At 46.8% G+C, this 144,179-nt stretch overlaps 4 protein-coding genes and 1 pseudogene across 5 annotated transcripts; 4 read left to right on the top strand and 1 right to left on the bottom strand.

Moving 5' to 3' along the window:
• Positions 1-54,232: 54,232 nt before the first annotated feature.
• Positions 54,233-61,023, bottom strand: Tmem176b (transmembrane protein 176B). The gene is made up of 7 exons (XM_051152422.1): positions 60,732-61,023; positions 58,641-58,849; positions 56,560-56,670; positions 56,212-56,268; positions 55,755-55,985; positions 54,940-55,059; positions 54,233-54,553 (listed from the first exon to the last, which is right to left on the bottom strand). The coding sequence occupies exons 2-7, from the start codon at positions 58,842-58,844 to the stop codon at positions 54,467-54,469; spliced, it is 810 nt and encodes a 269-aa protein (XP_051008379.1). The 5' UTR covers positions 58,845-58,849; positions 60,732-61,023; the 3' UTR covers positions 54,233-54,466.
• A 1,609-nt stretch (positions 61,024-62,632) lies between these two features.
• Positions 62,633-65,494, top strand: Tmem176a (transmembrane protein 176A; the record flags this gene model as incomplete). Its single annotated transcript, XM_051151506.1, has 6 exons — positions 62,633-62,812; positions 63,034-63,144; positions 64,049-64,105; positions 64,231-64,449; positions 64,922-65,032; positions 65,359-65,494. Coding segments are annotated over 6 exons (720 nt in total), but the record flags the coding sequence as incomplete, so codon positions are not given.
• Positions 65,495-99,455: 33,961 nt separating this feature from the next.
• Positions 99,456-103,067, top strand: LOC127194831 (amiloride-sensitive amine oxidase [copper-containing]). 2 transcript variants are annotated; one of them, XM_051152407.1, is made up of 4 exons: positions 99,456-101,025; positions 101,840-102,125; positions 102,437-102,569; positions 102,801-103,067. In XM_051152407.1, exons 1-4 carry the CDS (start codon positions 99,456-99,458, stop codon positions 103,065-103,067), a joined length of 2,256 nt encoding a protein of 751 aa, XP_051008364.1. The 2 variants fall into 2 exon arrangements, with proteins under 2 accessions (XP_051008364.1, XP_051008365.1); XM_051152408.1 differs by having other exon boundaries at positions 99,479-101,025; positions 102,380-102,569.
• A 7,743-nt stretch (positions 103,068-110,810) lies between these two features.
• LOC127194833 (amiloride-sensitive amine oxidase [copper-containing]-like) lies at positions 110,811-121,468 on the top strand. Its single transcript, XM_051152411.1, has 6 exons — positions 110,811-112,383; positions 113,126-113,399; positions 113,722-113,854; positions 114,089-114,113; positions 119,663-119,676; positions 121,388-121,468. Exons 1-6 carry the CDS (start codon positions 110,811-110,813, stop codon positions 121,466-121,468), a joined length of 2,100 nt encoding a protein of 699 aa, XP_051008368.1.
• An 8,552-nt stretch (positions 121,469-130,020) lies between these two features.
• LOC127194181 (amiloride-sensitive amine oxidase [copper-containing]-like) lies at positions 130,021-133,560 on the top strand (annotated as a pseudogene).
• Positions 133,561-144,179: the final 10,619 nt, after the last annotated feature.

Raw genomic sequence — 144,179 nt, 5'->3', positions numbered from 1 at the left:
TGTAAGGGACACAGATGCCCGTGCTGTCAGGAGGACAGCCTGTGAGTGGTGTCGCATGCAACACACATCAGTAAGGTCACTGGGAGTGGAGGCATAGGAAAGTGCCCAGAAAGTTGCAGAAAGACCCTGTAGAAACACAGTAAAATTCTGCTCATTTGAAGCTGGAAGAAAGAGAGAGCATTGCAGGATAAAGAGAAAAGAAAGCTCAGTGTGAGGATTTATTAAAATCACTGATGATTGTTCTCTGGTTTAGGTTAGGGTTTTGAAACTGAAAGGACTAAGATTGAAAACATCTCTGAATGTGTCAACCGGAAACCTCCAGTCCACTTCATAGTGTCAACACTAGTGATCCTTGCTGCATTTTAATGCAGACATTTGTTCCATTTCATTATTGTACATATTTTAATAGTATAAAATAGTATTAATTAGAGGCCTCATGCATGCCAGATAAGTGTCTACACCTGAAAAACATTTACAAGTTGTATTTAAACATTGCATTTGTGCATGTGATATGCACATGCTGTATGTCACATATGTGTACTCGTGAGTATAGAGTTTCTATTGTGTTGGGGTGTATTCCTCTATCCCTACCACGCATGGGACTTTTATCCTGAAGGGGTGTTGCATTTACCAAGGCCTTTTTAGCATCTAAAGGAATGAGACTCTCATGTGCTTTTCTCCTTTCAGTTTGCTAAGGTGGTGAATTGCACTTCTGTTTTTCATAGATTGAACCGTCTCCACATCTCTGGGATAAAGCCTACCTGATATCTGTGGATGATCTTTTTTATTGTCTCTTTGATGTGGTTGACGAGCATTGTGCTGAGTATTTTGCACCTCTGTTCATAAGGGAAATCATTTTGTAATTTACTCCCTTTGTTGGGTTTCAGTGGTATAGACAAATGGATAACATGGCCTCATAGAAAGATTGACCAATGCTCCTTCTGTTCTATTTTCTGAGATAAATTGTGGAGGATTGGCATTATCACTTGGAAAGCATGGTAGACTTTTGTGCCAAAATAACATTTTCTGGGTTTTTTTGTTTGTTTGTTTGTTTGGTTGGTTGGTTAGTTGAATTTTACTTTGTTCTGTGTGTGGGTTAGAGTCTTTTCATGAATGCTTCAATTTCCTTCCATTTTAATGGCCTGTTTTAATTCCTTCTCTGATGTTGATATTACTTTGGTGAGTGGTATGTATCCCAAAAATGGCTCATTTCTTTTATGATCCTCCAAGTTTGTGGAAAGGTTTTTAAAATATGTCCTAGGATTCTCTGGGTTTCCATGGTGTCTGCTATTATGTACCCATTTTCTTTCGTTCTTTTTATTTTTTCTTTGTTAGCTTTGCAAACCGCCTTTTACAATAACCACAACAGCAATTAAGGAAGCAATCCAGCAACCAGTCCAAGGTGGGAAATCAGCAGCTTCCTCACCACCAAGCTGCTCTCTCATGCCTCCCACCCTAAGGGGGCCTCTAATCCCCCACCTCATTCCTGGATCTGAGACTCTGCTGCACTGGGCTACTGACAGGTGCTAGGCTCATGGCCCTATCCTCTTGGGTACAGAGACTCCCCACTTTACATAACGTGCAAGCTCAGGCACACACAGTGCAGAGCACAGCAGGCATGGAATGTCTGGGGAGGGAACCTTGCACAGGCTAGGGGAATACTGCCAAGAATGCACTGTGCAGACTTCATTCCCCAGGGGACAGGGGCTGCAGGTGGGACTACAGCAGAGAAACTCTGCCCTGGATCTATGTACTCATTTTTGTCCCTGGTTTTGCTAGTTTGGACTTCTTTCTTTCTCCCCCGTTTAATGAAATTGGCTTACAGTTTGTCAATCAATGTGATTTTCTCAAACAACCAACTCATATAGCCCAGGAATCTATGGGAGATTATATTCTATCCTCCAATGAGTCTCAGAGACCATCTGCAAGAGGGTGGAAAGGTTTTAAGATCCTGGGGTAAGGGAGTTTGGAATAAAGTGTCTCCTGGACATGCCTGTCCTGCTGTTCCTAGTCTCACTCTGAGAGAGTGAGGCAGTGAGTGTTCTGGCCTGGAAAGACAGGGGCTCCCTGCCCCCATCCCCATCTGAGAGTCTATTGGCAGTTGGTGGCTCTAGAGGAGGAGGAGTCAGTTTTTCTTATAGTGCTCATGCCTGGAAGATTGAGTAAAACTTGGTGGTTGGCTCTACACACATGAGAATTTGGACATTAATTGTTTGTGAGGTAGGTGATTTAAAAAAAAAGGACACCACCTTGTGTCAGTTGAGTGTGAGATCAGTGGGTATTTAGGAGAAATAAATAACAATATGATCAAAATTCAATATATTTTTGTATGAAATTACTAAATAGGTAAAATGTATCATTTTAATGCAGACATTTGTTCCATTTCATTATTGTACATATTTAAATAGTATTGAGGATTAAATAGAGGCCTCATGTATGCCAGATAAGTGTCTACACCTGAAATATATCTCCAAGTTGTATTTAAACATTGCATTTGTGCATGTGATATGCATGTGCTGTATGACACACATGTGTGATCGTCAGTGTAGGCTTTCTATTGTGTTGAGGTGTATTCCTCTATCCTTAACATCCATGGGACTTTTATCCTGAAGGGGTGTTGCGTTTACCAAGGCCTTTTTAGCAGCTAAAGGAATGAGTCACTCATGTGCTTTTCTCCTTTCAGTTTCCTAAGGTGGTGAGCTGCACTTTTGATTTTTATAGATTGAACCATCCTCACATCTCTAGGATAAAGCCTACCTGATATCTGTGGATGATCTTTTTTATTGGCTCCTTGATTTGGGTGACGAGCATTATGCTGAGTATTTTGCACCTCTGTTAATAAGGGATATCATTTTGTAATTTACTCCCTTTGTTGGGTTTCAGTGGTGTAGACAAATGGATAACATGGCCTCATAGAAGGATTGACCAATGCTCCTTCTGTTCTATTTTCTGAGATAAATTGTGGAGGATTGGCATTATCACTTGGAAAACATGGTAGACTTCTGTGCCAAAATAATATTTTCTGGCGTTTTTTGGTTGGTTGGTTGTTGGTAGGTAGTTGGTTTTTACTTTGTTCTGTGTGTAGTTTAAAGTCTTTTCATGACTGCTTCAATTTCCTTCCATTTTAATAGTCTGATATTAATACTACTTTGGTGAGGTGTATGTATCCCAAAAATGGCTGATTTCTTTTGTGGTCTTCCACCTTTGTGGAAAGGTTTTTAAAATATGTCTTAGGATTCTCTGGGTTTCCATGGTGTCTGCTATTATATACCCATTTTCTTTCTTTCTTTCTTTCTTTTTTCTTTTCCATTTTTGTTTGTTTGTTTTGTTTTTACTTTGCAAACCGCCTTTTACAATAACCACAACAGCAATTCAGGAAGCAATCCAACAAACCAGTCCAAGGTGGGAAATCTGCAGCTTCCTGGCCACCAAGCTGCTCTCTCATCCCTCCCACCTCAAGGAGGCCTCTGTTCCCTGCATCCCTTTCCTGGATCTGAGACTCTGCTGCACTGGGCTACTGACAGGTGCTAGGCTCATTTTTGTCTGCTACAAACAATGCACTGTGCAGACCTCATTTCCCAGGGGACAGGGGCTGCAGGTGGGACCACAGAGAGAAACACTGTCCTGGATCTATGTACTCATTTTTGTCTCTAATTTTGTTAGCTTGGACTTTTTTCTCTCTCCCCCTTTTAATGAAATTAGCTGACAGTGTGTCAATCATACTGATTTTCTGAAACAACCAACTCATATAGCCCAGGGATGTATGGGAGATTATATTCTATCCTCCAATGAGTCTCAGAGACCACCTGCAAGAGGGTGAAAAAGTTTTAAGATCCTGGGGTCGGTCAGGGAGTTTGGAATAAAGTGTCTCCTGGGCATGCCTGTTCTGCTGTACCTAGTCTCACTCTGAGAGAGTGCGGCAGTGAGTGCTTTGGCCTGGAAGGGACAGGGGCTCCCTGCCCCCACCCCATCTGAGAGGCTTTTGGCAGTTGCTGGCTCTAGAGGAGGAGGAGTCAGTTTTCCTTATGGTGCTCATGCCTGGCAGACTGAGTAAAACTTGGTGGATGTCTCTACACACGTGAGAATTTGGACATGAAATATTTGTGAGGTAGGTGATAAAAGAAAAGGAAGGCCACCTTGTGTCAATTGAGTGTGAGATCAGTGGGTATTTAGGAGAAATAAATGAGAATATGGTCAAAATTCAATATATTTGTGTATGAAATTACTAAATAGGTAAAATGTATCATTTAAAGCTTCTGTGTTTAATGCTGTTCAAATTCTTATGAAAGCTTCTTTCTTTTAAAGAAAGGTTTGAGAAAGCAACCCTAACTGAATTCAGCTGTGTGTGCATTGATTTAGAAGATTTTGGCTGCAAAGGCAGGTGATGGGTGGGACTCAGCTAATTCACTTATGTTTTGCAATCATTCTCTTTTTCTTCAGGAAATGTGAATATTGCTCTGTAGTTTGAAATTAGGCTTTTCACAACTATTTTTATCATCTTTCTGAAATAGATAGTCTTAATTGCCATTTCATTTTCTTCTGTGCTTGTGACTAAATACCTTCTATAGGAAGTACCCTGGAGCCTAAATGAACCATGAAAAAAAAAGAAAGAAAGAAACTCATATGACTCAGTTCTTTAATTTTTACAAGACTCAATTTTGCTTCTTTGCACCCTGTTGCCCTAAAATACGGTATAGCACTACATTCGATCACTAATGTGTGATGTTCACACATGTACTAATTCTCATGAGACATCCCTGGCAGAGTGAGAGGAGAGAACCAACACAGGCTAGTCTTATTAATAAGCCAATCTTATGCCTTTGCCAATGAGATCTGCAAAATGACAAATTGGGGCCTCCCTTCCTTTTAGAATCAGTATAGTTATTGAAAATACAGGTAGAAGGATCAGTTTTATAGAAAGAATTATGAGCCATTTTCTAGATAAGGCATAATTATAAAAGCTACCAATTTGTATTGGGTGTTGTTGGCACTCAGTTCTACTGTAATTCAAATGCTGATGTCTGTACCCACCGTCCTTCATTTCTGGTGGCAAGCCTTCTTCTGATAATTTCTTGTCTAAATGTTCTGTATGCTCTGCTCCCCAACTATCTCCCTGATATGTCAATAAAGCGTCTTACAGCCAATCAGTGAACGTGGAAGAGAACAGGGCCGGACTTCCTGCCAGCCAGGGGAGGAGGAGTCAGAAGAGGAAGTAGGGGATCAACCTGAGATTCAGCCCCAGGCAGATATGCAGGAGAGGTGAAGAAGATTCAGCTGGAGCAAAGAAAGAACAAAAAGCAAGTCACTTGGGGATTGAGGCAGAGATGGAATCAGGATAATATAGAGAGTTAAGAGCACACTTAAACTGGGCATGGTGACACATGCCTTTATTCCCAGCACTCAGGAGGTAGAGGCAGGGGAATCTCATTGAGTTCTTAGCCAGCCTGGTCTACAAAACGAGTCCAGGACAGCCAAGGCTACACAGAGAGACCCTGTCTACAAAATGCCAAAATTAAAAAATATTTTTAAAAGAAGATTTATATTGCTCAAGATTGTCTTGTGAAGCTTGTTTCTAAACAAATATGAAAAGAATCTCAATTATTTGTGTGGAAGCTGGCTTAAGACAGAAACCAAGAAAAACAAACACTCTTTTATAAAAAATAGCTGTGGCAGGCTGGTATATGAAATTGTAGTGACTATTCTTGCTTGACAATTCTTGCCTTCAGTGTCCAACACAAGTATCATTTCCCAGTGTGATGTTTAGGGAGATGGGCAGAAAACCTTGGCTCCTGATGCACATCTACTTATTTCTGATACCCCTTGTCATCACAGAATGTTCCAGCAGCCTCCACATTGAGGTCAAGTGTCAAGAATGGAAGCTTTGTGTGTTAATGTGCTTCTACCTGAAGAAGTAGCTCTCTCTGTAGATTTTAGGAATAGAGCCAGGCTCGGTGGTCCCTGCATCTCATCACTTGGGGTACAGAGACAAGAGGAGTGATGTGAGTTCTAGGCCAGGACTGCCTGTGTAGCAATACTGGGTCACATGCTCAAAGTAAATATTAGAAAAGGACAAGATAGAGATAGAAGTATTGGAAGTGTTGCCTAGTAAAACCTCATGTTAAAAAGTCTCTTCTGGTTCTGCCCTCCAGGGTCTAGTTGGCACATGTCATGAAGTAGCATAGAGGAATTCTTGATGAAGCCAGCGCTGCTCTTTTCTTTGGTTTCTCCTCAGTCAATGACATATACTTCAATAGATTTTTTTTCTTGACATGGACCAATTAACTACATGATTTGCATAAAACTTGAAAATTATTTAATGTGGGCATATAGTCCAAAAATATTATGTGTATATAAGGTGTGTGAAAATACTTTCTTAAGTGATGTAAATGGGAATTTTAAGACAGTTGTAAGATAATCCCTGGTTTTCTGGAGTCTGACAGACTCAATGCCCTGTTATAATGTGAAACAACGGCAGACATGGGTTCTGTGGATCCAGGAAGAGGCTGAGGGTGCCTGTCATCTGCTCTTCTGTGAAGGCAGCACAGTGGGGTGTAGTTTAGAATAGGGATGGGGCTTGAGGAGATGTGTGGGTGGCATGGGGGTTGTAGAGAGGGTAGAGCAGTAAACCCTGGATGTCAGCTGATTTAGTTTGAAGGTAGCTCTGCCTGTCACCAGAGAACTGTCAGGTACAGCATGATGATATGATGTTTTTATCATGACTCCTTGTGAGAAGAGAGATGTAGGGGTGGAGGCAAGCGTGTCAACAGTAAAAAAAGCAAAGTTTGCTACATCAGTATCAGAGTCTTGAGTATCTGACCCAGCCAAAGACTTTCATTATATAGTCTCTACAGTCTTCTTTACAATTTTTTAAAAGGAAAATGAAATCAGACCATTTTCACGCTCCTCTTTTAGGCTCTACTTTTCTCATTTATCTTCAACCTTTTTCAAATTCATGCATGTTTTTTTATTATTGATACACGTTTATAGATAGCCACATAAATTTCTATCTTCAATGTTATGACTACAAGTGTAGGTTTTCAGGTCTCTATTGTAGGTAGTGGATAACCAGCTATTGGATCATGTGCGGGGACAGTGAACTCTCCCTCTCTCAGCAGTGCTTAGTTGCTTATAGGTCTTTGTCCCAGGATGAGTCCCTGTAAGGTTCCCCATCTACACAAGATTGTCCTTGTCTCAGGATGAGTCCGCATTATGTTTTCACAACCACACTAGCATTTCCCTTGGTGTTGTCCTTGTCTAACTTACACAGCCATATTGTCGTGGTTGCTCGAGTCAGCTTCCATGTGGTTTGTAGGAGACAGTTGGCCTTGTGAATAATTGGATAAATATGGAAAAGCTAGGTCTGTAAATTGTCAGTCGTAGGTTCTGCCAAAAGGTCCAGGAGTCAGGGGCAATGGGTATTTGCCTAGAATTCTAGCACCATGCAGGATTCTGCTCCTGTTGAACAAGCTATAAACAAGTCCCATGACATAGACCATCTGTCACCAGGTAGGAGTGCCCCTTTGGGCAGCCTTTAAAACACCCTGCCAGGTCGATGATTTCTGGTTGACAGTAACACAATCAGTTCTCTGCCTTGGTAGACTCTATGGCTCCTATCAGGATTATGAAAGCTAGGCCTCACAGAAGAGGTTTTAGTGTTTCATCCAGCCCACATCTCTGAATTCCAATTCCCATGCGCTTGGTGTGTTCAGTAATTGGGCCTTGGTGGTGAGATCACAGAATTGATCAAAGGTGCAGCATCAATCTTATTGTTTTGGGGGTCTTTTGTACCCCACTGACCAGCAGCTCAAAGGCTCAGGTCTCATGTCAGGGTCCTTGCGTTTGAGGGTTTCCCTCAGGCACCTTTGATTTCAGGACACATCCGTGTCCTCTGTGGGGACTTGGGTCATGTGATCTGTTCTGATTTCTAACACTGTAATATGGGCAAAGATACAACCCATGGACAGAGACAAACTGCTCTGGAGGACGAGCTCTGAGCACAGATCTTGGTCTCTACATGGAGCCTCCTACCCTTGCTGGTTGTGTGTGACCATCTCAGCCTGTTCCTAAGGACTTCAATCAGAGAGTGAGGAGATCACTCAGAAATAGAAGGAAAGGGTTTAATTAAGCATTTCAGGATAATCCTGTTAGCCAATGAGACTTCATTTATTACAATTATATACAGAGCTAGGACAAGCCGTGTACCAGAAAGATAATGAAAGATGATAAATTTCAGGACTTCTAAGAGTTGTGTAGAAAAGCTGTTACGATCTGGGATTCTTCTCCGCAGGTTCTGGCAAGGACAGAAGGAATCCAAGGCATCGATGTCTACTCAGTGGACATGGATACAGACACATACATAGACACAACAGAGACACACACATACATACACACACATATACATACACACACACACCCAAACATACACACACAGACATGCACACACACACACACACCCAAACACAGAGAGAGAGAGGCACACACACACAAACACACACACACACTCAGATGTTTAAGATCAACACTTCAGGGACAGGCTTTCCGAAGACACCATTTTGATTGTCTAAGACCTCTTTCTTTCGCAGGAATGGTTCAGGCTCACATTTGTACTCTTTGCTTCAGGCCCCTTTAGGGAATGTATTAGCACAGACCAACATCTCTTTTTCTTAAGGTCCAGACCTCTTCCTGATATTCAATACGCCGAGACCCACACCTCTTCTTTGGCCGATGCCTCTTCAGAATTAGGGGTAGACTCAGACTTCAAATCTTCTTTGGACATATGCCCCTTCAGGGTTAGGGATACAGCCAGGACAACACATTAATTCCTTTGGGCCCAGGCCTCATCATAATCAGAAATAGCCCCAGGCCCATTATTCTTCCTCCAGCCTAGGCCACTTAATGCATCACAATAGGCCAATGCTCACACTTCTTAGGGCCCAAGCCTGTTCAAAGTTGTCCCTAGGCCCAGGTCCAAAAATCGTCTTTGGGTCAAAGCCTCATCATGATTCAAGCTTGGCCTAGGCCCATCCTTCTTCCTCAGCCTAGGCCTTGTAAGGCATTCCGATAGGCCAATGCCAACACCACGTCATAGGGCCCAGGTCTTTTCAGCGTTGGCTATAGGTCCAAACCAACACCTCAAGTTCATTGAGCCTAGGCCTAACAGGGTTGTGGATAGGCCTAGTCCAATACCCCATTTTCTTGGGTCCATGGCCTGTTCAGGGTTGGGCATAGGCCTGGTCCCCATCCATCCTCTTCTTAGGGCCCAGTCCTCTTCAGGCTTGGGGACAGGCCGAGGCCCACACCTCCTTTTCATATGCCCCAGGCCTCTTCATGGTTGGAGACAGGCCCAGGCCCACACCTTCTCTTCTTAGGGCCCAGGCCTCTTCATGCTTGGGACAAGGCCCAGGCCCATACCACTTCTACTTAGGGCCTAAGCCACTTCAGGTTGGGGATAGGCCCAGGCCCATACATCCCCTTCTTAGGGCTGAGGCCTCTTCACAGTTGGGATAAGCCCAGGCCCACACCTCCTCTCCTTCTTCTAATTCTTAGGGCCCAGGCCTCTTCAAGATTCAGGATAGGCCCAGGCCCACACCTATTCTACTTAGGGCCCAGGTCTCTTCATGGTTTAGGATAGGCCCAGGCCCAACACCTCCTCCTCTTAGGGCCCAGGCCTCTTCAGGGTTCAGGATAGGCCCAGGCCCACACATCCTCTTCTTAGGGCCCAGGCTTCTTCAGGGTTTGGGATAGGCCCAGGCCCACACATCCTCTTCTTAGGGCCCAGGCCTTTTCAGGGTTCAGGATAGGCCCAGGCCCACACATCTTATTTTAGGGCCCAGGCCTCTTCAGGGTTCAGGATAGGCCCAGGCCCACATACTCTTCTTAGGGCCCAGGCCTTTTCAGGGTTAAGGGTAGGCCCAGGCCCACACATCTTCTTCTTAGGGCCCAGGCCAATTCAGGGTTCAGGATAGGCCCAGGCCCACACATCCTCTTCTTAGGGCCCAGGCCTTTTCAGGGTTCAGGATAGGCCCAGGCCCACACATCTTCTTCTTAGGGCCCAGGCCTCTTCAGGGTTCAGGATAGGCCCAGGCCCACACATCTTCCTCTTAGGGCCCAGGCCTCCTCAGGGTTCAGGATAGGCCCAGGCCCACACATCCTCTTCTTAGGGCCCAGGCCTCTTCAGGGTTGGGGACAGACCCAGGCCCTTACCTCCTCTGCTTAGGACCCAGGCTTTTCAGGGTTCAGGATAGGCCCAGGCCCACACATCCTCTTCTTAGGGCCCAGGCCTCTCAGGGTTAGGGATAGGCCCAGGCCAACACCTCCTCTTCTTGGGCCACATGACTCTACAGGCTTCATCCCAGAAGCCCTAAGGTAGGCAGGCACACGGGACTCCTGTGAATCCCGGCCCTCCTTTGTTGACTCTCAGTTGTCCTCTGCCTAAGACAGCTGCTCTTCCTGGAGCAGAGGTTTACCCTGTGATGTCACAGAGGCCTGGCCTCACTTCACTCACTGAATCACGATGGGCAGCTTGACATCCTTGGCCCCTTGTGCCTCCTCCAACAGTAACTAGCCTTTGTGTCCTATTTCACCCCTGTGCACCATGAATCCTTTAGCTTGGGTTGGTATTTGGTGTTATTAGCTGAATACTTGCCTTCAATGTCTGTGACTCTTGGTTTTGGAGGCAAGAGTTCAAAAAAGTTAGGTGAAGAGTGTGGATAAGTCACAATATATCTCTTTGAGGGCAGAGCCCAGTATTAGGGGCAGAGACTCCTGGGAGCATCTGCTTTTTATTTCCATCCTCAGGGGACTGTTCACCAGAGTAACTGTGTGAGTGAATGGCCATGCTGCCCAGATTTGCTCAGAGCCTCTGTCTCCATGTGTTCTTGCAGGTCTTGCAGTGCTGGGCTGGCTTTCTTAGCCCTACTCTGACCAGAGACTCTGTCAAGTCCCAGCTTCCCCCGTGCTGGAGCTGCATCCTCTCAAGCACCAGGTTTCCATTCTTTCTCATGAAGGGGCTGCAGAGGTAAAACATGAGAGACATGCAACACTGGGGATTGCTGGACACCCAGCCTGTGAGGCCACCATGCATTCTATGTAGTGGCCCAGAGTGTTGTAAAGTTTCGTGTTTAATTGTGAAAAGCTTTAAACCTCAATTTGAATTAGTCTGGTTCTGTCTTCAGAGGAAGAAAGTCCAGCTGCAGGCAAGAGAATATTTTACATAGTCACACTGTGTGTGTGTGTGTGTGTGTGTGTGTGTGTGTGTGTGTGTGTGTGTGTGTGTGTGTGTTTGCATTCAGAGAGCCTCCCTTGTAACATGACTCATGAACATGAGGATTCAGTTGGTGTCACTTAGAGACTGTGGGAAGTTAGAGTGCCTGGTAGAAGGACAGGGTTTATATCAGGTGAAGGGATGATCCTTTTGTGTCGTGAGCCTCGGCATGTGCTGTCTCCTGCACAGGTTCACTGTGGCTCTAGCTGCTATCCAGAATGGAATACAGGTTGTATGTTGTAATATTCAGGCACACGTACTTGTATTCTTCATTACTGTGAGACACTGTCCACCCTACCCTAACCATCACCCTCTCTTGGGAGAACCTAGTGTTGTCTTAGTTGCTTTTCTAAAAGAGGCCTTGGTACCCTGCACACCTGCATTCAAACTGCCCCAGGAAGCATCATGGCCATCAGAACTTGAACAGGAGCAATAAGGATGTCACTAGGACACACAAGAGGAGCACAAGTCACTGCTCTTTCTGCATAGACCATGTGAAGTCGTTGCTGACACCATCACTGCATCTTGCTTTGTAGCTGAAGGTTGAGGTGGCTGGGCAGTTTCCCATTGTGTGGCTGCTCCATGTCCCTCCTGTTCCCCAGGGACAGGCACTTGCAGGTTTCCATCTCTTGGCTGTTGTGAATGGCTCTGCAGTGAGCATGGGAGCCAAGCTCTGACACACTCGCTCTGTGTCCTTAGATCTGACCGTGGAGTGTGAGTTCTGCTTCTTATCAGTGCTATGTGTTTGTTTCCTGAAGAACTTCCCTTGTGTTTTCCACAATATCCATGTGTATAATTTCTCTTACTATTTATCAGTGAAGTCAAAAATACATAATACTAATACTGCCAAATACATCCACGTTGGACACTGTTGAAAGCTTGGCAGAAATAGCTTCTTCATTTTAAAGAGGTTTACGGTGTCAAAGCTAAAAAATCTTTCCTTTTTATTCAGACAAGAAAGGGGACATGTTGTAGGATATTAGATCACTCTGTGAATTTTGAGATTGTGTTATTTACTGGAAAAAAAAAACAACCTGTGTCTAGTTGTGGTGTGGTCAGCCTTGGCACACACCTTTAATCCAAAATCTTTCTGCTGGATATTTTAAACAGGATTAAATAAAGGAAGCCTTAGAGTAAGAGGTGGAGCAAGCATCCAGGGGACAGTGAGTGAACATAGGAGAAACCATAGGGAGTAAGAGGAAGTCAGGAGGACAGGATAGAGAGATGCACAGGAAGTAAAAGGGAGGGACATTCAGTTTAATGGGTTTTTGAGATGGAGTAGAGAAGGGGAACTTTTGGGGAGGGACACTGGATGAGGATGACGGTTAGCTGGGTGCTTTCTCTGCCTCTCAGAGCTGGCAGGCTTTCATCCCAGCATCTGGCTCCTGAGTCTTCATTGGTACATAGAGTGATTGAGATTTTCTTTAAAAAAAAAAAAAACAAACAAACAAACAAACCAAAAACAGTGGATCCCAATCTGGGTATCCCAATTTGGTTATTGAAAATAATAACAAAAACTAGTAATGATAATGATGATGGTGGTGGTGGCTGTGATGGTAATGATGCTGGTGTAGAGAGAGGGAGAGAAGGGTATTCCTGGACCAGCAGATCCTACTGTGCTCTGGCAATTAGGGTCCAAAGAGCCTGCAGAATCCTAAAGCTCTTCCATAGCTCTAAGGAAGATGGCTGATAGGCTGTCAGAAAGCCCTTTAATGAAGAAGGTAAGAAGCCCAGGAACAAAGTACCCAAGATTCAGCATCTGGTTGACTCCACATGTCCTGCAACACAAATACCAACATAGCTCCTAAAGAAACAGCGCACTAATAGAAATAAGGAGGAGGCTGCAGAACATGCTAACCTTGTAGCCACAAGAATGAAAGAAGCCAAAGAAATCACCAGGAACAGACTGCCAAGAGATGGGGGCTGTCCTCACAGAGAGTGTTGAGGCACACCAACTTTGAGCCATGTCCAGACATGTCTAGGCCTTCCTGTTTAGCATAACCACAGTTATTGTGTTTTGAAGTCCCCATTTTAATGCTAAACTGGAGAAAGTCATAGTATGCTGATCCAGTCACTTCTGCACATTGTACCCTGATGAAACTTTGTAGCCCCTCTGTTGAAACCTGCTTTAGTTCCTAGTATACCTTTGGCTCCTCTGTTAACACCTGCTGTCGCTTTCAACATATCAGAGTCATTTTGCCTTTAAATCTCCATTTTGATCATACAGTGAAATTAAGTTCAGGTTCTCGGACTCTGCCTGCCTGGGAGCTTAAAAAGCCCTTTACTTACATAATTCAATACTTGTTGAAAGGCCCGCTTGAATGAATGATTAATGTTCTGCTTACACAAAACCACAATACCCTGCTATATTCCTTTCTCCCGGAACACTTGGGAACTGAAAAGTCCCAAGACAATATCCTAGCCAATCAGCTACCTGGATACATTGTGCTTGGAACAAAATTGATTCTTCTTGTGTTAACTAATCAAAATGATGCAACACTGCCCTTCCCCTTGCTTCCCACCTGGTTACCTGGTTGTTAAGTGGTTACAGTTTTTCTTTGTAAAAAGTCCGCCTTAGAAACAGACCAGCATCACAGTCTGATTCCTGAATCCATCTGTGGCCCTGATGGGTCAGTTCTTGTTCATCGTTCAATAAACTGTTATCAATCTGAGTCTGGTGCTCAGGTGGTCAGTGTGCAGCTATTCCTGAACATAGAACACTGCACACCCGGCAATTCTTCTCTCAATTCTCAGGACACCTAGTCCACCTCCACGCCGCCCTCCTCAGGAGTCTTCCTTGCCAAGGCTTCTGCCATGGTCCTCTTGGATCCACATGCTAATCTTGGGGGACCCTGTCAGTACCCTAGCATTTCTCCAGATGCCAGGGGAGGATCCATTCAACCCCTCACCAGTAACATTGCAGCTCCTTCCTCCACCCACGGCCCCGCCCTGGCTGTGCTCAGGTCATGTTGGTTACTGTGAAGTGGAGTATGGAGCGCATGAGCAGAAGCAGCTGCGAGATGCTGCTGAGTCCAAGGGCAGCAGTGGGGACTCGCATTCTCGCTTATGGCTTCCCGGAAACAGAGTCTGCTCCAAGGTGGCTCTCCTTGATGCTGCTAGAAACTTCTAACAATGGAAGATTCCTGCCTAAAGGAAAGAAGACAACGTGCTGCAGCTCACCAAGCATCTGCTGCAGGGCAGAGGTCATGGCTGTTTCATCAGGGAGTGGCAGCTGAGCAGCCCCCGGAGCATCTCCAAGACCAGAAGCAGAGGAAGACCATCTCGAGGCTCCTGCTGCCTCTTCCCAGAGACCCAACTGCACAGTTGGGCAGGAAGGACTCCTCACACTCCCAAGGGCCTTGGACACAGCCTCTCAGCAGCCCCTGTGGGGCTCTGCTCTTCATACCCAAAACATCCTCAGCCCAGCAGTCCAGGCCACAACCAGGAGAAACGTCCCTGGTTGGGTCTTCTGCTCAGCTCTAGGCAGAAATCAGAAACAGAGGCTCAGAATGGTAAAGACCATGGCCAAAGACATACAATCAGATGGGAGCCCAACCCTTACCTCTAAACTCAACTCCCATCCCTTGCTTCCTAGTGAGAGGAACTTCTGTGCCTCCCCTGGAGGTTACCCAGCTAGCATTTGCATCCCCTGTCATTCACACCACAGAAGAACCCAGTGTGTCAGTTCTTCACTGAAAACCCATGGGTGACCAGTATCGAGCAGAATTAGGCATATTCTGTGGACAAGAGCCTGGGTCTTACTCTTCAAAGACCCTGTGCAACAATGGGGCATCCAGTGAGCAGAGCCTGAAACAACTCATTTGGCAGGATGAGACATGTTAGGAAAAGAGGAAAAGAGTGTCTGCAAACAGCACAGAAAGAGCCAGGATGCCCCAGTATGTCTCAACAGGAGGCCCACTTCTGTTCAACTCCCCTGAAACAGATCATGAGTTACACCACAGAGCTGCTTGCCTCCTCTGGTCAGCTTCCAGGTACCAGCTAGGGCAGGGTTGGGGCGACCCCCAGGCTGGGCAGCTCCACGTCCTGGTGTCTGTAATTATTCTGTGACCAAATACCTAACAAGAAGAGATTGAAGTGAGAGAGGATTATTCTGGCTTATGATTCAAAGGAGTCATTCCATTGCGGCAGGGGAGATGTGCCAGCTATGGGAAGGCACAGAGCCTGGAGCAGGAGGCAGCTGGTCCCATTGCATCGGGAGATGAACGCTGATACCCTGCTTTTTTGATTCTGCCCAAGACTCCAGCTCACGGAATAATACCAACCACAGTTAAAGTGGGTCTTCTCATCTCAACTTAACCTAGGCCATTTACATAGGCATGGCCAGAGGCTTCTCCTGGGTGAATCTAGGTCCTATGAAGATGACAGTCAGACCATATGCTGGGAATCCCAGGAAGAGACCTGGCCAGTGCCCATCGTCCCAGCCAGTATTTTATAAAGCTTCCTTCAAATTTGGCTCAAAAAGCTGTGGTAGTGGTCTTATTCTCACCCGGTGGGATTAACATTTCCTGGAAGTGACCAGGGAGATCAGACCACCCACACAAATCTAAAGGTGGACCTTCACTCGGGGACTCCAAGGCTAAAGAGCTGCCTTGGGAGGTGCACACCCTGAGACAGTCTAAGGCTCTGAGTCCTGCATTGACTTTCGCTGACTATCCAAGTGAACTGCCTTGCAGAGATAGACAGCAAGTGCCTATGGAGGCCTCCCCTGATTTCCACTCAGCTACAGACCACATACAGACATCATTGCAGATTACAAACTGCCACAGTCCCCGAGCCCTAAAGCTGTTGAAAGTTGATGTGAACCAGTCCAGCTCATGGGATTGCTCACTGTCTCTTCAGCTGAGTCAGCCAACCAGATGCTCCTGATGAATGCCCAGTCGCCTGAATCCCCTGTGGCCTGTGACTAGCATCCCAGCCTTCCTGGGTCCTGACAATGACATTCAGCAGGAAGTTACAGGAGAGAGTACATTACCCTTTATCCTCAATAGGCTGGAATGTTAGGTCAAAAGAAAACTCCCCAGCCTAAGGAACAAAATGGCTGCCTGTAATGCCTACTGACATATCAGAAGGGTATCAGTTAAAAGCAAATAGACCTAGAGCTATCAAACGGTAGATTCATTAGCTGTAATAGTTCTACAGTATCATAGGTCACCTGACCTGCTCTATGAAGAACAAGGAGGTTATTGTGTGGATTTGGGAGAAAATGGTTATTTCTATGCAAACCAGTCAGAAACCATTAGAGATAATATTCTATACTTAAACACACCCACCTAAGATAAAATAATAAATGACTAGCTCCCCTTCTCATTTTGGCTTCCTCTTGGATAGTAACTCTTCTGTCAGCCATGGCAGGGCCTTTGGCCCATCTGTTTCAGCTAATTACTATTGGCCTTGCATCATCGATGCCTTAACTAGGTACATGAATTCTCATCTGGGTTCCAATAAGTTGATGGTTATTAGATCCCAATAGAAATAGGTACCTACCACAGAGTGAAGGCTTTGATTCAGGATACAACTCAATGGGGGATGTGATGGGTAAAGTTATGTTTTAAGTCTCAATTACTGTGCTTAGGAGATCTGTAAAAACAGAAATGCCTCTAACCTGTAAGCCCCATTTGCCCAAGGACAGATAACTTCCTGGAATGCTTGGGGGTGGGTGGCTGTTTGGTTTTGCTTCCATAAACATGCTTGGTCGCCCTAACTGCACAGGGTATGCTTGGTTATACATAAGCTGAGACAGGTGGGTGGTAGGTAGGCAGGAAATACATCAGAATGTGTAACTACCTCTGACTGGACAAAGGCAGGAAGTACGTAGCCTTGTGGGTTTGCCTTTATAAGCCTCTGACTATGTAATTTGGTGCATTCTCTGGATTACTGGCTATGGACCAGTGTCCATCATCCTGGCCAGTATTGAATAAAGCTTATTTCAAATCTGGCTCAAAAAATGACAAACAATATTAACTCTCACCATGGCCAACATTTACTATAACTATAAAAGGGATGAGGGACACTAAGAACACAACAGAGTCATCCTCTCACTTTGGGTGAGGACAATGGGCCTTTGGTATGTCTGCAGACAGCCGCTGAGGCAGGATGTGCAGACAAGGGGAAGGAGCTCACTCCAGGAAAGATACCTACTTTTTGGTCCAGGACTGGTTATTTTCTTAGCCTTCCACTCTCCGCCGTGTCTTGTATCCCAGCCCATTCCCGTAAAGCTGGCTATGCAAGCCAGGTAAGGATGGGCCCTGCTGTTATCGCCAGTTCCTGGGACCAGGGCAGAGGTAACAGTACTGGCAAAAGGACCGCACAAAAGTACTGAATCCTCTCTTGCCTCTGTACGCCACAACTTCCCCAAGAGGAAACAAACTTGCCTTCATCTCCTCCTCCCTACCCAGAGTTAATAGGTCCAATGGAATTCCTGAAGCAGAAGTCCTCCTCAGATGGTTGACATGGACAGAGCTCCCCGATGTGGATGGCATCTTTTTAAAATGAAGCTTCCAAGCAGAGTCTGGGGTTGGACCCATGGCCTCACATACCAGCTTCCAGGAAATAGTGATGCTCTGGCCCAGCAAGCACACATACATGTATGTAGACACTCTGGTTTTCTTCCCCTATCCTCACACTGTGGGTGACAGGCAGGGCTCAGGGAAAGTTGTTATCCAGCCATCCATAATGTCCTCCCCAGGCTATATCTCAGGCTGAGCCAGACCTGCAACACTGTGTGAAGCTCACAAAGAGAAACTGGACTGGGTCAACAGAGGCTAGGCCACAGCTGCTGCTTCTGCCATGGGAGCTGCGGGGCAGAGTAAGAGGAGTCCAGGCCCTGCTGCCACTTTCAGTTTAGGCCATGTAAGGGGAGCACAATAACCCCGCCTACTCTACTCCTTGTCCCTGACTCTGAAGCTCCAAAGGTGCTAGCCCAGTGCGGCCTCTCACTCATGACCCTCCTCAGCTAATGACAGACTCTGCACCCACTACCATAGACACTAAGGAGGCCCAATGGCTGAGGCCCATCTGACATCAAGGTGCTGTGTGTAGCACTGCCACTAGAGGTGTGGTCGGTGGCAGCTTCACCTTAGGACAAGGGCGGAGGTGAGGATGTGCTCTGAACTTGCTCCAGTTATATATGACTTGTTCTCCCCACAGCTCTGTGAGGCCTACAGTCAAAAGAGATGGGACTGGCCCGCATTTTCCACCTATATGGAAAACTTACACACACTCTCAAACACACATAAGCACGTATATACACGCTCACAAACACACACACATAAACACACACACACACACACACACACACACACACACACACACACACACACACACACACCCTGTTACCTGGTGGGTGTTGGAGGATCTTCCCAGTCAAGGTGTACATGCACTGTGGAGCCACCTTCCAGTCCTAGGCAGTCTCTCACTTTGGTTTTTATTCTCTACATAAAAAGACAAGAGCCATGAGAGGTGAAAAACAGCTCACAAAATCTGTCTGCAGAGGGAGCAAGATGGTGTCCCCTGTGAGACAGGAAGGAGTAGCTAGTATGAGTTTCTCTGTAGAGCTCTGCTCAAAGGGTTACTGAGGAAGGCAACCGGGGAAAAGGTTGATTTAAAAAATAATAATAATAATAACCAGTTCTGCTTCCTGCCCCACCCCCACTAGCCACACCACTGAGGTGTCTTTATGGAGAACATTCTCAACCAGAATGAGAGGATAGAAACCCTAGAAGCATCACATCCCAGCCTCCAGCTTCTCTCCCCCGGGGCAGGCAGGCAGCATGCATCTCTCAGCCCTGCCCTACAGAGGTGGCTTCTTAGATGGAATTCCAGGGGGCAGCTGAGCCTAAGGCAGCTGTCCAGGGCCAGCTGGGCAAAGCAGCAGGTACCATGCTTGAGTGAGGCTATGGGACCCTGGCTTCTGAGGAGAGTGTGGGAGAACAAGGCTTAGGGTTTCTCACCTGGGCTGACCTTGTTTTCAGGGAACCCATGGAGCTAGCTGCCCACACAATCCTAGGACTTAGGCAAAGCAACAGCTCTTAGTGGAATCCCAGGTCCCCTCTGCCTCTGCATGCTGCCATGCTGGGCTCAGGACTGCGAGTGTGAGCCAGGTCTCCTCTCTGAGGAGGCTTTCAGGTACCCATTCACTTGAGTGTTAGAGGTTTGATAACTTTTTATTTTCTGTGTACGAGTGTTTTGCCTACACATGTGGAAGTGCCCTTTGCATTTGCCTAGTGCTTGCAGAAGCCTGGAGAGGTTGCTGGACCCCCTGGAACTGAAGCTATTGACAGTTGTGAGGCTCTCTTAACTCCTGAGCCATCCTCCCAGACTCCAGCTGAGTGTAGACCAGAGCAGTTCCAGTGCACAAATACACACAAGCAATGGTTTGTAGGGCAAGCCAGGCTTGACTTCCATATTACAACCTTTACTTGAGCGAGGTAGAGGTTTTGTATCAATAGAAGACATCTCTCCTTTCAGATGCAGAACATGTCCTAGTCTCTTAATTTTGCCAGTTAATAAAGATCAGCTCTTAAATAGAAATAATACACATGCATGCATCATGGACACACTCCCTCCTGAGACCAACTTACAACCTGCTTTGACATGTATTTTTAAATACTCCTGACATGAGGAGGGAATGCTGTGAATGTTTTGGATCCACCCAGGCAACACTGGACCTCCACAGAGAAGATAAGGTCAATAGCCTTAGCCCCTCTGGGCTAATCCTCATGTGTCCCGCCTCAGAGAGAAGTCGATGGACCTTGAGCTGAACCTGACTGGACATTAGGGAAAAGGCAGCATGAAGGAGGCACAGTGATGCTGCCTCAGTCCAGCCTGGGATGCTGTCTGGGCACACAGGAGATGGCGTGTCCCTGGGTCAGGTGAATGGATGCCCTTCCTATAACGTGCATGTGATGACGTGTATGTTCTTGTTGGTCCCCGAAAGCCCCGTGTTCTGTGCATGTGAATATCATCCGCCCCAGGTGCTGCAGCTCCTTTCTTCCTCACAACCAGAACTCCGTGGCTGTTGGGAACTTTTTCTTGGTCAGTGTTCACTGCAGATGCTGGTGCTGGCCTTCACGGGGAAGGTGCATCCTGTTATGACAGGGCTGTCAGCAGCATGAAGGAAGCAGGCAGCTGCAGCCACAGGGAAAAACCTTCTTCTACCAGAGCCTGGAGCTCAAAACTGCAGGGAAGGATGGGGAGAGGGACAGGAAGGGGTTAGGGAGAGGGAGAGGAGGATGAAAGAGAAGAGGAGAGAGGGAATTTCAAAGCATTTTAAGCAATATAGTGAAGGAAATAGGAAATCAGAAATTTTCATTTAAGTTCACATACTTAGTAACTGTTGCTGCTGTCTTGCAAACACTGTCCTCTGCTGGTTACTTCTTGAGTTTGCTGTATTGCTTTTTTTTTTTTTTTTTTTTTTTTTTACTTTTTTTTTTTAATTTATTCTTGTTACATCTCAATGTTTATCCCATCCCTTGTATCCTCCCATTCCTCCCCCCCCCATTTTCCCATTATTCCCCTCCCCTATGACTGTTCCTGAGGGGGATTACCTCCCCCTATATATTCTCATAGGGTATCAAGTCTCTTCTTGGCTACTTGCTGTCCTTCCTCTGAGTGCCACCAGGTCTCCCCCTCCAGGGGACATGGTCAAATGTGAGGCACCAGAGTACGTGAGAAAGTCGTATCACACTCTCCACTCAACTGTGGAGAATATTCTGACCATTGGCTAGATCTGGGAAGGGGTTTAAAGTTTACCTCCTGTATTGTCCTTGGCTGGTGCCTTAGTTTGAGTGGGACCCCTGGGCCCAAATCTGCCTATCATATTGTTCTACTTGTAGATTTCTAGGACCCTCTGGATCCTTTTATTTTGCTGTTCTCCCATGCGTCTCTCATTTAGAGTCCCAATAGGATGCCTTCCCCTCTGTCCCAGTTTCCTGGTAAGTGAAGGCTTTTGTGGGACATGCCCCTTGGGCTAGTATGCAGATATAAGTGAGTATATACCATTTGATTCTTTCTGCTTCTGGGTTAACTCACTCATTATGATCATTTCTAGCTCAATCCATTTATCCACAAATTTCGGGAATTCCTTGTTTTTAATAGCTGAGTAGTATTCCATAGTGTATATGTACCACAGTTTCTTTATCCACTCTTCTACTGAGGAACTTCATAGGGAAAAACAAAAAAACCCAGAATAGCTAAAACAATCTTGTACAATAAAAGGTGCTCCGGAGGAATCTCCATACATGATCTCAAACTGTACTATAAAGCAATAGTAATTAAAACAGCATGGTACTGGCACAGCAACAGGCTGGTTGATCAGTGGAATCGAATCGAAGACTCAGATATGAATCCACACACATATGGTCACTTGATTTTTGACAAAGAAGCCAAATCCATTCAATGGAAAAAGGATAGCATCTTCAACAAATGGTGCTGGTCTAACTGGAGGTCTATGTGTAAAAAAATGCAACTGGACCCATATTTGTCACCTTGCACAAAACTCAAATCCAAGTGGATTAAAGATCTCAACATAAAACCAGAGACACTAAGCCACTTAGAAGAAAAAGTGGAAAAGAGCCTGGAACATATTGGCACAGGAGACAACTTCCTGAACAGAACACCAACGGCCCAGGCCTTAATGTCAACCATTAATAACTGGGACCTCATGAGGCTGAGAAGCTTCTGTAAGGCAGGAGACACTGTCAAGAGAACAAAGCGACAGCCTACAGACTGGGAAAAGATCTTCACCAACCCTACATCTGACAAAGGTCTAATATCCAAAATATATAAAGAACTCAAGAAATTAAACACCACCAAACCGAATAACCCAATTGAGAAATGGGGCTTGGAACTAAACAGAGAATTCTCAACAGAGGAGTATCAAATGGCTGAGAAACACTTAAAGAAATACTCAACCTCCTTAGTCATCAGGGAAATGCAAATCAAAACAACTCTGAGATTCCATCTTACACCCATCAGAATGGCTAAGATCAAAAATTCAAGCAACACCACATGCTGGCGAGGATGTGGGGAGAGAGGAACACTCCTTCATTGCTGGTGGGAATGCAAACTAGTACAGCCACTTTGGAAATCTATCTGGTGCTATCTCAGAAAACTGGGAATAGGGCTTCCTCAAGACCCAGCTATTCCACTCCTTGGAATATACCCAGAAGATGCTCCAGCACACAACAAGAAAATTTGCTCAACCATGTTCATAGCAGCCTTATTCATAATAGCCAGAACATGGAAACAGCTGTATTGCTTTTTAACCCAGTCTAGAAATGTTAAAACAATGTTTTGGAGTTTTGGGGGAGATGGTGTGTTTGTGTGTGTGTGTGTGTGTGTGTGTGTGTGTGTGTGTGTGTGTGTGCGCGCGCGCGCGCGCGCGTGAGTGCGTGTGCACACGTGTGCGTGTGTTGTGCATGCATATATGTACAACTGGATGCCAGGAGCTCCAGGATCTGCCAGTTTCTGCTGCCTGATACTGGCATTATAGGCACAAGCAGTCACACCCCAGGTTTTTATTTGGGGCATGAGGATTGAAACCTAGGTTCTTAGATTTGCAAAGCAAGGTTCTTACTCATTGAAGGCTAATATTCATCTCCCCATCCCAATAAATGCTTTTTTATGACATATTTTTGTAGAGAGCACTCCTTTCTCATCCCCATGTTTAAAAACATGTGGCCATGCCTACACAAGAATCCAAACATGAATGTCAATGACAGTTTTGTTCACAGTGTCCAAATGCAGAGGGCAACTCAGAGACTGTCTAGTAGTTGAATGTTTGAACAGATAAAGTGACACATCCAGGCAGCAGAAACTGTAAGGAGATGAGTTAGCAAGGCACATGGGGCCCTGGAGGAAACTTACATGCATGCTGCTAAGTGAAAGAAGCTGGTCTAGAAAGACTCTGTGCTGGACAACCACACCTCAGTGGCATCTGGAAAGGGTAACTAGGAAGACTTCGATGATCACCTGTTGTCAGGGACTTGGGGGAGTAGAGGGAGAAGTTAACAGCGAGCACAGAGAAATCTTCTGGTAAGGGGATATTCTATCTGACTTGTGGGTTCCTGTTATCATCTGCTTGTCAGGGCCCACAGAACTGAAGACACCAAGAGTGACCCCGGGTGTAAAGCTGCAGATTTTCTTTAATAAAATGTCATGGACAGCAACAATGCGACATTAAGGCAAAACATTACTGATAGGAAAACTGAAGGCCACGGTGAGGAGGTCATGCCTCCTCTGTGCTTTCTGCTTAGGTTTCCTGTAAATTTAAAACTGTTGAGGCTGAAAAGATAACTCTGTAGTTAATAATACTGGCTGATTTTTCAGAAAACTGGGCTCAATTCCCAGCATCCACATACATGGCAGCACACAGCCATCTGTGTCTCTAGTCCCAATGCCTTCTGGCCTCTGCAGGCACTGCAGCACATTGTGTACAAACATACTTTACACAAAGGCATTTATAACATAAAAAAGAAAATATAGGTAAAAATGATTTTAATAAATTACATTAATTAAGAGGATAGAAGATGTAAGGAAGGGCAAGAATCAGGGTACAGGATTGAAATAGAGAAAGGGAGTGAGAAGGGAGGAGAACAGGAGAGAAGATGAAAAGATAGAGGAGTGGGAGAGCAATGGGCACAGGTGACAAACTCTTCTCTGAAAAGGTTATGGAGACACTGCCAAGCTAGGCAAGGTGTCACCTCCTGACAATGCTGTGAGTGGTGGGGAAAGATTTATATTCTCTCTCTCTCTCTCTCTCTCTCTCTCTCTCTCTCTCTCTCTCTCTCTCTCTCTCTCTCTCTCTCTCTGTGTGTGTGTCTGTGTGTGTCTGTGTCTGTGTGTCTGTGTGTGTCTGTGTCTGTGTCTGTGTGTCTGTGTGTGTGTGTGTCTGTGAGTAGATGCACACATGACTGAAGGTTCCAGAGGAGGCTAGAAGAAGGCATTAGACCCTCTGGAGCTGACTTGCAGGAGGCTGTGAGATGATGTGGGGGGCTGGGGACCAAACTTGCTTCCTTGGGAAGAGCAGAAAGGGCCCCTAATGCTCAGCCGTCTCTCCAGCTCCATGAGTTGGTCGTAAATGACCACAGAGGTCTGAGTCTAACATGCGATGCTGACATTCTTCTCTGCTGCCCACTGCAGCTGACAGCAAAGTGAAGCTTCTATCCCACCACGACTCTCCCAACACTGTGCTCTTCTTCTGCTTACTTGGCCTATTGCTGTCTGTGTATAAACCTGACTCTAGCTCCTCCAATCTCCCACTTAATTCACAGGCAGACAGACGGCAGACCATGATAAATGAGCAGGCCAGATACATAATATAGTGGAGAATTACACTTCCCAAACATATATGTAGCATACTTGGTCTCAGTGAGGACTTAGATATTTTGGAGTCTTAAAAATGTAAGTCCTGTACTATTTAGTAAATTTAATATTATCTAATAATATACCTACTAATTAAAATGTATAGCTCCTATACCAATGATATATAAAAATTTCTAAGAAGATACAGATAAGTTAATACTCTGGGCCTTTAATCCTAGTACTTGCTGGACACAGCAGCACACACCTGTAACCTCAGCACTTGGGGAGACATAGGCAAGCAGATCTTTGAGTCTGAGGACAATTTAGTCTATTACGTGAGTCCAAGACATCAAAGGACACCCAGGACATCCAGGACAGGGAAACCCTGTCTCTAAAAACAAAAAACAAAAACAAAGTTTCCTTGTAATTGAGAGGCAGAAGCAGGCAGACCTTTGTGAGATTGTGGGTAGCCTGGACTACATAGTAAGTTTCAGGTCAGCCAGGGCTGGAAACTGAGATTCTGTCTCAATAATTGATAATACTAATACATTATAAGTGACAAAATATAATCACAAAAATTGCTCAGTCAATGCAGAATATGGCAAAAATTAAGTCTAGAAAACCTAGAAATATTAAAAAACATCTAGATGGTGATTAATTATGTTCAACAGTAGCAGTAACTGCATTAAATGAATGGCTAAAAATATTTTAAAACCATAGTTTGTAAGGCTATTAACCCATTTATATGATGCCTTTGAATTTCCATCTTAAAAATAAAGACACAAGTAGGTTAAAAATAAGACCACAGTAAAGTCAAACAACATTCAGAGAAAACTATAATAATGTTATAAATGGGAACATCAGAACAAAGGCTATTGCAGGATTCGAGGGAACGCTACACAGCGACGAAGATGCTGCTTCTCAAAGATGATGCAATAATCCTAAAGCTCTCAAAACACATGAAGAAAAATGGAAAGAGCTGAAAGGTCACAAACTCGAAAATCCACTATGTGGGAAGAGATCTTAACACTTTCCTCAGTAATGGGCAGAAGAAGCAGGCAGAAAATCATTGTTTGTAAATGACTTGAACAATACTACTGACCCATTTGACTTGCTGTTTATGAGACACTCCGACCACTGTCAGCAGAACACACACTCTTCTCTTGGAACTTTCAATTAAACAGACCATGTTCTGGGCAATAAAATAAGCCTCCACACATACGAGGGAATAGAAATTGTGCCATGTTTGCAAACTACAGGAGGAGATGCCAGACCTGTAAAGAGGCGGAGCCTTTGGGATTTTTTTTTTTTTTCTTTTAAAGATGTGGGATGTCAGCAGGTCACTAGGACATTCCTCTGAAGTGCATTGTGGGTCTCCATCCCTTCTCCTCTCTCTTTCTCTCATCCTGTCCATGCAGGGACAGATTTCCTCTTTCACGGGCACCTGCCATGCTGTCCTGCCCCACCACAGGCTCACAGGCAGCGGCAGTGAGTGAGAAGTTCCTAGATGGTGAGCAGAAAAGTCAAAACAAAGCCAAACAAAACAAGAAACAAACCTTTCTTCTTCTTTTTAAGCTGATTATCTCAGGCATTTTGTTCTAGTGACAGAAGGCTGATGACTAATAGTGATGAGAAGTAAGTAGAATTACCACTCACTCTCAACAGATGTGTAAAATTGTATGGTCATATAGTGGAGAGGGAAGAACTAATCAGGGTAAATTTGCCCAGATTTGGAGATTATATGATTGGAGACTAAAAGAAAAAGTCAATTTTTTTCTTTTAAAAATGTTAATATCTACAGCAAAGTTTAAAAATTAAACCAATTTCAAATGCTCTTGGTGAAAAAAATCAGATTTAAAAATTATCTAATTGCCAGGTGTGGTGGCGCACGCCTTTAATCCCAGCAGTTGGAAGGCAGAGGCAGGTGGATCACTGTGAGTTCAAAGCCAGCCCGGCCTCCAAAGCAAGCCCAGGACAGCCAAGGCTATACAGAGAAACACTATCTCACAAAACTCAAAAAAAATATTTTACTAAATAAACAAATGCTGTAGAGATTGGTGCTCTGGGGAAACCATTACAAGTCCACATCAGAGCATTTTTAGAAAACTTGTGGCAGTAGAATGCTAGAAAACAACCCGGATATTCACCAACAGCCGAGAGAACACACAGCTGTCAGCATGCCTGTCCAGTGCAGCGATGCACAGCCCTAAACATGACTGAGCTGCCGAATGGAGATAAGCTCCGTGAACATCAAGTAAGCCAAAGAATAGAACTTCTCTTCCTCAAAGAGAACAGAGGCCCATCTCTCTCTCTCTCTCTCTCTCTCTTTTTTTAACTAGGGTCAATCATAGAAAAAATTTTTTAGTTTTCTGTTGTACAAAGAAAGAGCTTTGGCACTAAAACTAGAAAGACAATAAGGGTATAGTGACTACAAAGAACAGATCAGTGATTCCACACAGGTGGGCCAGGGAGGAGGGCGTGGTGACCCAGCAAGAGGACATGACAACCCAGTAGAAAAATGAGGCACCCCAAGAGGAACTTGGACAGGGCACAAACACTCAATAATTAGTTGTAAAAATGCACCCCTGTTGAAAAACATGAAACAAAATCTGCTTAAGCCAGAAGCATACCTTGTTCTTGTGTAGAAGCACTCTCTATGATAACAATGATTATTTTTTTTTAGAAATTGACAAGTTACATAAACTTACCGTGGCAATCTGTGGTTTCTATGTATGAAATGTGATAGTCCGGGTACATTGATTGTCTTAAATGCTGTGATGAAACATGAAACACTTTATTCCGATAACCACAGCTCATCATGAAAGGAAGTCAGGACAGGAACTCAGTCAGGGCAGGCACCTAGAGGGACGCCCTGATGCAGAGGCCCTAAAGGGGTGTTGCTTACATGCTAGCTCCCCATAGCCTGCTCAGCCTGATTTCTTATAGATCCCAAGGTCATGAGCCCAGGCGTGGCATCATCCACAATGTGCTGTGCCATCCTCCATCAAACATTAATTAAGAAAATGCCCTACAGGCTGGCCTACAGCTCGGCCATGAAGACAGTTTCGCAACTGAGGCTCCCTCCTCTTTGATGACTCTAACTTGTGTCAAGTTGACAAACAACTAGCCAGCACATTGATCTTTCTTTTCTCAGTGTTGGGAAATCATATCCAGGCTATTGCACACCTAGACAGGTGCTCTGCTACAGACCTATGTTCCCAGAACTAGATAACACTATAATAATTATAGATTACACCTTTTAAAATGTTACCTCTACTTTATTAGGCATTAAGTACATTTCAGAGAAATACTTACACACTTTTCAGTACTAAATAAAATATTTCAAATAGAGAGAACCCTAGATACATACATATGTAAGTAGACAATGGTCGCACATGAAAGAGAAGCTTCAAATAATTTCAAAGCTCATTAGGAATGTATTTATTAACCAAAAATGGTCCTTTTAATATTCTTACAGTAATATGGTTAGTAACAGGTCCAGAAAGAGATTCAGATCCACTAGGAATACAACCATCAGAGGTGAGCAGTGGGCTGTTCCCTGAACTCCATTGTCAGGCCCAAGGCTCTGCCTCCCTCCTCAAGGAGTCCTGCCTGCATCATGAACACCCAGCCGAGAACACACTCAACAAGGGCCGTGGAAACACAGCACCACCACAGCCCAGCCATCCTACTACAACAAGCCCTGGCTATCCTAACACAGCCGAAGCACAAGAAGATGACCGTCAATCCAATCTTATAAAGATGACAGAGCCCTTAAAGAGGAAATTCATAAATCCCTTAAAGAAATACAGAAAAATACAATGAAACAGGTGAATAAAACTGTTCAAGACCTGAAACTGGAAATAGAAGCAATAAAGAAAACACAAACTGAGGGAATCCTGGAGATGGAAAAACCTGGGGAAGACAACAACAGGAATCACAGATGCAAGAGATGGAAGAGAGAATCTCAGGTGTGATATGATTGAAGAAATCAATACGTCCAGTCAAAGAAAATGCTTAATCTAAAAAGACCACATTCCGCTCCAGGGTCTGCTCTGAAGTTTGCTCAGACTCTGTTAAATTTAAATTGTCGGTTTGTTTAACAGAAGTGTGACAATACTTCCACACTAGACTGTGAAGTTCTCTCATATTATATGGTCATCTTGGCTTTGGTCCTAGTGGGTGCCAGGTCAGTTCTGGAATAGGAGAACTCTGGGCCAAACTCACTTCTCAGGCACAAATCCTTCACCTTTGACTAACATTATCAATTGTAGGTTTGTTCACCCTGAAGCTTTTGCTAGGCACTTGAGGGTGCTGTCTAGTCTAATGAAACCTCTGTGGGCTAACACTCAACATCCATGTCTCTATACAAATGTGTCCCATGAAGCACTTGAGTGGAAGAATTCTAAAACCAGCATGGGCTCCTTCATGCCTTTTTGGGTTGACATGAGACAAAAAGCCAGGCAAATTTAAGAGTTTGTTGTATCTCCTCCCCTTTGTAACTTATGGTATGGGTGGTGGAGGGCAACTGCAGCCCCCTTCATATCTCTGTTATTTTCAGGAGGCCAATCTAGAAAGGTGCAAACTATTCTTTTACCAACAACATGAGGTTGCTGGACAGAGCAGCCATGCAGAAGAGCCTGATCTGTTTGCAAGCTGGTGGGTCCTCAAATTCACATGCTGTGCTCTTTAACTCCAGAGACGATGAGGTGGGGGCATTTGTGAGATAGCCACATCCTGAGGGTGGCACACTCATGAACAGCTGTGATAAAAGGACACCTTATGAAGGCGCCACACGTGAGTCAGGAAGGAGCCTTCAGCAAACACGGAAACTGCTAGGATCTTGAATTTGGGCTCCTGGCCCTCAGAATTGTGGGGAGAAAAGTCTGTTTCTGAGGAGCCACTGGCCTGGTTTGCCATTTTAAAGCAGCCCACATGGCTTATATAGTCCCAGCGGTGAGGATCATGGGAGACACTTGGTGAATTCCAGGGAAAGAACACCGGAGGAAATCACCACGCCAGTAGCTGTCCAAGCAAAGAGCACCAGGCTTCTGGCAATTCTAGTGAGCCTCCTTCATTGACTCCAAGGGAACACAGAGAAACACAAAGCAGCTAGAATGCTTCAATGCCCTAAGTAGTGCTTTGGTTTCTCGGGAATTGAAAGACTCATAGTTCCGCAGGAGCCATGGACTCTCCTGAAAAACCTACAACACATGTTTCTTCAAGGCAGCTAGACCAGAACAATTCCATTTTTAAAATTTTGAATTTCAGAGCATGCAAGTCTGTCTTCAAAGCATACGTGGAGTAGCAAACTATTCTTAAGGCTGTTATGTTTCTCAGTATAGCCAATAACAAATTTTTTAGAGACGTTTCTATGGACCATAGTTCAGAAGTTCAATTAGAGACAGAAAATTAATGACCAAAATGATCTTTGCCAGGATTTTATGTAGTGATGAGGAAGGGTGATTCATCTAACTTTGAATGCTAAATGGTTAATACTTTATCATGCAAGGCCTGACCATCAATAGTCAAATCATTATGTGACTGTCTTTGCCTAGGGAACAATATAATCAGTAATGGTGGCACCAAAGTCCTACAATTCATTGACCTAAGCAGGAATATTATTCTCTTCCCAGTTAACTAAGTGACGAATAGGAAGATCAGACACATAAACCCAATATGCTTCAGTGGTCATTTTTATTTGTTTATCCACCCATATATCAAGATCATATATCAATAAAGATATTAAACATAATCAGTCTGATAATGGCACAGTGGGTCCCAAGGAATTCTGGGACTTAATCCAGAAGTGAGGAGGGAGTGGCTATTGAATTGGCAGTGTGACCTCAATCCCAAGCAGACAAAGCTGAAGCTGGGTGGTTACCTCACATTGTGTGACTTCATAAGGCTGTCACCCCACAAAACAGAAGGAGCAGAAGGACCCTAACTGCCAGCCTGGGTTATGAGGAAGGCCCTGTCTTAAAAGGCAAAAACAAACAACAAACAAAAAAATCTTCAGTCCTACTGGAGGTATTTAAATTAAAATCTATATACAAATTATGTAATGAAAATCTTTTTATTTATTTATTTTGGTAATAAAAATCTTAAGACAAAATACAGCTAACTGTATCTAGAATCCAAGAACTGGGCACACTTTCTTCACCAAGACATGAATCCATAAAATACAATGTTTTTATATGCCAAATATATAAACAAAGTTGAAAACAAAAGATGATTTAAAAAAAAAAACAAAATTGAAAACTTACAAAAAAGAAAGAAAGAAAAACTCACAGCCAGGCATGGTGGCGTACACCTTTAATCCCAGCACTTGGGAAGCAGAGGCAGGTGGATCTCTGTGAGTTTGCGGCCAACCTGGTCTACAAAGGGAGTCCAGGATAGCCAGGACTACACAGAGAAACTCTGTCTCAAAAAACCAAACCAACCGAACAAACAAAAATCTCACAACCTAAAAAACATGCAAAACACGCATAGACTATTGTCAGATGGACAATAGATGGCCAATCTCAACTTGTAAAGCATTAAAGGGCAGCTTGTAAATTTCTGAAGCTTATGATATCTCCTGCTGGTACAAGTGAGTGGTGAGTGGTAAGAAAGGGACGGGCGCTGCTGAGAGCTGCATCCATTGGCAGGCCTTGGCGATGGCTCTCTGGTCAAACTCACCCTGAGTTTAAATACGTACGCCCTTCCATGCAGCTGAAGCCATATGTCAGAGGGTCCCTTCGCTGCGTTATCCTTTGCTGAAATTTTATTTTAAGAGCAAAGAAATTTCCCCGTGTCTATTCTGCATTGATGAAGAGTTAGCCATGCCTTCTTCCCCCTTTTTCTTCCAGCTTCTTCTGAGCCCTTTACCTCAGCCACGGGCACCTCTGGGTTATTGGGTTGTGGACGGATGAGAACACCATGTTACTAAAGCAATAAAACCAAAGCACATGTGGCGACAGAGTCAAACAGGTGCAATCTAGAGATAGTAGAGAGGATCAAAGGGACGTATTCCTTCATTCTAACTTTTTCTTTAATGCTTTAAGTTACCTTTTTAACTAAGGAATAGTCAAAACATACAAATAAGTACACAGCGAAAAAACATCACTCACCAGCTTTTTCCTCCGGGACGGTTGCTAGCTTGGGTTGTTTCCTTTCCAAAGGATCCTAGGTATGTACGAACAAATAAATACATATGGTGTTTATATGTGGGGATTTGCATAGGGTACAAAGAATATACAAACTGTTGTGCTGTAATATGGCTTCATCACTCAATCCTTTATTCACAAAGGACTGGCCCATGAGAGGGACGGTGGAATTGAGAAATCATATTGGTATGCAGACTTAACTTTCCCCCTGGAGTTTATCTGGCGACGCCACAAACTGAGGCGCACTCTTCCCTTCTCTCCACTAGGTGGCTCGCTCATACCACGTGTGTCTCTCAGGTTCTTCTCTTTTGTGGCTTTCCTGTCTTGGCGGGGTTGGGGGGGGGGGCTGGGGGGAGTGAAGGGATGGGGGTGGGGTGGGACAGAGTTGCCTCCAAGGTTTTTCTCTGATCCATTGCCATTCAGCCCCATAATTTAGTAGACTGTACTCTTCCTCGCACTCAGCACTTTTCGTCAAGTTAAATTTATTTTATTTCAAAAAGTAAAGCCAGGCTGGCTGAGGGTGGGCTAGAACTCCTGGTCCTCCCACTTGCACCTCCCTCCCGGGTGCTGCATCACAGATGGTGCACCATCACACTGAGTTTGTGTGGTGATGACACTGAGCATGTGTACTGACATACATACAATCCCAGCCCTGATGTTTTATTTTACTGTATCTTTCCTGTCTATAAGGACCGAATGCATCACTCTCGTTATGGTGTGGTGTTTGTCTGGCTTTGATCTGTGTCAGACTTTCATTTATGAGCAAGATAAGCACAGAGACGATTCTTTTCTCTTTCTGCAGCTGCAAAGTGCTAAGGAGGGAGGTGATGCTGGGGCCAGATTTCAGACTTGCTTCTGTTTCTCTTGAACCACCGTTCAGCTAGACCTCTGAGGCATCAAGCAATACTTCCCACCTGGGTTTGTCTAAGGAATGGAGTCTCCAGAAGTAGAATATATGATGTAGACATTTTAAGAAACGTGGTCAATATAAATAGTGGTTGAGTTGGGAACACTGAAGCCTATGAAGTCATGCTGAAAGCCGAGCAATGGGGCAGGTACGGTGCTCAATGAAGAATTTGAAGGCTGGGTAGGATTTGCCAACACCCCCCCCCCTCTCAAATCAAGTGTACAGAAGGTCAGTGAAAACGGAGTTTGAGTCTGCACCGTGGTAGCAGGTGAACAGGACTGAGAAAGTCAGCATCAATCAACTGGCTGTTCTCACAGGTTTGGGCTTTCCAGAACATCCAGGCTTTCCCCCAGAATAAGACAGCAAACACAAGGGGAGCAGTCCCAAGTTTTCCTCCCAGAAGGTGGTGTTCAGTTTCTGCCCACAACATGATTGGGAGCTGCAGTGGAAACAGTAGCTGCTGGCAGCCTGTTCGCGACTACATCGGTGGTAAATCCGAGGATTACTTTTAAGCAGGGTTTCAGTGAGCAGCCTTCAGGTGCCTAAAACAGGGCACTCTGTTGCTTATAATTCATTGCTGCTCCCTCAGGACATGGTTTCCAGCCATTGGATACTGAGTTTACGAAGAGTTTATGTGAAAACGTAAATATCATCCCATAGTTTGCAAAGCAGATGCTGGAGAGATGCCAGCAGTTTAAAAACCTGATGAAACAAATATATGGATATAAAATGAAACATATATGGATTTCCAGAAGCAGATGGTGAGGGGAAGTAAGGTGGTTAGAAGACAGAGGCCAGCTGGCTCCTTGCCGTGTGTGTGTGTGTGTGTGTGTGTGTGTGTGTGTGTGTGTGTGTGTGTTGGGCAGCGACACTATCATGGAAGCTGCCAGCAGGGGATCAAAGAGGGAGGCAGTGCCTTGCAGTGCAGCTAGGGTTGAAAATGGTAAGCGTTATGGGTTTCCGGTTCTAAGTAATATCTTGACATGAACGCACACACAGGACTTGAAGTGTGACTCACACGTGCTGTGAGGACCACAGAAGCAGAAGGCAAGCACCTGTGGCCTGAATGGGGTGCAAGGCAACTGAAGCCAGGGCCCCTCGCCAAGAATGCCGTGGCACAGACAGGGGAAGAAAGGTGGGACTGGGCCACCAAGACGCAGACGGAGACAGAGTAGGTGTTTGAGGTAAGAGTCCAAGAAAAAGCTCAAGAGCTGCAGGACCCCAACGCATCGCTTTGGTGGCACCATGGGCCGATGGGAAGGGCTTTGGACACACATCACTGAGAACTGGAGGGGAAAGGTCGCCAGTTTGAGGAAGAGGAAGCAAACTGGGAAGTTCAACAGTGTAATTTTAGAATAGGCCTCTTGAAGAACCGTGGCAAAGAACAGGAAGAGGGGCTAGATGTTTATTTATTCACTACGTATTTAGTAGAGACATTCTTTTTGTGTAGCCCTGGCTGGCTCGGAACTCACTCTGTAGGCCAGGCTAGGCTTAAACTCACAGAGACCATCCTGCCTCTGCCTCCAAAAGCAGGGATTCAAGATGCGCACCACCATGCCTGGCTGCAAGACCCTTTAAACTCTAGTTACCAATATGCCAGCTTGGACATCAGTGTTTGTTGTGCCCATTCGACCAATTTGCACCAGTTTATATCCATAATAAGAGCGTAAAAAAAATTTTTTTGTTGTTATTTTTCTTGATGGAGATTTAGGTGAAATTCTGGGTGGTTTGATTATTTATAGAATATTCCAAAAATAAAAGGACTGGGAGGTTTTATTGGGCATAAATTGCTGGAAAATGGTGGAAGCTGTGCTTCTCTGTGATGATGAACAAACTTCTGTTCGATGCCACTTTACAATGATGTATGTGGTCAAACACAGGGGATCCTATGCTTCACAATTGTATCATGTAAAGGAACACATGGGAAGGGAAACCTACGTGTTTATGGTGCACATGGGACTTTTAAGACAATATTTATTCATCTATTCTTATTTAGTGCTCTTTCAGCTGGAACCTTGTTATTGCCTCACTTTTCTAATAACATTTCATTTAGATATTTTCTATAAACTGCCCCTGCTAATGTAGAATATAGCATCTGCCATTTGGTAGCACCAAAAAAAAGGGGGGGCTGCGCCTTTAGCTCCTTCTTTGCACCCTGTGGTAATTAGCAGGAGGATGCTTTTCTAGACCAACAGTGAAGCTGAAGGTCCACCTGCTTCTGTGGATATTCAGTCCCTTTGTTTTACTAGAACCGAGAATCAAGGCCTCTTGTAAGGGAAAAGTGGACATTCCACATCTAGCTCTATCCCTTAGGGCCAGGACCTAGAGACTCAGAGGGAACCGTTCAGACATCGGTTCCTGTACCCTGGTGAGTTCTAGCCTTTTGTGTAGGAAATGGGACTCGTTCAGCAGCAGGAGGATCCAAGCATGGCTGAGCTCAGCACTCAGGCAACGAACGATTGCAGGGGAAACTTTCCCTAACTCTGGGGTCTGACTTCAGCATGTGATCTTCACCTTCAAGCTCAAGGTGATCTCTGACATATCCAGGCTGAGGGGTATGGGGGGGGGGACAGGGAGACTGGTCAACAGCAGCCATAACCCCTGCATTGCAACAGGCAAAGCCTTTTCTGGCAGCGTGACCCAGAAGCCTAGACTTGCTGGCATGACCAACTCGGGCCAGAACCATGGGCCTATGGCATATGATCTGCAGTTAAAGGTAAGTTGGAGTCACATGCTTTATTCTTGGGTCTGAAGACAATGTCCCATCAGGACACTTAGCCTGACAGAAAGAAAAACGTAGATGCCTGTTGGAATCTGGGGCTGCTGATAGAAAAGGGAGGTGCTACTGAGGCCATCAGCTTTGAGATACATTAACCCCAACTCATAAAGTTTCCGCCATCATAAGTCTCAACCAAGAATGGTGGGAGAGATTGAGAAAATCCCAAGATATTTCTCCTTCTCTATGGAGATGACTTTCCAATAGATGCTGAAAAGCATCGCCAAATTTAATTACCACCCAGATATGCCATGCTGGTCATTGTAAAAACTAGTAACTACAGATGCCTCAAACCACGTAACTGGAAAAAAATAGCTCATGCCATTTACTGATTCATCCTACAAATGTGTAGACACTGCCTCCCCAGTGGCCCCCTGATAACGTTGCTGTAATGTACCCAAGACAGTTTATTGCAGTTGACTTCCAACTTCCAGATTTATATTTACAGACTTGTGAAGTAAATTAAATTGGGCCTAAAGCTGCCTCTGCCTGTGACATACTGTAGCTTAATATATAGATGACCCTTGACCTTGTGAGCTCAGTCTTATGCTAAGCACCCAAGTCTCATGTAGTCAGAGCAGCCAGGCTTGCAGCAGAGATGGGGCTGCCCAGACACAACCATGCAAAGGTAAGGCCAAGCTATAGCCAACCTATTTTTCTCTGTGTGTCTTCTTTTTACTGCTACCTGGGCAGACAGTTGCTTGGTGGTCCTCTCCAAACTTTTTACTGCTTGAGGCTACTGTCCAGTCCTTGAATATTTTCTTTGTTAAGTTCAATCTGTTTGACTTAGGAAAAAATAAAGCAAGGCCAAATGATGCCAAACTCCAAATTAATGTGACCAACTGTCTTCTCAGCGTCTCAGCTTGATCTCTAATAAGCCACGCAGACTTAAGGTTCTGCAGGTAAAATTCTTAGTGAATGAGCCTACAGCAAATGCTCCATCTAAGACTGGCAAGATAGCTCAGTAGCTAAGAGCACATACCGCGTATGGAACAACACACAATTGAAGATCGAACTTCTGCCTCTGGCACTACTGCTTCCTCCAGAAATTGCATGCATATTAACAATAAAACAGATAGCCAAAAGGATCGATCCCAAAAAGACTGGACAAAACCAGATACAGCTAGCTTTTCCAGTGCTTGGCCAATATATTATTTTTCTAGGGTACCCAAAAAACATTTGTCTCCTAACAGCATAAAGTAATTTTGAGAACACGATGCCTCCATTCCCAGTAGGTGGGGTGGGTTTTTTGGTGGGTTACCAATGCTCATTTTTGCCTAAGAGGGCTAGTTGCCATTAATAAAAGTTTCATTTGGGGATTTCTTTCTTCTTTCTTTCTCTCATCTTTCTATGCCATCTAATATTAAGGAAAAGAAGAGAAGGAAGGAAGGATATAGGTTTATAGAATAAAAAGTATATTATTGAATCTACTAGCCTCAAATAATTTGCATTGGTATTCAAATATTTCACATTGGTATTGTAGATTGATGGAAATCTATGATTGTTTTCCTTTTTCAACTTTTGCTTTATGTATTATATATGGTATGTTAATGGAAACTTAAATTGTATATTGTATGTTGGTATAAATATAAAATCATTTTGTTTGACATTTATTTAATGTATTATACATGTTCAACTTATTTGAAAAGGTGAAAAATAGCTGTTATAACTTGTTCAGGATGATTAGAAATAAAAAATCGGTAGTTGGTCACTTATAAATCTTACTAGATACTAAATTACTTAATTGTAGAATAAGCTTTATTTAGATTTTTTTATATGTTTTTAAAGGAATAGGTAGATGATAGATAGATAGATGGTCTTCAAACACTTCAGAGATCTACAGAAAATGGCATTTAATAATAAAGGGCTATTATGACAGAGAGACACTCGTTCCTGGCAGTGCCTCCAGTCTAATCATGCAGGCATCAAGAAATGATAGTGGCAGATAGCCACTTGACTGAGGAACATTGCTTATCTCTACCGCTGATGAGAGAATGACCGTCTGATATAATCAAGCCTGATACTGATAAATTGGCTGCCCAGCCTTGCAGAGACCAGGTGGGCTAGTCCTTCAGGATTCCTGATTCAGAGCAGTATCTGAGATGCTGTGAACTGGCTGGCTGAAGATGGGATGCACCTACAACAATGGAGAGAAACTTGTGACAGTCCAGAAACAGTCTGTCAGATGCCTTGGGCCGGCTGGCTGAAGACTGGATGCCCCGACAACAGAGAGAAACTTGTCACTGTCCAGACAGTCAGCTCTCTGTCCTGTCAATACTTTTGGAAGTTGCTTGCCTGCACTTCCTTCATATTAGATAGTTTTTCCTTCTGGGGTCTCTGATGGGCTTAAAGACTAGATAGTTAAAAGAACCAGTAGTATAGGATAGTGGAATAATTTCTTAAAAATTGTTGACCACAAATGGACTGGTCCTTGTAAATGTTGACTTACTGGGCAATTCTTAGTTTGTTGTATATAGCTTATTTTATTAAATAGAAAGGGGGAGATGAAGGAGAGAGAAACCTGTTTTTTAGGACTCCAAGTCTGGGATCGGAACAGTCTCGTGAGAGAACAGGTGAGATTAATTCACTAGAGGAGCAATCACCTCATGCAGGAGCTTAATTGTTGCCAGCTGAAAAGATCCCGTAACAGACTCTGGGAGGAGATATATAAATGAGCCCAGAACTGGAGGCAGGGGCTTTTAGGAGACTTGGGATAGATTTAGCTGTTCATCTCTGTACTTCAAGACGCTTCTAGAGAAAACCGCTCGATGGAAGGCTTTGGGGCTCCGGCTCCTGCTGAGGTTCTGGGTTCTGGTTACCCCAGGTTCCAGCAGAAGAAATCCTGTGGCTCATGCCCAGAGAATCGTTCCTCGGGACTGATATCCTTAAGGGTTTTGTTATTGTGTTCATTAATCCTCATTTTCTATTGTGTTGGTTAGTCGGGTTATAAGTGACGTAGGCTCGGTCACTAAGTTGTTAATAAAATATATTGGTTAAGAAAATTGAGCCTCTCAGGAGGCACTTATCAGCTGTGGACAAACCAAAGCCCAAACTCAAATCCCTCACTTGGGGTTAAAATAAAAAAATATATTTACATAACATAAAAAGAAAATTGAGCCTACACACAATCACCTGTAAATCCACCTCCAGGGGAGTCAGCACCTCTGAGCTCTCCAGGCACACATGGCACACAGAGAGAGAGAGAGAGAGAGAGAGAGAGAGAGAGGTGGGGGAGAGAGGAAGTTAGGGCACCTTATGGTCCGATTGTTGTTTTTACTGTTTTTCTTGTTTTACTGCTCTAAAAACTGTGGGCATCTTATAGTCTGAAAAATACAGTACTTCTTTTTTTTTTCTCCATTTATTTATTTAATCACTTCACAGACCCATCCCAGCCCCCTCCTTCCTCTCTTTTTTTCATTCATGCTTTGAGAATGTCGTAGAGTGTCTTTTGATCACATTCAGCCCACGTCCCCAGCTTCTCCCAGATCATCCCCATCCACCCAACCTTGTGTTCTCTTTAGAATTTTTTCATACAGTAGTTTTTTTTTTCTTATCATATTCCCTTCCCAACTCCTCTCCAATTCTCCCCACTTCCCTACCCACCCAACTTCATGTTCTTCTTATAAAAATGCATCAAGAAAAGTTTGTGCCAACCCAGATACTGCTCCTATCACTTCCCCCTTGCCACTGTTAAGGTCCGAAGTCCCACCAGTGTTTGCCTATATTGTCACAGGGATTGTTGTGTGTTGCCTGTAGCTCTAGCTCACTGCTCTGCATACATTTCTCTCCCCTCACCCCAGAGTCTAAAAGGAACAGTAACAAGAGACATCCAGCACTGCTTTTTTTCTACTTTCTATTTGTTTGTTTACACACACACACACACACACACACACACACACACACACACCATCCCATTCTAGCACTTCATGTAGCATCAGGACTAAGCTCGTCCTCTTCCAGTGACGCCAGACAAGGCAGCCCAGCCAGGGGAAAGTGATCCAGTCACAGGCAACAGAGTCCATGTCAAGGACTGTCCATGCTCCAGTTGCATGAAGATCAAGCTGCCCATCAGCTCCATAAACGTAGGAGACCTAATCTAGTCCATGCATGCTCTTAGGTTGTGGTTCCATCTCTGTGAGCTTCCATGGCCTAGGCTAGTTAATTCTGTTCGTCTCTTGTGGAGCGTATGTCACCTTCAGGTTCCTCTACCCTTCCTCCAGCTCTTCCACAAGAGTCCCACATCTCCATCTAATGTTTGACTGTGGGTCTCAGTATCTGTTTTGATCGGGTGCTGGGTGGAGCCTCCAAGAGGACAGTTAGCTAGTCTAATGTTACATGTGTCTTTCTGCATCTGGGTTAGGATTCAGGATGATCTTTTCTAGTTCCATCCATTTGCCTGCAAATTTCATGGTCTCCTTCTTTTTAATGGCTGAGTAGTATTCCATTGTTTAAATTACCACAGTGTCTTTATTCATTTTCCAGTTGAGGGGCATCTAGGTTGTTCCCAGGTTCTGGGTATTTCAAGTCAGGCTGCTGTGAACATAGCTGAACAAATGTCCTTGTGGTGATGGTGGAGCATCTTTTAGGTGTATACCCAGGAGAGGTATTGCTTGATCTTATGGTAGAACTACTCCCCGTTTTCTGAGAGAGCAAGATTTCCAGAGTGGTTGTAAAAGTTAGCACTCCCATCGGCAACAGAGGATGCTCCCTTTGCTCCACATCCTCACTCATTCTGACAGGTGTAAGATGGAGTCTCGGAGTCGTTTTGATTTGCATTTCCCTGACAGCTAAGGATGTTGATCATTTCTCTGAGTGCTTCTCACCCATTAGAGATTCCTCTGCTGAGAATCCTTGGTTTAGCTCTGTCTCCCATTTTTTAATTGCATTATTTGGTTTGTTGGTATTTTTTTTTTAATTCTTTGTATGTTTTGGATATTAGCCCTCTGTTGGATGTAGGTTTGGTGAAGATCTTTCCCAATCTATAGGCTGCCAGTTAGAGCACCACCGTTTGTTGAAGATGCTTTCTTTTTTCTATTGTACAGTTTTGGCTTCTTTGTCAAAAATCAAGTGTCAGTAGGTATATGGCTTTATTTCTGGGTCTTTGATTCAATTTGATTCTATTGATCAGCCTCTCTGTTTTAATGCCAATACCATGCAGTTTTTATTAATATTGCTTTGTAGCACAATTTGAAATCAGAGATAGTGATAACTCCAGAAGTTATTTTGTTGTACAGGATTGTTTTCACTATCCTGGGTTTTTTTTTAATTTTTCCATATGAAATTGAGAATTGCTCTTGTTAGGTCTGTAAAGAGCTGTGTTGGGATTTTGATGGGAATTGTGTTGAATCTGTAGATTGTTTTTGGTAAGATGACCATTTTTACTATGTTAATCTTACTGATCCATGAACATGGGAGATCTTTCCATCTTCTGATGTCTTCTTCAATTTCTTTCTTTAGAGACTTGAAGTTTTTCTCATATAGGTTCTTGGTTAAAATGACACCAAGATATTTTATATTATTTGTTGCTATTGTGAAAGGTGTTGTTTTCCTAATTTCTTTCTCAGATTGTTTCTTGTCTGTATAAAGGAAGGCTGCTGGTTTGCTTTGTTTTGTTTTTTGTTTTTGTAGTTAATTTGTATCCAGCCACTTTGCTGAATGTGTTTATCCACTGTAGAAGTTCTCTGGTAGAATTTTGGGGGTCACCTATATATACTATCCTGTCACCTGCAAATAGGGATACTTTGACTTCTTCCTTTTCAACGTGTAGCCCCTTGGTCTCCTTTAGTTGTCTTACTGTACTAGATAGGACTTCAAAAGATGTGGAGAGCGTGGGCAGCCTATCTTGTCCCCGATTTTAGTGGAATTGCTTTAAGTTTCTCTCCATTTAACTTGATGTTGGCTGTCAGCTTTTTTTGCATTTGATTCTGGGGCGATGCCCTTGACACGAGACAGTGGAAAGAGGAAGGCATGGGGCTCCATGGGTGCCCGAGTTGTCCTATCTCATTCATGCTTCTTTCCACTTCATCTACTCAGTACAGCTGCCCATGCACCACCCTTCACACTCCCTTCCATTGCTTCTGTACTATGTGTACGTTCCATTTTCAGCTTTATGAATAGAGGCAAGTCCCTGTGTCCCTAGGCCTTGGTAGCTCCACGAGGAAACTCTCTGGTCTGTGGAAGATTATCAGATGAATGATACAGAACCGCAGGATGCAGCAGCTCCCCAGGCCTGCGACTCTGATACAGCGGCTTTTCTCTACTTCTAGAGTGAGAAAGCTAGCATGTGGGGCCCAAAGATTAGGCGGGAGCTAAATTCCAGAGGCATGAGGTGATAGCTTCAATCTAATCATGAGCTCGCTGCTCTCATGACACATGTTGAGTATCTGAGAGGGAGCAGACACAGGACACAGGAAGAAGCATTAAATTGACAGCCATCTTAAAAAAAAAAAAACAAAAAACTGAAGGGTTATGCTTTCTGATTTTGAAACTTAATACAAAGCTACTGTGTGGTGATGACACCTAGAGCATAGAGCAAGGAAATAGAGAACACAGACATGAACCATTTAGTCCATGAACAAATGATTGTTGGCAGAGTCAAACCCACTCAATGTGGAAAACAGTTTTTTCAAACAAATGTTCCGGGGAATCTAGATGTCCACATGCAGAGGAGGAAATTTACAGATTTACCCAATACCATTTACATAATTCAAAATTGGTCAATGTCCTAAATATAAGGGCCAAAGCTGTAAAGCTCTAAGAAAAACATCATAAGTAAATGCATCATAGCGTTGGGTTTAGCAATGCCCAGTGCAGGAGTCCGCCTACAGTGTTTTGTGTTGCTATAAAACAATATCTAATGCTGAACATTTTTTAAATGGTAGGAGGTCCTACCTTACTTATCTAGATACTCCAGAGCACAATGCTAGCATCTGCTTGGCTCTCATGAGGTCTTCGTGGTGGAACCATGTCTTAGTTTTGGTTACTATTGCTCTGATAAAACACCATGGCCAAAAATAGTAATAGAGAATGAGATCAATCTTCAGGTTCAGAGAAAATATTTACTAATCATACATCTTTGCATTATTACTAACACATTGGGCATACATACATGTACAGAGGCATACACACACACACACACACATACTCACACATGCACACACACACACACTCACGCATGCACACACACATGCATGCACACACACACACACACACACACACACACACACACACACACAGGCACATTCATTCACTCAGACCAAAACACTGAATATAACAAGTAACAGGCAAGGATGCAGCAAATCTGGGACCCCTGAACACTGCCCGAAAGGATGCTAAATGATGCAGCTGCTGCAGAAAACAGTAGTCACTGTATTAGATGTCCGGATACATACCCCCAAAGAAGGGACTCGGGCAGCTATTAATTCACCCATGCTCATAACAGCAATACAAAAGGAAGAAAGAACCAGAGTGAATGCCAACACAATAAAGATAGACAAAATGTGGTACAAAAAAAGCTTAAAAATGAGTGAAATCTGATCTATGTCACTAAATAGACAAAACCTGAAAGCAGTGTCCCGAGTCATAGAAGCCAGTCACAAGAGGCAAATACCACAGGCTTCTACTTGTACAAGTTAACTCGAACAGTAAACAATATGGAGGCAACAGATAGAATAGTGGCTATCCAGGGCTACAAGAAGAGGAAATAAGTTAATGCTAAATGCAGGCTGAGCTCCTGTTGGGATTCATAAAGTGACCTGGTGATGGGGAGTGCTCATAGTGGCACAGCAGTGTGAGTGCACATAATGAGGCCATGGAACCATTTGTATTACAAACACACTAGTAAATGACAGTAATATACCAATATGAGTTAAAAATTGTTTTAAAACCTGCACATATTTCAAAATTTGATATTCTTAAGGCCTTCCAAGAAAAGTACAAATGAAGGTATTTCATGGTCACCAAGCCAGCACTGTAGAAGATTCCATTTTAAGGAATTCTACACACAGAGGGAAAAGATAGTTTCAATCATGAGAAAGAAGAAAAGAGCATATTTCATGGACATATAGATGAGCAAATAGAAACTGAGCAAACAGTAGTTGTGTCCTCTTCAGCAAAAACAACAATAGATGATAGATAGATAGATAGATAGATAGATAGATAGATAGACAAGAAAAAAGCAATATTTGGACTACTAAGCAGAAAAACTACCCACAAACTACAAGAATCAGAAAACCTCTCTCAATAATAATAAAGGCAAATGATGTTAACTCATCAAATGAAAGACACAAGATAGCTGACTGAATTTGAAGACAAGATCCAGCTTATCGTCGTCTGCAAAATTTGGAACTTACTGGCAAAGACACACTGATAAGGAAGAGATATAAGTGGAAATACCGAACAAGTAGATGCTCCTGACAAATAGAAATAATTATAGTCACATTTGACAAAGTAAACTTCAAATAAAGATCAATCAGAAAAGGTAAAGAAACCATATTAATTAGGAGATCTACCCATCAAGATATAATTACTGCTATAAACATAGGTGCAGCCAATTTCACAAAGCAAACACTACTGGCTATAAAGGGGCAGATTGTCCAATAACATTGCATGACTCTGAACAAAACTACTAAAATAAACAAACTCCTCTTATCAGTATATAGGTCACCTGGGTTTTTAAAAAATCAGAGAAATTTATGAATTAAACAATGCCACAGATGAAATGAACTTAATAGACATCTACTGAATATTCATACAATAACTGTGGAATATACATTATTATCAGCAGCTCATATAATTATCCCTCAAATAGGTCATAATTTAAACCATAAAACAAATCTTACAAATAGGGAATCACATGGAATCAAAATCAAAATCAACAGCAAGAGAAATGATAGAAACTGTACAAACACATGGAGATTAAGTAATACATCTTTAAATGGTCAGAGGGTCATTCAAAAAATCAGAAAGGAAAATTTTAAACTTCTAGAATCAAATGAAAATGTTAGTTATCAAAATCTTTCTGATACAAAAATGTAGTTACTTTTGAAAACTTGTCATCACCACCAACAACAACATCATCACCACCACCACCACCATCATCACCATCATCATATGAACAGAGATTTGAAGGTGCCACAGGATGTGTAGAAATCAGAGAACAACTTTGTAGTGCTCTCTCTTTCTTTCCACCTTTATGTGGGTTCTCGGGATTACACTCGGGTCACCAGGATTATGTGTCAAGCACATTTATCTGCTGTGTTATTGTGCTGGCCAGAGGAAAGACAGTTAGTTCTAAGATGTAAGAAAACAGCTATGGGTATTTGCATTTTAAAAATCATAGACTTGGAAGGACAGCAGGGGTGGACATGATCTAAATATATTATATTCACATATGAAATTGCCAAAGAATAAATTAAAGCTAAAAAAGATTTTTATAGTTTTAAAAAAAGTCAGAGGCATCACCAATAAATAACCTAATGATGCAACTCAAAGTCTCAGAAAAGCAAAAACAACCCAAATATTCTTTAATTCTTCTTTATGGCTAAATAAAACTTTATTGAGTCCTGAATGATAATAATAACTACTTTGGCATATATGTGCACCACATTGTCATTATCCATTCATTTCTTGATAGACATCTAGGCTGATTCCAAAACTTGGCAATTATAATAGTGCTCCAATTAACATGAATGTATAAATATATCTTTGGGACATTGACTTATGGTCCTTTAAGCATATATATATATATAAAGAGCTGTATAGATGAGATCTGAATTATATAATAATAACAGTTTTAGATTTTTTTCCAAGAATCTTTATATTGATTCCCTTAGTTGCTGGAGTGGTTTATATTCCAGACTCCACAAAAAACCTAAACAGTCAAAGCCATTCTCAAAAATAAAAAAAAATAATGCTATACTTATCATCATAGCCAATTTTTAAGTAATAACACAGGGCCATTTGACAATAAAAGCATAGTACCAGCAGAAAATCTGGTATATAGAATGGACCAGAGGACCCAGAAACAAGCCACACAGCTAAAGACACCTAATTGGAGGACAAGAAAGATAAATATCACGGGCTTTCTCTCATATGCAGGCTCTACAGTGTTTGTGTGTGTGTGTGTGTGTGTGTGTGTGTGTGTGTGTGTGTGTGTGTTTGACATAGCAGTAGAACAGAACTATTATGAGGAATGGAAAGGACCAGCAGGAAGAGGAAGCAGGAGAAGGCTAATAGGAGTGAATATAAGCAAGACATAGTTGTATACATGTACGAAAATATCACAACAAAGCTCATAATTTTATGATGATTTTTAAAAAATAATTCTAAAAGAGAAGAAACTATAAAGGTTGTACTTGGAGGATGAAGAACAATGACATGAATTGTAAGAATAAGGACATCTTTTTCTTAATAGAGACCTAAGTAAATTCCCACAAATGCCAAATTCATTGACGCATCTAATTAATGAGATTAAAAAAATCAATATAGAGCTGAGATCCAAGACATGAATTCCTTGCCTTCACACAGTAGTATGTTTTTAATACAAAGAAGTAAGATATTAATTATTATAAAATTTAATTATAAATACTTTTAAACTTTTACCCTAGTTAGTATCTTTAAATGAAGAAAATGCATTTTGATCATATTTACCCCCATCTTCCCACTCCTCTCAGATCCATTTCCCCTTCCCAACATACCCAATTTGATTTCTCCTCCTCCTCCTCTTCCTCCTCCTCCTGCTCTTCCTCCTCCTCCTTTCCTCTTCCTCCTTCTTCATATCAAGCAGTTTGTTCTGCCCATACATGTACTCTTGCAAGTGTGACCTTCACTGGAGCATGGTCAACCCACTAGGGGGCCAACACCTTTAAGGAAAAACACACTCTCTCTCTCTCTCTCATAGCTCCTATACTTCTTGCCTAGGGATGGGACTTGGTGCCACCTCCCCTCTTCCTTGTGAAGCTTTGTCTGAGCCTGTGATGGTCTTGTGAATGCTGTCTCAAGTGCTACCAATTCATTTGTGCAACTGTCGCTGTGTCCAGAAGATACTGCTTTCCTATTATTGTCCCCTGCCTGTGGCAGTTATGGTCTTTCTACCCCTTCTCCTGTGATTATCCCTGAACACGGGAGGAGGAGGTGTGATGTAGGAGGAGGAGGAGGTGTGATGTAGGAGGAGGAGGTGTGATGTAGGAGGAGGAGGTGTGATGGAGGAGGAGGAGGAGGTGTGATGTAGGAGGAGGAGGTGTGATGTAGGAGGAGGAGGAGGTGTGATGTAGGAGGAGGAGGTGTGATGTAGGAGGAGGAGGAGGTGTGATGTAGGAGGAGGAGGTGTGATGTAGGAGGAGGAGGAGGTGTGATGTAGGCGGAGGAGGGGTGTGATGTAGGAGGAGGAGGTGTGATGTGGTGGAGGAGTGTGAGGAGGAGGGGAGGAGGTGTGAGGAGGAGGAGAGGTGTGATGTAGGAGGAGGAGGTGTGATGTAGGAGGGGGGTGTGATGTAGGAGGAGGAGGTGTGATGTAGGAGGAGGAGGTGTGATGTAGGAGGAGGAGGTGTGATGTAGGAGGAGGAGGAGGTGTGATGTAGGAGGAGGAGGAGGTGTGATGTAGGAGGAGGAGGTGTGATGTAGGAGGAGGAGGAGGTGTGATGTAGGAGGAGGAGGAGGTGTGATGTAGGAGGAGGAGGTGTGATGTAGGAAGAGGAGGTGTGATGTAGGAGGAGAAGGAGGTGTGATGTAGGAGGAGGAGGTGTGATGTAGGAGGAGGAGGAGGTGTGATGGAGGAGGAGGAGGAGGTGTGATGGAGGAGGAGGAGGTGTGATGTAGGAGGAGGAGGTGTGATGTAGGAGGAGGAGGAGGTGTGATGGAGGAGGAGGAGGTGTGATGGAGGAGGAGGAGGTGTGATGTAGATATCCCGTTTTGGAATGTGTGCTCCAAGGTCTCTTCTTCTCTGCACCTTGACCAGCTGAGCTCTCTGTGTTCACTGCCATCTACGGTAATAAGAAGCTTCCCTGATGAGGATTGCCTGACACATGCACGCATTTTTTTATATAAATGCTTCTAGGGACATCAGTAGATAAAAGAATGTTTCCTGAGTGAGGAGAAGGAAGGAAAAAGAGAAGACAGGAAGAAAAGAGTAAGCAATGGGGAGGAGAAAAAGATGAACTGAGTGGTAAATCCTGTAGATATTCCAAGTGGAATTAGTGTCTGATTGCAGTAATGGAAGAAATGCAATGATGTCATCTTTTGGTGAAGAAGGGGATATAAGAGCAAAGAGCTGGCCCTGCGACCTGCCACACACCTGTAGTCCCAGCACTCAGGGAGGCAGAGGCAGGCAGATCTCTGTGAGTTTGAGGCCAATCTGGTCTACAAAGCAAGTCCAGGACAGCCAAGGCTACACAGACCTGTCTAGGAAAACAAAACAAACAAACAGAATAAAAGTGGTTTACTTTGTGCAGCAAGTAAAAAGCAGGCCTGGAAGTAATTCTCAAAGCATCGATTTTCCCTGGCAAAGAAAGCAAGCTGCATTGACTGGGGAACTCACAGATATTTGGGTAGGAAAACCTCATTTACCGTGGGGTGCATTCCATTCTCAGTTCAAGTTTATACGTCACATATTTGAAAAATAAGCAAACAAACAGTGCGGCTGCAGACTTCTGCGAGAAGTTTGCACTATAATGAGTAAAGTTTACTCTAGATCACCTAAAAAAAATATGATTAGAATGACTCTGAGCTTTTGACTGGTCCTGGGACGTTTCTCTGAAGGATGGATTAAGACGAATCAGAACTGAACACATCCCTAAAGGCACTTTGAGAGACATTTAAAGGAGCAGCAGGCTTGACCTAAGTACAGTAGCTTGCTTCAAAGACAGGTTACCTAGAGACTACCTTCCTACTTCAGGAGGGGATTGTGTTGGTTAAGTTTTCCTAAAGCTTCGCTGCATTTTTTTTTTTTCAATCTCTTCCTCAGATCTGAAAGTCTGGAATCTTCTCTGCAGAGCTGGAGGCAAAGAGTTGTATCAGAAATCCTCAAAAAGACATGCCATGAAAGGGTAGAAGATTTTATACACACACACACACAAGCAAAGACCTTGCCACAGGGGTGTGGTGGATTACACATGTTTTTGTTTTGATCCCAAGTGTGGCACGGGGGACAGAAACAGACTTGTGAGAGAACAGGTGATGTTTATCCACGAGAAGACGAACCACCTCATGTGAGGGCTTGGTTTTTGCCAGCTGAAACACATCTTAGTACAGACTTTGAGAGGAGGTATATATGAGCCCAAAACAGAAGGCTGGGGCTTTATAGGTCTTGGTATTGTTTGACTGTTCATCGCTTCACTTAGAGAGACTCCTAGAGAGAACCACGCCAGAGAACACTTCAGGACTCTGGGCTCCGGCTTCTGTTCCAGGTTCCAGCAGCAACTTTGGCTGAATTGCTGATCTGTTGAAATCCAGCCAACTATGCCAATGGAATCGCTCCCAGGAACTGAGTCCAAAAGGTCTACTTCTCCTGTTCCCCCTAACCTCTTTTATCTCCTATCTCTGGTAGGTGGGTTGGAAGGGAGGTATAAGCATTAAAGAACCTCAAATAAAGTAGGTAGATTTGGAAAAGGTTGAAGCCTACACAGGGGAGTGACTTCCTTTAAGCCCAAATTTCTCTCCTTTAATATGGCTTTCCAGGCAGTTAGAGAGAGAGAAAAAAAAAAAAAAAAAAAAAAAAAAACCAGACAGCTAATGCAGTGAGGTCAGGGGAATTCCAAAGTACTTTCCAGACTAAGCAACAACAGTACAAGAGCCCATCACCCCTGCTTATAAACAAAAAACTGAAAACATCAGTTGGATTTAGGTTGAGTCAATAAAACCTGTTTCTCATCCACTCATGGCCATCCTACAGCCTTTCTTCAGCCACTCAGTTAAAAGGCAAACAGAGAAGCAAACACCCTTCACCTTTCGTCCCTATCCCACTCATAGTGCAGGAGAAAGGCCCCTGCAGAAGGAAGAGGGAGCAGCAGCCTCATTCTAACCCAAGTCTCTCTCAGTCCAAGCAACCTGGAGGGTAGGGCTACAGAGACCCAAGCTCTAGGGAGCACCTTTTAAAAAGAAAATGAATAGAACTCGGCTTAAAACCCAAGCGGGACTACTCCCTTTGTGTTAGTGTGCTTTTTGTCGCTGTGATAGACACTATGACTTACAGCAACAGGGGAGGAAAGGGCTTATTTCATCTTCCAGCCTACGATGATCTACCATGAACATCCTGCTTTTTTTGGTTTTTTGAGACATAGTCTCTCTGTGTAGCCTTGGCTGTCCTGGACTCGCTTTGTAGACCAGGCTGGCCTCAAACTCACAGCAATCCACCTGCCTCTGCCTCCCGAGTGCTGGAATTAAAGGCGTGTGCCACCACCGCCCGCCTCATCCTGCTTTCTTATACAAGCCCAGGGGTAGCACTGCCAACAGTAGACTGCAGCCTCCATCATCAAGCATTAATAAAAAAAAAAAAAAAATGCCCCCATCGATTTGCCTACAGGCTCATCTGATGGAGGCATTTTCTCAATTGAGGTTCACACTTCCCAAGTGTGTCGTGTTAACAGAAACACCAACCAGCACACACACCCTTGAACAGCCAAAATGTACAAGATGGAATCTGATCCTGAAATTAGAGGACCCAAGAGCCAGTGGGGTATTACAGAAGAAAAAAACCAGTGAGGGGGGCAGGGTAAGGAGGACAAGGAAGAGAAGAAGGAGCCCTTTCCTGTTCACGCCCTGTGGATTTAAGTGTTCCGTTGAAAACATTATATACAAACAGGCTAGAGAGAATTTTCTGGACTCCATCAGGGACCTGGAATCATTCCCATCTGTATACACAGTTTTACCAGCAAGGCAGAGCTTTCTGGAGAGAAATGGATGCTGGCTTTTCCAAGTAAACAAAAGGAGGAGAGGCGTGGTGACATGTGATAGTCTACAGAAAAGAAGAAAAAAAAAAAAAAGCATCCAGAGAAGCTTCTGTGTTCCTCACTGGGTGGAGGCTGGGGACCACATTAAGACAGGCACAGAGGACATGGTGGGGTGGGTGGGGAGCCAGATAGGCAAGAAGCCAGCATCTCTCTCCAAAGTGGGGAAACGAGGTTGCTGAAGTTTTGACACAGATGGCTTTGTACAAAAGCAACCAAAACAGAAGCCAAACAAACTGATACTTGTTTTCCAGAATGAAAAAGCCAAGAAGATCTGTCCAGTGTTGGCTGCATAAGACTGGGGTAGAAACACTGAGATGAAACTTAACACCACTCGGCGGGTGGCGGGGAGGACATAATGCCTTCTTTGACTTTGATTCAGCTTTGCCTGTGTTTCTTTAGGCTGGGCCTCTACTCCAAAATCCTGTGCTGAATGAAAAGGAGGAACAACAGGCTGGAGAGATGGCTCAGTGGTTCAAGGTGCTTGCTGCTTTTTCAGAGGACTTGAGTTTGGCCCCCAACACCCACATGGTGGCTCCCAACTCCCTGTAACTCCAGCTTCAGGGAATCCAGTGCCCTCTTCTGACCTCTGCAGGTACCTGCACTCACACATGCATGCACGCACGGGGAAATAATGTTTAAAACAACAAAAAAGAAGTTAAACAAGATAGGAAATTCAAGTGGCCCTGTTCCATATCCTAACTCCTCCCATGAGGCCATCTATGTGACATCTATATACTGTTAAGTTACACAGCCTCTACCCGAAAAAATCAAGCCATACAACCTGCAGTCAGCCCCCTACCCTTGCGAGCTACAGAGAGCTGCCATGACCTCTGCATTGTCCCAAAGGTTGAGTATTCGCCTCCCCCTTGCTTCGGAGGGCAATCCCAGCTGCCCCGATGCCCACTCCTAATATAATCTCAAGCTGTATGTACAGCCTTCCTACTTTATGACTTCTGGCATGGGCTAGGCCACATGGTATGAAACTAAATACCCATCCCTGAAAACCTCTAAGTGCAAGAAAGTCCCTTTGTTTCAGTTCCTCTGGAACTGAAAGGTTTGTCTCTTCATTCCGGGTCCCTTCATGCAATTATGGGATGGTGCTATAAACCCCCTAATACCTGGAACTAAAGGGAGTTGGAGGTCACTTTCCTTCAAGATACCCATCATGCTATATATGCCAGCTATCTCTCCTAATCCCCTCCCACCCGAGGGCCTCATCATGACTTTCTATGGCTATAATCCCATGACTCCCCTAATCAAGCTTCTTTGATGTGTAATTTGCCTTAACTCCCTCTCTATGGCCCTCCAGATTTCCCCGTATCTTTAACATATGCTAGCATCATAGAATCCTGAGGTACAACCTCAGAGTGCACCACATCCCCTGTCTCTAACAGCTTCATGATTTCAAAGAGCAAGGTGTGGTTGCTACTAAGCCTTTACCCTTCATGATTGGAGTTTCTCCCTCCTCTGCCCCATCATGTCCAGAGCCACCCACAGGTAGCACATATGCCAAACTGGAGAATGGGGGCACTCCTACAGGGCTGTGCTGTGGGGCACCAGAATCATCTACTGTAAGTGGAAATAGAAATGGCAGTGTCTCAAGTAAGGGAGGCAAGGCACTGCTCCAGAGGAGAAAGGATGCTCGGGAGGATGGAAAAACAAGCAACCTGTTCAGCTTGACAGTGTCATGACAGTTACAGAGCAAATTCCTCTGAATTGGAACATTCCATTCTGGAGGGTATCTCATTAAGACATAAAATATCCCAAAGGGAAGCTTGCTAAGAATAGAGAAATATGGTGCCTCACATTTGACCATGCCCCCTGGAGGGGGAGACCTGGTGGCACTCAGAGGAAGGACAGCAGGTTACCAAGAAGAGACTTCCTACCCTATGAGCATATACAGGGGGAGGTAATCCCCCTCAGGAACAGTCATAGGAGAGGGGAATAATGGGAAAATGGGAGGGAGGGAAGAATGGGAGGATACAAGGGATGGGATAAACATTGAGATGTAACAAGAATAAATTAATTAAAAAAAGAAAAAAAAAAGAAAATAATTAACACCTGAAAAAAAAAGAATAGAGAAATAGGCAACTCAAAAGCTTCAAGAAGTTCCAGAAACTTACAAGGCCTCATTCTCCCTAAGAGTGTATAAGAAGAGAGGATTGCTGAAGTAGCTTAGATCAGTTAAACTGCCTAGAGAAGACACTCCAACTCACCAAGTTGCCTGTAAGTTATATAGAGAACTCCAGGATCCCAGGTCTTACAAGTTGTCACTCATGCTTATGTAGATTTTGGATGGTGCTGTTGCCTTTGAGCCATCCTTGCTTCTGTAAGTAGCCCCTCACCCATACTTCTGTAAGTAACCTCAGTAAACCCATTAGTTCATCAAGGTGGACATTGGTGGTATCTTTATTTTGGTCTGTTGTCACTTCCCTATCTGTAATGAGTAGACATGTGCTCATGTCCACAAGACAGAAAGGCTTGCTGACCAAGACATTATCAGTTCCTTTTTCCATCACAGTCCCCTTCCTCTTTTTGACTATGTAGCTAAGCCCTTGGGGGGAGAAAAGGGAATATGCCTGAGATCAAGCAAGGCACTGACAGTTTTCTCCCCCTGTGTCTTCACAATGTCCACCAGTCATGTTGGATTGGACCCACCCTGATGACCCCATATCGACGCTACAAAAAGACTTTACCTTTAAGCAAAGTCCAACCTTTACCTCCAAACCTCCTGAGCCACTGGGGATTACACATTCAACATAGATTTTTTTTTAATGGGAACATAGTCATCATAATACCTAACACCTATGACCTCCAACTTTACCTCAGAAGTTGATGAGGTGGGGCCCTCTCTTGTTCTCCAGTGTTTGTCAAGTCATCCAGGACTTGACAAGTAAGTCATCCTTACTACACCATGGGCTGAAATCTTGGCAGGTGTAATCCTGGGCATCTATATGAGTGGCAGCTAAGAAACATCCCTGCTCAGCTAAGCCATAGCTTCTTGAGATTTGGCTAATGACCAGGTAACTGGTCCCTATCAAGTGCACCAGTGCATACTGAGGCAGGGGAATACTGATCACTTCGCACTGCCCCAGCTAGTCAAGCGCCAATAGCAATCTCAGAGCCTCTTCCGAGTGATATCATTATAACTTCCCCTCTGTTCCTTGCCTCTGACAGACACGCAACAAACACTTCACACTACTTTCTTGCCTGCTACTTCACACTCTTTGTGGTGGAGGCTTGATGCCTCACCTTCTAAACAAAGTATAGTGTCCTTAATTCTGTGAGACTCGAACCTACAGGACTGCCTATGGCAGGTGACCCCTGACCATGCAGAGGGCTGAGTTCTGAGAGAATCAATTTGACATTATCTAGGACCACATTAAAGCTGGGCTTCTGAGCATAGATGTTGGGGGAGGGAGATTGGTAATCTTATTATGATAATTAAGGATAAAGACCCATCCACTATGGGAGCCACCATCCCCTAGGTAGGGAATCCCAACCTAAGACAAGAGAAAGTAAGCAGGCACACATTTATCATTCTCTGCCCCTGCTGCTTTGACCCCCTCCCCACCATGATGGGCAGCATAGTACGATAAACCCTTTCTCCCAGAAGTTATTTTGGCCAGAGTATTTATCCCAGCATCAGGAAAAATAACCAAACAATGGCCGAGAAGATTCCAAGCACTTGACTTATGTTCAACTTTACACAGTAGAATGGAGGCCAATCCTGAAGCAGAGTGTGAGTGACATCAGGGACATGCCACTGTAACCGTCACCACTCTTCTATCTCCACATACACCAACTCAAGCAATGGCCTTTCCCACCACATCTGTCTCCAGGAAGAGCCCACACCTTTCTGTGAGAGGGTATTTTTTTTTCTGGTTGTTTCTGCTTTATCAGCTTTGGGGAAAATGACACAAGAGCTACACAGGGACCAAAGGACATTAGAGTGAGGACAGTGGGGAGAGAGGAGGAGAAAAGGGGCTGAAATGTGGCTACATCGAAAGTAGGTGTGTGCTGTGGGGCCAGAAGAGGCCCTGGGAACAGTCACTGTCCTCCCTGGATTGCTCTGGACAGGGACACATGATGGGCTCAGGCAGCTCACAGGATGACAGGAATCTTCTCCTTGATGGGAGAGGAGGGTGCTGAATCCCCCGCAAGAAGCTTCTTCTCTGTCTCTTCCTCATTCTGAAAAATAAAGTAGGAGGAAGAAACCAGTGAACAGAAGGAAAGCATAGGACGAGGTGAGCTTCAGCACTTGAGCCCAGCAGAGGAAAGGAGGGACCGACAGCAGGGAGCGCATCTCCAGCAAGAAGGACGGAGAGTCAGAGTAGGGCACGTGAGCCGTGAACCTGGACAGAGTGGGGAATGAGCAGGAAGGAAGGCACGGAGAGGCACAAGGCAGCAGAAGCTAGCCAGGAGGTGCGTTCATCCCCCAGGCAGCGAGGGATGAGTGAAGACCAGGGACTTCCAAGGCCAAGTGCTCAGCTCCCCAACCCCACCCCACCCCCGCCACCTTTTTCACTGCCCAGACCCATACTGTCCAGGAAGCCCTTTCCTGAGTACTCACTCACCAGGGCCTGGGAGCTCCGGCCGTTTATACTCTGGAGACTCAGTGCCAGGGAAGCCACAGACACAACATTAATCAGGACACAGGCAACCGTGAGCATGATGCAGAACGACAGGAACAAGTTCTAGACGCAAAAGAGCAACAGACTCGGTCAGGACTCGGCTCCTCTGAGTCACGCGGCCACACTCAGACACTGCCCTCCAAGTGGCCACCACTTGCTCGGCTGGTGGAAATGACACCATTCCAGTGACTGGCCTGCTAGTTTCTATTCCTGCCACTTGACAAGCCATAGTCCCCACCTGGGACCTGACTGCTATCCTGGGAAGCCAGAGGCACATGAAGAAGCTGCTACAGGTTCCCAGGCTGGCAGCCCAGCTGAGCTCCCAGCCAAGAGCCACCACCTCATCTGCCTGCCACATGAGTGCCTCAGCCTGAATGCCCAGTCCCAGTGAGCTCTTGGATGACCAAACCCACTGTCTCTTCCTGTAGCTGCCTAGGAAAACCCAAATGCGAGCTGTCTGCCTCACCCCAGCCACTCCAGATAACTGCATTTAAAGCCCCCAACTCTGGAGGTGACTCAGAACAACCATTCAGCAGAAAAGTTGAGGGTGGCCCCCAGACTGTCCCCACCCCGACCTCTGATCCAGGGATCATCTTGTATCAAGGTCTGAGAAATGCCCCCAGCTTGAATGACAACTTCCTAGCCAAAGGCCTAAGGTGAGGGCCAACTTCACAGAGCCTTCATCCCCATCCTCCAGGGCTCCAAACCCTTAAAAAGCAAGAGGGTCGTGACGTGTTCTAGAAAAACCGCAGTCTCACCATCATCATGTTCAGGTACTCTCTGCACGTCTCTGTCCTCCAGTCCGAGCTCTCAGCGAGTTGTGCCATCCTATACTCACGGCCCATGCCAGGGTATGAGGAGCCGCACACGGAAATGATCTTAAAATGGTAGGGATCACGGGTCTGCCAGATTAAGCTGGTCACACCCACAGCGGTAGCAGCCCCAGCTGTAGCCATGCAAGCCAGGAGGAAAACAAGTGATACACAGCCCTGGAAGAGAGAGGTCCAGATGCAGATGCTGCTCATCTGTGGCAGCCTCAAGCTTGTCCATCTTCCTCCACTGCCGTGGCGGGAAACCTCTTCTACGTCCCCCTCCCCCAGGGAAAGCCTCATTGTATTGGTAGCTACAGGGTAAAAGGTAGAAGGTGCAGGGAACACTGGCCATTTTGGAGGGCACAGAAGGACAGCGTTGATAAAGAAGAAGCCCGACACTCACGGACAATTTTCCCTGTCTCTTCTCATGTTCAATGATACCAACTCCAGCTACAATTGCCTGGAAAGAGAAGACAGCAGGAAGAAAAAAAAATGGCCTCCAGTTTACTTTCCTGGCAAGGTTTCCTGGTCACCCTTCCACCAACAGCTCCCAAAACAGCCCGACTAAAGCAGGGTTCAAAAGGGCAAGCAAGCCAACAAAAAAAGCAGCATATGACACTAGTCACCTATGTCCTGTTCTTCCTAACCTTGCCTAGAAAAATAAATAAGTGCATCGGAAGGTTTTTCTCTAGCCCTAAGGCAATTGTTTCCTATTTGGCTCCACTGAGCTCCTTGCTAGCTCCTTACTTACCATGGACCCAGACCAAAAGGCACAGCCAGTGTCACACAGCTTAGTCTGGGGCCCGTAAGAGATACACACGCCAAGAACGCAGCTCATGAGCCCCAGCAATATCTGGGTCACCTGTAAAATGGGAGGAAAATATCAACCCCCTTCACATCCCAAGGAAAACTACACAGCTCCAACCCAGGGGGCAGGCTTGACCGCTTTCTCTGCTTTGGCCTCCTTGCGGCTCTGGGCTCTGATTCTGGAAGGTTCTCTTGTAACATCCATTGCATCACACTGATCTGCTTTTCCCCCCACCCCCATCAGAGCCTTGGCTATCCGTCGTTCATTACTTTGTCCTAACGTCATCACTGTATGCCGATTCTTACTATCTTCATCTCGTTCTCCCTCAGGGATATCCTGTCAAATCCTGCCACCTATCCTCAGCAGCTGACACCAACCTAACTCCTCACATCCAAACACAATGTGGGGGTGGGGGGTGGGGGGCGGGGTTCTGTGTAGACAGGATGTAGTGCTGAGGGGCATGGAGAGACATCCAGGAGCCCCTGGATTCAATCTCTGGGGCCAGATAAGCTTCCACAAGATTGTCCATGTCTGTAAGCCCAGCAGTTGGAAAGTGGAGGCAAGGGAGTCAGAAGTTTAAGGCCGCCCTTGATTACATATTCAAGGCCAGCCTAGACTACATAAGATCTTGTCTCAGAGAGACAGAGACAGAGAGAGAGAGAGAGAGAGAGAGAGAGAGAGATGCCATATTTTAGGAAGAAGGCGTGGCTTCAGATAGCCTACCTTGAGGAACAAGTCCCACTCTTTCAGTCTGTGGGCAGGTTCTTTTTTTTTTTTTTTTTTTTTTTTTTTTTTTTTTTTTAATTACAGTCATAGGGGAGAGGAATGTGGGCAGGTTCTTTAAGGAATCATCCCAGGCTGTGATTAAGCAATGTAGCGTTCCCCCCTGCACCGCACCAGTGAGTTTTTTCCTACAGGCTATTCTACCCTGTGATGCTCCCCACTGCTCAATTTCATCCCAGCTCTTTTCATCCCATCAGTGTAAGCCCCAAATAAACCCCAGACAGCCCTCACTCTAATGAGTGTTTTCTCCCTAGAAAACTCAACTGTCACTAACTCCTGTACCCTGTCTGCATGTCCTTCTAGCACCTTGGATTCACCCAGTAGTTGTACCACACCCCATGCCCCATACGCCATGCTGCTCCTGTATTCCAGGGTTCTCATCATCACCTCTAAACCTCTACATGTCCCTGGCATCTCTTCCTTACCCCTAAAGTCCACCCTACCCCAAGTTAGAGGGGATCCCTTTCAAAAGATCTGGGTTCCTGTTTCTCCTCATTACTTCCACTCTGACACACAAGTGCAGGGCCTGGATCATCCTTGTTGGGCTCCTCCTGGCTCTGAGGCAGCCTGAACCCAGTTTGTACTCAAATCTCATGCACAGAAGCTGGCTCACCCTGTCACTCAAGGCTTTCGGCAAAATGGCTCCTTATCAGCCACGAATTCCTTTACCTCCACTCTTTACTTTCACAGCACCAGCTGCCTTGTTCCTGGCACTCCTTTACCCTGGAAGTCCTTTCTTTTCACACCCTGTTGCTCCCTGTCCAAGCCCGCTCCTGCTCTACTCAGGGCCTTGCTCAGGCACCCATTCCTCAGGTGTGACGCTCAGTGCTTACATCACCAGATCTACCTTTAACTCTAGTCATGGTGAGCTCTTTTAGGCAGTAGCTCAGCCACTCTGCCTCTCCCTGAAGAGTTCGGTTAGCCTTGTCTTGCACCTGCAGCCCTCAGCCCCTATGAACTAACTCACGGGAACAACTTCACAGCCCTGAAATTCCTCTCCTGTCACCTAGCCTCTGGCTCACACAACCCTCTCTACAGCAAAGAGGAGGTCGGTTATACTTTTCTATCCAAATCCCTACAGAGAAATTTCCAAAATCTCTCCCCAAATGCAAGGGGACTCCCCCCATGAGCTCCTGCATTCCTCCCTGGGGATTCAGCCCACTTTCCTTTGCATCCTACCCAAAAGGAGAGTCCCCACCCTCTGTGTCACCTTATTAACCCACTGATGACTCCACTCTCACCCCGAGAGCCAGCTGCCCATGATGGAGGCTGGCCTTGGAGGCACCAGTGGCCTGGGGGTAGGAGAGAAACTTCTTGAGGGAGCCCATAGCTCCCAGCAGCTGCTCCAAAGCTGACTTCTGGTGGATGTGGATGTTGATATGAGTGGACGGGGGGAGTGTAGAGGCCACTTCGACTCCATTCACCATCACTGTGGTCTGGGTCATCTTTCCTGGTGGGGAAAACACCAGAAATAGATAAAGTGCAGGAACTAGGAAGGGTAAAGTGGAGGGGGCTAATGGCTCAAGGACACAGTGGCACTTCTAGAGCCTTTCACCATGCACAGCCTTGTACCCCTTCCCCAGAGGATTAATGTTCGGATGTGCTGTGCTCCTATGCACTGCTCCTCTGAGACTCACACAGCTGTTGAGTGCTTGGTCTTGGCTGAAGGTCCTTTTGCCGGGAGATGGTGGAGACTTAAGTGGGGACTGGTTGGAAGACGTAAGTCAGTAGTGGTGTGCCTTTGAAGAGCCTCTAATCCCTGCTCGTATTCATTTATCCGCTCTCTCCCCTCCCCTCTCTCTTTCCTTCCTGACCACCTTGAGGTGAGCAGCCTCTATGATACCTTTCTGCCCTGATTCTCTGCCTCGCCTTGGGCCCAGAGGAATGGGCTGACCTCAGCATCAAACAGCCAAAGCAGCAATGCACGCGAGCAAACCTATAAATCTACCTTCCTTCAAGTTTTTCCCCCTCAGCTATTAATTCTGAGTAACAGAAGGCTGTGTCAAACAGCTAGGTTTTGTATGGGACAAAAGAGGAGTTTGAGTTTGACCAGCCTTCAGATCCCTGGTCGATGGACAAGCCCAGCAGGCACAATGGCTTCCTGTAATGCCATCCTGTAATGCCAGCACTTGGGAGGTAGAAACAGGATGCCCAGGGCAAGCTGGCGAGCTTAGCCCTGCATTCAGCTGAGAAAACCCACCTCAGTTAAGTAGCTATTAATCAAGGAAAACATACGACGTCACCTTTGGTCTTCTACACGCATACTCATGTATGTACGTATGTATGTGCCTGCCCATACACATATCAACACACATGCACACACGATAGAAATATACATGAAAGTGCAAAAAATTTTTAAAGAGTATAACTTTAAATTTTTCATTTTTATCTTTGCCCAGTTGCCTAGTTGCCTTGCAGATGGGGACTGACATGATTAGTTTCTTGCAGAGCCTCCGGTGGCGTGTTTTGTGCACAAGAGTATGTAAAGCTATTCCTTCTTATGGTTCCTCACAAATGACCTCCTGCTATACACGGCCCTGTTCAACATGGTGGTGTTGTGTTCTAGAACACTGGTCCATCAAGGGCTTCCTTTTGTGTGGCTGCATAATACTCCAGGGTGTGTCTATCATAATATTTGAGCAGACACTCAGGTTATCTCCCACTCCTTCGTATCACAAGCAGTGTAGAATAATACATTTTCCATGGCTGTTGTCAGTTACCCTCCATGGATATTGTAGCAAGGACTGTGTAGGCGGTCATCCAAGAATGGAGCTGTGCTCTCCACCCCCTGAGTGTGCTAGCAACTTCCTCTCTCTTCAGTCTTACCTAAGAGATATTGCATTCTGCAGTAGGTCTTAATGCAAAACCTGCTCCATTTTCAGCGTTTATCTTGAAATTTGACAAATACTTATCTTTATTGATTTCTGAAGACTAGGTTCTACTGTGGTGTATACATCACCTTTCTCCCACTGCCTAAAAACACTGCCCTGAGTTTCCACAGGCCTTGGGCCCACGAGGTCTTCATAGCCTGCCTACCTGAATGTCTCAGTAACTCCGAGGCCCTGCTACATTCTAGCCAGCATGGGGCAGAGGACACGGCTGCCTGCTCTCTGACTCTCTCCTCTGCTGGCTCAGAATTACTGTGGCCGCCTTGGCCTCTCTGATGAGTGGCCTCTGCCCAAAGGAAATTCTGCCCAGGTGACTCTACTGGCTTAAGTAGAGCCTGGTTAAGAATCAGGGTTAACTGGGTATTAATAACCACTCCGGCCTCACCTCCTCCCGAACTCGTTTGTCTTTTCTACACATCTCAGAGCCCTTTCCCGTCCACTCACCTGGGCACCTCTGAGTTGAGAGGGCGGGAGTCCGACAACTCTTCAAGGAGGAAGTGGAGATGCAAACTTCACAGGAACACAGTGAAGGCCCCAGGTTCTTGCCTTCTTTTATGGTTCCAGGGGTCAGAAATAAAGTCTCAGTTGCCAGTGTGCTGGCCTCCTCCAGACTCCCGGTACCACCACTGCCCCTAGCCACTCCACTGGGAATCCCTTTGCTTCCTCTGCAGAGCAGGAACTAAACCCTTACTCACCAAGAAACCTCTGTGCTCACCACCGCTGCCACCGGCCAGATAACAGCTCTCCTCTGATAGCCCTCTGCCCAGTGCCCAGGAACAGAGAAAAGAAACACCCTGTGTGTCTCCACTCACTTCACTTCACCCACATCCATCCCATCTCTGCTTGGTCTCAAAGGCCCCTCCCCCTCTCAGAATGCAGGCGTGAGGCTCTGGGTAATTAAGGAAGACAAAGCCAGGCCCTTGGCCTCCACAGCCTCGCCCTGTCCCCAGAGTCACAGCCTCTGTCTGGCATGTCCCTCCCTCCCTCTGTAGAGTCCTACAGGAAAGCAGAGATGGAAGAAGAAGAAGAAGCATCCTGGGCCAGGACAAGGCTTAACAAGTAGGTCTGGAGACTTCCAGAGAAGGAGGCTCTGTGTTCCAGAAGGGTCTTCCCTGGGGCTGTGAAGAGCCCTGCCTCACCTGCTGTCCTCTGAGAGAGGTGGGGCTGGAACTGGGAGGTCTGGGGGGAGCTGACTTAAAGCTGACTCCAAGGGGAGCAAAAACAAGCCATAAGGGGGATGGGGGCCTGACCTGGAGTTTCTCAATTTCCCAGCAAGTAACTGACAGGAAGGGGCCCCACTTGAGGGGGGTTCCATCTGGAGTAGATGACCAGGCCTGCTGTTCACAGGGATGCAGGTGACACTGGGATACTCACAAGCCCAAGGCAGCACAGGCACCCACTCGCTCAGAAAGCTCTAGCCTTGACAGGACTGGAAGAGGAGGCACTAGCAAGGTGATTCCACAGGACTGACCAGTGCTAGCCCCAACGTGCTGCCTACCTCACCTACCTTCTCCAGCTCCCCAGTGGCCCAGTGAGGAACTGCCTACTGGAAAGCCCCTGAAGGGGCCCTCAGTCCCAGCTGCTTGCCAGGAAGTACTGAAGTCTGTTGTCTCCCTCCCCTTCTGGCTCCCACCCAAATTCTTCCTCCCACCAGGGCTGAAGTCCTAGACCATAGCCAGCTCCTCTCTGTGCCCTCCAGCCTTACCAACTCCCTACTGCCCTGGCCCCAGAGGAAAGCAGGTAAGACAGCCCACCATCACTTCCACATAGACCCTGACCCCCACTACACCCAGATGCTTCCAGTCTGGCTCCCTAAGAGATTGCTGCTGGGGTGGGGGTGGGGACCCTGGGATGTGCCTCTAGGATCAGGTGTGGCATCCATGTCCACTGCTCAGTCCTGTGGGCACTAAGCGTTCATCCGCGGAGATTAACGGGTCTGCAGAGTGAGCTGGTCCCTGGGGCCCTGATAGGGAAGAGATTGTACCACAGGAGCTTTGTGGGTAGCTGGAGGGGCCCCTGTTTAAGAAGCTTGGGCTCTGACCCCGGGGTCAGAGAACTCCGGAAAGAGGCTGAGAGAAGAGACCCAGTCAGGGGTGAGACGGAGAGGTAAGGCACGTGGGCGGCAGCGATGTGGGTCGAAGAGGGAGCTCCAACAGCATCACGCTTCCCTGACAGACAGCCCGCCAGGAGACATCAGGGGTACAGCTCCGTAGCGGGGGGGTGGGGAGGGTAGTCTTTCTGTGTCACTCCAATAAGCCTCAGAAAACCTGCCAAATATGCCTTCCCGATGTTCCTTCTCTCCCTCACAGATGAAGCCCACAGACACGGTGACCGCAGACGGCAGCGGCGGCGGTGGCAGCGGCGAAGTCGACCCTGAGGCCCCACAACCCACCTACATCAATGTGCACATCCATCAGGAATCGGCTCTCGCCAAACTCCTGCTGGCCGGATGCTCAGCGCTAAGGCTTCCAGCATCTGCCTCCACCTGGAGCCTGGACAGCAGCAGGCTGCTGGTGGCCTCCTGGGTGAGAGTAGCTGCATTCCTGATGGGTCCAGGGGGAGAGACGCTCACTCAGGCTAAGGAAAGCTCCCTTTTCTTGCTCGCCACACTTTCCTCTGGCCTCCCTCTATGCCTAAGGCATTCAGTTGACTGTATCTTCTTATTAGAAACTGATCCAAGCTGCAGGTGCCGTCAGCTGTGGCTAACAGGTGGCCCCACTGCACTCTCAAGTCTTCTCTCCTCCAGGTGGTGCAGATTGTGCTGGGAGTTCTGAGTGTGATTCTGGGCGGAACCCTCTACATTGGCCGGTATTTAGGGATGTACACCTCAGGCGCCCCCTTCTGGACTGGGATCGTGGTGAGTGCAGCAGCCTGATGGTCCAAGGCTGTCAGAGGGCATAGGGATGATGTTCTCTTTGCTTCCTTCCCGCCACCATCTTTGATGCGGCATCACAGAGTGGGTAGCCAAACAAGACCTCAATGACGTTGGGCAGTTTGGTGCTTGTGTAAATGACAGAAGTGAGGAAACGCTTGCCCGCGCAGGTGCAGGTCAGCTCAGCCCAGCTGGCTGCTACTCCTCACCACCAAAGGCAGTCACCAGTTAAGCCTCTAAGGGCTCACCTACCTCTAACTCCTGCCCCAAGTCAGGGGAAATGGACACATGTCAGGCAAGGGAGCACCGCCTTCTGGCTCTCTCACTTCCTTTTGCTCATCCTGTGCAGATCCAGGGATGGATTCCGACAGACAGTGCTAATCTATGTCCTGACAGCCGGTGAGGTTGAGTATGACGGGTACAGAACTCTGTGACAGACCCACACTCTCAGGGCAGCAAAACATGTATTTATTGAGAGGAGAGACTAAAGTGTCCGTGCTAACCCCTCCAATGTCAGAAACAGGTGGATTAATTACAGAATGATCAAATAGGATCAGGACCCATGCGTCTGCTGGGCTGTATCAGACTCCTGTTCTTCCATCCCAATGAACCCAGCAGCTGCTAAGACAAGTGTCTGGACCCGAGGCTGCCCAAAGTCACAGCCCGCATTGACAGCTTTTCCAAGAGTGTAGGAGGCTGATCCGCAAGACCTCACAAATGGGCTCCATGACTCCATTCCAGACAATAGAATGTGGCAGAGCACCTGGGATGCAGATGGAATGGTAGAGGCCATGTGGCTGGCTCTCCAGGTGGCAGGCACAGGGAAACAAGGCCGGGCATTAATGGGCATCTGTCCTATGCTGACTCTTTTGGTTCCGTCTCTCCCCAGGCTGTGCTGGCTGGAGCTGTTGCCTTCCTTCACAAGAAACGGGGTGGTACCTGCTGGGTGAGTTTAGGACCAAGTGAGACCCGGGATCTCCCTCAAGGCTATGCCAGGCCTCCCGCTCCATCAGACACAGGCTGGGTAAAACTGAACTTTCGGGGTCTCCCTCTTTCTCCTCTTCTCCTTAGGCCCTGTTGAGGACCCTTCTTGTGCTGGCAAATTTCTGCATGGCTGTGGCGGCCATTGTCCTTGGGGCTCGTCAGTTCAACGTTTCCCTCTACTATAACAGAGCTGAACTCTGTCGAGGCTATTCATCGGATCCCTGGCCCACCGAGTCCGTCATCACCCCACTTCCGGAGGAAGCTGATAGAATAGACCTGTGCAAATTCTACTTACACATGCTAACGGTAAGTGGCCATGGGAGAAAGACAAGGGCAGAGAGTGGCAGGCAGGTGGAGATAGATGGGAGAAGGCACTCCATCAACAACAGCAGGTGCCCCTCCCCCATCGTCTTGGCTCCTGAAGATGCAGGACTGAGAAATTCAGAAACTGTCACCACTGCTGGGTGCATCACATACTGTTAGGAAAGAAACATAAGCCATAACCCGAGATTGCTAGTGGGGCAAGGGTTAGCAACATGGTAAATGCGTATCTTCCCTGAGGTTTTCTCTCACATCACAGCTCTGGCTACTGAGGAAAGTGAAAGCGTTTCCTAGTGAGTTCTGCAGTCTACATCCGTGATCTCTCCCCATTCCAGAAGCTGTAGACGTGGATGTGAGGGGTTAGAAAGTGGCCCTGGTCAGGAGAGAATGGGGGGGGGGGCAGGCCCGTGGTTGCTGCTCCAGCACACATGTCTTGTCTTTTGCCCTGTGTCCACAGACCCTGCTCACAAGCCTCCATGCAATGATCTTGGGCGTCTGGGTGCTGCTGCTCCTGGCTTCTCTCACCCCTGTATGTGTTTTCTTATGGAAAAGATTCTTCACAAAAGCGGTGAGTCCCCGTGTCGGTGTGTTTGGGGGCAGTGTCGCTGTACAGATGAGACGTCACTGCTTAGGGGAGAAGGGGACTCATATGTGAGTCCCAGGAAGAATCATGTCTTTCTGTCCTATCCCACACAGTCCCCGTTTCCAACCAATGCAAAGTCCCCAGGAAACCGGAGAAGGCCACATCTACCCCAGAGCTGTGGCTTTTTTTGTTGTAGGTCCTTCAGGGCTAAGGTCGGCTCTGGCTGGCCTCGGAACTATCTGGCCTAGAGCACAGGACCCTGCATTCCGTTTTCTCCTTGTCACTAACATCTACTCTGGCCTCTTCCTTAGAAAACAGATGAGAAGAAACCGATAGGTGCAACTGTGATCTAGGCCTGTCTCTCCTCTTGCTCTGCGCGTCCCTCCTTCAGAAACCTGAAAGAAGAGTCTGACAAGAGGAAACAGACCCGACCCCACTGCCAGGGCCAAGGGCCAGGGCCAGGGACACTGTCTGCCTCCGCCCAAAATCTCAGCAGCTCACAGCAGCACGTGCTCACTTCTCCTTTGCCTTCACCAGCCTGTGCCACTTGTCAGGCAGTGGCTTGATAATAAACTCCTGTGTTATTGCTAGCAGAGCATCGCTTAGTCGCTGCATGGAATTCTCATTGGCTGGGAGGCAGGGTAGCCTGAGGGCAGTGAGCCTATGATGCTCCCCACATGGCTCCAAACTCCTACCCAGGTGCAGGATTGTGCAACGTGAAAACAGCTGACTGGGTGTGCAGGTTGAGGGCTAGAGCCCCCCCTACCCAGGTGCAGGATTGCGCAATCAATGTGAAAACAGCTGACTGGGTGTGCAGGTTGAGGGCTAGAGCCCCCCTACCCAGGTACAGGATTGCGCAATCAATGTGAAAACAGCTGACTGGGTGTGCAGGTTGAGGGCTAGAGCCCCCCTACCCAGGTGCAGGATTGCGCAATCAATGTGAAAACAGCTGACTGGGTGTGCAGGCTGAGGGCTAGAGACCTCCTACCCACACTCTGATTTAAGAAGATGGATATTGGGTAGTTGGATAAATGGGCAGCATAACACCAAGATACAATCATGTCAGAACTTTCCTTTCTTTCTTTTGGGGTTGTTGACAATGGAGACTTGTTATGTAGCCCAGGCTAAACTTGAACTCATGACCCTTCGGCTTCAACCTCCTGAGTACTGGGATTACAGATGTGGTTCACCATCCTGGTTGCAACCCCCCCCCCCTTCTTTTTTTCAAGTTAACTATCTAGTGACATGGTGAGATAAATGTGATTTGGGCATTACAAAACCACAGATTAATTGTCTCATTTAAAAAAAACTAAAATTTTAGGACAACATATGACTCATACGTTTAAAAATTCCCAATATCTATACTATCAAGAAAATAAGAGCAACTTCACAGGCCATAATGGAGGCAGGAGGATGATTCCAGAGAGCTGAGTCTCGAGTCAGCCTGTCTCGGGGTTCCGTGAGCACCTGCACACTTGGGGTTCCTGCTGAAGGACCCGTAGGGCTCAGCATGTGTGTGTATTTGTGGATAACCTATAACATCAAAAAGATACACCCCAGAATTAGGGGGCAGAAAGACACTGTAGATGGACACTAGAGCCACGGGTCCAGTTCTGCTAGAAGAAGCCATGTAAGATTGTGAGGCAGAGGATTTTGCTGATGGTAGGACACAGGAATCCGCCCCCCCCCCCCCCCCGAGAGAATAGACTTTTCTAGTCAAGACTCCCAGTGAGAGGCCTGCCTGGCATGGGGGTGCACACCTTTAATCCCAGCACTGTGGAAACAGAGGCAGGCGGATCGCTGTGAGTCCAGGACAGCCAATGCAACACAGAAACCCTATCTCAAAAAACTAAAAAAGAAAAAAGAAAAAAGAAAAAAGTCTCCCAGTGGGGGAGGAAGATGTTCTCTTAAAATCCCATTGTGTGTGTAAACTGGGCAGCCTCACACTGTGGGATTTTGTGGTTTCCTGCCTGAGCACACAACCCCACCACGTCAGCAAAAGGGTATTCTAAAAGGCAAAATCTGACTGAGAACATGGCCGAACCACCCACCATGATAAAGAGGGTGATGTGGAGAAGAGGGGGCTGAGGCAGCCGTGGGCACAGAGGGGTCTGGAGATGAGGAAGATGCTGGCACGGGGAAGCAGAAGAGCCTTAGGGTGAGTAGCCAGCAAAGCAGGCAAAATTAAACTTCAAAGCCAAAAGGCCCCTGGGACCTCTTCACCTTCCACTTCCCACTTCCTGTTTCAGAATCTACATGTGGCTGCCAAATATGCAGATTGACCAACACATCTGACAGCAGCCCCCTCCCCCACCGGGCAGGTGCTACGTACACTCTACTGCCCCCACAACGCGCCACGACGGTTTGCAACGGGGGTGAGGGGAGAAAAGAAAAAGAACCAAAATTTTCCAAGATCTTGCTTTTTATTCTTAAAACTACCTTAAAAGGGGGAAATTGGTATTTCTCATACATGTCTTGTATGTTTGTACAGACTGCTAGACGTTATGACTCAGGCTACCCAACCAGCACCCAGAATGTTCTCTGGTTCTCTGTTCTGCGTCTTTACTGTCTTTGCCTGCAGTGTGGCTGTGTTGGTTATACTCTCAAAAAAGAAAAAGAAAATCTTACTTTAAAAAAGAAAAAAAACATCGGGACCGGAGAGACGGCTTAGGGTTACAGGTGTGTACAGGTGTGTACAGGTGTGTGCTGCTCTTGCCAGGGACCTGAGTTTTCTTGGGACCACGCATCTCAGGCAGCTCACTGTTAACTTTGGCTCACTCTGCTAGCCTCTGTGGGCACTGCACTCCTGTGCAAATACCCACACCAACACCGTACACACATTTTTTTTTTCCTTTTTGGTTTTTGTTTTGTTTTGTTTTGAGACAGTGTTTCTCTGTGTAGCCTTGGCTATTCTGGACTCGATTTGTAGACCAGGCTGGCCTTGAACTCACAGAGATCCACCTGCCTCTGCCTCCCTGAGTGCTGAGATTAAAGGTGTATGCCACCGCACCAGGCTGTTAATACCATCTTTTTTTTTTTTTTTTTTTCATTTCTGTCTATCAGAAAGTGACAAGTATTTCAGCCACCCACTCCTCCTGCCATGGTGTTCTAGGCCAGGGCAAGCCACAATGAGAGAGGCTGCTGAAGCCATGGACCCAAAACCTTTCCTCTTTAAGAAATAGATAGTAAAGCAATGACAAAAAATAATCTTATTCTGAGCATTCCAAGAACCTCCTCCTTACTTCAAAGGAACTAGAACAGAGTCCCCCAGCGAAAATATACCTCCATCCAGGCATCTAGAACAGGCATTAGGCAAGCCTATGTCATGGTCAGCAGGATGGACCTAGGCAGACACTGCAGAAGGCGTGTCTTCACCGCACAGGGACAGCCAGCGATGAGCCGCTGGCAGGGGCTGGCATCGTTCCCTGGTCTTCATTCTTTCTCTGATCCTTGGAATATTGCCCTGGATACTGACTGGGTACATTGCCTCTCAGGATAAAGGCTGTGTTTCCCAGCTTGCTTTGGTGAGTTGATTCTAGTAAGCAGGCATCCCCTGTGCTCTCCTTTCTGGCGCTGGGGCAAGCCACACTGGGGTGATTTTGCAATGGAGAGGGAAAGCACAGTGCACAGGACACAGGGATGCTGGGGTGTTAGGGTCGACCTGGAGCTGCTGTGTATGTTAAGTGCTTGCCCCGCCCCCCAAGATCTTCACTGTACTATACACAAATTCACATTGTGTGAACCTTGCCTCTCAGATTATCCTTGATTGGCTAAATAAGGTCACTTGCAGCCTGGACTGGGCAGAAGGGAGGTAGGCGGAGCCAAGGCTCGGGGGCCTGGGCTTGTCAGAGAGACCATGAGAAGGAGAGAGGACTGAGGAAGAAGAAGCAGGTGGCCGTGGGTTAGGGGGAACTAGAAGCACGTGGCTGGGTGGGGCTTACTCTGAGGATTGGCTTGAAGGAGAGAAGCAGCACAAATGCAAACCATGTACAAGCACTTATGGGGGTTTTGGCTGAGAAGCAGACACAGTAGCATAGCGGGTTAAGATCTGCCCAGCCCCAGTGTGTTAAGGCTTATTAAAGATGTAACAGGTTTCTGTGTCTTTATTTATTTAAAAGAATAGCAGGTTAAGGAATAACTGCTGCCATAATAATTACATAAGTCAATATTAAATATTAATAATCATACAACACTGGGGTACCTAGCTAGATATCTGTGTGTGAGAGAAGCCTGGGTTAGTTTGTATATTCTGTCTTCACAGCCAGAAACCATTATAACCAAGGCACTGGCAGCCAAGCTTGTCCAGTCATCACATTGTAGACAAAAATCCATCATTAAAAAAGAAAAAAGATCATCGGGGCTGGAGAGATGCTCAACGGTGTAATGGAAGTTTTGGTTTCATTGCAAACTCAGTTATGTTACACAAATATGTTTTTGTTTTAATCCCAATTGTGAGACTTTAGTTTGAGCTTTATTTTATCCACACATGATAATTGTCTCATGTGGGGTGTGGTCTTTGCCAGGTGGTAATGGTCCACCTCATGCAACGTGGAAAGGGGCGTGGTCTAGAACTCTGAAGAAGATAAATAGGAGAGCCCGGAGAGAAAAAGTGTGGGACGAGATGGTGGCGTGTGGCATGTAGCAGTTTGGAAAGGCTGGACTGATGGTGTTGGACAAAGACGGAGAGAAACATTTCAGCAGCTTAGAGGAGACTCCTTGCTACATTTGCTATTGAGGGTGATTAGTATTGCCCCCAAAGGACCCAATTGACCCTAAACAGCTGGGTCTGCACCCCCATCTCCCCATAAACATTCTTTCTCATATCCAGGGTTAATGGCTTGGTGGAAGGGAGGTAGATGTTTCAATGCCCCAGATAAAATAGAGTTTAAAAGCAAGTGTCAACACAGTCTTAAGAGTACTTGCTCCTCTTTGAGAGGACTCAGGTTGGACTTTCAGTACCTTCAGGGTAGCTCACAGTTCCAAAGGATCTGAGACCCTCTTCTGTCCCTGTAGGCACCAGGCACATACATGGTGAACAGACAGACAGACAGGCAAACACTCACACCCCTAAAATAAAAATAAATAAATAAGATCTAAAACACTACAAAAAAAATGAGTATCTTCCTGATAAGGAGCCACAGAGCATGTCTGAGCACAGTCCACTGCACCTGGGTACGGACCTTAGCAGGAGCCAACTGGAAAGGCACTGCTTGGAGAAACACGGATAAAACCGAGGTCTAAGGAAGACATGTGGCTTTTGATTCACTTGACTGGTCTCCATCCTTGTCTCCCACCTGCAACACTGAGCACATTCACATCAGTCCACGGAAATGTTCTCCGGCCTCTTCTAGTGTGGCAAATGGGAAGTCAGCCATGGTGCCTCCCTGGCCACATACCGTGCAGTCTCTAATGTCTCTTCAAAAGGCACCCCAAGTGTGAGTTCTTGGCTCCCTAGACCTGCACTTAGCCTTGCGCTGCTCTGTCTCCACCCACACAGACGCTGGGGGGGGGGGGGGGGACCTAAAACAAATCTTGGACTTTTGTTTCGGAATAGTGACCTTTCTGGCCCCTCTCAGCTGTGTGCTGCTTCTCACTGCTTCAGAACCAAAGGATGTGTTCCTTTTACCTATATAAGTCACAGCCAAGGTAAAAATCAGAGGGATATAGGGGAATCGGAAATGGGGAAGAGACTGGCCTGTGGGATCACACGGGGATCTACAGTCATGGCTCTCTCCTCACCCTCAAGCCAGGAGGTGCGTGTGTGTCACTAATGAAACCATATGCATGTTTGTATCCTCCTCTGCATGGATACTGTAATCGCAGCAGAACCATATGCTGCAACTTCCTGTGATGAATTAACACTGAAATTATAGAAGAGTTGTGAGAAGGTCATTCATTATGCCCGTTCACACACACACCTGCTCCGCACCATCTCATTGAATGTTCTGCATCACAGGACCAACATAACATTTCAAAGTAGTGCCTGGTCACTCCCACCACAGCCTAGAACTTCTGGTAAAATAGTTTCTGACAATTGTTCCCAAATGTACAAATCGCTACAATGTTTATAGTTGGGTCAATTATCATCAGCTACAAAAAAAGGGGGGGGGAGAAAGAATACTGTATGCAATATTGGAACTTTTTTTTTTTTAGTTCTACTGGGTTATGACCTTATGAGGCCTTATAAATGCAGACATTTAAACATGCCCACAAAGTCATAGGAAAGACTAAGATGACTAGAATAGTAAACAGTCAAGTGAAGATTAGCAGAATGCCAAATGAAATATTACAATGCCAGGCATTGGTACACGCCTTTCACTAATGGCCCTTAGTGTTAATGGCCTCGATTTTCCAGGCAAAAGACAAAGATTAGCAGATTGAACTTAAAATCATGACCCATATAGCTGTAGCCTGCAAGCAACATAACTCCCCATCAAAGATGAACACGGCTTTAGGGTAAAAGACTGGGAACTGACAGTCTAAGACAACCAAAGTAGAAAACAAACCAGTACAGCCGTACTAAAATCTAGCTAATTAGTCTTCAAAGCAAAATTATTCAGAAGAAGAAGAAAAAAATCATTGAGAGGCTATTACAACTCAAAACATAGATGTGTTGAACATCAGCCTGATATCATAAAACAAACAATACTGGCTGCAAAGACCATACTAATCCATCCTTCTTGCATCAATAGACTGATCATCCAGAGCCATAGAAACAAAACCAGCACGGAAGACATGTTGATCAATGGAATAGATTAGTTGACCGAGGCATAAACCAATGCAGCAACAGTCACCTGATTTTTGATGGAGATGAAAAGAAAAACAAACAAATAAACAAATGGACAATCAAAAACCCAAAACAAAAAGCAACATACGTTGGAGAAAAGGCAACATCCTTAGCAAATGGTTCTAGAAAACTATATCCACACACAGAAGAATGAAGCAAAAATCCCTGGTCCACACCTTTGTATAAACATCAGTTCAAAGACTGAAGACCTGGAACACTGAAGCTGCTGGGGGAAAACACTTCAAGGTATAGGTGCAGGCAAAGGCCTTTTGAAAAGTGTTCCAGTAGCTTGGTAAATAAAATCAAGAACTGACTAAGACTGCATGAAATTGAAAAGCTTCTTTCACAACAAAGAAAACAGCTGAGTAAGGGAACACCCTATAGAATGGGAGAAAAGATTGACCAATAAACATCTTGGTTAATATCTAGACTATATAAATATCTAAAAGAATAAATGCCATCAACCCCAAACAACTAGTGAATGAAGAGACAGCTGACAGCTCTCTCTCTCTCTCTCTCTCTCTCTCTTTCTCTCTCTCTCTCTTTCTATGCCCCCCACTCTTTCTGGTGTGTTGAGAGTAGGCAAGATAAGGTTCTCTGTGTAGCCCTGACTGTCCTGAATTCTGCAGACCAAGGTGGCCTCGAACTCAGAGATCCACTGCTTCTGCCTCCAAGTGCTGGGATTAAAGGCATGTGCCACCACCACCCAGCTGAATGGCTAGTTCTCAAAAGATGGTCCATAAATGGCCAGCAAGTGATGCCTTAGACATCAGAGAACTGCAATTGAAGTATATTGAAGGGGCTAGAGTGATCTTAGTTATTAAGGACACTCTCGCTCTTGCGGAGAACCTGAACTCGCTTCCCGCACCCACATCCATCCTCAGGCTCAATGCCATCCCAGATTCCAGCTCCAGAGGATTGTCCTCTCTCTTCTCAGCCTTCTGGGCCACTTACATACACATACACAAAATACTTATACACATAAAGTAAAATAAATCATTTTAAAACTACATTGAAGTTCTATCCTACCCGAGTCCTGATGGCTACCATTGAGCCAAGTCACAAGAACTGTGACCAGGATGTGTGAGGAAAGGTGGCCATTTGTCTGCTGCCAGTGTGGATGTAAATTAGTTCAGCCACTATGAAAATCAGTATGAAAGCTCTTCAAATATCTGAAAGTAGATGTGCCATACGAACCAGCTATTGCACTCTGTGGCAAATGGAAAACACCTAAAGCAATTCTCTCTTTCCCTCCCTCTCTCTCTCTCTCTCTCTCTCTCTCTCTCTCTCTCTCTCTCTCTCTCATGTGTGTGTGTGTGTATGTGGGTGTGTGTGTGTAAATAATGGTTGAGAAACTCCTAACTATGCTTTAAAAAAAAAATAAGCCTAAGAGTGAAGGCACTCAGTGTTCCTCAAGCAGAATAAAGTCAAAGAAATATAAGCCATACATTCAATCACACAGATACAATCAAAAGCTCAACTAGCGGAAAGTGGCCTTCCACTTATGAGAAGAGTGGTGCAAACACTTGGCAGAGCCAAGAAGCCAAGGGAAATAACACAGCACTGAAGTGCTGAAAGAAAGGAGGTGCCAGCCCACAGGCAACTTCCAGTGGGACGTGCATCATGGGGAGAGCAGGAGGTGACGATCTGCGGATTTTAATATGCTCTCTTGTGTTCTTTAAGCAAGTAATAAAACGTCTGATGGAATTTCCATGAATGTGGACTTGATACACATGACAAATAAGGCATCAAGGGCAAAGGACAGCATATTGGTAAGTCAAATACACTGACGTATATACTACATATACCGAAGTAGCCATGTATATTGTAATTCCCACAGCAACAGATAATGGTACCCTAAAGAGAGTAAAAATAGATAAATAAATAAGTGTTATACAAATTCAAATGGAGGGATAAAAAGGTTCATGTGGCCTGAAAGTGAGCAAGGGGTAAGAGACATGGAGAAGAAAAACAAAAACCAACAAACAACAAAAACAAAACAGCAGCACGCAGCACAACCAAATAATGAAATACAGAGCTTGTGTGAGCTATCTGCATAACTAGTCTAGTCACAGCGAGAAGATGGACTGGACACAGTGACTGCCTTAAGTGGACCAACTTATACTGTACCCAGGAAAATCACCTAAAATACAACAGCATGGATGCATGACGTGCCTAAGGGCAGGAAAGGTCTATCGCACAAACATTAATCAAGGAGAAGTAGGAGTAGATGTTTTTAATACCACACAAAGTAGCCATCAAAACAAAGAAAATGTCCTGGGTTAGGCTGAGTCATTACATAATAATGAAAGAGCTCCGGGCTGGAGAGATTGCTCAGTAGTTAAAAGCTTTTACTGTTCTTCCAGAAATAATTCAGACCCCAGCCCATGCATGGTGGGCAGCTCACAGCTACCTGTAGCTCCAGCTCCAGGGAATCTGACAGCCTCTCTGGTCTCCATGGGCATCTGTACACACATTCTCTCCATTCTCTCTCTCTCTCTCTCTCTCTCTCTCTCTCTCTCTCTCTCTCTCTCTCTCTCTCTCTCTCTCTTTCTCTCTCTCTCTCTCACACACACACACACACACACACACACACACGAATAAATCTTGGGATGAAGAGATGGCTGAGAGCTTAAGAGTACTGGCTGCTCTTCTAGAGGACCCAAGTTCAATTCCCAGCACCCACATTGTTGGTAGTGACTCTCTGTAATTCCAGTTGCAGGCGATCAGATGCCTTCTCTTGGCCTCCACAAAACATGAAGCATGCATGTGGTGAACAGGCATATACGCAGGCAAGACACCCATACACATACAAATAAAATACATTTGAAAATACATCTTTTTTTTAAAGGGTGGGCTCATCAAGACAGAAATACTAAGCTAAATACATATGCACCCAATAACAGAGCTTCAAAACACATTAAGCAATAATGCATACACCTGAAGGGAGGAATCCATCACTAAGGTAGGAAGCTGCAGCACCCTCCTCAGTGGCAAACCGAATAAGTAGGAGTGAGTGTATCACCACCAGCGGAGTGCTTGCCTAGAAGATCTAGCGCCAAGCACTCCAAAAGCAAATATAAATACAAGAATGAATATACAGAAATGCAGGGCACAAAAGAACATCATTTATAGCTGGTTCCTAGGACACTCACAGAGTATTCCACAACCACAGAGTACACCGTCATTCACAACTCACTGAAAATTACCAGGACAGGTCTTCAAGATGGCTCAGTGGGTAAAGGCACTGGCTGCCAAGCCTCAAGGCCTGAGTTCAAGTGCTGGGTTGTACTGTAGAAGTGAAGAGCTGACTCTCAGAAGTTGTCTCCTGACCTCCACAGATGTGCCATGGCATACCTAGCCCCCAGTACTGCAAGAGATCCTGCCTCAACAAGATGGAAGAGCAAAGCCGCTGCCAAGAGTTGTTTTCTGATCTCGGCATGAAAGCTGGTTCCGCCACACCAGGCTAGCTGTCCCTAGGGCTTCCAGAACAATCTACCATCTCCACCTGCCATCTCAATTTAGGAGTCTCTGTCACTCACAGGAGTGCTGACACTACAAATGTGAGCCACCCACCAAATCCGGGTTTCTTGGGGATTCTGGGGATTCAAACTCAGCTATCTCACAATTCTTTTCCAGTGCACAATTTGCTTTCGACTCATTTGTTTATTTTTAAATGCAGGATGAGAGGGGAATGAAGAACAGCAAAGGTCTGGGATTTTCTGGGGCTGCAGAAACCAAAGCATGGCCACAGATGGGACTGACGCCAAGGAGCAGGGCAGGGTGGGGACAGGAGATGGAAGGCAGGGTCAGGCTACATGCTGTAAGGCAGCTCCCCAAGTCTGGAAAGCTCCAGAGGTGGTAAACAAAGCAGCTCACCAGATCCTGCCAGTAAAAGGCCAGGAGGTGCTGTACCAGGTCTTGTCTCAGTTTTACTATGTGTTTCTCATCACAGAAATGTGTGTTTAAAACTCTGTGACTGGTGAGTTCACAACAAGAGTGAAAGGAAAGTTGAATTTAAATCCAAATGCCTCCTTTGGCCCATAATCCTTATTTGAACCCTTTACTGCAACCATCCAGAAGTGACAAACCTGCCACCTAGTGGCCATTTAAAACAAAACAAAACAAAACCAAAACAAAATCTGGCTTTGCAGGCTGTGACCATATGGTAGGGGAGGAGGTCCCCTTCTGTCACAGACCTAGGGAAGGGGAATAGGGTGAAAGAGGGAGTGAGGGAGGAAAGGGAGGATACAAGTGAGGGGATAACAATTGAGATGTAATCTCAATAAATCATTATAATAAAAAGAAGAAGAAAAGAAAAGAAAAACCCTAGACACAGCTCTTTCAAAAGTGCTCGTCCCTGACTAAGCAATTGCCCCCTAAGGCTTCCTGTGTAGAAGGTCCTGTCAGCCCTGGAAATTCAAGGAGGACAGGTTGTGCTGGTCCTGGTGGATGTTTGCCCAGACACCTGTTCTATCTCAGCCAGCTGGTCTGAACTGTGCCCCTGGGTCTCAAAATTAGAAACCTCAAAAGAGTTTTCCTCTGCTCCAGCCTCCCACCCATTTCTTCCCCGATCCACCGCCACTCACCTTGGAATACACAAAACAGGAAGCAGGCTCAGTAACTCTAAGTGGGAGTCACCCATCACAGCTCACCCTTCCCCCACCATCTGCAGAGACCCTCAGCCCAGTCCTGCTCTGACTTGGACCTGAATCTTACTGAAAGGACCCTCTTCATCCAAAAGTAGGAAGTGTAAATGACCTGAAGGATGCTTTTGAAAGTGTAGTTGCCTCCCTCCCAGCACACGGAAGCAGGGAGGCAGTCTGAGCAAAGACCAAGAGAAGAATTTCCTGAGAGCACAGCCCCGAGTCCCCCTGCACCATCTGGGCATATATTTCCTAAACAGGACACAAAAGAACAAACTGTACAACGAGAGGCTGAGAAGGCTCATTGCACTGGAATCAGAAACCTCTGGTTCCCTCAAAACGAACAAAGGAAGTGGAGAGATGCACCATCCGATGTCAGAGGCTGTCTGTGAACAGGTGATTGACAAGGGACAGGTGTTCAGAAGGTTTTAATTTGAACTGCGTGAAGTTGCCGTTTGTACTAGGACCAAGATGGTAATAAGTATCAGCTGCCGCATATGAGGAGTTCATATAACTCATTATGGCAGCCGGGCATGGTGGCGCACACCTTTCATCCCAGCACTTGGGAGGCAGAGGCAGGCAGATCGCTGTGAGTTCGAGGCCAGCCTGGTCTACAAAGTGAGTCTAGGACAGCCAAGGCTACACAGAGAGACCCTGTCTCGAAAACCCCCCCCAAAAAAAACCAAAAAAAAAAAAAAAAAAAAAAACTCATTATGGCAACAGAAAAGATAGCCAAAACTAGGAACAGACACTGGATATCAGGGGAAATCCAAGTGGACAATAAACAGGAAATGTATTCAGTATCAACACACACACACACACACACACACACACACGGAGTCGAATTGCATGCACAGTAAGATAACATAAACCAAATCTGCCATGTGTGACAAAAGAAAAGGCGCTGTCTGGCCATACCAAGTGACAGTAAGGATGAGAACTGTCTCGTGCCCCTGGCAGGAATTGGTGCCATCACACTGAAACGTGACCACACACTAGAATAAAGCTGCAGCCTGTCACTGACAACTCCACCGACACGGGAATAGATTCACCAGCCCACGTGCACCAACATGATCATAGATGCACACAGTCTGTAACATCCGCAGTCCAAAACACGGAACAGCAGTAACTTGGGTATGTCAGATGTTATAGATTCCCAGAGTGCCAAACATACAGGAGCATCGTGGACACGTGCAGCTCGGCAAAACATAAAAAAGATGCGTGAGACACCATTTTCAGTAAGATTCTGTTGGTGAGAGGTTCAAAACAGACAAAGTCAGCCTGTATCTTCTAAGGCTGCATCCTTGGAGGAAAAAAGCTGGTCCGGGGCAAAGATAGCACGGAATGTCCCTGGGTCATGTGACCCGTTGTGGGAGGAAGAGAGAAGACTGGGGCATCCTAGGAGCAATGGGCCATTTCACAGCTTACTTCATGTCTGTCCACAGGACCTTATGTCTATGCTTATTTTTTCATTGGCATATGTTTCATTATTTAAAAAGATAATGAAAACAAAATTCCATCACGGTCTGAGGTCTCTGGACAAACCCTGAGGACAAAAGGTTGGGAACGCCACAGGAGTGGTCTAGTAAGCCAGGTAGGAGTTTGCAGATTGTACCTCTGAATTGAACCTCAGAAATAAGCCAGAAGTGGGGATGTTACCCAGGAGGTTGAGGCAGGAGGATTACAAGTCCAAGGCTTATTTACCTATACTACGTATTTGAGTTCAAGGCTAACCTAGGCAATGTAGTGAAACCCTGCCCCAAAATAAAGATAAAAACCCAGCTCTCCTTCCTGGCCCCCTGACATGTGAACAAGAGAGGCCATTTAGGAAAGCGGTGCTGCTCCAGTGAGCTTAAGAAACACTCTGTCCGGCCCCTGCCACAGAGAAGTAAGCGCCTGCTACTAAACCTGCACACAGTAGGACCGGGTATCCCAAACCCAACAGGAAGGTTGCCAAATTCTTTGAAGCTGCACCGCTCGGACACAAGGGGGCGCTGTTCTCCTTCATGCAGCAGACGGCGGCCTTTATACTGGCTGTTAAAGAGTGAGTGGCAGGCAGATTGGCTATGAAAACATGGGCCTAGATCCCACAGAGCCTCTGCAGTGCCCAGGCTGGAGAAGAGGCCTGAACCTCCACCCCATCCCACCCCACTCCACTCCCGACTCCCAAAGTCTAAAGAAGAGGCGCAGGGGCAGGGGTGGCCCAGCTGTGCTCTATGGCTGCTTCTCCCAGGTACAGTAGGTCCCCGACAGGTGGCTCCTGGGCCAGGCCAGGTTGGTTGGTTTTCTTGGTAGCTGCTTGCCCTTCCCAGCAGTAAACAGGGAGACCAGTCCTGGCTTGCGGGGCTCAGCCTTGCCTGCCACCTTTGTTGTCCTAGCTAGTGGCTGTCATCCAACGTTACCCTGGCTTACTTCCATATCCAGCCCGCTCCTGTAGGCCCTTCCAGAATATGAACCGGCTTCCTCTGCACCCCAACAACCCCATCACCCTAGAAAGAGCACCGCAGAGAACAAGATTACTTTTGGACTCAGTGGTAGTGTTGACTGGTTGAGTGGGTGGTTTTTGTGTTTGTTTGTTTGTTTGTTTGTTTGTTTGTTTTCCTTGATTTGGGGTTGTTAGTTCGTTTTGAGATCAGAACTCAAAGCTTAGCTTAGGCTGGCCTCGGATTCACAGCTAACTTCCAGCCTCAGCCACCCAAGCGCCGGCTTACCACACCAGACCTCGGGTCCTCCTGCCCGTCAATGTGGGGCTCAGGCTTTCTGCCACAAGACAGTGCATGGTCGTAAAACTAGTCAAGCAGTACACTACAGACTTGGTGCCTGAACATTCTTAGAAAGATAGAAAAACATTTGGAGTTTGCAGCCTTTGAGATTTCTGTGGCCAGGAAGCCCAGTTCAAGCTTGCTTGCGCTTCATGGGACTAGCTGAGAACAGAAAGCAAAGCCACAGAGTGTCTCTTGGAGGCCTAGAGACTGCTGTTCCAGAGAAAGAATGTGCCCCAACTTGCTCACCTGCCACCACGGTGCAGGAGAAGGGTGTGCCGTGTGCTTGCTCATGAGTGCGATTGCCTCCATTTGTTAGCTAGGAGGACAAAGGTGTTCCTGGGAATTTTTGCCGTTGTTGTTTTCTCTGCAGACCTGCCTTCCAGCCGGCTCTCTCTGCCCTGTACCTGGCAGGCTGGCCTTTAAGGTCTCCATGGCCTTGACCTAGGGTTTGAGATACCAGAAGAACTAAAATTGGATTTCAGGGTAACTGGGACAAAGGTTAAAAAAAAAGAAAGGCCTACAGGAGATAATCTGGCCAGCTGCAAAGAGAAGCCCCCACAAGAGATAGCGATGCCTAGTGACTGACCCAAAGGGTACCACCGGGGAGATAGAGTTGATAAGAGACCCCAGATTTTTTTAAGAGAGATTTTTTTTATTAATTTATTCATATTACATCTCAATTGTTAGCCCTTCCCTTGTATCCTCCGATTCCTCCCTCCCTCCTGCTTCCCCCCTTCTCCTCTCCCCTATGTCTGTGATTGAGGGAGACCTCCTCCCCCTATATATGCTCTTAGATTATCAAATCTCTTATTGGTAACTTGCTATCCTTCCTCTGAGTGCCGCCAGGCTGCCAAGAGACCTAGTTTTATGGCCACATTCCTTCGTGCCCTAGCAACCGACCCATCCCATAGGGGAGAACAAAAAAAGTTAAGCCATAGGTGGCCTTGGTGCCCTTTTCTGCTTAAAGGACATTGAGAGAATAAAAGGACCTCAGACCATGGGCTTTGAGGTCACTCCTGAGACCTAGCATTTGGGGGATCAGGTGTGACCCAGCTCGGAGCTGAATTAAAGATTCCTCTTGCATTTTACAACAGTTTCATGTGTTTTCTGGTTCTTTTCTGGGGAGGTGGGATTGATCTGAGGGGCATAGCAGGTTCAGCCTGTAGGTAGCTCAGCCTATGAATAAGACCAGCTCCAGGAGCTTCCTCTGTGCTAGGCAGCTTCAATCAGGGCTCTGCTCTGCAAAAGAGCTCTATCCAGTCAGCAGATTTGCTATCAGGCCTGGATGCTCTACCAGCCCTTGCTGATGTCCTCAGCCTTCCTCGTCTTTGTAAATGTCTGTTCTGCCCGTGAGAATGTCATCTGCCCCCACCGCCCCCCAACAGGACCCCCAGCTGACCCAGTGAGGTTTCTTTTCCTTCGCCTTTACGCTCTTTGGAACATGATATTGAGAAATTGTAAAATTATAAAATATAAGATGCTTGTCCAACTTTGTTTGCCCAGTGGCCTGAGAACCTCTTCCAGTTCTCGTTACTGCTAACCTCAAGAGTTCCACCCTAATTCCCAGAATAGTTACATGCAAGCTTCCAAATATCAGATGTACCCCATACAGTTTCTAGTAACCGCCCTAGGGACCCACACCCAAGTCCCCACAAGAGGTCTCCCAACGCCAGATGTCCTAATGTCCATGTGGTTTAACTTGATAAGCAACCCTACCTGCTTTGCGGTTTTTGCCTTTAAAATAAGCCTGTTACAGCTACTCAGGGTCCTTCACCTCCCGAGTGCTGAGGGGCCCTGACATATCGACAATTGGGACTTCTGATGTGTCAGTAATAAATTTTACATATACCTCCAGCCTGTGTGACTTGAGTGGTCTCTCGCGGCGACCCCTTCCTGAATTGGACTCCAGGGTCCAACAATATGAATCCCACTCCCGGGACCCACATATAAACTTAGCAGCTACAGCTGAGCTCAGCGACACAAAGATGACCGACCGACCAGACGACCAGATTCCAGGGTCTGGAATCTAGGAGGAAGCCGGCAGGAACTGAGCCCAATGGCTCAAGTGATCATGTGAAGCATTCCAGGCATAGCCCGCCAAGCAGGAGGGAGCGAGGTGGAATGTTCCCTGGGGCAGCTATGTGAAAGCTACAGGAGGCCTTACAGGAACTGCCTGCTGGGATGGGACAGCACTGAGAGACACTCTTAGGGGTCAGAGTCTGCAAGGAGATAGGCAGGCTCCCACTGCAGAAATTGTCATTCTGGCAAGGACACAGATGTGGAGGTAGCAAGCTTGGGAACAGGGAGGCCAGTAGAGGGGGTATTCTGGGATATAGGCAGACAGAAGCCACAAACTAAAACACATAGGAGAGTAATGTGGAGTGGAAGGAAACAGACCTTTGCGGGTGGCTAGGTAGGTGCTGGGTCCTCCGGAAGAGCAGCCAGTGCTCTTACCCACCGAGCCATCTCTGCAGAGAGCTGTCTCACAGAACAGGGCCTACGCTGGTCATCTTCAAGAGCAGCAGGAGTGAGGATGAGCCTGCCATGTGCCCGTACTCTGCTGTGTGATAAGAAATCGTTGATGACCGGCAGTCTCATGCGTGCCGTCAGCCATCAGGCACTGTGCCAACCAGCCACAGTGCCAACCAGCCACAGTGCCAACCAGCCACGACGCCGACCATCGCGTGGATGCTGTCAGCTGTCGGCCACTATGCCTTTACGACGAATGCTTTGACCCCATTTGTATTCACAACACAACCCTATGAGGTTCCAACTTGGGAAGAATTCAGTGACTTGTGCCCAGGCCACCCACCTAGATTGCTGCACCACACAGGCAGCAATCTAGACACCAAAACTCAAGCTCCTGGGAGGGTCCTTACTCTGAACAAACACCCCAGTTACTGTCTCTGTTTCTACTTTCAGAAAAGCTGGCCTTGCGGCTGAGACTCAAATTCACCCTTTCCTGCCTCCTGCCGTCCATTGGTGGGAGTTCTGAGATCCGCATGGCCCCGCCCCCACGCCTGCTCCCCTGCCCCCAGCCCCCACCCCTACGTCTCCACCTCCCAAGAGTGAGGCTGGCAGAAGGAAGCAGCTCTCGACTACACTCCAAATGATCGTCACAGAGTTCAGTGTGGCAGCCCAGCGTGACGACACACTTCCATAATCCCAGCACCTGGGAAGCAGAGTCAGGGGAATCTCTGGAGTCCGAGGCTAGCCTGGTCAATAAAGCAAGTCCAAAGCAGGAAGGACTATATAACCAGACCTTGTGCCAAATATTTAGAAAACACAGGAAAGAACATCCATTCTGGGGTGCAACTTGCTCCCTGAAAAGTGAAAACACACACACACACACACACACACACACACACACACCATTTGTCCCTTTATCATTTTGCACATGTTTTGGAGCCAAGTGCAAATACCTATAATTACCTGGAATAGTTTATCTTTTGCATATTATTCACCAGATGTTCATACCTGTTTTGGTTCTTTTTAAAGATTTATTTATTATTATGTATACAGTGTTCTGTCTGCATGTACACCTGCATGCCAGAAGGGGACATCAACTTACATTATAGATGGTTGTGAGCCACCCTGCGGTTGCTGGGAATTGAACTCAGGACCTTTGGAAGAGCAGGTGCCACTCTTAACCACTGAGCCATCTCTCCAGCCCTGTTTTTGTTCTTTTAAAAAATGTTACCTTTAAGGTAAAGTTAACGCTCAATGAAATGTACATTCTAGTTCTGAAATAAAACATCGCAGTTTATCAGAGGAATATCAAATGGCTGAGAAACACTTAAAGAAATGCTCAATGTCATTAGTCATCAGAGGAAATGCAAATCAAAATGACACCGAGATTACGTCTTTTACCCATCAGATTGGCTAAAATCAAAAATTCAAGTGACATCACATGCTGGTGAGGATGTGGAGAAAGAGGAACACTCCTTCATTGCTGGTGGGAATGAAAACTTGTACAACCACTTTGGAAATCTATTTGGTGCTTCCTCAAGACACAGCTATTCCACTCCTTGGAATATACATAGGAAATGCTCCACCACACAACAGGGACATATATTCAACCATGACCATGTTCATAACAGCCTTATTCATAATAGCCAGAACATGGAAACAGCCTAAGTGTCTCTTAGTAGAAGAATGGATAAACTGTGGTACATTTATACTATAGAATACGACTCAGCTATTAAAAACAAGGAATTCTCGAAATTTGTGGACAAATGGATTGAACTAGAAATGATCATAATGAGTGAGTTAACCCAGAAGCAGAAAGACTCACATGGTATATACTCACTTATATCTGGACACTAGCCCAAGGGACATTCTCATGAAAGTCTTCACTTACCAGGAAAGTGGGTGAGAGGGGAGGACATCCTATTGGGACTTTAGGTGAGAGAAGTATGGAAGAATGGGGAAATAGAAGGATCCAGAGGGTCCTAGAAACCTACAAGAAGAACATTATGATGGGTGGATCTGGGCCCAGGGGTCCTTCTCAAACTATGGCACCAGCCAAGGACAATACAGGCAGTAAACTTCAAACCCCTACCCAGATCTAGCCAATGGACAGGACATTCTCCACCGTTAAGTGGAGAGTGGAGACTGACTTTCACACGAACTCTGGTGCCCCATTTTTGACCACGTCCCCTTGATGGGGAGGCCTGGTGGCACTCAGAGGAAGGATAGCCAGCTACCAAGAAGAGACTTGATACCCTATGAGCATATACAGGGGAGGAAGTCCCCCTCAGTCACAGTCATAGGGGAGGGGAGTAGGGGGAAAGCGGGAGGGAGGGAGAAATGGGAGGATACAAGGGATGGGCTAACAATTGAGATGTAATATGAATAAATTAATAAAATATTTTTTAATCACAGTTTATTTCCAAAACTGATAATGTGTTTATTCTAATAGTACAAAGCCAGTCCTGCTGAATCAAAGTCAGTGGGTCAGCAGGGCTGGCTCCTTCTGGAGGCTCCATTAAGATCATCTACCTCTGTGCTGGCTCCCCGGTTTGTGTCCCCTTTGTCACAGCACAGTGACACCTTGCTTCTATAGTACCTTCTGACCTCCTGCTTTCTTTTTGTAAGGGGCAATCCAGGCTGTCCCCCGCCACCCATCTCAAGAGCTTCAGTGTAAGCACAGCTGTGGAGCACCCGTCCCATAAGGGCTACAGTCATAGGTTGTGTAAACGCAAGTGTGGTCACCCCGGGAGTCACTGTTCAGCCCTCCACCTGCATCAGGTTTTTTACAGATGTTTCCACTGGGCAACCGAAACTCCCCTCAGGATTCAGAATGCTTCATCACCTGTGGAAAGTCCTCTCGGGCCCCTTCCCTGTCAGTTACTTCACCACTCCCCCCACCAGAGCCTGAAAATGAAGTAACAGCACTGCAACCTTTGACTCTGGCTTCTCCTGCTTGGCAAAGCACCCCTGGGACTTGTCCTTGCTGTGTCTGTCGGTATCAGGTTGTTTGTTTTTTATTGCTGAGTACTACTCCAGCTGAGCAGACCTCGGTTGGCTCACCCTGCTACCCTCCCCTTGATCTTTGCTGCTGACATTGCTTGTCCCTTGGCCTGTAACAACCTCCTTGGCCCTGACCTGTGTTCCTAACACAAAGTCACACCCATAGGCCTCACAAGACCCAGTGTGAAAGCTGAGTCCTTGGAAAACACATTGTAATCCACTGCCACACCTCAGCTGGGGGGCCAGGGACGGCCCCCTCCTCCCTGCCTGGGCAGGTGGCACTGCCTCCTCCTCCCTGTCCTGAACATACTTCGGTCTTTATCCTTGACTATTTTATGATCCTTACTTGTTTATAGATTTGGCCTTTGTTACTGGAGCCCACACCACCCAGGACAGGAGCCAGGGGTCTTTTTTTTTTTTTTTTTTTTTTTTTTGAGACAAGGTTTCTCTGTGTAGCCTTGGCTGTCCTGACTCACTTTGTAGACCAGGCTGGCCTTGAACTCACAGCAATCCACCTGCCTCTGCCTCCCGAGTGTTAGGATTAAAGGCTTGCACCACTATGCCCAGCTGGGGTCTTCTGTCATATATTCTGTCTTTATACCCTGCGGCTGCCTAGGCTGGTCAGCTGGAACTAATTTTAGCGTTCTCACCATCAACAAAATGATTCTTGTGAGCCATGACTAAAATGGCCCCAGGAAGCACTTGGCACAAAGTGTCTGAAGCAGGGAGTAGAGCTTGTTTATGGAGGACACAGATGAGGGGCGGTGATAAAGCTGGCCGGAACTCAAGCAGGACAGGAGCACAGAGGTGGGAACTGAAGCAGAGGAAGCTGTGGAGGAAGTCTGCTCGCTGTCTCGCTCTCCACGGCACATTCAGTGTAACTGTTCATACAACCCATGACCACCTGCCCAGGTGTGGCTCCACCCATATCAATCACTGATTTTAAAATGCCCCACGAACTTGCCTAAAGGCCAGTCAATTGGTGCCACCCCCCAGCCCCCCAGCCCACTCCCTCCCACCTCACCCCATCCCCCACTTCCCAGATGATTCTAGCTTGTGTCAAGTTCCCTCTAAGATGGCCACACTAACTAACTAAATATTTACACTGTTATAATCCACAAGGGGAAGTGGGTCCACGAACCCATCTTGCAGTCACTCCTTGTCCAGGGATACAGTGACTAACTAGCTCAGACTCCTTTAGTAACTGGCAGAAGCCCCATCCTGGTTATCTGAGCTATGGAGTAGGGGCTGTTGTGGGGAGGACCAGAGAGTCTCTATAGCAGCCTCTGCATAGGAGCTGCATTCTGGACAGGGTTGTAGAGATCAGTGTCACCATCAAGGACTTAAAAACACATAGGCAATGACTCATGCCACATCTCCATACAGTTCTGTATTGACGCATACAAAAGATGGACCTATGAATTACGGAGCCTGGCAGAGGTAAGCTTAACTAAGTGGTGACTCGAACTGCAGCTGCTGTACCAGAGTAATCTTACTGCCTGAGCCCATAAACACATCCCTGGGTACTTGCTTTTGCAGCTATGGATCTGACAAGCATCTTTCCCACCATCCCCACCCACATGCCCACCAGGAGCAGTTTAACTTCAGTTGACAAAAGCAGATATAGCTTCACCCTTCAACCCTGAGGATACAGCAGCTCTCTAGGCTGGAGTCACGGTGCAGTCCGTAGGGACTTGATCTTCTGCTTGCGTAAGACATTACTGATTCATTCTATTGATGGTGTGATGTGATGCTGACTGGGCCTGGTAAGCATGGAGTAGCATCCATCCTGGGCTCAGTAGTAAAACACTTGTGTGTGTATATGAGAGAGAGAGAGAGAGAGAGAGAGAGAGAGAGAGAGAGAGAGAGAGAGAGAGAGAGAAATCCAAGAGAAACCAATCTTCTGCCTCTGTGACATTTCTCAGGGGCCAGGCAAGGCCAGGACAATAGCAAGGACAAGATAGCCTTCCAAGTTGATCCATCTCTCCTCTCCTGTGTCCAAGAAAGAGTTAACTGATATCATCGGCAGACAGGCATGTGAGTGAAATCTAATCACTAGTTCCCTGGATTTAACCATCGAGGAGGTCTGGGCCCCCGTGTTGTTAGCCAGATGTATAGGACAAGTGTGGTGATTTGCCTCACACTGATTTCCCATCCATCTCCAGAAAAAACCTTGAAACCACTGTCATGGTGGTGCCCTGTCCTGCATAAAAGGTGTCATGAAAGGCCTGTGCAGCCTTCTATCACCCTGTCCGAGGCAACCAACCTTTCCCCATGTGCCTGCCAATCACATTCTTTCCCTCAATCTCCAGCACCGCCCCCCCCCCTGCCACCCCCAACACATACACACCCCAATTGGTCTCGAACTCGTCTATTTTGGTTCTAATTTCCGGTGAGTCTAAGCAGTACCTTAAGAGCTGGCTCCCCTACCCCAGTACTGCGCCTGCCTCCCCTCCGACTCTTGATCAACTAAAGCCAAGGCAGGGCTGTCTATGCATGTGGCAGGCTCAGCAGGAAATGGGAACCTGGTACCCCAGTGAAGAAGACGGTGAGGAGCCCTGAGTCAAGTGCAGGCCTTCTGGTTCACTAGGACTTGCTCATCAGTCCTGTGATGCTACCTGAGGCACTTTCTCAGGGCTCCTGTGGCACACAAAGTGGAGGAACTTCACGGCTACACCAATAATGACAGAAATCGAAACTGCTATGCAGACAGAGTGAGTTCAAAGGCAAATGTCCCCACAGAGGCCTTTCCCGTGAAGTGGGAAGGCCATGAGGGGAAAGGAGAAGAGGAAGAGATGTGAGGAAGATTTGTAGAAGAGAAGTGAGGACAGTTTGAGGAGAAACCCCTGAGAGATTCATCACCCCCAAATCAGAGGAAAACGCAGACCCTTCGGTGGGGGTTGCTAGGGTTTCCCAGGCTCTGCTAATCTTGCACTGCTCATGAGAGCGGCATGCTTTAAGAGTTGTCCTTATGTCTTGAGAGAATTTTTTCTCTCATATATATATATAAGATCTAAGTCAGTGCCTTGTTTATTTGTAGACCTGAGGTGTCTCCTTACCCATGGTGCACTTTGTCCCTGGGCCAAGAGTAGGGTTAGGAAGAGATAAGGGTCATTCTATGCACAGTTGATGATGGAGAAATGGGACATATTTCCACTTTACAAGACTGTGAATCTCAAGAATCTCTTATCCCATAAGGATCCCCCATTTACATCCTTCCTCGGTCGGAGATTTCTTCCCCCTTAATTCTTATTTTAAAACTAACTACCAATGTTTTGCCTGCGTGTATGGATGTGCACCATGTATGTGCCTGGTGTCTGAAGAGGCAAAAAAAAAAAAAGAAAGAAAAAAAAATAGGATGTCAGATCCCCTGGGCAGAGAGTTATGAACCACCACGTGAATGGCAGAACTAAGCCTTGGTTCTCTGGATGGACAACAGTTGCTTTTAAACGCTGAGTCATCTCTTCAGCCCTGTGTTTTCCTTACCCTTGAGGAGAAGGAAGAGCCAACTCTCTAATCTCCTTTGGCTGCCATCAGTTGATGTACAACACTGGCCTTAACCTGCTCTTAGAGGTAGAAATCCGCTTCTGCCTGATAAAGGAGGACAAACTGAGGTTGCTGGGAGACCATCCATGAGCATCAACTTGACTTGAACCCATCAGAGTTCTTATTTGGGGCCCAGGATCTAATCTTTTCTTTGAAGACAAGGTCCTTGCAGTGACTGGGTTTAGACAACCCATTAGAAAGCCCGGGGTGGGTAACAGAAAGTCCGCTTGGGATGAAAATGACATTTGATGGCCAGAACTGCTGTTCCACTTTGTAGACAGACCTACTCAAGTGGTTAAATCTGAATTGGGGGGTGGGGGAAGGCTTGAGTGCTCATTAAAGTGACACAGTGGCACTAAGCTAAGGCAGGTTGAAGGATTCATTCTCAGAAACATTAGGGGGAGAACCGGGGCGTGTTCCAGCTGCAGATTACAAGGCCATAGCTATGGCTAGGGTCTGCCTTTCAGAAGGCTTTCCTTCTGAACATACACCCACTGGGGTCTTTCCTCTGATAACAGCTCTATTCAGAGCCCCTTTTAGAGTTAGTTTACTTCCCTTGCCTCAGATCGTCATCTGTTAGGCCACTCAGACCTGACCAGCTTCCCTTCTGCTAGTCGAACCCACCAGGGTTCTCAGTGTCTGTACGGAGTCCTTTGGCTTCTTTAATGCTGGTTTCCAGAAGAGGCCATTGGGAGGGTCGGGGGCAGGGTTTGGCTCACTGATCATGTGACTTCTGTTGGATTTGTTGAGAACACTCCTGTCTCTTCTGCAGAGTAGCCAACCCCTGCAGTTTCTCATGATCCCCTGGCCAGAAGTTGGGTGACTCAATGTGAATGACAGAATCCTTTAAAGACGGTTCTTGAAACCCTTTGGCTCTGGCTGACTGTGCATGTGCCAACTTGGCTCTGGCTCCTCTTCTCAGCCACTCCCTACTAACCTAACAAGGCCAATTGCACAAAGTTTCAGGTGAGAGTAATGGCTTTTACTTTTCAGCTTTTGTAACTTTCTGATGTGGGGAACATTTTGAAATATAAAGTGAGACCAGAAGACAGTAGCCCCCTTTATTGAATCTCCTTTTTAAAAATAAAAATAAAAATAGCATGTGTTTTTACCTGCATATGTGTCTATGTACCGCGTGTGCAGAAGCCAAAAGAGGATGTGGGGTTCTCTGGAACTGGAGTTACATACAGTTGTTAATCCCCACATGGGTGTTTGAAATTGAACCCAGGGCTTCCGAAAGAGCACTCAGTGTTATCAACCACTCTCCCACCCCTCTAGCCCCTGAGTCACTTTTTTCACTACTTATTCATATACTTAGCTCTGTGCCATCATCCTCTTTATTTGGGAATCATAGTAATCATTAGAAGATATTTTGTACTTTCCGGAAAAAAAAAATGTTTAAATAGCGTTAAGTCTCAATTTGGGGGCTGTCATCACATGAAGCAGAGCAAGAGGCAGATCCTTGCTCCGATGAACCTGGCACTCAGCGAGTCTCTCCCGAGGCTTTTACATTTGAAGTCAATCGTACATCAGCCAACTGAGCCCAGCACTCCAATTCCACTTCACACACGGTGTCGCCTCCCTGGACTCCCAAATGGCTTCCGTCTGTCTCTAAGTCCACCGGTTCTGTCCCTTTAAGAAAGACAGGCAGCTGAGGAGATGAAGGGCAAATGCTTGCAGTCTTTGCCCTTATGTTATCTGCAATTGTCACCAATCATTAACCGCAGGAGGGAAGGGCCGTTCCTCAGAAGATGAGGTCATCAACAACAATATGAGAGGACTGGCAGCTGGACACAGAACATGGTCCCAGGAGAAGGGATAGCATAGCCACAAAGCCTGCATCCTCAGATGTTACACCCCATTTCCCCTTAATATTAAGTCAAGGCCAGTGGGCTCAGCTGGGCATGGAGTAAATCAACCCTGGAATCTGACGCAAGAGAATTGCCACAAACTCATAGCCAGCATGGACCACACACACAATCTAAAAGGATGGTGTCACCTTAGCTTCTCTGCCCAAAGATTTCACTTGCCTCTCTTCCCTGGACACTGTCTCTTCCATGAGGCAGCTGTCTTTGGGTTGCCCATGCTCCTGTAAGTAACCCTTCATGTCCCTGTATGGAATATCAATAGCATCACTGATTCACCAAGGTAGAATAAGGTGGAATTTGGTGTGTCATTGGTGCCCTATCTGAGGTGAGTAGACATTTGCTTGTGTCACCCCAGAAAAGCCACACAACACAGTTGCTGACTGAACTGAGATTGACAGAACTGGAAACGAGTCTAGGAAGAGTTGTCACATGGCCCCGGTTGTGGGTAGTAAGGCACGAAATGAAGGCTGACAGGTCTGAGAGTAAGTATCTGCAGGGACAATCCCCAGTATGGCTGCTTTTCTCCTGTGGTAATAGGATAGTGTGTCTCCTTGTTGTAATGGCAGATGCATGCTCCTGGTGATGAGCAGCAGCCCATGCAGCAAGAGAAAGCTGTCCAAGAGTGGACCATGCTTAGGAGGGTCTCCTCGGGAGGCTGTCTTCCTCTATGTGATGTGAAATGGCACATCTCTTTGAAGGATGAGGTCTGGGATGCAAGTAAAGGACATCCTCAAATTGGCTGGCAAACTATTATCATTCCTGGAAGCAGCACATGTGGGATGGGACCACAATCGGACTGTGACAGCTGCTGCGTGGTCTTTGATGTGTGTTGTAAGACATGCAACTGAGGCATGCCTGTCTTTCCAGAAAAGGCTTGCTGCGTAAGGAAGGGATTACAAAGAGAAAGAGCCATGTGGGTGTTCTCCACATCAGCCTCTGGCTTGGCAGGAAAAGCGGGAAGAGGAAAAGAGGAAATGGAGGTGTGGGCTTGCCATTTCTTGCAGCTGGCAGGGTGCAAGGGAAAGAGAGTAAAGATACCAGTGCCAAGGACAGTCTCCCTTCCTAAGAATCATGGCCAGGAAAATGCCTGAGGTTACCACTCCATACAGGCTACTGCCACTACTGCTGACTATGCTCCACAACGGGATAAGGTCTTATTGCTGAAGACATCGCATGCTTTTGCTAAAGGCGTAGGGAAATCAGCCTGGGCCTGAGCTGCATGCTCTTTCCCCCCACGTCTGTCTTTTATTGTCCCAGGAGGCACTGTGCAAGTTACTGGGAAGAAAATTATTACAACAGTTCTGCTCAGCTATGGGCCCTGCATGCTATAACACCATCTTTCCAGACAATATATTCCCACTGGTGCAATAGTGCCACAACTATTGCAGGTACAAACAACTGCTTTGTTGCTGGATTTAAGGACCACTATGCAGGAAGTAACCACATTTGATACTGCAATCCAGGACAAAGACATGCAATTCAGAATGTCAAAGGCCCCAGTGGGGAGACCTCTGCTACAGTTTTATTAAATAGATATGATGGGCCTGGTAAATTGCTTTCTAAAGACTTGTGTTTATGCCCAGAGAGTGTCAGCTGCCATCATTGGTCATTAAGAGAAAGTTCTTTTTTTTTTCCCCCAGTGGGTGATGGTTACCGCAGATATTACTAACTGGTCAAGCTACTGAGAATGACTCTTGTCATGGTATAAAGTCCAACGCTCAACCATAAATGGAAGAAAATAATCAGGCCTTTATATCACACACCACACCCCGCCCCCAAAACTTCATGTCAAGAAGGAGGGGTGGGAAGAATATAGGAGTTAGAGGAAGCGGTTGTGAGTTGCACAGCTCTTTCCTCCTAACTGAAGCATCATCCCCTACTGGAAGGAAGACGGAGGCTCAGAAGACCTTGGAAACTAACAAAACCTGCAAGATCCAGGAAGTCCAGAAAGTTATAAGACCCCTCCCCAGGCTTAAGACACAGGAAGCAACTCCTGGAGAGTAAGACACTCTCTCTAGTGGAGCCTTCTATACATCAGGCAAGAGAGACTCGAGGATGCATCTTTCATAAGTTGTCTTTGAGTTACTTGTGTTCCTTTAAGTAACTGCATTAAATCCATTGGTCCGCCAGTCCGGACTTAGGTGGAGTGTGCTTTTGGTCTGTCACTGGTGTCCTGTCTGAGGATGAGTAGAAATTTTTTCTCATCTTCCCAAGGAAAAAAATTGTACAGCAAGCAGGGAGCCACTCTAGTGAGTTTAGTGTTGTTTTTTCCGTATGTTGGGTCTTTAAAATATGCCCAGTGGCTCTTTGTGCATTTCTTCTCATTTTTTCAATTGATTGGCAGCATTGTTCTCTGCCGTTCAACCTGCTTCTTCTCATGGTCTTAAGCTTATCTACGTGGGTTTCTGCATGGACACTTTGTGTCCACAACTGCATGGTGACTACTGTCCTTGTGATGAGTCCCCAACAACCTCCAGCTCCCCAGCTCACAACAGCTGAGGTTCCTGCCCCACTTCTGGGCCTGTCAGGACCACATGCACCAAGAAACAGAATTGGTGATCTACAGGGCATTCATTCATCAACCTCTCTGTCCACACCCTGCTAACTGCTCTCCAGAACATCTGTACCGACCCTACCCCCTCCCACAAGCTGCCCCAGAAGGTCCTCTTCCCTACACATCTATGGCAACACTTGGCATCCTCAAGCTGTCCAATTTTTGCTATTAATGGATGTTTGCTTAGATCTCATTGTTGAATGCTTTGGATTTTTTCCAAATAGCTAATACATTTACTCTTGAGCCCTTTGGTTTCCTCTCTTTTAAGTTACCTTCAAGATTTTTTTTAACCCAGGACTCCACAGAGATTGCTGTTTCTGCCTGATTTGTAAGCATTTATTATGTATTCTAGATAGTCCACTCATGATTTTAAAAAACCTGTTCTTTTGGAGAAATCATATACACAATTCACTCTTAAAGAATGCACACTAGCAGATCTTGATATATGGCTAATACATGCAACCATCAGCAATTTTAGGATGCTGTTCTTACCTCAAAAAAGAAGAGGCCATGAATATCATATCTTACCCCATCTTCCTAGCCCATCTCCAACCCTCTGCAGATCATGACCATTCTGGAGATGATAGCTTCTCTGGACACCTCTGATAAACAGAACCATCTATTCTATGACCATTTGTAAATGGCTTCTTTCACTTAATACAGTGGTTTCAATGTCCAGCAATGGTGTAGCACATACCAATACCTCATTCCTCTCTGTGGATGAGCAACTGTTTATCAGTGATTAAACATCTAAGTTTCCTCTGCTTTCTGGCAACTGTGACCAATACTGTTGTAGACACTTGTGCACACATCTATGTGAATGTATGTTTTTTGCCATGAGCATTTATCTAGCAGTGCACTTTCTAGATTACATGGAAAATGTATGTTTATTCATGTTTTGCAAAGTGACTGCCTCATTTTATTACCACAAACTATGCATATGGGTTCAGATTTCTCCTTATCCTGCCAACATTTGTAAATATATCACATTTTCCATTCTACATATTTCATTACTATTGTTGATATTTTAATCTGATTTGGAAGACAGTAAAATTTAAATACTATGAAATAAAAGGTGACATTTAAATATGTGGATGCAATATGTAATGATCAGTAAGCTTGGTGTGTCTGTTACCTCAGATATTTGTCATTTGTGTTGAGAAATTCCATTGTTGGGAGTAAAAGACACTATGTTAAGTGAAATAATCAGGCACAGAAATGTAAATTCTTTGTGTTCTCATTTATATATGGAAGTCAAAAAGTTACTCACTGATCCTATAAATAATAGAGTATAGCACTGGCCATGATGGACCATGCCTTTAATCCCAGCCCTTGGGAGGCAGAAGTAGACAGATCTTTCTGAGTGTGAGGCCAGTCAACCTATGTAGCAATTCCAGGCCAGGTAGGGCTGTATGGTGAGACCCTGTCTTTACAACATTAGAAAACAGATTCATGATGAACATAGCTTAGGAGGCAATGGGATGTGGAGAGGGGAGGACTAGTGTGTTACAGATGCACTTAGATAAGAGAAATAACAGTCAATGTTCTATAGCACAAGGGGAAGACATGAGCTCTTTCCAAGCAGCAGAGAGGTGTGTGAAGTCTTTACGTTGATGTGCACATCGCTGGTGGCTGAAGTGGATGAGGTGTTTTCTTCAGATGAACGTGTACTCAGATACTTCCACTTTTTTTTGTTTTGTTTTGTTTTGTTTTGAGACAGGGTCTATCTGTGTAGCCTTGGCTGTCCTGGACTCACTTTGTAGACCAGGCTGGCCTCAAACTCACAGTGATCCACCAGCCTCTGCCTCCCAAGTGCTGGGATTAAAGGCGTGCGCCACCACGCCCAGCTTAATACTTCCACTTTCAAAAACAAAAATTCATTTCTGTTTTTGATTATGTGTATTGTGTAAAAGGAGGGCGGAAGCACATGAGTGAAGATTCCTGAGGAGGCCAGAGGCTGCTGACTGCCCAGAGCCAGAATCACAGGCAGCATAAATGTTGGGGATCAAACTCAGGTCCTCTGCAAGAGCAATCCTTTCTCCTAGCCACCCAGCTGTCTCTCCAGTCCCATTTGCCCATTTCAAATAGAATTATTTGCCCTTCTTTTATTACTGCTGCTGCTCTACTTATCTGCTATATTTCATTCCCGTGTGTGTGTGTGTGTGTGTGTGTGCGCGCGCGCACGCGTGCGCAGGCGTGCTCGCGGGTATGAACACACACCTTGGGGTGATTGCTAAGGCTTCCATATCAAATCAAAGGTTAAGAAGATTTCATCTGTTTTCTTCTGAGAGTTTTATGCTTTTAAATGTATGTGTAAGTGTCTATTTCAAGTTCACATTGGTGTGAGGTGTGAGCTGTGAGGTGTGAGGTATGGGTCCAACCCCATCCTTCTCTCTGTGCCTTCTCCCTTCACTCATAACCTGTGCCAGTCAGTATCTTCTCATGCTGCTAATTGTTTTCCTTTATAGAAGTAAAAGAGGTTAGACTTTGCACTGCTGGGTTGTTTTGGAAACTGTCCTCTGGTCCAAACCCCCTTAGCTTTCTATGCACGTGGTGAGCCTACAAAGAATTCCCAACTCTAATGACAGAAACTTTCGTTTTCACTGTAGCCATCATCGTTGTGATAGTTAAAGCTAATCCCACTTAAAGCCCTAGAACGCTGAGTTGGTTGTTGTCTCCTTTCTTTGTCTAGTGGCCAATAGATCCTGAAATGATTCTCAAGGCAAGCAGTGGAGAGTGGCAAAGCCCACAGTCCCACTTAAACACCATAGTCCCCGAGCCACACCCTCTGGTTTTTTTTTTCTGAATAATGTCAGGATGCCAGAATACAGAAAAGTATCTCTTCTGCAGGCTCAACTCGACAGTTTCTCTCTTTCAATGGCTTCCTCTCTGACTTCAAGTTCTATATACACACCCGATGCCCTCTTTCTGCTGTGAGTGACTGTCTCTATGAACCCCGCTCGGCCAGGGCCAGCTTCCTGTTAAGAACTGACCAGAAGCCTCTCTTTACAGCAAGCGGAAACCACCAGAGAAAGCCACAGCTGGACACAACGCAGAGATCAGTAGATTCTGGGGTCCCAGTCGCAATGGGTACATCAGCATCCCAGCTCCTATATCCATGGCTTGGGAGACATCACAGAAGAAGAGGCAGAAAGATCCTAAGAGCCAGAAAACCAGGAAGCCTGCTGTGAGACAGTCTCCTAGAGATGGGTACATCAACAAGGCCGGCATAAGAGCAATGTTAACAGACTTACTAATGTGGAAGGGGAAATTCTTCACAGAGTCCCACCCGAAGACAAAGAACTATAGATAACAAATAATTACTAGGAGAGGGGAAGTTAGCCTCTCCCAGGCGTGAGCCCCCCTTATTCATTATCCAGTACAAAATGGTCAGCCCTGAATCCATTTACACATAAACAATAAAATTGGACTTAGCAGGTGTGTTTATTTATTTGTGCATAAATATTATACATATATATTTATGCATGTATGTAACAATAATAATCAAAGAAAAAGAGATTATCAGTTTGAGGGTTGGGAGAAGTGAGAGGGGTTGGAGGGAGGACACCTGGAAGGTGCCAAAGAAAGGAAGGGAAAGAGGAAAAGTAAGTGTGTGTGTGTGTGTGTGTGTGTGTGCGCGCGCGCGCGCACGCACGCATATATATATCCATAAGTAACAAAGCTGGAAAAAAAGAACTGTCTAATAAATTTCTCCTTAGCTTGCACTCTAGTATCTGAACATGATCCTGTGTTAACAAATTATGACATTACACAGCTTGTAACAGAGAAAGCCAAGGACAGTTCTTGGGAAAGGTGGTGCTGTTACAAGGGAAATCACAGAGAAACAGCCCAAGGCCACTTGTACTTCAACCAGCAGCACCCCAGCACATCTCCAGGGAGGAAGCCCATGAGCTACAGGTCCAGCCTGGTTGACCCATACTTCACTCTGTCCCTCCCTGTGGGGCGGGGTCCGGTATCTTCAAGAAGACTTCTGGGGTCAGTGGCCAGGAACAAAGTCTGGGAGCTGGGGAGCGACCGACCGGAGCAGAGCACACAGGTGGGTTCTGATGGGACAGCAAACAGGTCAGTAAGGAAGGGGTAAGAGCAAGTTGACAAGGCACAGTGTGAATGGCAGGGGACAGAAAGACGGACACGACGACACGGGGAAGGTTCAGGAAGTTTCAAGAGCCCAGAATGGGCTGTAGAAGGCCATTGCAGGCAACTACGGGGGTGAGAGAAGTCGGCCCTGTAAGAGGGTGGCTAACAGGGAGGGGGCTGGCCCTCCTCCCATGAAGCCTGAATGGTTGATGACTGCCAAGTTGTCCCCTGCCTCTATGGCTCTGCTGCAGGTCCCTCCCCGACACTGCCCATGTGACTTCAGGAGAGAGGGTTCTAAACGTCTTTCTGCACCACCTTCCTACTGGCTAAAGAGAAACACATTTGGAGATAAGAGACTGTAAAGAGGGGGTGGGCAGCCATAAAGGGCAGGGAAGCACTGGGAACACACAAGGCACGCATTGAGATTCCAGCCCCTCCTTCTAGAAAGACAATATAAGATCAGCGGTTGGTAGAGGGTGAACTGGGGGTGGGGGTGGGGGGGAGCAGGGAGGACTATGGGGAACCTGGAGGATTTGTGAGGAAGGACAACAGGCTATTACCTGTCACTAAAGTCAGATATTACCTGACACTATGGTGCCAGGTGCCTGTCATTACACGTCGGAATCCCCTGGACGTACCGTCTGCTCTGGGTATTAACGGGGTGTCCCCATGGCTCAGCTGTTACACACAGAACACTCTGGTGCGGGCAGATGCTGATAGCAGAAGAGGCTGGGGGAGGTGACTGGGATCAGAGGACGGGGTGCAGTCTACACTTCCTGGTGAAGGTGGCTATGAAGCTGAATGCACGCTCAGGACTGCACAGTCCAGTCAGAGGGCCAGTGGAATGTCTATGTAGGACTCCAGGTTCTGCCAGAACCTTCCAGTGTCAGCTATGAGTATAAGGCAGCTCTTCCAGTGTGGAGCGTCATTAGGAGGGGCCTCCCACTGAGGCCCAGCAGTAACTAGGTCAGGTTAGAGTCTGGGGAATTCAGAGCTCATATGACAATGACAGAAGCCAACATGTGTGCAAGAGCACAGGTCTCCTGGGAATTCTGCATGTAACAGGGCCTGACCTCACCTCCAGGCACAAGGGAATTCAGCGAGATGAGCACGTAAGGCTCATAGCCTCCCCAGAGGCCGTGCCCTGCATGCATACACAGTATTTTTTTTTTCTGGTGACTTGGGTGCAAGGTTAGGGGATAAAGATCCTGACTATGCCCTCCAGACAAAGGAGAGAGGAAGGGTTTCTCTCTGATTTGCTGCCTGGGATGATCTGACTAGGGAGGTCTTAGAGCCTTCCATGGTCAAGGAACCCCTATGACACACTGCAGTGAAGGCCTGGAGAAAGTGGGCAAGGCTGTCCCTGTGCCCCGATGAAGTCTGTGGTGTTCGCCACCTCCCGTGTGCTGTGGCCCATACTGCATCATCAAGGGGTCAGTTACAGGAAAAGATTAGCTAACACCACAGGTGTACCTGGAAGGCCAGCTTTGTCCTAAACACTTTTTAAAAAAAGATTTATTTATTTATTTAATATATATGAGTGTTCTGTTCTCATACATACCAGAAGAGGGCATCAGACTCCATTACAGATGGTTGTGAACCACCGTGTGGGTGCTAGGAATTGAACTCAGGACCTCTGGAAGAACAGACAGTGCTCTTAACTGCTGAGCCATCTCTCCAGTCCCCCAAAACTCTTTACTTAACATCTGATTTGCTTTTGGGGCAAGCCTAGAGAGGAGCATGATACTGATGTCACTTCTGTTTCACAGTTGAGACCTTGGAAAAACAGAGCAATATGGTCAAGGTCGTACAAGTCCTTCTTTATCAGGATTCAAACCCCAAGGTAAACGTGAGGGCCTTTGAACACTTTGGACATCTACACTAAATTTCAAAGGGTGGCCCCTAAAGAGTACTTTATTATTGGGGAGATGACTCAGATGATAGAACTTGCTCTGCAAGTGCAAGAATCTAAGTTTGATGCCCGTAACCCACATGAAGTTTCCAGAGCGGTGGCATGTGCTTGTGGTCACACTGCCAGGGAGGCAGAGAGAAGAGATCCCCGGATCTCACTTGGTGGCAAACCTAGTGAAATCAGCACTTCCCAGGTATAGATCAGAGAATTTGCTTTACCAAAAAAGAGTGGGAAATGAAGGGAAAAGACACTGGCATTTTACTTCTCCTTTACACATGTATGAATATACAGCACACACTCACACACACACACATACACACGCACACCCTTACACGGATATACAAACACAAATACACATATGAACAATTTCATAAAAGGTGGTTGTTTTGCACTGAGTACAACCCGCTGTTGCACCAGGATACAGGCCTTTATATCATCTGAACTTGAGTTCTGGAGCTACTGTGACTCACGTCCCTCACCGAGGGACCTGTTCCTATTTTGAAATAAACTGCCAGAAAGGACCAGACATAGGAATGTGTGTACACAAGACAGTCAGCATGAGCAAAGAGGTGAAAGGAAGAGAAGTCGGTGGCTGTGTGCACAGAGGACTAGACGGCCCTAGGAACCCAGAGTGGAAGGAACCCAGGAGAAAGCTAATAGGGAGGAACGTGCTAGGCTGAGGGACAAGGTTGGGCGAGGCACTCAGAAAGCTGAGGGTTATACTCAAGGCTTCTCCCTCCCTCCACTGTGTTCCAGAGTCATGAGGCTGTCACAAATGAGGGTGGCCTTTGGCTGGGCAGCTGTCACACTGCTTCTGCAGATGGCAGGCCCAGCATTTGCCATGAGGACTCCTTATGAGACATCTAGGGTGTTTGAGGACCTGAGCGCCCAGGAGATAAAGGCGGTGCACAGCTTCCTGATGAACAGGAAGGAGCTGGGGCTGCAGCTGGCCAAGAAATTGACTTTGGCCAAGAACTCCGTGTTTCTCATTGAGATGCTGCTTCCCAAGAAAAAGCACGTGCTGAAATTTCTAGATGACGGAAGCAAAAGCCCCATCCGGGAAGCCAGAGCCATCATCTTCTTCGGCGCCCAAGAACACCCCAATGTCACTGAGTATGCAGTGGGGCCACTACCGCTGCCCTCTTACATTCGAACCCTCTCACCCAGGCCAGGGCACCATCTGTCCTGGTCGTCCAGACCCATCTCCACGGCGGAGTATGACCTCTTGTACCGCACGCTGAAGACAGCCACCAAGCCCCTGCACCAGTTTTTCCTTGATACCACCGGCTTCTCGTTCCTGGGCTGTGATACCCGGTGCTTGACTTTTACTGATGTGGCCCCTCGTGGTGTAGAGTCTGGTCAGCGAAGAAGCTGGCTTATCATGCAGCGCGACGTGGAAGGCTACTTCCTACACCCAACAGGGCTGGAGATCCTAGTGGATCATGGGAACATGGATGCCCAGGACTGGCGAGTGGAGCAGCTTTGGTACAACGGCAAGTTCTACAACAGCCCGGAGGAACTGGCACGGAAATATGCAAACGGAGAAGTGGACGCAGTGGTCCTCGAGGACCCGCTGCCTGAAGGGGCAGAGCAGCCTCCACTCTTCTCTTCCTACAAACCCCGGGGGGAATTCTCCACCCCCATCACTACTTCCGGCCCCCACGTTGTCCAGCCCAGTGGACCCCGGTACAAGCTGGAGGGCAACACTGTGCTCTACGGAGGCTGGCGCTTCTCTTACCGACTGAGATCCTCTTCTGGGCTGCAGATCTTTAATGTGCTCTTTGGAGGTGAGCGCGTTGCCTACGAGGTCAGCGTGCAGGAGGCTGTGGCACTCTACGGAGGACACACACCTGCGGGCATGCAGACTAAGTATATTGATGTTGGCTGGGGCCTGGGTAGCGTCACTCACGAGCTGGCTCCTGGCATCGACTGCCCAGAGACTGCTACTTTCCTGGATGCCTTCCACTATTACGACAGTGATGGCCCTGTCCGTTATCCACATGCTCTCTGCCTCTTTGAGATGCCCACAGGGGTGCCGCTTAGGCGTCACTTTAACTCAAACTTTAAAGGTGGCTTCAACTTCTATGGGGGTTTGAAGGGGTATGTGCTGGTGCTACGGACAACGTCAACCGTCTACAATTATGATTACATCTGGGATTTCATCTTCTACTCTAACGGTGTGATGGAGAGCAAGATGTATGCCACTGGTTATGTCCATGCGACCTTCTACACCCCTGAGGGGCTGCGCCGTGGCACTCGCCTACAAACCCATCTGCTTGGCAACATCCACACCCACCTAGTGCACTACCGTGTTGACCTGGATGTGGCAGGTATGACTCGGCACCAGACTGTCTCAGTGACCCGGCTGCTTCTCAGTAATAGATTCACTCCACCGGGGGTGGGATGAGACTGAGTGACATCCGGGTTATTCTTTCTGTCTGCTTCCTAGCGATATGAAGCAATGTGTGTCCCTGACGCAGGGTACAGTGCCCTAGGCTTACCCTGTATGTGTGTGGGGGTGGGTGGGTGGGTGGGGTGTCTGTCCTTGCCTTGGGCTCAGTGGATTGGTGCACATGGAGTGAGCAAGGAGTAAGTATCCAGGTGGGTAACAGGATTCTGACACTTCATACTTTGAAACGAGGCTCAGTGCCCTCTAGGATTGTTCAGTGTGTTTCATGGATAAATGATGTCACCTCAGAAGAGTGGCAGGGATGTGATTGCTGACGTCAGGTTTCATAGCAGAGCAATACCACTGAGATACCAGATAAATGGCTTCCACCTATTTGGTCCCACTTGACTTCAGACCCATAGTACACTGACGTTCCTTAGGGCTGTACAAACATGGCTGCCACTGCACCAAGGTTCAGACTACAGAAAATGTTCCAGAACACAGCTCTCCAGAGACCTGCCAGGTATCATGTGTATGCACGACATGCCATGACAAACCTATGAACTGGTATCTGATTCCATTTTCTTTGTCACTGTCATGACCATGGTGCCCCAGCACTGGGTCAATGCCTGCTCTCAGAACTGCGTATTCTTTCCTGTTGGCTCTGGGTGTGGTCTAGGGTAGACATCTTACAAACGGCAAGGTTTCCCTTCCAATATTTGACTCTCTCCATCCATCTCCTCCCATGCCCGCAGGCACCAAGAACAGCTTCATGACACTGAAGACAAAGCTGGAAAACATCACGAATCCCTGGAGCCCAGCTCACTCCCTCATCCAGCCCACCCTCGAGCAGACCCAGTACTCCTGGGAGCACCAGGCTGCATTCCGCTTTGGACAGACTCTTCCCAAGTACCTGCTCTTTAGCAGCCCCCAAAAGAACCGTTGGGGCCACAGGCGCAGCTACCGCCTGCAGATCCACTCTATGGCTGAGCAGGTGCTGCCACCAGGCTGGCAGGAGGAGCGGGCTGTCACTTGGGCCAGGTGAGGAAAGCCAGGGAAGGGCAGGGGCTCCCTTCAGTGACTGTGTGTGCCTGTTTGTGCTTCTGTCTTCCAGGCTCCGAGACTGTGTGTGTGCTGGGGGGTATGCATTCCTCTGCACTGGGGAAGGGAGGGGTGGCGCTCACAGGGCCCCTGGCCCCTGAGTGCTGATCGGCATTCTTGAAGACTCCCGGGAGAAAGTCATCATTCTGTGAAAGCAAGTGTTTCACTATCTTTGACCCTGAAGATGCTCTCAGGAAGGGACTTGAAGGCAGCCCCGGTGCTCAGGGACACCCAACTGCTCCTCTCTGCAGGTACCCCCTGGCTGTGACGAAGTATCGGGAATCTGAGCGTTACAGCAGCAGCCTCTACAACCAGAACGACCCCTGGGATCCGCCTGTGGTCTTCGAGGAGTTCCTTCGGAACAACGAGAACATTGACGAGGAGGTACTGACCCCCATCCCCGCCCTTGGCCCCCTCAAGCCTTATGTCAAGCGTAGAAGCATGGCTTTTCTAGTGTATGGTAAGTTCAGGGCCATCACAGACCCACCCATCCCTCTAACGGGACTGAGGGCATCTCAGGAACTTTGTAGACACACCTTTGAGGACCCAAGCCGAAGTGCTCTTGGGTGGCTGGTACTCAGCATTGCCTTATCTGAAGCCTTCTCTCTCCCATAGGATCTGGTGGCCTGGGTGACAGTGGGCTTCCTGCACATCCCCCACTCAGAGGATGTTCCCAACACAGCCACCCCTGGGAACTCTGTGGGCTTCCTGATCCGGCCTTTCAACTTCTTCTCAGAGGACCCATCCCTGGCATCTAGAGACACTGTGGTAGTGTGGCCCCAGGACAAAGGCCGCAACCAAGTCCAGCGCTGGATCCCCGAAGACAGGCACTGTTTGACATCTCCTCCTTTCAGCTACAATGGAACCTACAAGCTTGTGTGATGGGTTTGACCCCAGCCTCTGCAAAACAGCCCCAGAGCCCCAAAAGGACAGGCAGCAAACCTTTCTGTTTCTACCCTGTATGTTGCTTTTTAGCAGCAGGGGAGGGCTGGCCATGGGCTCTGTCAGGTTTTAGTACTCACCTGCCAAAGACTTCTACGAGCAAAGGAGGGATGCTAGATCCTCCTCAGCTGGGTTATGAGGAAGTTTGGTTTTTGTTGTTGTTGTTTTGTTTTGTTTTGTTTAACATTTGAGGCTTTTGTCTTCCTATCATGAAGCTTCAGGGAAATTGTTGCACCTCAGTGACATAAGGAAACTGTTGTATGAAAATCTAATAAAATGACCCCTTCACCCTTTAGACATTGGTCTAGTGTCTGGGATTTACCCCTGATCTTTCTCTACACACACACACACACACACACACACACACACACACACACACACACACTTTGATTTGCTGCAGTTTTGTCTGTAAAACATAAAAGCCTAGGAGCACACAAGGCCAATGGCTAATAAAACAGATTCCAACCTTCTCTTTGTTATGAAGAAAGAGGCTGTAATTGGCTTAGAAGAGCATTTTCAGAGAGCTCAGAAGATAACTGGGTGAAAAAAAAAAAACAGGGGACAAGTAGCTCCTGTGAACAATGTCCCCGGCGTGTGTGTGTGTGTGTGTGTGTGTGTGTGTGTGTGTGTGTGTGTGTGTGTGTGTGTGTGTACAGCTGTCACACATAGACAGCACAAAGGCAGATGCTGACAGTGGGGGAGGCTTGTGAAGCCCCAGGGGATTCAGGGCTGCACTCTATACCTTCTGCTCAATTTTGCTATGAATCTAGATTGTTCTAAAAAGGAAATCTATGGTTCCATCGGCATCCCACCAAGGAGTCTGAGGTAGTTAATGGTACTGGGGGAAGGGGAAGCCATAGTCATTCGTGTGTAATCACTGATGAGTTACTCTTGCTCAGGTATGTAACTCCCAACCCCCCCAAAAACCCCCCAACCCCGTGCTCGGGAAAGCAACCCCAGAAAGTGCAGCAGGCTGCAGAAAGGAGTGACAGATGGATGGTGATGATATGGAAGTAAGAGGGGCTTATGGGAAGGAGTTTGCCATGAGGGTAAGAGGATAAGGAAGGAGATGCTGCCAAAGTGTGTTATATATAATTCATGTATAAAATTGTGTTTAAAAATTAACTTTTATAGGTAACATATTTACATCGTTTCCACCAGGCCACCTCCCTGTTACCAATCCTCCCACGTGCCCTCCACCACACTCGCTCCCAAATTTACGGCCTCTTCTTTAATTGTTATTGTTATACACACACACATAGACACACGCACACACATGCACACACAAACACACACACCCCTGCTGAGGCCATTTTGAATGTTCTTTGTATGTACATGTGTTTAGGGCTGACCACTTGAAAATGGACGGCCTTTCAGGGAGGTTTTTCCTGAAGAAAGCTGACTCCCCCCTTTTCTGCAGCCATTATTCCCCTGACAGACTCTTACAAATGCCCCCTCGGCAACACTCACAGGCCACGAGGCTAGTCCTCATGCAGGTCTTATTTGGGTCTTATGGTTGAGATGTCAAGGGTGCAGGTTCTCCATCATGTCTAGAAGACTACTTCACAGCAGACGTTACCATCGTTTTCCTCCCTTCTGTGGTGTTCCCTGACTGAATGTCAGGAGCAGGAATCGCACTGCAGATATGTCAGCTGGAGCTGGGCAGCTCACAGTCGCTTACACTCTGCAGACCAGTTGTGTATCTCTGTGATAGTCCCCTTTGCTTAAAAAAAAAAAAGAAAAGAAAAAGAAAAGCTTACTTAATGAGAGATGAGAGCTGGCTACACTTCTCTGTGCAAATAAGGATAAGCACTGGTTCTCAACCTGTAGGTCGCAACCACCACGAAAACACATATTTCTGATGGTCTTAGGAACTGAGACACCACTCAGTAGCAAAATTGCAGTTATGAGACAGCAACAAAAATAAGTCTACAATCAGGCCTTCCTAAGACTATCAGAAACGTGTTTCTAGACCAGTTGAGAACCATTGGTTTAGAAGCTAATTAGAAATCACATTGATTGAGGAAAGGGGAGAGTTGGGTTCTTTTCTAGGCCTATGACCTCTCTGGGCATGGTGGTGGCTAGGTTTACAGTCCAGGCATGAATGTCCTCCTACAGAGCCGGCCTAACGTCTAACTGGGCAGCTATTGACTCCCCCTCAATAATTGTGTCACTATGGCACCACTGGGGACGTCTTGCCATGCCAGTCACTCTTAGGGTTCATAGGCATCTCAGCTGGGTAGAAATGTTGACTGCTTGTCTTCCTCGGCAGCTTGCGTAGCACCTTCCAGTACTATGAAAGCTAACCCCCAGAGATGAGTCTTCAGGCCACATCTAGCTCAGTTCCTCCACATCCTGTGTCCTAAGTGGATGGCATCTTCAACAAGCCCTTCAAGGCAACAATGAGCAATGTTAATAGCTCACAGTGCTTCAGGAGTCTCCTGGATTCCCCTGCTCAACAGAACAAGATTTCCTGTGCCTGACACTGGGGTTTTGGTTAATTGATAAGCATCTGTGGTTCTTATGGGAAGCATTATCAGTCTGTGTGCAGCACAGCTCCAGTGTGTGTGTGTGTGTGTGTGTTCATTTTTAAACTTTATTATTCAAGAATGTTGCAAATTTAAAAAAAACCACACACCAAAATCAACAAGATCCAAAGACTACACAACTCAGTGCTGTTGAGATGGACAGATTTTCCCTTCAGCCAAGTGTCTGGAACTCAGTGAGTCTAACTGAGTCAGTGATCCCCGGATTCCATGAGTGACCCTGTCACTGAAAAGGGGAACCGTTGAGTGGGATGCACAGTGTTGACCTTTGCCCTTAACACGCATTTCCTTCCTTGCCGTGATAAACATCATGGCCAAAAGAGACTTGGAGCAAAAGGGGTTTTTCTAGCTTACACCTCCAGGTAGCCTTCCGCCACTGTGGAAAGCCAGGTCAAGAACTCTCAACCAGGAATCTGGAGCAAAGACCATGGAGGAGCATAGACCACACACCAAAGCACTCCCCTCCCGCCCCCCAAAAGAAAGGTCAAAAGAAAAGTTCAAATGAGCTTCCGAGCCCAGGAGATATTACCCAAAGCATGTGGAAATCGTTTCAAGTAGAGCAGCAAGAACTGACAAGATGGAGCCCCCCTTAGACTCTTATTCTCTGCACATTGCCATTTGTGGGCCTCTGTGTTACTCGTTATCAACTGCATCCGTGGAAGCTTCTCTGACAAGCATTGAGAGACACAGCACCTTATGTATGCAACAATAAGTTATTAGGAGTCAGTTTAGTACTGCACCCACTGAGCAGACTAACGGTAGTAGGTTCTCCGCTGGGGTCTATGACACGTCCGGCCACAGGCCATTGGACCGACAATAGTGCCACATCTGGGCTGCATCCTGTGGAGCAAGACTGTATCTCCTCCCATCAAGGCTGAGAGATCATTGCAGAGCAGGAAGAGGAAACACTGTAAGAGCCAGAGGCAGTGAACCAATGGAGCATCATGCTCCAGACACAATAAGGCATAGTGGTTATGACAGCACAAAAGTCGCATGAAACCTCAGTCCAGACCAAATCCCAGCATAGAATGGGATGGCATTAAGTCTCACCCCGAGAATAGGGCTTCCTCAAGACCCAGCTATTCCACTCCTTGGAATATACCCAGAAGATGCTCCAGCACACAACAAGAAAATTTGCTCAACCATGTTCATAGCAGCCTTATTCATAATAGCCAGAACATGGAAACAGCCTAAGTGTCCCTCAGTAGAAGAGTGGATAAAGAAACTGTGGTACATATACACTATGGAATACTACTCAGCTATTAAAAACAAGGATTCCCGAAATTTGTGGATAAATGGATTGAGCTAGAAATGATCATAATGAGTGAGTTAACCCAGAAGCAGAAAGAATCAAATGGTATATACTCACTTATATCTGCATACTAGCCCAAGGGGCATGTCCCACGAAAGCCTTCACTTACCAGAAAACTGGGACAGAGGGGAAGGCATCCTATTGGGACTCTAAATGAGAGACACATGGGAGAACAGCAAAATAAAAGGATCCAGAGGGTCCTAGAAATCTACAAGTAGAACAATATGATAGGCAGATTTGGGCCCAGGGGTCCCGCTCAAACTAAGGCACCAGCCAAGGACAATACAGGAGGTAAACTTTAAACCCCTTCCCAGATCTAGCCAATGGTCAGAATATTCTCCACAGTTGAGTGGAGAGTGTGATACGACTTTCTCACGTACTCTGGTGCCTCACATTTGACCATGTCCCCTGGAGGGGGAGACCTGGTGGCACTCAGAGGAAGGACAGCAAGTAGCCAAGAAGAGACTTGATACCCTATGAGAATATATAGGGAGACGTAATCCCCCTCAAGAACAGTCATAGGGGAGGGGAATAATGGGAAAATGGGGGGGGGGAGGAATGGGAGGATACAAGGGATGGGATAAACATTGAGATGTAACAAGAATAAATTAATAAAAAAAAATAAATACTATTCATAAAAAAAAAAAAGTCTCACCCCGAACTGAGAAGATATTGGCAGTAGAGAAAGTCTATCGCTCTGTTTTTTCCTTGAAGGCTTTCTTTATGCCTTCCCAAAGACCAACCGCCATGAATTGAGGTGAGTCATAACTTACTGTCTCCATAACAACATCGCCTTAGAACCGGATCACTCGGCCCTTTCTCTTCTTATCGCCTTCCAGTTCAAAATGCCTGCATCTCTTAATAGCCAAGCATCCTCTTAGATCTGCAGTTGGCCTCAACACACTCCAGTCTCAGCACAATCTTCTTGGTAGTTTTAGCCTTTTTGAGGAAAATAGGCTTAATCTGCCCATCCTAGCCATTCTAGTCCTGTCATAACGACGCTTTCTCTGAGCATATAAAGAACGCTTGCCCTTCTTGTATGGTGTCACTTTGTGGGCTTGGTGTTTGCCACATTTCTTGCAGAATGTCCAGCAAGTCTCAGGAACGAACGTTCACCACATTGGCAGGACAGCGGTGCCACACTCTGGTGGAAGGTCATATATCCATGAATATATGAGCAACACAAATTGGACCTTATGGGGAAAAGACAAACTGAGGACACAAAGGGAAGAGGATACAGACCCGGGGGGAATTGGGGATAGGGGTGAATATGGTCAAAACTCATTGTAGGAATTACCAGCAAACTACGGGAAAGAGAAAAGATTAACAGGAAGCTAAGAAGGTGTCTGTGGAATTTCCTACCCCAGACCTGCAGACAGAGGGGAACAAAAAAGCAAATAGATGGAGAACCCACAGTGGCCCTCCAACACTGCACAGAGCTGTCACTCTTGGCAACTGTTAGAGCCAGGATGTCCAACAAGGAACCAGGAGCAGAAGAAACAGTTGTGAAAGCTGAGAGGCAGTGAAGGCCGGAGTTCAATAAAACTGATCCAATCCTTGTCCTCCACAGATAAAGGAAGGCTATGATTGGTTTAGATAAGCATATTAGGGAAGCTAAGATATTAGTGGGTTAGAAATCAGAGGGCAAGCAGCTACTGCAGGTGTGTGTGTGTGTGTGTGTGTGTGTGTGTGTGTGTGTGTGTGTGTGTGTGTGGCCACCCCTACCACACTGAGCTTAGCTTTAGGACTATAAGCTGCCTCTCTGCCTTGGCTAGACGTCAGACCCTGCTGTGCATGTAGATGTGGCTCAGTTCTATCAGCTTAACAAGAGCAGAAGCTCCTATGTGTGTTCCTATAGGGCACAGGTGAGGCTGGCACTGGAGAGGTAAGACCAAGCAGACAAGCCATGAACCAGGGGGCCAGCAAGTGTGAGAGCCCAGAGCAAGTGACAGAAGTCATCTCAGAGACATTCTTGGATGACAGAGGATGACCTTGAGAGGAGGTGGGTTCTGAGGACAAACCAGCCTCCTGTAGGAAGCAGGGAGGAACACTAGCTGGCGAGTTCTTCCTTGCCCTTCATGGCTGTGATGCAATGGCGATCCCTGCCTTCTCTACTGTCTAATTACTGAAAGAAAGGTTCTGAAACCTTTCTTCAGCATCTTCTCCTTTAGGACAAATCAGAAAGACATTTGGGCATAATTAATAAAATAGTAGTGGGCCAGACATGAAGGACATAGAAGCACCAGGTGTACAGGCCTGCTATAGGATTCGAACCCTGTTCTAGAAAGATGGTGAAAGTTCAGTAGTTGGCAGAGGTTGAAGAGAGGAGGTGCTGAGGAAACTTTGGGGCTTGGGGGGACCGTGAGAATACTCCCTGACACTAGGGTGGCTGGTGCCTGTCAGAGCATATTTGTCACGATGCTCTGATTGTGTACCGAGTGTGAACCCTGGCACACATACTGGTTTTGAAGTAGTAATGGTGGGGTGTCCATATAGCTCAGCCATTATCACCTATGGAGAAGCACAGCAGGAAAAATCAATGGGACAGTTGAGTACACACCACAGTCAGACAGAGCCTCCTGGCTGGTAGGTAGTTAGTGGCAGGCACAAGGCAGACAGTCTGTGGTAAAATGCCATCAGGAGGGTGCTCCCTCCAGGGCTCAGCAGCATTAGCTTCAAGTTAGGTTCTGGTGAAATCAGAGCTTGTGACAGTGACAGCTTCTAGCACATGTTCAATAACAAACATCTCCCTGTGACTATACAGCAGGGCCTGACAGACAGACAGCTCCACTCCCCAGGTCCAGGACAGGACAGAGTAACTCCACCCAATTCTTCCAGCATTGTGCACGAACCAACCCTTCAGCACACAGTACACAGTACTTTGTTGCAGTTTGGACAGGAAGTGAGGAGGTGAAAATCCAAACATGCCTTCTACCAGATAGAAAGGGAGAGAGGCATCTTGACTCGCCATCTAACGAGCTGACAAGGTGCTCCCAAAAATTAATGGCAAAGAGACCCTGACTTGAGTACCACACAGGATGCCACAGGAGCCGTGGAAGGACCAGTCTCCTCCCCATCCTTCTTTCACAAACTGTCTCAGTACGGCCAGTCTACAGTGCCCAGAACCTCCAGTGCACAGGGTCCAGACTGTACCACTGGGGCTCACTTGAGAGTGAACCAAACTCAATAATCCCCTTGTGGCGAGAAGACTGGGGTTCTTCTACACATTTTATATTTACTGTTGGCTTTGGCTTGTTTGATTCCACAACCTTCTGTGGTCATTTCTATTTCACAGTGGAGCAAAGTGTTTGCAGAGAGTTTAAACAACGTGCCCAAGGTCACACAGGTAGTTAGTAGTCAGTGTTGTCACTTCCCAGAGCTTCGATCCAGACACTAAGCTTCAAAATATGTCTCTCTAGAAGGTAATCTTGCTATCAGTATAGCCAGCCCTCTGTTCCAGGAGGACACAAACACTCAATAGCCCATGAGGACTGTCTGGTGCTGCAGTGACTCACTATCTTCCTAGCTGATGAATGTTCCCCCCACGGAGATAACACCAAAAGTGGAAAACACAGAAGTTTATCTAGATAAGAAAGACTATAAGAGATTGTTCAGAGAAGGGAGAAAATAGGAAGATGCACACACCGGGATCTAGGCAGCACTGAGATCTGTGAGTGGGGACCCAGAGGCTTCAGCTCACTTCAGCTGGAGAGAGAGGGAAGAAGACAATAGGAAACTAAGAAGCCAGAAGAACAGGACACAGTGAGCAGCAAGCTTGCAGAGGGAGGTACTTAAGTCTTCTCTCCTGTGCTGTGTTCCAAAGCCATGGGGATGGCACAGAGGAGCCTCACACTGGGCTGGGTGGTGACGGCCATCTTGCTGCTCCAGATGGCCGTGGCAGAGCGCCCCAGGTGGAGCTTCAACGGCAAGCCCCGGGTATTCTCTGACCTGAATATTTTTGAGATGAAAAGTGTGGAAAACTTCCTGATGCACAGGAAGAAGCTGCAGCTGCAGCCATCCACGACTCTAAATTTGACCAAGAATTCAGTGTACCTCATAGAGATGCTGCTGCCCGACAAAAGCGACGTGCTGGATTTTCTGGACAAAGAAGAAAGGAGTCCTGTGCGGGAAGCCCGTGTTGTCATCTTCTTCGGTGCCCAGGAGCCCCCTCGTGTGGCTGAGTTTGCCGTTGGGCCCCTTCCCGGTCCAATCTACATGCGAGAAATCTCTCCCGGCCCTGGGGACAATCCACCCTGGACATCTAGACCCATCTCCAAAGCAGAGTACAGACTCATCCACAGCACCCTGACGAAGGCCACTGAGCCTCTGCATCAATTCTTACTTGACACCACCGACTACTCACTAAAGGAGTGTTATGAGAACTGTCTGACCTTCACGTATATGGCCCCCCACGGCACAAAGTCTGACCAGCGCCGAAGCTGGTTCATCCTGCAACGCTATATGGTAGGCGACTTCCTGCTGCCCACAGGCCTGGAAATCCTTCTGGATCATGAGAGCACAAATGCCCAGGACTGGCGAGTAGTGAAGCTCTGGTACAACGGCAAGTTCTATAACAGCTCAGAGGAACTGGCTCAGAAATATGCCGCCGGAGAAGTGGACATAGTGGTCCTCATGGAGTCGGTACCCAAGGACAAAGAGCAGCCCGTAGTCTCCCCTTCCTCCAACACCTCAAAGGAACTCCCCACTGCTGTCGGCAGGACTAGGTCCAGAGTGCCTAGGCTCCGCTTTTTTGGCTATACTATAGAGGACAACACAGTGTACTATAGAAACTGGATCTTCTCCTACCGGCTACGGCCCTCCTCTGGCCTGCAGATACTGAATGTGCACTTCCGGAATGTACGCGTCGCTTATGAAGTCAGTGTACAAGACGCTATGGCACAGTTTGGAGGACATATACGTGCAGGCACTCAGGCCAAATACATGGATGTGGGCTGGAGCTCACGCAGTCCCATTCGCCAGTTAGTCCGTGGGGTTGATTGTCCAAACAGAGCCACCTTCCTGAAAGCCATCCACCACTATGATACCGACGACCCAGTCTCTTATCCACAAGCTCTCTGTCTCTTTGAGATGCCAGAAGGGATGCCAATTAAGCGTTTCTTTACCTCCAGCTTCAAAGCCAACTTCAGCTCCAGTGCAGGGACAAAGGGACACATGCTGGTGCTACGGACAATCTCAACAGTCCACCACTATGACTATATTTGGGACTTCATTTTCCACCCTAATGGGACAATCGAAGCAAAGATGCACACCACTGACTTGGTCCGTGCCACCTTCTACCTGCCTGAGGAGATGAAGTACATCTCTCAATTGCATACTCACCTGTTCAGCAACATTCACACACACCTAGTACATTACCGTATTGACCTGGATATAGCAGGTAGGACTTGGGGCCACACCAACTCAGACACTCGACTACTACACACATAACTTCACTCCGTAGGTTGGGGATCAGACTTCTTGGCAATAACAACAGGAGATTGTTTCAACCACACTCCATGCAAGAAGAAACACCCACTCTTGGAAAATGGTAGCTGTGAATGGTACCCTAGGGTGTCCCTGACTGTGAAGTGTGCATCTGTTCTTATTGGCTCTGAGTAGAATTGCGTGGGGGGTTCCATGGCGATTAAACAGTGCCTCTGTCAGACACTTCGAGATGGGTTCTAATACCATCTGGGGGATGCTCAGTGTGTTTCTTATAAATGTCGTCATAGAGGAATGGCAGAGAAGTGATGCTTAACATCCCATACCAGATACCAGAGCCAGATAGCTTCCCACTGGGCCCTCTGGTCAGGAATACCCACAGTCCTCAAGCCTGCAGAAACACAGGCTTCCTGTTCTAGGTTAAAATCACCATGAACAAGCTGGAACGAGCTCTCCAGAGAATGGTGGGATCACAATGAAACTGCCACCATTCCCAGGAGTGACCCAAGAGCTGTCCTCCAGCTCCTCTGGTTCCTGGGTTGCTCAGTCTTCTAGCCCATACTGCTAGTCCAGTATCTGTCCCTAGCATGGCTTCTTCCTAGCAGTTGTCTATGGATATTGTGTAGTCGGGGACCTCGGGGTAGAAAAAGGAGGTTTCTGTTTCAACAACTAATTCTCACCCTTTCTCCTGCCCTCAGGCAGCAATAACAGCTTCCGGACACTGAACATCGTTCCCGCAAACGTCACCAACTCTGACCATGAAGTCCAAAACAACGTAAAGCAAACAAATTACTTGCAGGAGAGCCAGGCAGCCTTCCACTTTGGAAAGCCACTTCCCAACCACCTGATCTTTAGCAACCTCCACAAGACCCCTTTGGACCACAGGAGCAGCTACCGCCTGCAGATCATCTCCAAAATCCATCAGGTGCGACTGCCAGGCAAGCAGAAGAGGCGAGGTATCTCTTGGATCAGGTAAGAGAAAAATCTACTTCATTTGGAGTGCATGGCCAGGGGTCCCTCACAGTGATTACATGTTCTGTTTGGGCATTTTGTTCTGGAAGGTCCATGTCTGTGTTTTCATCCGGATGTGCGCCCTGTGTACTCCAGGAGGGAGTGGAAATGCTTACAGAGACCCTGGCCCTAAGATGGTCATGGGCGATTTTCCAGACCTCTAGGGTATAAATGTCCATCGTGGAGAAGGACTAAACTCTCCATCTTTGACACTGGGGATGCTCCCAGGAAGAGATCAGATGTGCTCCAGTGCCCAGAACCATTGGCTCTTCTCTACCTGTAGGTACCCCTTGGCTGTGACCAAATACCATGATTCTGAGAGGGGCAGCAGCAGCATCTACAGCCAAAATAATCCCTGGAATCCCCCTGTGGTCTTCGAGGATTTCATTCAGGACAATGAGAGCATTGAAAATGAGGTAATGTCCCCATACCCACTGGCCACCTCAGGCCTGTCACCAGCCACCGCTGCCTACACCTGTCACTGGGCCCCAGACTTGTGCTTACTGAGTGACAAGTTCAGGGGTCCTAGCAGGCAGGTCTGCTGGTTTTAAATGGAACCGAGGACCTCTCAGGCAGACACGACTGAACTTAGCATAAGTGACAGTGACCTCAGGTGGCCAGGACTCAGCTCCGCCCTGTCTCTCCCACAGGATCTGGTGGCCTGGGTCACAGTGGGCTTCCACAACATGACCACACCTGATAGCACCGTGGGCTTTGTGCTCCAGCCCTTCAGCGTCTCCATGGCAGCTAGAAACACCCAGATCTAACAGCTGCAGTTACATCGGGCACTGCATCCCTGGATATCAAGCTTGCCTGATGCTCCCGCCTTTCAACCACAATGGGTCATACAACCCTGTGGGAAGAACCCTTCCCTGGCTCTGGCTTAACAGCCCCAGACGAGCACAAGGCTAGACAATAAACCCTTCAGCCTCCAACCTTGACTGCTGCTCCTTAATGGGCAGGGGAGGGCGTGGGTCACGCACAGGTGGGTGGCCATGGTTACATTCAAGCTTGTCTCCTCACCCCCCCCCAGAAAGACCTTAGTGACAAAGACAGCAGAAGCCCATAGGATATTGGAACTCCCTATCGGGCAGGTTTTTCGATAACTGAGGTTTTCCCACTCTCTGTCAGGAAGGCTACGGAGAAACGTTCCCCTTCCACGTCAGCCATGCAGAGGAGGGAAGCTACTATAGGGACATCTAAAAAGATTATCAACACTTTCATCCTGTGGCCATTGTGTCTGGCACCTAAGATTGACTCCCGACATGGGTAGAAACATAGGTAAAAACATGTGTGGGTGTGTTATTGCTATCTGTGACAACAAAAGCAAGGAGAAGAGCAATCTCCCAGCTGTAGGGAAGAGCAGCGTCGTAAGCCAGGGCCCAGGCATGCTGCAGTGCCAGGTGATAGAAATCTGTACGTGCGAGGACAGTCTGTACACTGTAGGAAGACCCTGCAGTTTTCTTACAGGAAAACCCACATATTAAATGGAAGATTAAAATAGCAGAGAATAGCACGCATGTGTGCTATGTATTGTGTAAGAATGGGGCAACAAAAGCTCCACTTTTCTCGGGAATGAAAGGTCAGAAAGCTGAAGGCACAGGAAAGGGATTTTTCTTCATGGCACCAATAGAGATGCGGCACTAACAAGGCCAAGGCTGGGGCTAGAATGGTGGCATCGACAGTAAGGAGCTGGCCAGTCAAGTGTGGGGACCTGAGTTCAGAGCCCTAGCACCTATGTAAGTCAGGCACACGACTGCAGGTCTGTAACCCCAACACAAGGGTGGTGGGTGGAGATAGACAGATCTCTGGAGCTTGCTGGGCAGTCACTCTAGCTGAATCAGTGAGCTAAAAGTCCAGTGAGGTGCCTTGTCTCAAAAAGTGAAGTGGAGAATGAGGGACAGGTACACACTCCACAGGGGTGTCCACACATATGTGCACAGATACTGGCAGACTCCTATGTGTGCACACAAGAGCACATGCCCACACATGTACAATACAACCAGAGGGGGTCATAGAGGAATCTGAAGACCTAACAAGTCGGGTGTGGAATTTCCTACCTCACGCCAAAGGACACAGAGAGAGGGCTCACGCTGTCTCCCCACTGCGTGGAGCTGTCACTCGTGACAATTCTTAGAGTCAGGACCCCACAATAAAGAGCATGGAGCAGAGGAGACCACCAGGAAAGCTGAGGGGAAGCCAAGCTCAAGGGTTCTCATCTTTCAGCTTCTCCATGAGAAAAGAAGGCTCTAACTGACTGCCTCACAGGAGGTCACAAGGAGCATGTTGGAAACCAGAGGGCCTCGTCTACTCTTCTAGGGATATATTCTCTGTCGGTCTGTCACCCTGTCTCTCTGTCTGTGTCTCTGTCTCTATCCAAGGCTCCCCTTTCTGAGGAATAGGGGAGAGATGGAGGGAGAGGGCATGAGGGAGGGAGAGAGGGTGAGATCGGGAGGTGATGAGGGAGGGGGCTACAATCGGGATGTAAAGAATTCAAACTGCAGAACAAGCAGGGAACTTCTATCGCTAATCCGACTACATGGGAATAGCTCTGAGACTGGCTGAGACATGAGTGTCTATGGATAGACAAGGCTTCTTGTCAGCTACAGAATCCCTGTGACTTATCATTAGATATCATTCTTCGTATGGATGAGGAAGACTCGCCTGTAACTAACAGGGGGAAAGAGTGGTGGATATGATTTAAAAGCATTGTGTTTATGAATGAAAACATCATCATGAAACCTCTTGCTACATATCATTTCATGTGTACTTATTAAAATATTTATAAAAAACTGTAACCTGGGGAATGGGCACATAGTTCAGTCATTTAAGTGCTGGTCTTGGGAACACAGGACTTGATCCAAGAACTCACAGGGGCCAATGTTGGTTGGCGCTGGTCTTCACTTACAATCCCAGAGCTGAAGAGGCACAGTGACAGACTATCCAAGGGGCACCCTGACTAGCCAGCTTCACCTACTTGGAAACCTCCATGTCAGTGAGACACCTAATCTCAAAATGGAAAAATGAATCTGTCATGGGCCCGCTGATAATGTCCGATCCTCTCACTAGAGTCAAGGTCTCCCAGAAGTCTACACACAGTGGAACAGCCTCACCCCAAAGTACAAGGAAGGACAGGGTGGCAGCCATAGAGGTCTCCTTGCATCATTGGCACTGCCTCGCTAATTTGGCTGGTGGCTCTATGGTAAGTTAGATGCTGAAGACTCCACCATGCCCTCCTCAAAACAATAAAAGAGCATCCTCTGTCCCTCACTATCAGATAAATTACATGCTCCAACAACAATTTGTCCAGATGATGGTCAAGAGACCGCAACTGGATACCCCATTTGGAGGCCAGAGAATCCTGGGTAGGGAAGGGATCTCTTCATTCTTGTTTCCCTGCCTAGACTCAGAGCAGCTTATCTGTAGAGCTTACAACCTCCCGTGCATTGGCGTCCAGACTGTGTCATCAGTGCACACTTTTTTCTGTGTTCACATGGGCCAACATCCAGTGCACTTTATATCGACTGTCAGTTCCTTTCTCTCACCAACACCCAAGGAGGTCATAGTGCGGTCACTTCACAGTTCAGACAAAGGGGACTTTAAGGAACATGAGTAAGGTAGCATTTCTCTTCACTGATCTCATCTGCTGGAACATGAACCCAGGCAGAACTCAAATCCGGAGCCAGCATTTTGAAGATATGGGCTCTATTTTGAAATGCAAGCCCCTAACTTGTGTTTCTGCTGTATCAGAAAGGAAGTTTTGCTGTCAGTGGGTCATGCAATCACACTAAGTGACCACACGCTTGAGGGCCAAGTCTTGGGTTCTGAGTCACAATAACCACGATGACCCTAACTGAACAATGTTCTCCCACTGAGATAAGTCCTAGTACAAGACAAAACATGGCAGCATCTGCAGGTAGAAGAAGCTGGGGGAGGTTATTGAATGGGGGGGGGCATCAGAGGGCATTACACAGGGGCCAGGAATTGAAGTCCTAGCTTGAGCAGACATGAAAGAGAGAAGATTTATGAGGGGAAACACAGTGTGCAGAGACGAGGAATTCCAGGCTATAGATAACTTGGAGAGAGAAATACTTAGGTCCCCTCCTCTCCTCTGTTGAGCTATAGCACGATGGGGTTACAACAACACAGCCTGACCCTAGGCTGGTCAGCTACCACCTTGCTACTTCAGACAACTTCAGCAAAGTCCACTGTGTGGACCCTGGACCACAATGCTGTGCTCTTCCTGGACCCAAGTCCCCAGGAGCTGGAGGTGATGCACAGCTGCCCAAAGAACATGATGGAACTGGTGTTGCAGCCATCTGAGATGTGCTCTTAGGCAAGAGCTCTGTTTCTAGCTGATATGTTGCTGGATCTTTTGATAAAGGAATGAAAAGGCCTATGTTGGAAGTCCATGTCATCATCTTCTTGGGAGCAAAGAAGCACCCCAATGTGACCAAGTTTGCTATAGGGCTTCACCCATGCCCACCTACCTGAGAACTCTGTCCCCAAGTGAGGCCACCATCATGACCAAAACAAAAGAAGCCCACTTGAAACATTAGATTTGTTTTTTCGAAACCTGTGACTTCGAGCTCTCTCTCATGACAGCTGGGAGAGGGGTTCATCCCACCAGTGATAGACAGACATAAGGAAGGTGTTATGAGCAAATCCATCAAAAGTCTGTCGTCATCCTTTGGCCACTGGCCCAGCATCTTGCATGTAGCCACAGGATCTCTTTTCACCAGCACAGGGAAGCCAGGTTCTACAGACTATGGCTCTGTCATGCTGTGCTGACAGCTTGGGGAAGCATAGAACATGACAGAGTCTGGACAATCTGTGAACGGCCAACTTTAGTGAATGAAAGGAAGAGAAGACACATCTTTCCAAGATGGAAGATGGGAGGCACAAAGGTACCTCAAAAAAGCTTAAAAGAACAAGGAAATAGATTCCTCCCTCACGGTTCCATTTCTGGGAACCCAGAGACCAGACCAACCATAAAAGGTCCAGGAGGAGGAGCTAAAGGGCTCTCTAGACGAGAGATGAGGCCCTGGGAAGAGCCTCCAGGAGGAACTTGAGAGAAGACGTGCCTCATGTTTCCTAATACTGACCTTCAATTCTCCCTTGTCTTGTGGCTCCACTATAGGTGTTTTCCTCCAGCTACCCAGGTTATGTCAGAAGGGAGGGTCTGAAACCACATTTGTTATGTCCTTCCTTCTAGGAACCCCCAGGAAACATTTGGAAATGAGAAAATATGAAGTAGAGGGCCAGCCATGGATAGCACAGAGGTGCTAGAAAAGCATATTAACCTACTGGAGGACTGCAGTCCACCTCCTAGAAAAATAATAAAAGGTCTGTGATTGGCAGAGGTTGGAGGGCAAGTAGAGAGGAGCAGGTAGAGTATGGAGGATTTGAGGGCAATTAGAACACTCTCTGACACTGTGGTTGCTGGTCCCAGTCACTACATACCATGTAACCAGAATACATGTCAGGTGTGAACCCTAGCATGTACCACAGTGTGGCAATGGGTTGTTCCTGTGTCTGAGAAGTTGTCATTCATAGGCCATGCTGGTAGATGCTGATAGTGAGGGTGGCTCAGGGAGGAGACAGAGGATATGGGGAAGTACTCCATCACCACTGCTTAGTTTTCTATGAAGATAAAACTCCTATAATATCGAAGTCATGGATCATCAGTAGGCCACCATGAATGGGAGGTGAGCTCATAAGGCCCACTTCCTTAAGGAGCTATAGGCATTGATAGTTGCTTGATGGTTAGGGAAGGAGTCACGGTCTTCAGTGATGTAGCTAATGGTAAGTTGTCTTTGTCAAATAAAGAATGCTAAACCTATTACAGGTAAGGAAGTAAAAAGAGAGGGAGAGAGAAAGAAGGGAGAGAGAGACATACAGAGACAGAGAGATAGAGAGAAAGGAGAGCGAGAGACAGACTGGGGAAGAAGTTTGGCTAAAAGAGGGGAAAAATAAGAGAAAATACTATAGTAGATATGATCAAAGTGTTTTATACATAAGTATGAAATTATACTAGCAGATACATTTTTAAGCTTTTAAAAACATCATGGAGTCTAGATATACATTAGTTATTGGGTCCATCAAACCGTGTTATAGGAAGAGTAGAGGCTCATGGGGGCCAACCTTCCCAGAGGAGCTAACCCATTTAAAGTTTGATGAGCTGCATCCTAACAGCTTTATGGAGACCACAATGCATGACACAGGCTATAGTCATGTTGTCTTCTACACCCGCGAGGGACTACACCACATCATCCATTTGCACCTGGCAACATACACACACATAATGCATTACAGTGTCGATCTGAGCGTGGCAGGTAGGACTAGAGACCAGGCTCCCCCACCCCACCCCCACTCCTTCATTAACTACTTCCCATCAGTAACTTCACTCCACACAAGATAGGGTTGATACTGACTAACATAAAACCAGGAGGGTTCATTCAGCTTCCTTCCCCACCAAAAGAAACATCACACACACACACACACACACACACACACACACACCTCAAAAATGGCAATGGTGAGTGGTACCCTAGGGTTTTCCTGAGTCTGGTGTGTGTCTGGCCTTCTTGGAGCTGAAGGGGATGGAGGAGAGAGCGGGTGGGGTAAGAGTCAGGGAGGATGACAACAAATGCAGCCACTCTCTGAGATGGCTGTACTGCAATAGGGAGGCACTCAGTGTGCTTCCTGGATAAATGATGTCACCACACATCTGTGATGCTTGACATCAAAACCCATGACAGAGCAAGGCAGCCGGCACCAGGTGGGTGTCATACAACCACTGAGATCCCTGTGGCTCATCAGCCCAATATAGACATATTGTTAAAAAGAAAACGATTTTTATTTTGGGTTCCTTAGATCTCTTTCTTCCTACTCCACCCCAATCCCTTCCAACACCCCAATACTGGATAGGGAGGAAAGTTAGTGAAAAGAAGGGGTGTCGTTCTTGTTGGCCACCTCCTGCTGTTTAGGGCTGTTGGGTCCCTTGGGGTGAGTCCCATCCTCATCTCAGGATGTCTCCGACTTCTTCTCATCAAACTGCATAACAGCAACCAGGGGCAATGGGAGTGGGGGTCACCAGCAGCCTTTGTCTTTCTCAGAGCCCCCAGTCTCTCTCTCTCTGGATTCGTTATTTATTCCCACTGGCAAAGACCAGACATCCCCCTACCCCCTTCCTGCATGAGGTAGTCCCCAGCAGACAAAGATCATGTGCCCTCTCATGAGGCAGTTATCAGCTACGGACAAACTGGAGCAGCCTCGATATCCACACCTAGGATTAAAACAAAAACATGTTTACGTATAAACCAAAACTTCCACGACAGCCCAGAGGATACTGACAGACCTCAATCCTGCAAAAACATGGGCTGCCCTTTCTCCAAGGTTAAAACCACAGCAAACAGCTATACTGAATCTCTGCACACCCCAGCCTGGATCACTCGGAAACTGTGACTGTTGCCATGACTGCAATGGGTCATCCTAGAGCTCTATTGGTTTTTTTTTTAACTTAGTCTCCCTGACCACCCTGCTAAGCACATGCCTGGCCCCAGCACTGCCTCCTTTCGACTGGCTGTAAATGTGATCTATATTGTTTATCTCATATCAGAGGGTAGAGCTGTCTGTGCCAAAGCTTGATTTTCACGCTCCTTCTACCTTCATGCCTATAGGCAACGAGGACAGCTTTTAGAAACTGAAGAGCAGGTAGGAAAACATCACCAACACTGAGAACAGAAGACGCCATGGGGTCCAGCCCACACCCAAGCAGGCAGAGTATTTAGGGAGTGTCAGGCCTTCTTCTGTTTTGGATAGTCTCTGCCACCATTACCTGCTCTTAAGTAGCCCCCAAAAGGACATCTGGGGTCACAAGCACATCTGCCGCCTACAGATCCACTCAGGGATTTGGGGGCCTGAGTGACAGTGGGATCTTGTACAAGCCCCATTCTGAGACAGTCCACAACTCGGCCACACCAGAGGACTCTGTGGCAGTCCTTCTCTGGCCTTTGAACTTTTTCTAGGCATCCAGAGCAACCCACGTACAATGGCCACAACTATGTCAGTCGATGGGTCCCCGAAGACAGCGCCTGCCCAATGCCTCCTCCTCTGGGCGACAGTGGTACCTACAATCTGACCCAATCCTGTCTAAAAACCCCAGGACTCCACAAAGGCAAACAATAAATCCTTCCGTGTGCATCTTAGTAGAGACAAGGGAGGATGGGGGACGCAGACCCAGATGGGTTTCCATGGGTTCTGCTCATGTTGTCTCCTGCACCAGAAAATGACCTCTGTGACCAGGACAAAGAAAGCCTTCTGAAACACTGGATTTCCATACCATATTTCTTAAATACCTGGGTCTTTTGGCTTCCTCTCAAGGTGACTGCTGGAGAATTGTCTCACTTGAACGATGGGCTGTTCTGGGAAAATCTAACAAATTACAGCATCTTCACACTTTGACCACCGGTCCAATGTCTGGGGTTCACCCTCAAGAGCTCTCTAGAAACACAGGAAAGACTATGCTGACTCATATGTTGCATTGTTATTATATATAACAGCAATCGTTTGTAGACAGCTAACTCTCCATCCGCATGGAGGAGCAGTTCTATAAGCTAGGGCACAGCTGCACTGTGCTCCCAGGTGATAAAGTGAGCATGGCTTAGGTCAGTTTTAGAACACTGTAAGGTATATTAAGTAGAGAAAAGATGACAGAAAATAGCATGTATAGTAAACTAACTTTTACATAAGAGTGATATTGGAATGAAAAGCCATCTTTCCTAAAACAGAAGGTAGAAGGCATCCAGGCCCTCCAGAAGCTGACAGGACAAGGAAACACGTTCTTCACTCTTGGACATAACCCTGAATACTCGAGTGCTGGAACCAAGACAATGGCTCTGTTGGTAGTTTGCCATGCAAGCAGAAGACCTGAGCTCACACGCACACACCCAATGTTCATGTACAGTTGTGTGCTGTGGCAAATGTTTGTTACTGCTGCACTGGGAGAGGAAGCAAACAGATGGATTCCTGGCACTCAGTGGCCAGCCAGTTTGTCAATGAGCCACAGGTGCTGTGGGAGAGCTTGTATCAAAAATAAGATGGAGAGTAAGTAAGAAACACAGCCAATATCCACCTATGACCTTGTGCATTCATACTCACACACATACACACACCCATACACACACACTTACACACATACATGCAACTGCAATATACACACATGCATGCCTGACTGTTCCTGAGGGAGATTTCCTCCCCCTGTATATGCTCATAGGGTTTCAAGTCTCTTCTCGGTAACCTGCTATAGGCAGTGGGATCTTATCCTCACAGGCACTGACTGCTTCTCCATCACACACAGCAAGCCACAGGCTAGGGAAGGTACACATCCCACATACAGGGCTACCCTCAGGCAAAGTTTACCGCCTACAGTTCTCAGGGGCACATGTTGTTTCACGCTGTGAGGTAGCAGGTTGGAAGAATAACTCTGGTATGTTCAGAGAGTCCTATCCCTCTGACCCCTGTGTGGTGTGGTACTTAGTAAGAAGCAAGGAAAGTCTATGCTGAGCATCACCTGCCACATCCCACCCAGGTCAATGCAATAATGCACTGGGTGTGTGTGGATGTTGCCATGCAGCCATGTGTGCAGAAAAGTCCTTAGGGAAGCTATGGCTGTCCTTGTGTTTGGTGCATAAATGCTTAGAATTGTAACATCATCTCAGCAGACTTTTTTCTTCAGTGAGTGTGAAATATTTTTCCCTGCTTCTTCTGGTCAGGTTTGGTTTGAAATTGATTTTGTAAGACGTTAGAATAATTATATCTGATGGTTTCTTTGTTTCATTTTCTTGGAATACTCTTTTCCACCCCTTTACTCTAAGGCGTTGTTTATCAGTGATGTAAATGTTATTTATTGGAGACAACAAAAAACGTGGCTCTTATATTAGTCTCTAGAATTCCTATTTATTATCCCATTCTGCCGCCTAGCTTCTGTTACTTTAGGGTTGAAATTGGTACATCTGTTATGAAATATGTGTAAGCCCATCAGCTACATAAAAATAAAAAACACATTACAACTTGAAACACAAAGCTATTAGACTATCAAAGAAAGATGAATCCTGTTTTCTGACCCAATCTGTCACTTTGTCTTTTGGGGGGATTGAGACCACTAATGTTGAGAATTACTATTGAACCCTGTTTATTAATTCCTATCGTTTTGTTGTTGGGATGATGTTTTCTTAGACTTCTTTGGGTTGACTGTTCTGGGATCATTTATTCCTTGTGCCCTATTGGGTATATCTAATCTGTTCTTCAGACCAGAGCGTTCATTCTAAAAGCTCCCATAAAGCTGGCATTTATGCACCAAACACAAGGACAGCCAAGTTCATAAAAGAAATGCCACACAGAAAACCCCATCCAACCACTAACAAATACATGTTCTTCTCAGCAGCCCACGGGACCTTCTCTAAAATAAATCACATAATAGGACACAAAACAACTCTCAACAAGTACCAGAACATTATAATAAAACCAGGCATCTTATCTGACCACAAAGGAATAAAGCTGGTATCAACACAATGTAAACAGCATAGAGTACACAGACTCATGGAAACTACACAACACACTACTAAATGAAAATTGGGTCAAGGCGAAAATCAAAAGGGAATTTTTTTCAATTCTGAGAATTGTAAGGAAATGAAAATACAACATAAGAAAAATCTATGAGACACAATGAAGACAGTCCTAAGAAGGAAGTTTATAGCAATAAATACCTACATCAAAACACTGATGAGATCCCATATCAATAACTTAATGAAGCACAACCTCACATAGCTTCCCTAAGGACTTTTCTGCACACATGGCTGCATGGCAACATCCACACACACCCAGTGCATTATTGCATTGACCTGGGTGGGATGTGGCAGGTGATGCTCAGCATAGACTTTCCTTGCTTCTTACTAAGTACCACACCACACAGGGGTCAGAGGGATAGGACTCTCTGAACATACCAGAGTTATTCTTCCAACCTGCTACCTCACAGCGTGAAACAACATGTGCCCCTGAGAACTGTAGGCGGTAAACTTTGCCTGAGGGTAGCCCTGTATGTGGGATGTGTACCTTCCCTAGCCTGTGGCTTGCTGTGTGTGATGGAGAAGCAGTCAGTGCCTGTGAGGATAAGATCCCACTGCCTATAGCAGGTTACCAAGAAGAGACTTGATAACCTATGAGCATATACAGGGGGAGGAAATCTCCCTCAGGAACAGTCATAGGGGAGGGGAATAAGGGGAAAATGGGAGGGAGCAAAGAATGGGAGGATACAAGGGATGGGATAACCATTGAGATGTAACAAGAATAAATTAATTTTTAAAAGATCCCACTGCCTAACACATTAGGAAGCTTTCCATTAGCATCTAGGATGCTCAGTGTGTTGCTTGGATAAGTGGTGTCAGCAGAAGAATGAGATGTGGTGGTTCTCAGCATCAGACCCACTAACAGAACAAGACCACAAGACTGCATGGATGGTTTCCACCCAATCAACCCCACTTGGCCCTCCAGCCAAACACACTGAGTCCTCAGGCCTGTGGCAGCATGGCTTCCCCTTCTGCAAGGTTAAAAATAGGAAACAGACTAGAGTACAGCTCTCTAGCAAACAGCCAAAGTTCACCCTAAAACATCCACAGTGGCCAGAACTAACCCATACACTGTCCCCTAGCTGGCTGTTTTGGGGTCTGTTGAGCATCCCACCTACACTGCTAATGCAGTTCCTGCCCCGATAGTGCTGCTTCCTGCAAGGTGACCACAGTGTGGTCTGCATTGGAGATCCTTGGAACGGAGAAAAGGCTCTGCTCCAACATTTGGCTCCCACCCTTCTCCTTCCCTCACATCTCTACAGCTCCCAGACACTGAGGATCGGGCAGACCACTGCCAACCCCAGAAGCCTGAAATGCCAGCTCATGCAACACACACTGGGAAAGACACAGTATTCCTAGGGACACTGGGTAGTTTTCCACTTCAGACAGTCTCTGCCCAAGTACCTGCTCTTTAGCAGCTGCCAAGAGAGCCCTGGAGCCACAGAAGCAACTGCTGCCTGAAGATTAGTTCCATGGCCATACAGATTCTGCCCTAAGGCTGGAAGGAGCGGACCATCACTTGGACGACATGTGAAGGCCCAGTGAGGAAGGAGAGGGGGCCTAAGGGTTCTCCAGTTATTGTATTTGTCTGTGTGTTCTTCCATCCTCCAGGTTCCGTCTGTGTGCGCATCTGGATGTGTGTCATCATGCACTCAAGGATGGGAGGAAAGCACGCTTGGAGATTCAGGCCCCTGGATTGCAGACTGTGATAAGAAGCCTTCCAGCCTTCTGGCAACTTATCACTCCTTCTGAGCAGACAGGAGGCAACGTTCACATCCTTAGTCCACAATATGTTTCCTGAGAGGAGCTAACAGGCCATCCCACGCCCAGAGCTGCTTGGTTTCTCCTCTTCCAAGCAGATACTCACTCGCACTGGCCAAATGTTAGGAAATCAATTGGTGTGGAAAAAGCAGCTACAACCAAGACCATCCCTGGGATGCCCCCATGTCCATCCTTGACTGACCACCAGAGCCAGGAGATACGTGAGAAGAAGAGATGAAGCTCCCAGCTCACCAGGTGATGGGGCAGGCATAACATGTCTTCCACTGTCACCAAGTGATGATGATTCCTCTACAGACTCAATAACAGAGCGCTGAGGGGAGCAGTGAGTGGAGTTAGACTCAAATCCAAGACATAAAGGATCTTGCATCTGGATCACACACACACACACACACACACACACACACACACACAGAGCTTAGGATTCATTACAGAGGAGAGGGCAGAAAAAGTTTTAGAACCAGGAACAATGAATGAAGACAACGAATGAAGACAGTGTCTTCCAGACCCAGCAGGGCTGCTGAACACATGCACTCTCAGTGGTTGTGATAGTGTACACAAGCCCATGAAAGTTTATGGCAGACCAAATGCCAGCATGCAGAGGGGATGTCAAACTTAGGATTTCTGTTGCTGCAACAAAACGCCACGCCCAAAAAGCAAGTTGGAGAGGAAAGAGTTTGTGTGTGTGTGTGTGTGTGTGTGTGTGTGTGTGTGTGTGTGTGTGTGTGTGTGTGGGGAGAGAGGGGGGGAGGGAGAGAAAAAGAGGGAGAAAGAAGGATATATATATAGGCTAGGTGGGTTATATTTAAATATATTTGTGCATACAAGGCATGAGGCACCCTCGAGGCTCAGGTTCTGTGCTCCAGTTCCTCCTGGCATCCCTGATGAGCACCTATGCCTCCCTTTGTTTAATTCTTACTCTTAAATCCATTATTGGGTGACACACACCCAAGCATCTGATATTGGGTGTGCTATTGGAGGCAAATAGCACACAATAGATAGGCGTCAGAGCCCTCTCTGTGTCTGTCTCAACAAGTGTTCTCTGGACTCCTCCTGAGGGTTCTAGTCAAGGAGCCAAAGGTAACTAGTTCCCTATGACAGCAAGGACCCCTCAGACTCCTTCCACCCACCCACTCACAGGCCCAGGACTTAAGCAAGGCCTCAGGGCACCTCCCCACTCAGCTGTGAGGAGCTGAGGTGGAGACACAGAAAGATATTTGAGTGAAATTCCAAAAACCTTCTAGCATCAGTCAGGGTGGGAAGACAGTTCCTTTGTTCCTGAATGACATATCCCCTATGGGGTCCAGAACCATCTAGTTCAGTTGGGATCTGGAGAAAGAGGGCTGACAGTGGCAGCCATCAGCTTATGTGCATGGGCTGAGGTCTCTGCACCCTGCAAGGTTCACCACACTGCATTCCGACCACAGGTACAAAGGTGAGTAAAGAAGCAGCCACCAGGGACTCTGAGGGTCACACTCAACTCCACCATGCACGCACACACAGTGCATGAGGCCTGAGGACAGGGCTACAGGGTGAAAACCCTGACCAAGCTTTCCCTCAACCTGGAAAGGGGGAAGGTCAAATCTGACACGTGAGCCCATGGTAGCAATGAGACCCCCAACTTGAATGCACCCTTGCATGGCTAGAGAAGGCTGTCAGGGCAGGACTCGCCACCACAGTCTACAGTACTCAAAATCTCTGATGTGCCGTGGTCCAGATCTATCATCTGGGGCTACTTTAAAATGAAGTGTAACTAACAGTCAGCTCCTGGGAGACCAGCCTTGTCCCGAGCATGTTATATTTACTGTCACCTTGTTTCTCCCCACACTCTCGGGGATGTGCATGCTCCTGTTGTCACTTCTATTTTATAGTTGAGACAAAAGAGGCACAGAGAGTTTTCCACAACCACAATGATGTGGGTTACCCTTAGTGGTGTGATTTCCCAGGACTTGAACCCAGGTAGCTTAACCCCAGAGCCTGATTTTGAACATGTCCCCTAGCTTTCGAAATACATCCCCCTAAAAGGCAATGTGTTGTATCATAAAGGCAGCCTTTCTGTTATTCCAGCCCTCTGTCCCACCAGGACAGGACCACTTCATAGCCCTGGATGACTGGGCCTTGGGCTGCTGTGACTGCAGATGGCTGATGAATGTCCCCCTACTAGGATGACATTAAAAGAAGTGGGGAATCAGGGGAGTTTATCCAAATAAACTAAGATTCACAGATGGGGAGGAAGTAAGTAGGCACATAAATTAATGCCTAGATGGCATTGGGAACTATGAGTGGGGATCCAGCAAATCCAGGTCTGGTCTCAACCAGGGCTAGGCATGAGAGCTAAGTCAGTAGATAAAGTAGATGACACTTAGGGACACTTAGAGACCCTGATGTATTGTCCTGAAGTGGGAATTGATTAAGTCTGCCCTGCCCTGCCCTGCCCTGCCCTGCTGAGTTCTGATGCCATGGGGCTGTCCCGAAGGAACCAGGCACAGGGGTAAGTGACTGACATTTAGATGTTACGGATGGCCATGGCTATGCTCCAGGTGGACTCTTAATGACAATGCCTGAGTGTTCCAGGTCCTGGGCGTTTGTGGGCTAAAGGTTGCACACAGCTTCCTGGAAAACACAAAGGAGCTGCAGCTGCAGCCATCAGGACACCAGCTTTGGCCAAGAATGCCATGGACAACATAGAGACACTGTGCCCAGGAAGAAGAGGGTGCTGCTGGATTTTCTGGATAAAAGAAAAACACATTCTACACAATGAGCTCAATATCCTCATCTTTGGTGGCCAGGACCACTTGAATGTCAGATTGCTATCAGGCCTCTGCCACAGCCCCTATGTGTAAGAGCATTAGTCCCCTCGCCAGGATAACACCAGTCCTGGACTTCCAGACTCTTCCAAAGCAGTATTTGCTTGATGCCACCGGATTCTCACTGTAGGACTGTGGTGTCCAGCCTTCAAGCCTCCAACCAGCCCCTGTAGCAGATCCAGGAAAATACATAGCAGCTTCATCTTGCAAAACTGTATGGAAAGCCATTTACTGGTCCCTACTGGACTGAAGAACCGGAGCTTCATAGAGGTTCAGATGTTCAGCACTGGAGAGTGGAGCCGACCTCCTGTAAATGTGATTTCTACAACAACACAGAGGAGCTGGCTTAGAAAGGTAAGGATGGAACAGTGGATACTATGGCCCTGAAGGATCCACTGCCCAAGAACAAAAAACAACCACCACTCCACCACTCTCAGCCTCCAGCAAGCCCTAGGGGAATTCCCCGACATTGGGGCTTCCTTCAGTGTAGTCCAGCCTCATCTGACATTATTGGTAGTCATGAGACACCAACTTTGGTACCCAACTGGAATCCAGAGAAGGCTGAGTGGGGCTGGAGTCTGCCCATCCTAGCTTCACAGCCTAGACTCAGTCTGGTCTGTACTACTCAAAATCCCCAAAGTGCTAGGGTCCAAATTACATCATTGGGTTCATTTTAAAGAGACATGCATCCAGCATGCAGTCCAGGAAGGGCAGAGTTGCCCCACACGCTCTACTCTCCATAGCCTTAGAATAGTGCATGCTGCTCCTAGCATTTCTGTTCCACAGGTGGGACAATGGAGGCCTAGTGACTTTAAACGGCATGTCCAGAGTCACACAAGCAGTCCTTGGTGTTGTGATTTACCAGGAATTGAACCCACAGCTGAACCCTAAAACCTGTACCTTGAAAGCGCACACTAAATTTCAAGATGACCACCCCTAAAAAGTAATTTGCCCTAGAAAAATAGTGGTATTGTTGCCAGTGCATCCATCTGCCCCGCCGGGACATAAGCCTTTGGTTGCTCTGAATGATTGGCCTTGTGCTGCTGTGACTCACAGTGGGCCATGCTGAGAAATGCCCCCTTCCCAGTGAGATAACACTGAGAGACTAGGGAAACATGAGGGATCTAAATAAGAAAGGCTATAGGATGAGGTTTTCATACCAGGGAGGAAATAGGTGGATGAACACAGGGGAGTGAACTGCACTGTGAATGATGAGAGAAGACCAGAGCCCCCCAAGTCTGGCTTCAGCTGGGTAAGGTAGGAAGCGCAGTCAGGGGGAGACAGGGTTAGGGACCAGGTGCTCTGGAGTGCTGGTTTGGGGGAAGGAACAACTAAGTCCTCTCCTCTCCTCTGCTGAGTCCCAGAGTCATGGGGCTGGCGCAAAAGAGCTTGGCACTGGGCTGCACGGCCATCATCTCGGTCCTACAGATGGCCATGGCAGAGTACTCCAACTGGATGTTGAATGGCAAGGCCCAGGTGTTCGCAGACCTGAGAACCCAGGAGATGGAGGCCGTGCGCAGCTTCCTGATGAGCAGGACGGAGTTAGAGCTGCAGCCATCTGGCGCTCAGGCTTTAGGCAAGAACTCCGTGTTCCTCGTGGAGACGCTGCTGCCCAAGAAGAAGGGTGTCCTAGAGTTTCTGGGTAAAGGAGCAAACCCTCCTGTGTGGGAAGCCCGGGTCATCCTCTTCTTTAGTGCTCAGAAGCACCTCAATGTCATGAAGTTTGCTGTAGGGTCCCGGTCACGGCCCGTCTACATGAGAGAACTGTCTCCGGGGCCAGAGAAACATTGATCTTGGGCATCTGTGGCCAAAGCAAAGCATTGTCTCCTCTACCACTGTATCAAAGAAATGACTGAGCCCTTGTAGATTTTCCTTGGCTTCTTACCAGAGGACTGTGATGGCTGGTGTCTGGCCTTCATGGATATAGTAGGCCAGGGCATGCAGTCAACCTGGTTTGTGTTGCAGCACACTGTGGAATGATGCACTTTGCCCCCTACTGGTCTGGAGATCCTCACAGCACAGAAAAATCAACTCTGGAATGTTGAACATATCTAGTGTAATGGCAAGTTCCATTAGAGCCCAGAGGAACTGGCTCAGAAATATGAAGATGGACAAGTCAATGTGGTGGTTCTTAGAGAATCCACTGCCCATACAAGCAGCCACCACACTTCTATGAACACTGTATGCCCTCCAGTGAGACTGGCCCCACAATGGTCCAGCCCCATGGTACACTCCATACATGCTATAAGGCTATAGAGGTTGGACTTCTTGTTCCAGCTGCAATCTCTTCTGGACTAGTTTTTTTTTTTTTTTTTTTTTTAATGAGGATGAGCCTGTTGCCTATGAAGTCAGCAAGCAAACAGCCCTTGTACTGACTGTAGGGAAACCATATTCGTACAGGCATAGAGACCAGATGCATGGAGGTGACCTGGGGAATGGGCCATGTTATTCACAATGGCTCCTGCCATTGACTGTGTCAACACAGCCACCTTCCTGGATGTCATTCGGTACAATGGAAGAATAGACCTGTACATTTCCCAAGGGCCCTCTGTCTCTTTGAGAGTCCCACGGGGATACCTGTTAGGTTTAACCCAAGTTTAACACCACTTTAAAGGCAGCTTGAACTCCTCTGCAAAACTAAATGTATATACACTGGCACTGCAAATGACCTCAACAGCCTGGGATTTCCTCTTCTATCCTAACAGCATGATGGAGACCAAGAGACATCCCACTGGCTACTTCCGCACACCAGAAGGACTGTGCCATGGCATTCACCAGCTCACCCACCTAACATGGCAATATTTCCACCCACCTATGGCGCTACCATATTGACCTGGATGTGGCAGGTACAACTTGAGATCAACCCTCACAGTCACTCAACCACTTCCCACAAATTATATGCATTCCAGAAGAAATGGGACTGGAATAAAATCGAAAATGTTTGTTCAGCCTCCTTTCCCACCCAAACAACATTCTGTTCACCTGAAAAATGATGGCAGTGGATTGTATCCTGGGGTTACCCTGAGTGTGAGATGTGCACCTTCTGTTGTTGGGGTTGAGTAGAGTGATGCATTGGGTGGGGAGTGGGGGGTGGGGAAGTGCCATGGAGTTTAAGAAACACCATTCCTCCTTCTTTTTTTTTTTAAAGATTTATTTATTATTATGTATACAGTGCTCTGCCTGCAAGTACACCAGCAGGCCAGAAGAGAGTACCACATCACATTATAGATGGAGCCATCTATATGAGATGAGGAAATAGAAGGACCCAGAGGGTCCTAGAAACCTATAAGAGGAATATTGTGATGGGTGGATCGGGGCCCAGGGGGGTCTGCTCAAACTATTGCACTAACCAAGGACAATACAAGTAGTAAACATCGAACTCCTACTCTGATCTACCCAATGGACAGAACATTCTCCACAGTTATGTGGAGAGCAGGGACTGACTTTGACATGAACTCTGGTGCTCCATATTTGACCACCTCCCCTTGGTGGGGAGGCCTGATGGCACTCAAAGAAAGAATAAGCAGGCTACCAAGATGAGACTTGATAGCCTATGACCATATAGTGGGGGAGGAGGTCCCCCTCGGTCTTAGACCTAGGGGAGGGGAATAGGGTGAAAGCGGGAGGGAGAGAAGAATAGGAGGATACAAGTGATGGGATAACAATTGAGTTGTAATCTGAATAAATCTGAAAGAAAAAAGAAACACCATTCCTAGCACCTTGAGATGGACTATAGTGCGATCTTGGGATGTTCTGTGCCTCTTAGATGAATGATGTCACCACAGAGGAAGGGCGTGGCCATTTTACTTGACCACAAATGCACTAGCAGAACAAGGCCACCAGGACCAGGAGAGAGGCTTCTATCCCCTCCATTCCACTTTCTTCACTGGCTCACACTATAATGACAGGCCTCGGCTTACAGAAACATGGTTAAAAACACAGCCAGCTGGCTGTTTCAAAGTTCTACAGAAAACAATCTGAGGGTCAGTCTGAAACAGCCTCTGCTTCCTTGACTGGCCTGGGAGCTGTCCTCTAGATTCTGTGGTATGCTTAGCCCTCCAGGCAGCTGGTACCCAGGGTCTCCTCCCAGCACATCTCCCTTCCAGGAGCTAACCGCTGCCTTGGTCAGTGTTGAAGCCCATGAGGAGAGCAAGAAAGCTCAGTCCCAAGGACAGATGAATATGTCAGTCCTCCTTTCTCCTCATGCTTCCAGGCACCAAGACCAGCGTCCACACACTGCTGACCACACAGGAAAACATCACTAACCCTGGGAACACACGGTGCCAAGAGGTCCAATCCACACCTGAGCAGATGCAGTACTCCCAGGAGCGCAAGGCCACCTTCAGATTTGGACAGACTCTGTCTCAGCATCTGTTCTTTATCTGCCCCCAAGAAGGACCTGGAGGGTCACAGGCGCAGCTGCCACTTACAGATCTGCCTTCGGGCTCAAAAGGTGTTACCACCAGAATGAGATAAGTGGGCTGTCACCTGGGCCAAGTAAAGTGCCCCAGGGAATCTGAGGAGAAAGATCTAGGCAATCCCATCAGTGATTAGCTGTGCGCACCCACGCTTCCCTCCTGGGGTTCTCGGCCTGTATGCACCTAAGGAGAGAATAGAGGGACTCATGGGCCACTGAACCTTGGATGGTGATGGACAGTCTCACAGACTTGAGGAAATAACTTTCTTTCTGAGGGAGCAACACCTCTCTGGTTTATTCTCTGCCTGCAGGTTCTTGAGCAGACCAGCACCAACCTATACCAGAACCACCCAGGAACCCCTGTGGTCTTTGAGAACAATACCAGCATTGAAGATGAGGTACTGGCCCGGTCCCCCTTGCCCACCTGTGGCTTCGTCACTAGCCTCTACCTGGGCCTGGTCTTGGTCCTCGGAGTGTGGTTTGCAGAATGATGGGCAAGTTCAGAGGTCAGGAAATATGGGCCTACCTCTTTTAAGCGGGGATGAAGATATCTCAGGAAGTTTATGGGCATGTCTAAAACCTCCCCAGCCAGAGTCCCCTCAGGGATACTTAATACTGCCCCTCCCTCTGAAGTCTGTGTCTCTCCTATGAGATCTAGTGGCCTTAGTCACAGTGGCTCTTCTGCACAGCCAGATTATGAAAATGTCCACAACATGGCCACACCTGGGAACCCCATAGGCTTCTCACTCCAAGCCCTTCAACTTGGCATCCAGAGAAAAACTATGGCATCCAGGGAAACCCATAAACAATGACCACAATTCAGTCAGACAATGGACATCAGACAATCTAAAAGTGGGGCCTGCCGGAGGCCCCCTCCTTTTGGCTGTGGTGGAATCTACAATCCTGTGGGAAGAGCCCAGCCTCAGGTCCTCCCTAATAGCCCCAGAGCCTCAAGGAGTCAAACAAAAGCCCTTCTAGTTTCCACGCTAGTACACTGCCTCTTAGATCCAGTGGGAGGACATGGGTCACACACACAGATGGATGGTTTCTGGCTTTGCTCTTGTTTGCATACGGAATTCCCCCTGAAGGACCACAGCGATCGATCAACGCAAAGAAAGTCCATTGGGATAGTAGATTTCTGTTTCCATTGGGTTTTCAGGCTTTTGGCTCCCTCTCATGGAGGCTGCAGAGGAAGTGTCTGACATGAGTGATGCACATGCTGAAGGAAGCTGCCATGGGGGAACTAACAAAAATACCAATACCTTTATGCTCTGGCTAATAATCCAAAATGGAGGAGATGCTCCTAAATTCTATAAAGGCATATGAAAGATGTGTGTGTGCACTGATCTGTTGCACTATTGTCTGTTAATGACTTTTCTTCTGTGGAGATCAGCATTTCAATGAGCTGGGATGTGTTTGTTCTTGACACTGGGCGATGGAGCAAAGTGGGAGTCAGGAAAGTCTGTGGATGATAAGAAAAACCTAGAGGTGAGAAGAGGAAAAATGACAGATTACATGGCTAGTGAGCTGACTTTACTTAAGGATGAGAAAGGGATAAAGAGCCAACTTCATATGACGGTGGGGAAGAACGGCATTTAGGTACCCTGGAAAAGCTGAGGGAGACAGAAACAGACTTTTCCATCATGGCTCCATGTAAAACACAGTGCCGAAGAACGCCAGAGCTGGGACTGGGACAGTGGCTCAGTCAGCAACACACCTACCACACCATGGAGACCTGAGTTCGGATCCCAAACAGCCTCATAAAATTTGACACAGTGCTTGTCTACAACCCCCTCGCTGAAGTGGGATTAGAGAAGAGAGGCCCATCCCTTGGCCTCGCTGTCTAGACTCACTGAGCCGCAGGCTCAGGGAAAGACCTTTTCTCAAAACATGGGGTAGAGAGTCAGTGAGGAACATACCCAATATCCGCTTCTGACCTCCACAGGTCGAGCACACATTCATGGTATCCACAGCTGCATGTACACACACACACACACACACACACACACACACACACCACATAAAAACAAATGCCCACACATTCAACACACATACACATGAGAGAGACAGAGACAGAGATAGAGAGACAGAGAGAGCGCAATCCCAAACTAGAGAGATGCTACCCAAAGCTTGCGGAGCAATCTGAAGAAGCCAACAGGTGAATGTGGTCATTCCTGCCCTGGTGCTGTGGACATAGGAAACAGAAAGGGAAACAGAGAAGGAAACCATGCACTTCCTCTAACACCGTGACTCTCAGGTTCTATGACGCTCTCACCCTTGACAGCTCTCAGGAAGTTTTCTGGATGGGGTTTCCCTGGATGTACACCCAAACACCTGCATCCAGGAGGATGCCTCAGGAAGGCTACACTAAATTTCCATCTTTTTTTTTTCCTCTGCATGTTGGCCAGCTGTGGGTCTCTGCACTAATTGCCATCTACACAAGAAGGAGTTTCTCTGGTAAGAAGTGAGATAGCCTCTGATCTACGGGCATAACACTAAGTCACTAGCAGTACAGCTGAGTGACAGTGGAGGGTTCTCCTCAAGGCCTTTGACCTTTTTAGCCACACATTCTCAGCCACTTTCATGGTGGCCATATGGTTTCCATCTCCCTGGAGCAGGTCTTCAATCCCATGAGAAAATGCTTGGCTGTTCCCACAATATTTGTGTCACTAAGAGGGATGAATATGTTCAAAATACACTGCATGAAATTCTCAAAGAACTAATTTTTAAAATGTAAAGGTTGTTCCGCTGCCGGCATTGCTCTCCACCCTACCAGGGCAGGAGCACATTTTAGCTCTTGATGACCAAGCCTTGGGCTGCTGTGACTCAAGGTACACCTAAGGCTAAAGAATGTTCCCGCACTTAGCTAACGTCCAAAATAGGGGAGAATGTGTGAGTTTATCTAAAAAGGAAAGACCCTGAGATATTTTCAAGGAAAAAGGAAATGACACACATAGGGACCCAGACATCTCTGGGAATCTTAAGTAAGGACCCAGAGGCTACAGCTCCAGCTTCAGTTGGGACAAGGAAACTCAGAAACAGAGAGGCCAAGACAGACAGAGGCAGAAAAGTAGAGAGGCAGAGACACAGATAGACAGGGGCAGAGATACTCAGAAAGAGACAGACAGAACCAGAGAGAGCATACAGACACACCGAGACACACAGAGAGAGGTCTGGAGACAGAAGGAGACTTTGTAAAGCATAGTGCGAACTGTAGCCTGGTTTCTTTCCCTAAAGGATGAGGGTTTTAAGAGGTTTTGGTGACTAGGAATGGGTCCCCTTCTCCTAATTTTGGGTTGGTTGGTTTAAATAAAGAAAGGGGAGATAACAGGCCTAGAGCTTCAGGTAAATATGTTCAGGACCAGCCTTGGACATAGCCAACCAGCCCTTGTCCTGTTCTTACCCACTGAGTTTCTTCCTGATACTGCAACAGAGGCTGGAGCTGGTCTGGTTGGTGCCACAAACCGTCATGAAAGAGGGCCCCACTGGAAGTGGGACCTAAATGGCAAGGAACAGTTCTTTTAACTCAGTGCCTGTGAGCTAAATGTCCTACATACCTCCCCGACGGACAAGATGGAGGTGGAGCTGCAGCCATCCTGCTCACTGGCTTGGTCCCAGAGCTTTGTGTTTCTCAGTGAGATGCTGCCAAACAAGAAGACTGACATCTTGAATTTTCTGGATAAACAAGGCAATTTGTGTGGGACCAAAGGACATGCCACTGTCTCTGAGATTCGTGGGGGACTCTTGCCACAGCCCTTCTACATGCAAAAAGTATCCCCTACCCAGATCACCATCCATCCTGGGCATCCAGACTCAACTCTAAAGCAGGGTGTGGCCTTCTCTGCAATGTGCTGAAGGCTGCCACAAAGCCCACACACCAGTTTTCTTTTGACACTACTGGCTTCTACCTCCAGGTTTGTAACAGCAAGTGCCTGGTATTTGCAGATATGGTCCAGTGTGGCATTGAGTCCAGCCTGTGGCAAGGTAGTTGATCATGCAGCAGCTGTTTCTGGACTGGCTCAAAATTATAAGGGTGGAGAAGTGGACACAATGGTTCTTGTGGACCCACTGCCCAAGAACACAGAGCATCCCCCATTCATCTCTTACTACAAGCACCAGGGGTAGTTTGTCTATGAAGCTGGCCCCCGCCATGGACCACCTCCACAGTCTACACTAGGACCTAGAACATAACAGTGTCTTCTGTGAAAAACGAGGCTTCCCCTTTGACTGCGTCTTCCTCTGATTGTGTATCATTAATGCTCACCTTGGGGGTTTAGCACAAAGCCTAGGAGGTCATGTACCTGTTGGCACCATCTGGAGGACATATCTGTAGACATTAAGGCTAAGTAGGTGGGTATGAGCTTGGGCCTTGGCAGCGTCACTCAAGTTAGCCCTTGGCACTGACACAGCCACCATCCACTATGACAATGACCACTGTGTCTGCTATCCATGAGCCCTCACTGTCTCTGAGATGCCAACATGGGTGTCCCTTCAGTGCTTCTTTAGGTCCAGCTCTTGAGGGGCCTTCATCTTCTATGTGGTGATATACTCGTGTGTGCTGGCATTGCAGGCAAATGTGACAGTCTAGTTTCAATTATGTCTGGAATCTTATCTTCTCCACCAACAGAATGATAAACATCAAGATGCAAATCACAAAGTTATGCTCATGCCACCATCTACATCCCAGAATGCCTGACTCAAAGCATCACCTGCACACGTATGTATGTGACAAAACCCCACACCGTCTATACATTATCATATTGATTTGGACACGACAGTTAGGACTCAAGAACACGTCTTCCCAGTCACTCACCTGTTCCCCACCAATAACTTCACTCCACAGAATATGAGCTGGGAATCTCTCAAGACTACTCATTAGGACTTATTTCTTTAAAGGGGCAACAGGCGCCCCCCCCCCAAAAAAAGGGTGGCAGCCAATGGTATCCTAGAGTTTCCCAGAATGTGAGATGTTCAGCCTCTAAGTAAGGCCAGAATAGAATGGTACAGAGTGAGGGGAGAGGAAGTGCTATAGAGGGGGAGAAATGGCGCTGCCCAGCACCTTGAGATGGTTTATAGTAACGTCTAAAGGTGTTCCATGTGCTGCTTGGATAAATAATGTCATCACAGAGAACTGGCATGGCTGTGATGACATCCCCCTACAGTGAGCGTTGCATCCTGGGAGTCTATAAGACTACCACCATGGAGGGCCAGGGACCCCCATAAGCTCCTCTACTCCCCCTCAAAGTGCATGAGGATGCACACACAGGCAAATGCCAACACAGATATGGAGCCTCAAGGACAGCCGTGTAGACAGATTCACACAACCACTAAGACGAGTTCCTAGCCCTCCTCTCCACACTCCTTACCTCTGCGGCGGCTTGAATGAGTAATGTCTCCCACATTCTTGGCGTTTGACCACTCAGTGCCTGGTTGGTGGTGTTATTTGGGGGAGGGTTAAGGGGTGTGGCCTTGCTGGAGGGAGTCCATCTCTAGGGGTTGGTTTTGGGAGCTTAAGTCTCACCCTACTTTCTGTGCGTGGTGCTTATAGCTAAAGATGTGGGCCTTCAGATCCCCGTTCCTGTTGCCACACCTGCCACGTACAGCCACGCCTCCTTGCCATGATGGGCCCTCCACCTGTGGAAAACCATAAGCCTAAGCAGATGCATCTGTAAGTTGCCTTGGCCATGGTGTTTTATCACAGCACTAGAAAAGCTAGCGCCCACTCCAGGTGAGAACACTCAGCTCCTGACATGCCCGTGGCAGCAACAGCCTGACCCTCAGCTCCCAACATGCTAGTGGCACCAACCCTCGACCTAAGGTAGCTCCTAGGTTAGAGCTGTGTCTCTGGCTCCAGGGGGTTATTTGGGGGGCTGCCAAAGATGAAGTCCTTTGGAAGAGTCTGTGGTGGAAGGTGGCCTGGTGCACCTTGGAGTGCTGGGTCTGCTCAGCTCTCTGAGCTGGACTAGGTGGTATCCATGTCTCCTCAAGTTTTTTTTCTTGCTGATCTTCAGAGTCTAGAAGTCGTTCTCTGTGCTGGAAGGATGAGGGGAGAAGGATGGTGAGAATCTAAGCTAATGTTGGGACCTCTGCCCCAGGAGCAGCCATGGGTAAACAGTCAAGAGTCTGAAGCTGCAGCTGCCCATGACGCCAGGAACTCCGTGTTCCTCACTGAGATGCTGCTGCCCAAGATGAAGGATACCCCGGGTTTTCTGAATAACAAAAGAAGCCATTTCAAGAATCCTGTGTTTGTCAACTTGTTGGTAATCAGGATCAATGTTGCAGAGGTTGCTGTGAGCCCCACCACCACATCCTATTTACATGGAGAACTGCCGCTTGTCCCAGACACACCTCCTATAGACACTTGGCCTTCTGCCATCATAGTTGGTCTGTCTGTTTATATAGCTTAATCTTTTGAATACTGAGAGCAAGCTAGGCCCTACTCTGGTCCTCCACATTGTGTAAGCAGTGGCCTTTCAGGGTGGACCTTGTCCTAAGACATTGCATTTCACAAGTGGCTTTAGCTCCATCTTGAGGGAGACAAATGACTGAGGCCCCTGAGTGGACCCAGAAACTGCTCCCTCTGTCAGGCATATCATCCATCTCAGGCTGGACAGTTGCTTATTCCTGGGAGTAGAAAGAGAAGCACCCTGTAAATTCACTGGGGTGATCTGAGACATGAGCGCATGAGCAATTAAAATAAAAGGAGAGGAACCAGACCCAAAAATATATTGAACATGTCAGGCCAAGAAAAAAGTATGATGCCCTCACCTCCTTATAATGATGGATGCCTAATCCTGCAATGGAGTGGCCCCCCCACACCAGGCTGTCATTGTTGGAAGGACCCTGCTGTTTGAGGTTATAATCCTCCTAGTCCGGGTAGCCATTCTGAGATGGGCCTTCTCCCCAGAAGGGCCTCCTACGCTCTGCCTGATTCCATCTGCAGAGTGTCTTTAGACATAAATGCCTCTAGCCACACTTGACATATGGCCTTTGACACAGTTCTCTGCTAGCCCTCTCATCCTGCACCTATAGGATAATTAGATACTATGTTCCTGTCCATATGATAAGAGTGTGCTTCCAAGTGCAAACTGAGCATCCTTAATGTGCCTGATTCCAACCAATTATGTACATCTATCCTGGGAGCCCCCTACTTATTCCCCCAAGGACTATATAACCTTTGTTCTCCCCAGGTAAAATTGAACTATCTTCATGAAGTGTTCCCCAGAGTGGTCGTTCCCTGCCATGCTCACAGCCTTCCCAGCCCTGCTCTTCACCTTCTGCTCCTCCTGAGTCTGTGGCCAGCAGCCCTCCAGGAAAGAGGAGACCCACACATTCTGTGACACCTGGGGTGTGCACTGGGGACAAAAAGAGGACTCCACGCTGCTCTTGAACTTTGGATCAGCTTAGTCCCCTACGATTGACACATCCTGCTCAACTGCCTGTCTGTTTACTCATCTGAAGCTGGACCAGAACCTGAGCCCAGCATTTCCTGCTCTTGACCCAAGCCTTGGCCTTTCCCCTTGTGATTAAACTCTTCATCTTCTCTCAAGCCCTGACTCCAGCAGCGCCGGCAGCTGCTCCCTCCCGACCTGGCTTTGATTCCTCGCGTCAGTACCCACTCCCCCGCTCCCTTCTGAAACGTTTTGAACTCTGTTTCAGCCTCTTTGACTTTCATTTGTTTTGTAAACCACATATATCACTATAGATATATCATATAGATATGTATTTACATATTTACTGCATGCTGTACGATATAAGAGCTGATACTAGAAATTAAGATTAGAACAAAAAAACCTGCCTGCATGTGTCTTGGCTGGGTTTCCAAAGCAAGCAGGATTATATGACGAACTGCTGTCATGGAAAGCACCACATCTGTGGAATTTATTCTTCTTCAGTGAATTCTGATACTATAGAAAGACACAAGCATATTCCCCTACGTTTTGGGCATAGCATAGACACACCATGGGTGTTCTAGCCAAAAGCTCACAGCCTCCTTCAACATCACTGCAGTATGAAAAGATAGTAAATGTCTATTTTGTCTTAATCTTTTAGCCGGCCTGATTGCTTAGCTGTGTTTTTGCCTGGATTCCTAGGTTGTCCTATATTTGACGACTGCATAAATCACAAACCTCAAGCCTGTTGCTTTAACTTATGACTTATGTCCTTTTTAAATTATTTTAGCAAAACAATAACGTATGTATTCAGTGATGCTGTGGTGCCAGACTGTCCAAGGCAATCCTAAGACCTATTTTTTGTTTTTACAACAAGAGAGTTTTATTCCTCTAACTAGACAGATGTGGCACCCCCATCAGTCAGAAAGGGCATGACTCTGTCTCTGTTCCTCTCAGGAATGGGAGGTGTGATGTCTCACCAGGAAACCTGTTAGTGACTGAGTAAGGCAGACAGGCAGACACCTTCAGGGCAGAGTCCTGTGCTGCTGACATATGTTCAAAATACATTTTTTTTTTTTTGGCTTCTAACTAAAACTTTATACTACACTGGATATGTACAGGAGTGTCTCCTCCCCAGGTGCCTGCTGCCTGGTAGTCACAGGCTCCCTGACCGGGTACTCAGCCTTCTTAGTCCATGGGCAGCATCCCTTTGACAATGACCCCCTTATTCTCCTGGTAGCTGGTGAGGTCGTCTTCCACTCTTGTCTTTAGCTGTGTTTATGTAGTCTGAGCAGTGACTAAGATGGAACCTGTGGTGTTTGATTGCCTGTTCAGCTTTGTCTCTCTGGGGACAGAGTTCATCCCCAGCTTCTGGAGGATAGCCCCCACAAAAAGCAGACAATTAACCCTTTCGCTTCCCTTGGATGCAGCTTATTGGAGTCGTGAAGGGCGCAGTGTCACGTAGGCAGACAGATAGCCGTAGGCTCTATTCATTTTTTTTTCTAGTGTGCTCCTAAAGGACCCCCATGATCAGGACAAATGAGGCAGGGGGGATGCTGAGCATCTGTGTCAATGGATTAATAACTGTATGATCCTTTTATAGCTCTCTCTAGCTCAAGGGGACTGCATAGTATTGTCTGAACTCCACAATGGACATTCCTAAAGAAGATGCTAGAAGAAAAAAAAACTCACAAAATTACCAACACCTCCACTCTTTGGTGCTGGTCCTTCATTTAAAGTATGCCCACAAGGTTTCTTAATTCATGCGTGTGGTGACTCCTTGTACCACTTCTGTAACAAAAATAGTTTAGAGACACCCAACTTCTAACCTAGGGAGAAGAACAGTCCAATAAAATAGGGCACCACTGCACTGTCATCCCCGGGGACAGGAAAGGTCAGTGACCAAGAACAGTCTGTGGTCTGTAGGGAGAGTCACTGTTGGCTAAGAGCAGAATGTGACCGAGAGAAACATGTAAAGTGTGCTACCTTTGTGTACAAAAGCTTTGGGTCTGTCTTCCCAGGAATGGAATGTGGAAGGCACGTGCCCCTTCTAAGCTGGGCAACACAGGGGAATAGAATTGTCCCTGGTGCCTTCATTCAGGACACAGATAGATCTGAGGTGTTCTAGACCTGGGGCTGGGAAGATAGCTAAGTCCATTCAGTGTTTCTTCACAAGTATAAGACCTTGATTTCAGATCCCAACAGCAGTGAAAACCTAAGCACAGTGTTCCCAGGAGGGCTGGCCCCCAGGGTAGGAGAATCAGTAAATGCCAACTCAGTGAGAGACTCCATCTTAAGAAATAAAGTGAATGGCTGGAAAAGACACAGTGCTAGCCTCCACCTTCCAAACATCCACATACACATGCATGGGCAACCGCAAAACATGTGCACACAAAGACACACCCACACATATGCCATGCAAAAAAAGAAAAAGAAAAAGGAGATGGTAAAATAGGGATAATGATTTAAAAATTAATAATATATCTAGAGCTGAGTAAAAGATGCCCAAGGTCTGTGGAGAGTGTTCAGGGCACCCTAAAGAACTAGCAAGATAGGTGTAGATTCTCCACTCCACACTTATAGACAGAGGGAAACAGGAAAACCATCAGGTGGGGAAGCTTGCCCTGGCTCTCTCACCCTGAGACTCCCACGGTGCCGCAAGTCTCAGAGCCAGGATTCCCCATCCCCTCAAAAAGGAGCCAGGAGCAAGAAGGACAATCATGGAAGCCAGGGCAAGCCTGACCTAGTGGTTCATGAAGAAAGAAAGGCTGCAATGGACATAGATCAGCAGCTTATGGGGGCTCACAAGGGACCATGCTAGAATTAAAAAACAAAAACAAACAAACAGAAGGTAAATGGTTCCTGTGGGCACCTTTCTCTCTCCCCATCTCCCTCTCCCTCCGCTCGCCCCCTGGTTTGTGTGTGTGTGTGTGTGTGTGTGTGTGTGTGTGTGTGTGTGTGTGTGTGTGTGTGTGTGTACACCTAAGATGCTTGGTAAGCTGCCCCTCCCATCACTCTTCTTTCATTTCCTAGCTGTCTGCCTATGCTGGGCATACAGATGGGAAGCAGTAGTGCCAGCTGAGTGAGAACACAGGTATGCCACTGTAGCCCTCACAGGTGTGTTCTGATGGGCCACAGACAAAGCCAACAGAGCAGGAGGCTTCAAGGAGGGCTCCCAGTTCTCCTTTCCTTGCCCTCTGTGGCACCTGTGACCTTGTGACCCTTTCCATGGTGCCCACCTGTGTAAGAAGACACCTCTACTTACACATGTCCCTCCTTTTGGGCAAAGAAGAAAGGCATCTAAGAATAAGAAACTGTGAAGTTGGAGGCCAGCCATGAGGGACATGAAATTAGCGGGAATACACGCTGCCTGCTGTAGGATTCACACACACCCCCACCCCACGGTCTCAGAAGACAACAGAAGCTCAGTAGGTGACAGGTGTTGCACTGCAGGGAAGGTGCAGAGGGAGACCTCAGTGAGGTGCCTGCCATTACACATTTGTCAGGATCCTCCCCGGAGCAGGGTCTCTCACCCTTCCTAATGCCGTGACCCTTTGATACAGTTCCTCATGTTGTAGGGACCACCCCCCAAGCATAAAATTATTTTTGTTGCAACTTCATAGCAGTAATTTTGCTACTGCTATGAATCATTATGTAAGTACATGCAGGGTGGTCTTAGGTGGCCTGTGTGAAAGTGTCGTTTGACACCCCTCCAAAGG

This window comes from Acomys russatus, chromosome 10 (assembly GCF_903995435.1).
Source record: "Acomys russatus chromosome 10, mAcoRus1.1, whole genome shotgun sequence".
In the NCBI taxonomy this organism is placed as follows: Eukaryota; Metazoa; Chordata; class Mammalia; order Rodentia; family Muridae; genus Acomys; species Acomys russatus.
The sequence above is the reverse complement of the archived record's forward strand: the minus strand, read 5'-3'. Positions and strand labels throughout refer to the sequence as shown.

Coding starts and splice junctions, on each gene's coding strand:
- Tmem176b (XM_051152422.1), bottom strand. CDS start 58,844: ATGACCCAGACCACAGTGATGGTGAATGGAGTCGAAGTGGCCTCTACA. Junction 56,269..56,559: donor CCTTTTGGTCTGGGTCCATG/GTAAGTAAGGAG, acceptor TTCTCTTTCCAG/GCAATTGTAGCTGGAGTTGG. Junction 55,060..55,754: donor AGTACCTGAACATGATGATG/GTGAGACTGCGG, acceptor TTTTGCGTCTAG/AACTTGTTCCTGTCGTTCTG.
- LOC127194833 (XM_051152411.1), top strand. CDS start 110,811: ATGGGGATGGCACAGAGGAGCCTCACACTGGGCTGGGTGGTGACGGCC. Junction 112,384..113,125: donor TATTGACCTGGATATAGCAG/GTAGGACTTGGG, acceptor TCCTGCCCTCAG/GCAGCAATAACAGCTTCCGG. Junction 113,855..114,088: donor ATGAGAGCATTGAAAATGAG/GTAATGTCCCCA, acceptor TCTCTCCCACAG/GATCTGGTGGCCTGGGTCAC.
- LOC127194831 (XM_051152407.1), top strand. CDS start 99,456: ATGAGGCTGTCACAAATGAGGGTGGCCTTTGGCTGGGCAGCTGTCACA. Junction 101,026..101,839: donor TGTTGACCTGGATGTGGCAG/GTATGACTCGGC, acceptor CCATGCCCGCAG/GCACCAAGAACAGCTTCATG. Junction 102,570..102,800: donor ACGAGAACATTGACGAGGAG/GTACTGACCCCC, acceptor TCTCTCCCATAG/GATCTGGTGGCCTGGGTGAC.